General features: G+C 40.9%; 2 protein-coding genes across 2 annotated transcripts; one reads left to right on the forward strand and one right to left on the reverse strand.

Moving 5' to 3' along the window:
- Positions 1–9120: 9120 nt before the first annotated feature.
- Nelf-A (Negative elongation factor A) lies at positions 9121–18916 on the forward strand. The gene is made up of 5 exons (XM_065228523.1): positions 9121–9330; positions 10167–12897; positions 17334–17506; positions 17584–17739; positions 17802–18916. The coding sequence occupies exons 1-5, from the start codon at positions 9121–9123 to the stop codon at positions 17982–17984; spliced, it is 3453 nt and encodes a 1150-aa protein (XP_065084595.1). The 3' UTR covers positions 17985–18916.
- A 23813-nt stretch (positions 18917–42729) lies between these two features.
- On the reverse strand, positions 42730–100863 carry e (ebony). Its single transcript, XM_065228524.1, has 8 exons — positions 100481–100863; positions 83570–83609; positions 57006–57178; positions 45572–46033; positions 44277–45335; positions 43824–44217; positions 43496–43759; positions 42730–43436 (listed from the first exon to the last, which is right to left on the reverse strand). The coding sequence occupies exons 3-8, from the start codon at positions 57133–57135 to the stop codon at positions 43103–43105; spliced, it is 2643 nt and encodes an 880-aa protein (XP_065084596.1). The 5' UTR covers positions 57136–57178; positions 83570–83609; positions 100481–100863; the 3' UTR covers positions 42730–43102.
- Positions 100864–144179: the final 43316 nt, after the last annotated feature.

The raw sequence follows: 144179 nt of genomic DNA on the forward strand, positions 1-144179 counted from the left end.
TTTTTTTCTGTGTACATACCCTAATAAAAAATTCCAGATCCGAACGATAACCCAAATTATTGAAATATTCCACATATGGTTTGGATGATACCCTGAACACGTCGTTAAGCAAAATAACCATACAAATATTATTAGGGTAATCAGAAAAAAAATGTTGAATATTACATCCAAACAGCTGCACAGAGGACATTCCACTGGTTATGTAATATTACACAGAAAAAAAAGTTGTTGAATATTACATCCAAACTGCTGCAACCAGGTCAATCCATCGGTTGTGTAATATAAGGTTGTACGATGTACATCGATTTTGCGAACAAAATTACAACCATTGATGTAATATTGTATCTGCTTTTTGCTATTACATCATTATTTCATACATCAGCTTGAATAACATTGATCGATATTACATTTTTTTTTGCTGTGTACGCACTTCTGACATCTGGCTCCGTGTTCGCGGGAAATATTTAGTTAAACCATGAACCCGCGTGTAAAAGTTATAAATTGGTTCGTGTCTGATCTATTCTGGACAAATTATTTTATTTAGATCAAAAAATTCTATGGTTTTGACAGTTCGGATCACTGCACATTTTAATCGACCGTTTACGATTTTCGGGCATAAGTCAGAATTAAGTGTCATGTCGGTTTGTCGGTGCCCTAATGCTACTTAAGTCAAAGTGTATTTACCAGGAAATTCGGAAAAATTATCAATCACGTCTCCTTACGTGCAGCCTTGCGTGCAGCCCATTCATCTTTTTAGGACCACCGAAATCTCGATGAACATTTCAAATGGTCCTATCTGCTTTGATCGATTCTCTTCATCGACTTTCTCTTTTCATAACCACTGCTATGCAAACAGATTTCGCGCTAATTCTACCATCTAGTTTGATCAAGAAGGTTCTTATCTAGCGTCCAAAACGTCAAATACAACAGGGAAAGGTTTTGCAGTTCAGTTATTGACGAAAAAGAAAGTCGATGAAGAGAATCGATCAAAGCAGATAGGACCATTTGAAATGTTCATCAGATGATTTGATCATCTTAGCAACAAACAGAAAGCGAAACGACGAACGTACACTTTTCACGGGTTTCTCTGCGCTGTTACGACAAAAGGCATCTTCATAGAAATCGGGTGACTTAAGTAACATCGAAAAATATTTTGATCGGAACATATTACGTCAAAAAGCAATTCGACTAATAATGGGACCTAGAGTCGGTGTATAATGAGTCACGCCAAGAGAAAAACAGTTGAACTCGCATCACGGTTTTCGAAAGATTCCCATTCTTTTCACTTGGCAACAGAGGACTTCTACAACAACTTCAAATGACTTCTTGCGAGAGAAAATATACTGCGGCTGTAGTAAATCATTATATCAGTGATTTTGTCAAATTATCTTAACAAAAAATAGTAGAAATTCTCATTACTAATCATTACCGAGCGTATCCCATGACAATTTAACGCTCACTGCGTGTTTATGCTCATTTCTTCGATTATATTTTATATTTTATTGCAATACCTTTCGTGAACCTTTCATAGCATCGTAATGTTTATTTACTTTGCACGATAGGTAGCCGTTTTGACAGTTCAATAGGTAGACTTGGCTTCACTCTTGGCGTGACTCATTATACACCGACTCTAATGGGACCGTGATCCTATACTCGGACAGTATACAGTGTAAGAGCAGGAGCATCGGTTGACACTAATAGCTTTCGACGTAATGAAAATTTGCTCTTGACATGATGTCAAGAGCAAATTTTCATTATGTCGTAAGTAACATTCGCGCCGATCCGAGAAAAATAAAGTTTTGTTTTGATGACCGAAAAGTTATTCCTATTTCCAATTAAACACATATAATCTCATAGTGATATTGCTGATTGCATCTGAAACTGGACTGTCCCAAAAATGCAAAAAGTGTGATAAAAGTGCCCGTTTCCGTCAAATCGTTTTGATGTCTTCGGAGCACTTATTGCTTGCATCACAAGGAATAAGTGCACCGAAGACACCAAGATGATTAGACGTAAACTTGCAGTTTTATCACACTTTTTAATAAGTGAAAACGCGCTTATTAGTCCAATTTGGTGTGAAACGGGCAATAGCAATGTTTAACATATTTAGCCGGGTTTTAATCATACAAATGCAAATCGCTAGCTTTCATGCTAAGAAATACTGGTTTTTGAGTCAAAAGTTATTATACGTCGTTTGGTGGCCCCTATTGTTACTTAAGTCAAAGTGTATTTACCAGGATATTCATGAGAATTATCAATTACGTCTCCTTACGTGCAGCCCATTCATCATTTTAGGACCACCGAAATCATCTTAGCAACAAACAGTTCGATTTATTCACTTTAATAATGAGAAAGCGAAACGACCAAGGTACACTTTTCATGGGTTTCTCAGTGCTGTTACTTAAGGCAAACGGCATCTCCATAGAAATTGGGTGACTTAAGTAACATCGAAAACTATTTTGATCGGAAGGTGATTACGTCAAAAAGCAATTCGACTGGTAAATAAATTTAAAAATGGGATGTGATCCTATATTCGGACAGTATATAGTGTAATAGCAGGAGCATTGATTGACACTGATAGCTCGACTTTGTTTACCTTTGTTACATTCGACGTAATGAAAATTTGCTCTTGATGTTAACATTCTTGGAAGTGGTGCCAGAATTGATGAAAAATTATGTCTTATGTGGTGGCACCCTGCGTGACAAGGTGTTTGGAGTGTGTCGGAGTGTGTTTTTGTGGGTGGTGGCAGAGTAAACGCCTGATTTTTCCTGAGTTCTCGTAAGTGTAGTGAATTTGCAATGAAATACACAAGCACACTTACCCACACAGAGAACCAGTAAATCACTTACAACAGCCGTCACATTACATCAACCTGGTCTATACAAGGGGTGGAGATCTAGGCCTCACGTATGTGATGGTATAGGGAAAAAGGTAAACATCGCGGGAGAGGATGGTCACGATATCAAACATGATGAGTTTGCATGATGATTGTGCTTGATTGCATCAACCGGTGGAAACTAACAATTTTAAATTAGATCACTACTTGACTAGCCTATTGGTACCAAGTACATCTATAAACGTACCCCATTCTAGTCGTACTACTCTATGTTTGTTTTGATTTGCTATGAAAGTTTGAGCCCGTTATTTCGGGACCTTCTACCCAAGTAACCACCAAGCCCGCTAACTACCCGATAATCGCCCTTTTTGTGACACATCTCAAACTCGATTTTAAATGGTCAAAAAATCTCACACTAGCGAATCAATCTACGAAAAATCTTTTTTCATCTCTTGCATCTAAACCCATCTACTCGCATCGATATCCACTTTTTTGCAGGAAATCAATTGTGTTTCTATCTATTAAACGCGAGTGCATCTCACAACAGCAACGTGAAAAAATTCCTGCATCTTAGATAGAGTCACCCCCCTCGGTAAATATAGGGTTTCCGAACTTTATATCAGTCGAATAGCAGCCTTCTATAGCAAAAAAGGCGATTAACGGGCTTGTTGGTTACTTGGGTAGTCTTAGAGTTACCTCTATGATTGTATTCTTTTGTTAAGTCTCCGGGAAATATCAGCAGGTGTTTTGTATTTTTATGGTAGCTCATTACCTGGAAATGGGCAAAAACTCACCGGCAGGCTGCTCTTTCATGGTATACAGTGTGCTAATAAATGCAATACACACTTAATCTAGCTTGGTAAAATCTCCAACAGCCGATTACCTCGGCATTTACTTTTGCTGATATCTCTGCAAAATATCTGTTTGTTAGCTGAGTCTCGGCAATTGTTTTACTGAATCTTAGCAAAATAAATTGCAGAACTACTCGGCTGTTGGAATCTCGGCGAACAAATTTAAGTGTGTAGACGAGTGTGTAGATTATCTTAACATCCAGTGGAAGAACATTCGTAAATTTTGGTTTCATACTGAAATTATGTAAGCCATATTAAATTTCCTATGCAAACGCTTGTTGAAACGACGTCACTACCCGCATAAACGTTAACCACATTATGACCTTAACAATAATGGTTTATCTTCCTTCCGAGACCATAATGGATATGGTTCCATTGAACATAATCGAACCATAGCTGGTTATTGTTTTGACCATATTGGTTAATGTTTTTACAGACCTGACCATAACATCAATGGGCTGTTAAGAACGTTTACCGTACGAAAAATCACAAATCCTCATGTACTTTCAACACAACAAGTGTATTGAAACTTCATCGTTTATGGTTCTCCAATATGTAGAAAACATTATTCAGAACAGTCGTGGTATTGTAAAATCGTTCGTTATAACCATAAATAATATCCCCGCTTTATGGCTTCCGTAGTGTAATTTAACCATTACTGCTGAAATTTTAATGCATTCCCACTCTATACGTACCATATACAATGTGATCTATATTATTGTCATATCAAATTAAACACCTTTTTAATGGATTAAATCAGTTTTATTTATTGTACCAAGCAAATGGTTGGATTGAGCATAAAAACATTATTAAATGAATGGAGAAAATCGTTTCAAATAAAAAAAAATAACAAAATATTCGTCTTTATATTTATTAGGCACCAGCTGTATCCTGTAAAGGCCTTTTTCTAGGTGCGTCGAGCAGCCGCCTTATTTAGGTTGCTTATTTTTTGCGCAAGGTATTTGCGCACATTCTTCTCGTTGGCGAAATACGTTATTTCCTTTACTTTGGATGGGCCCAGCTTCATGGCCACACGTTCTACAAGCTTTTCTGTAAATAAAAAATGCATCAGAAGAGAACACGGTAAGATTTAACTCATGAACTTACCGCAAATAAATTGGAAAATGCTTGGAGTGATCTGTTCTCGTGCTGGATATAAGGGGGTCCCATCTTCTCGCTGAAGATTTTTAAATCTTTGTGTTTGCTTTCCGGTAACGCTCATATTCATTAATCTCTCCGTCCCAAAGAAATGAATAGCAAGATTGCAGACAAAAAGACTGTCTGACTGCGACTCATAATCAATTCTCTTGATTTCCTCTAGAGATATGTCTATTGAGTCATCTGTGGTAAAGTTAACCTATAAAAATAAAATGAAGATATCCTACATTAAACAACATCCACAATGTTTCCGGCAGTACAAAATAAAATTCGCTGAAGAGTTTCAACTGACAAATAGTAATTCAAATAAGCTTACCGACGGTATCTTTCGGTTGTCCTTCAAATCTTGCAATTCGCGGGAGAGTGAAAGACTGTGGTCCGCGGTTTTCCTTCTCCAAGTCTGCAATTTTGTTTCTCAGTTTTTTTCAATTCAGCTGTTCTCCGAGCATTGAGACTGCGGAAATAGTCACATTTAGGACATTCCAAATCGTTATCAATATCCCTGGGAGATGTTTCTTCTTTCTCGCCATTGGTTGTTGTGGCCAGCTCGGTGGCCAGCGGTGTATCGAACTGCGGGGGCGATAATGGTTTGGGAAAGTTGGACTCTACAGGATTTTCTTCGGTTTGCTGTGATGGGATTTGCACCATTGGAATGTTGAATACTATCTGTGAACAGGTGTTACTAGTAGCCTGTCTTGTAACCGGGATTTCCTGAAGCAGAATTCTGTTTTGTAAATGTTGTATTTCTTCTGATGACATCTGAACCAGAGTCATGTCATGCTGATCGTGTAATTCTGGACGTGTTACATTTGGCACAGCATTGATTGAGAGATTAACTGCATTTACTAGTTCATTATTCCTGACTTGTTGAATTGGTTCGGATCGATAAGTTGGCACGTTAACGAGGGGTACGACTCTATCTACGATGCTGGAAAGATTGTGGTTTGCTGTGGCTAGCTGCGCGTACGCTGACTAGATAGAAAGAGGACTGATGACGATTCTGAAGCTTTCCTGCAAAAAGATGATGCGCGATGTAAGTAGATGCGAGAAATGAAAGAAGATTTTTAGAAGATTGATTCGCTAGTGTGAGATTTTTCGAGCATCTAGAATTGAGATTTAGATGTGTCGCCCCCCTCGCACGTTAACCACTGTGAATACAGAAAAAGGTTGAAAATTAGAATCACTTTGGTCGAAACAGGTATTTCTTTCTGGCATTCTTCTGGCATTGCGGTGTCGCACATTGCATGCGAGGATCCGATCTTTTACCTATATATTTTAGTAAACAATTCTAAGCTTACCTGATGTTTGTGTCGAGCTTGAGAAATCTTCCTCTGATGAGTCCATTTTCGTATCAACCCATTTGCAAGTTGCCGAGCAGGGAGAACTATGATCTTCGTCCACCGTTTGAGCATCAGGGAACATGGTTTTCGGATTTGGTTCTAATGGATCGTCAACCCTCTGTGGGGGGCCCTGAGTCTCCGTCTGCTTCACTGCAACGAAGACGTATCCGGTACTGCTGATTTGCTTATTATGCGCAGCTAGCAGTTTCTGCAGCTAGAACGAGCATATTAAGGTGTTACACTTGACATAATTATCTTATAATTATTTAAACTTACTTCGTCGTTAATTTCTCCTCCATTTTGAGAATTTGCACGCTCCTCCAGCAGGTTTAATTTTCGACTGACCAGCGTGGGTGCATTTCTTGGTTCTGTGGGAAAATATGTACATTTCATTATTAAAAATGTATTGTTAATAGTTTAAAATACCTACGCTTAATGCTGCGTGATTTATAATGCTCGCGAGCAGCTTTCTTCTTCGGCGACATGGTTTTTTTTTTCAAATTGAATACTGCGCAAAAATGGCTAACTTTTCTGATTCTGAATCAAAGCTGTGGAAGCAGTGCTGCACACTAAGAACAAATAACTCAAATGTACACACCAAAATTCTTAAATTTTGTTCGGTACTTTTTTTGCTGAATTTGGTCTGTAAAATGTAATTTTTACCGAATGTTTGGTAAAATTTGATGTTTTACCACTTTCCAGCAATAAGAAAAACTGCATTTCTGTAATTTGCAGAAAATTACCGAAAACTGTATGTAAACATTACTGATCAAAACTGTAAATGCCCGAAATCCCGCAATACTGTCAAAAATTGACGAATGTACTGTAAAAACAGTCTTTTACAAACCAGACTGTAAAAAGTACCGAACGGTTTGTAAATTGTCTGTACTGCCAAACTCAACATTTTTTCGCCATTTTGAAATTGAATATTGCGCAGTTCTCCGTAGATTAAAGGCGCAGTTAAAGTAAGTGTTAAAAATGGAAGACATTAAAACAAATTGGAGCTCTTGATGGAGGAGCAAGAGATCTTTTCCGTAAGTAAAATTAAAATACATTTTTTTTTCATTGTACTTTGTAGATGGATCTTCAGAATAATTTCAACACAGTGCCAAATAGTGAAGTCCCACTTTTATACCTAAAAGGAAATTTAATGGAAGACACTTCGAAAGGATGCATTGCATGGAAGGGATGGTCTGCATCCATCAAGAAAGATGCCAAGTATTGTTTCCGAGTGCTGTGTGAGTGCTTCGCTGCTTTCAACATAAGCTGCAAGCCAGAAGACAAGCAATTTTTCTTGTTTCCTCTGCAATTTTTCAAGGCGTAGGAAACCTTACTACCACGGGAGATAAATTTATGAGAAGCATCAATTGATCGAAACAATTAAGAAATTTTTAAACTGATAAAGGTTAAAAACTGATTGAAATCATCATGGATTAATAAATGTAAAAAAAAAACAATTGAAATGAACCATATTATTATTCACACCAAATTTGGAAAAAGAAAAGAAAAAAAAAATCGATAAAAACCAGCTACAATTCAATCGGTAGTTTTTGCTGAACAAAACGTAAATTTTAAAATCAAATCTGTATTTTTTTTACTGAATTTCGGTAAAAATCTGACAGAACGCTTTTTTGTTTATTTTACCAATCATTCAGTTAAATTTGCAATGCGTTTCAGCAAATTTTGACAGCTCATATGACCGAAGTCAAATTTACAGAACGCACTGTAAAACAAAAAAATACCGAATAGATTACCGAATGTTCAGCTGTTCCATATTCGGTAAAAAATTACAGTATACTGTAAAAAAATCTTAGTGTGTAGGTTTACTTTACTTAAAGTATGGTTTCATAATGAAGGCAATTTCGTCTATAACCATAGAAAAACATTATAATACAGTTCCATTTAATGTTCACATTGAAAAAACAGGAATGTTGAAGTTTCTTATGGTTAAGGAGTATACGCAACAATTTAATAAAGGTTTTGTATATGGTAACTATATCTTGTACAGTTGAATTACATTATTACTGTAATGAATCAAGTATACAGAAACCATAATCAATATGGTAACCTCAATTCGAACCGTTGGGATAAAGTCGTACCGGTTATCGAAATGGTATTTAATTATGCGGGTAGAAAATTCTGATGGAAGTGTGTTTAGAGTATGTCGAACTGTGTTTTGGGTGAGGTTTTGGGGTGTTAAACACAAAGTGGCAGAGTTGTATTTAATTTGATACATGATCTTCAATAACTTTTTGCAAGGCGTCTGATTATTAGTGGACACAAACATTTTTTCAATAATCAGTAATAGAAATTTCCCAAACGGTGTACACACTTAAATTTTTTCGCCGAGATTCCAACAGCCGAGTAATTCTGCAATTTATTTTGCTGAGATTCAGTCAAACAATTGCCGAGACTCAGCTAACAAATTAAATTTTGCTGAGATATCAGCTAACAAACAGATATTTTGAAGTGATATCAGCAAAAGTGAATGCCGAAGTAATCGGCTGTTGGAGATTTTACCGAGCTAGATTAAGTGTGTAAGGGGATTTCTATCCGTCTAACCTTTGTAGCGAATCGTCAAAATTTGGTTTTGTTTCCCTAATAAACGGGTATTATATACTGACGATATCTTAGATGGTGTGACCACACCACATAAAATTGGGATGATATCTCGAATTAGTGGTTAGGCGCATCTTATGGTTATTATTTATGCGGGTTGTTTTCGAGATTGTTCTCCGAACTCCATCCCTGTTCAACCACATGATAGTGAGTTTGCGTTCCGAAAATGCGTTCTTGCTCCTCCAACTATGCCCCGCCAGTGGTGGGGCGAAAATATTTCTCTTCGCCCTCTCGTGTATCGTCGCCGCCGTCGCGCACACACTCAACCGATATTTTTTCTCCGTCGTCCGTCGTCGTCGTCAGTTTTTATTCAAGATGGCGAACGTACGGGACAGCGACATTTCCCTGTGGCTACACAATAAGCTTGGAACATCAAATGACTCGTGGATTAGCGGTTCTATCATATCACAGCTGAACAAGGAAGTGCTGCGGAACATTAAGGAGTGTTTTTCGGATCTTCAGACGCAGGTGAAGCTGAAATTGCTGCTCAGTTTTTTCCATATTCCGCGGAGGATCGTCGAAGAGGTAAGCAAAAATATGAGGGAGACAACAGGGTCCGTCGGTGGAGTGCGCGGAGAATGGTCTTCTTGTGACGGTGTGTGGTAGTAGTGTAGGCAACGCGCGCGGGGTTTTCGCTTTCGCGACGTTAAATCGGATTCGGATGAAGGTGTGTGCGTGTGCAGGAACGGGCGAAAGAGAATGTGACGGCGAAGAGACAGAGAGAGAGTGAGAGAGGGAGAAAGAGTGAAAATAGGTGGTCGCAAAAGTTTGTTGTGGCTTTTTTTGCAGCAGGGCGAATCGCGGAATGTTTTTGTGATGTAAATGTCAGAAAATTTTATGTACTTTTGGACGGGCGGTAGGGTGATGAAAAATTGGATTATTTTTCGGTTTTTTGCCTACATGCATTCAATCGATGGTATGAATAATTTGATGTATACATTAATGGTAATTTCATGATGGGAAGGGAATCCTGCTCGAATATCGAATGGCGAACTTCTTGGAATTTCTTGATGTTAATCGCATTTAGATTTTTACTTTTACAAAAGAAAGGTGTCAGGTCAGATAATTAAGCGTACGCCGATTTTTATTTTTGTTTGTGCACTCTCATTTCTCGTTTACTGTCGAATTTTCGTTTTTTTGCGCTCTGGGACTGAAAGCTTCAAAACCGCTACTGTTTGTAATAATGAAATTACGCGCTAGTTGTAACAATTTCACGTATATGGGTTATGCTATTGTTTGATTTGAGGTATGTGTGGGTGATGTGTAAAAATTAAATTTAATGTTGTTGAGTCGCTTTAAAACAGCGGAAATTCGATTCAATTACGTGGTCTTTAATCATGATTGCTTTTTTTCCATTTCAGTGGAAAACCGAGCTGGACGAAGTGATTGAAGTCGCTGGCCTAGATTCAGAACTATGGGTATCGATGATAGCGGAAACGATCAAAACTCTCCCGACGACCGGTTCGCTCAATACAGAAATCTCCGACTACGAAGAAACGAGGCCCATTTTCACCGACATGGTCAACGAGCTGCGGAGGTTGGTGGTCAAGAATGCCGATCTGGGTCTGCTCCCACTCGAATGTCAGTATCTCAACAAATCCGCTTTGGTTTCGGTGGTCGGCCAACAGTCGACCCCGGTTAAGCATTTCACACTAAAACGCAAACCCAAGAGCCAGAATCTGCGCGAAGAACTTGAGCAGAAATCGAAGGACGCCCAGAGCTGCCTGAAGAAAATTTCCGCGCCGACAGTGCCTTTGAGATCACGAGGAATTCCACGGAAAATGACTGATACGACCCCGCTGAAGGGAATTCCCTCGAGGGTTCCGACCGGTGGATTCCGCTCGCCACCTACATCACAGGGACCGAATCGGCCCAGTCTCAGTCGAATGCCCGCCGGTAGGAAGGAAGGTGGTGTTAAATTGCTTGAAATCGGAGAACAACCTTTAGGCTACGCAGCCGCCAAGAAGCGAAAACGAGAACAGGAACGTGAAGAGCAGCAAAAGAAAGCCGCCGAGCAAGCTAGTGCACAAGCCAGTCAGGATGTGAAACCAGTGATTGCTGCTCCTACGACATCTACGGTGACAACAACGACTCCGGACTATGCTGCCGGTCTCACCGCTAGTACCGTCTATAGTCAACCTGCTACCCCTATGCCGAATACTACGGTCAAAGAAACGGTCGTACCGACGGCTGCACCGCAAGCAATGCAAACACAACCACCTCAACCTATGGAGATCAAGCAAGAAATCAAGCAGGAGATCAAATCAGAACCCATGCTAAGTAGCACACCGGTGCAAACCATTCCGATAGTGTCGTCAACTCCAATCCTGCAGCAGACAGTGCCTCCGGTTCCTCCTTTGGCTTACACTACACCTCAGCCGCAAAAACTAATCACTATCAAAACGGAACCAAACGTTTCGATTCCGATGGCCGTTTCCTCCAATCCACCATCGCTGGTTCGATCTGTCACGCTTCCTACGACTACGCAGATCAAATCTCATCCCCAGCAGCATATTCAACAGCTTCCAACCGTTGCTAGTTCTGTACAAATGATTCATCATAATACCACCGGAACAACCATAGCAAGCAAACCCGCTTCTGCTCCTCCAAAGATCGAGATCATCTCGTCGAAAACGATCCAACCGGGTACGATACAGGCATCGATCCCAAAATCAACTACGATCATCAACCAAGGTGGGAATATTCTGTTCACCACGAAACAACTTCAACCCAGCACTACATCATCAAGTACCGGAACGATCATCCAGCAAAAGCAGGGAACCTATGTTCTTAACACCTCCCCACCTGGCAAACAGATCAACATTCAACGACTGATCTCCAATGCAAGCTCAACCGCCACTCCAACCCTGACAACGACCATTTCCCGCGCTCAGCATCAACAGCAGCTGATTCAAGCTCAACAGTTGCAAACCCAACAGCAGTTACAGCAACAGCAAAGCCCACAACCAACGACTCCCACCCGGATTGTTCAGATCAAAACTGCTCCGACGGTTTCTCTTAACAACAATCAACTGTTGCAGAACATTCCTCCATTAATCTCAACGCAACATCCGGGCTCCGGTGCTCAGCCGACCATTCTAAACATCCAAACCATACAACAGCAACAGCAGCAGCAACATCAACAGCTGCAAATCCAACAGCAACCGACGACTCCTCAGAAGCGAACCATCACGATTACGGCGCAGAATCCGCAAAACAACAACATGATCGCCACGTCGGTCGCTCAAATTCTGCAGCAGCAGCAGTTTCAACAGCAGCATCAGCAGACCATCCAAACGACTTCGATCGTAACGGGAACCACTCAGCAGCCCAAGTACGCCCAGGTGGTCATGTCCCCGAACGTCAAGGGCAAAACCATATTCCTAACCAATCCTTCGAGCATCCCGAACGTGCTAAACCAAAAAGGCGTCATCCTGCGCACGGTGGACCCCTCGGGAAACACCGTCTATCAGCAGATTCCCCTTCAAAACGTGTCCGGCTTGAGTGGTGCCACCATCATCAGTGGAGGTCCCCCGGGTTTGGTTAAAACCGAACCCGACACCAAACCCCAGCTCAGTCAAATTCCGGCTCTGGTTCCCACGAGTTCCCTACACCAGAACATCCCCGCTCTCACGCCAGTCGTCATTCAACAGTCGCAACAGCAACAGCAAGTTCAGCAGACTTCGACTATCCCGGCACTGATCACCAACATCTCCCAGCAAGGCCAACAGCAAGCACAGCAGATCAAAACCGCGCCGCAAACGATGACAATCATCCGGCCGGTGGGCGGAAACAACGTACAAACAGTGCTTCCGCAGGGTCTGACGCTAATACAGCGACCGGGCCAGCAACCGCAGCTAGTGCAACTAAACCAGGCCACCGGTGGCCAGGTACAGGGACAGCAACAGCAACCACAAACCAGGACCATCATTACGCAAATCCCCCAGCAACAGCAAATGCAACAGCAACAACACCAGCAGCAACAACATCAACAACAACTACAGCCGCAGCATACGATACAATTTCAGGCGGCGGGAGCCCCGCGGGCCGGAGGCACCACCATACAGCTGGTGCAGCAACCACAGCAGCAAGGTAAGTGTGTTTTTGGTGAATTGTTGGGGGAGGTGAAGAATCTTCGTTTGGGGACTACTGCAAATGTAGCTGTTCTGGATTTGCTTCGTTGGGTGTATTCCAAATCACAGGAAGCAACAATGTCGTAAGATCGCTCGATTGAAACAGCTCTTTGAGGTCCATATAAACGGCTCTGTCTTGGGCACCAGAAAGCAATTGCATTCGTTGAGACAACGTTTTGTGTAGAATGCATATCGTGCTGTAAAAATGTAGCGCTGTCAACATGACAAGAACAATGTCACAGAAAAAATGTTGTTGAAATCCCGATCAAAATGATACTTTTCGGATCGGATGGCCGCTCTTTGCAATCGGAGAGTTTGAACAGGAACTTCTAGAATCCGAGATCCATCAAATTGGTGAATTTACGAAAGCTAAAAGCAGTCACTAATTTCATTGTCAAATGTAGACATTTTTCAAAGCGCTCTTCTTCTTCATTCTTTTATTTAACGTCGGTCTCTGGTCCGCAATCTAGTGCCAATCACCGACGGACATCGATTGCCATCCATTGACGGCAATCGAATGTGCAGGAAGGCAGCTTTCACACCTGTGTAGGATATCGCACCCATTCAACACACATGGGCCGGGACCAACGGCTTTACTTCCCATCCGAAGGAAGACGTGACCAGAGATTTTTTGCCTCAGAAAAATCCCATCGACCTCGGCTGGGATTGAACCCAGACCCATTGGGGTGTTAGAACGCAGTCACGCTTACAACTACACCACCGGCACCGGCTTTCAAAGCGCTCGGATACAATTTCATGCTACCGCTGTCAGTGTGTTCATCATACAAACAAAAGGCTACAAAAGAAACTTCTTCAGAGGAACAACGCAGAAAGTAGACCTCAGTTGCGTAAACCGGAAATGCAAGCAGTACCAGTGGAATAAGCCAGGAATACAGCTAGCATCAATATGGTCAGCGGCTTTTCGGTTTTGAATCAACCAGGTTCCACATAAAACTCCAAAATGTCTGAAAATTCAGTTGTGGGTTTAACAATATGCTTTTGAATTTCATTGCTTTATGGTTCAATTCGCCATCAGTTGATATGCGTCCATAGACTCTCTCGAGTGATGACTATGTTTCCACCTCGTTTGTCAGCTCAGATAAGCAAATAACGTTCGATAGAATTATTTACATCATCGTTTTGGATGATTTGCGTTATAGGGCTGAAGCATACCATATGCATTTCAATTTGGGAAGACAATCATTCTACAGAGAGCATTAGGTATTTCAACTGTGGTCCGTTCGCTTCTCGTACCATTTTCATCCTGTATTCGAGAGAAGGATAATCTGAGTTGCAGCTATCATTCGAAATAGCGATTTCGATGTTTCGATTTGAATGGTCTGAGGTTTCATTCGAACAGAGGATGATGTTTCGGTACAGTGTTTATTTGTTTATTTGGTTCTACATCAACAGACTGGGTTTAGTCAAAGACAACAAATCAAGAAGACTGGCAACTCTTCCATTTTCTCTTACGAACGCTATGAGACAGGTACAATTGCGTCATCTGCCGCTCAAAGGTAAATGCTTCCTCAGGCGAAGGTAAATACATACTCAGGCGAAAAAGTACTAGCAGATTGATACTTGCCTGAGCGACCAAGTTGGAAGACCTCGTCACCGGATCCGAACACAGGAACACAGAACACTCAGTTAAATCAGCAATGCTCGACTGTGACTGTGGGCTTCCATCATGAATTCTGATGCGTGTTATCGTCTTCAAATTACTTAAACAGGATTCCACTGGGCCAAGTCACAGGATCCAGAGCTACATCCCGGTATTTTTCTCGACTCCGATCATGGATGATACCAAACCACATTCTTCTTGACCAGAGAAAACACCTTCGGATCCTCACATAGCAAGCAGTCCTTAGTCAGCGTAGCCACTGTTTCTTTTTTCACGCTCGGATTAATTCATGAAATATACAATCAGAACAATTCCTCCGGTAGAGGAACGATAATAACAGGGTTATTCACAAGCGCTTTTATTCCGCCAACTAGAGGTTGTTAGCTAGTTGGCTGCAATTCACGGTGACGTTTCTTACTGCTGGCTTACCCGATCTTTATCTCGTACTGGGGGTGATACCATAGATGTAACTTTAAGACTAGTAGGTCCCGAAGAAACGTGCTCAACTTTTTGGCTCAGCTCTGGTACTATCTTCGGTCCCAAGCTAATCGATGCACCCCTCGAAACAAAGGAAAATCCACGAACCCCTAATTTTGTCTGTCAAACTTTCATAGCGAATCAAAACAAACATTGTGTAGTACTAGAATTTCGACTAGAATGGGGTACGTTAATCGATTTTCTTGGGACCAATAGGCTAGTCAAATAGTGAGCCAATTTTAAATTGTTAGTTTCCATCGGTTGGTGATACGTTGTAATCTATTTAGTTCGTTCGTTGAAGCGATATACAATTTGAATTTTGAATTTTATTTTTAATTTTTTTGGAAAAAAAAAACAATTTTTTCTGTTCATATGATTTTCCACACCGTCTTCTCAGACTTAATTTTGTAGCTTTCAGATGTTTTCGAGTTATGATTTTTTTTTTGGAAAATACCTATGTAAAAACACAAACGCCCTTTTGAAAATTTAGTCTTGAGTCAAAAAGGTCTCTTAATCCGTAACAAAAAAAATCCTATGCTGATGAATCGAACAGATTTTTCTTAAATTTTGACCCAAGGGGTAGGTCATTTTGCACACCAATCTTGAGCCATCTTTTTTGTCAGTGTGCCGCAGGTGTGCCGGTCATAGAGAAAGCTGCGATTGTTTGTAAAATACCCAACCCGGCAACCCGGTATTTCTGACATCTTGCATGTTTTGGTTTGAAGTCGCAAGGATACATTGGTCTAGTGGCAACCAAGGAGGAAAGCAATTTCTAAAAATGAACATACATCGAAAAATACTACCGCACCGCCGTCGGACGTATGTGAAGAAAAAATGCTCCAATAAATGTGGATGTAGTTACTATCCCATGGGAACTGATAGGACCTGATTCTAAATATATCTGATCGGTTGTAGATGATGCACTGATGCTCAAATTCATAGTATTCGTTCGTCAGCCGATTGAGGCTTGCTTATGTTTGCTTGTGTTCATAGGATAATATCCTGTGTATTAGGGTTTTATAATGTCCTCAAAGGCAGACCAGCCTTTCGTGATGTGAAAAGCAACGTTCTGTCCGCGGCCGGAAAGAGTTGGAACCGGTGGGGAACATTGTTGGAGATCGAATATAGAGGATGTTGAATATGACTTCTGTAGTTTGTTTTGTGTAAGTTGCAGCATTATTTGAATTAAGGGTACTAATGGGGTCTGATTGATTAACTGCCACTTTCTCTCGAGCCCTCGATGGAACCTACATTTCGGATTTAAATCTATGAGTGAATTGCTGGTCTGAGTTCCTCTGGTATATTCAATTAGAGGATGTTCCTGAATATACAGTCAAACAGCATGTAATGTTGTGAACAACTCCAATGACAGTTGTCCAGCAGTGCTCCCATTTTATTTACAACAATCCAATGTCCAGAGTTGGTTGGAAATGCTATCTAGTGTGAAGTTTAGTGTGATAATTTATTAGCTAGATAATGATCTTAGAAGTGGGTAGGTGGATAGTTCCGTTAGAGTACGGCAGTATGAAAATTGAATAGATGTTGAAAATGAGCGAAGGGCCATTAATGCGACAGTACTAAGTCAAACGCACATCTTTTGCCTAACCCGTACGATGTTCGCGGAGGTTTGAAGTATGTCTTCAAATCTACGGGCAAAAAATGTGCGCCCGCCTTTGCTCATTACTGTCTGCGGCTGTGGAATAGTTCTAGCGACGTTTCATCACTACCTAAAGCCCCACGTTGCCGAGAGCAATCCAATGTCTACGGGGTTGTGCCGAAGGTGTGCCGAATTTAATTTCAGCACAATGTGAGTGACTTACCCTTTGTTTTGACCAGTATTTCCAGATCGTTTGGGTCAAATTGGTACAATCGTTAAAGACATAATTGAAAAAAAAAATCTCTTACAAAAACTGATCTAGACAAGCCAAATTGATCTAGATTTAAAAAATTTTCATATTACCTGTAAGCTTTTCGAAAAGCCTGCAGAATGAAAACAAGAATTGTTTGGGCAGTAGAGGGTTAATAGGCGTCGAGGCTTCCCCATCGGAAAACATGTCAGTTTTAATACTTAAGCTGATGTCTTTGTTAGAGATACAAATAGTCATGCTCCCATCCAACTATGATATATGATTACATGTGATTCTCATCAGCTGTAATACATTTAAAGAGATGTTAAAAAGCTCTCAAATTTCGTCAAACTTTGTCAACGCTGGTTTATCAGTCCGTGAGCATTTATTAGAATCCAAGCGCGTTAGATCAAAATTTCCTAACATTCCCCCGTAATTCCATCTCACCAGAGCGCACCATCGTACAACAGCAACCACAACAGATTCAGATCCAGCGGACACAGATTGCCCAACAGCAGCAGCAGCACCAGGGCACCACGGTCACCATTCAGCAGCAAAACGCTACGGCTGTCGGTCAACAGCAAACACAACAGCAAGGCACTCGCAAGGGCCTATCCTTATCGGTAAGTCTCGATGCCATTTTAGTAATATTTGAATTCCGTTACTTACACTGTTCTTCCCTCATCACCCCTCCCCGAAGAACAAACACGTCATAGAAGCGCACGACATGTTCAAGCGGGCCAACCGAGTGACCCGCCTGGAGAAGGCACTGATTCTCGGATTTATGGCCGGCTACCGGGACAACCCGCGGCCAAACCCGGAAAATGTCGTCACCATCAAGCTGAACGAGAGCAAGGTAAGTCCGGAATCGATTTTCCTCGCTTTCAATTAAACCCAATGTTTCCATTGCAATCGCAGGAAAAGGTCCTCCAAGCGGACGACACCCAGGCTCTGATGTTGGTAGAATCGCTTATCACGCTGGACTACAACACCGGCGAGTGGAAAACGTTCCGGAAGTATCGCGAGCTGGATCCATCGCAGCAAAACGAACCGGGAACGGCTGGTCAAGCGGCAGCCCAGCAAAACTCGGTGGTTATTTAATATTTAGCGTAGCAGAAAAAAGCGTGATAGCAGAAGGAAGGTAGTGTACAATAGTGATAAGAGTGAATCCAAACAATTAAATGCTTAGGAAAAGCGAGGATGCGAGAATGAATGGGACGGTGCGTGTACCTATTTGTATTTATAAACATCCGTTATGTTGTTTTCTTATCAAACGATAACATCTCTGTTGTTGTACTTGCTGTGTATCGACGGCATAACATAGGCAAAAATGTGCAAATATCTATATTTTCATCTCATGAAATAAAACCTACGCTGTAAAAGGGCAGTTAGTACTGTATGCTTATATAGTGTGAGAGTTACGAACGATAAAACAATAGGACAGGAAAAGTGCGAAACAAGCATGTATTGAACAATTACGCTGAACAGATAATGTTAGAACTGCAAACACAATAGAAGTTACATTTCCGAGCAAGAAAACGTTACATCCAGTTTTAATTTCTTATCGAAACGCAGGCTTTGTATCCCATATGCCTAGCCGAGGGGATGCTGTATAAATATTATAGACTTTAATTGGAGTGCACTTGTTGAGGAGGGAAACGAGTTCTCGGCCGGAGGTGGGTCGTTTCCTGCGAAAATAGGCGTAAGAAATCAATGATCAGTGCTTGAGAATCTAACCGTAGAGGACAACCATGTAAGCAGTTAAGGGACGCCATGCGTGTTGTATGTAGTGTAGAGAACGGTAAGAGACACACAGTAGTAGTTTTTATTGGTAGAAAAATGAAATATTGAGTAATTCTGTAATTACGACGCTATTCTAAAAAAAAAAAAAATTGCTGAAAGTAAACAAAAAAAATCAGAAGCAAAATAATATTGATTATTGAAATATTATTTTACCATCTAGGCAAAAGTACCATGAATGTGTATATTCCAAGAAGCGCAGCGTATACAGTGCAAGAAAGTGTAAAACAATACTTGTAAAAGGTGTTTTTTTTTTATTGATTTGAGAAATACCTAGCTCATTTTTTCAGAGTACTCAGACGCAGAATGGAAAAATCAACAAAGAGGACATTTTTCAGTGGAACCATTAAACTCAACATTAACGACAATGAAGCTGACAACCAAATCGGGGTTGGCAGTGGATAGTGCCGAAGAAAGTAAGTTACTAAATAGTTTGAAAAGTGACCTAAGGTTACCGAAAAAGCACAGAGCACAGGCATGGAGGCTCAAACAAAATTTCTCTAAAAACTTGTGTAAAGTTTCCTATTCGACTTAAGCGCCACTAACGGTGACTTCCCTACTTAAAAACCCTCTTTGACAACATGATGGCGCTGGCGTTGCACAACTTACACTTGACACTAAGTGCTGGTAGCGCCAAGTGGCAATTTTCAACCGATAATTTATCGATACTAGCGCCAAATTGGCCGAAAGTGCAAAATTTCTAGAGGAAATCAGGGATGCTAGTGCTACCACAGAGAACAGACGTTCAAGATCGGTCAGAAACTTGTGTAAAATAAGTGGGAACGTCGCGGTTACGTGGTGTTAGCATCTCCTGATTTTCTCTATAAATTTTCCACTTTCGACCAATTTGGCGCTAGTATCGATAAATTTTCTGTTGAAAATCGCCACTTGGCGCTACTAGCACTTAGTGTCTTGTGTAATTTGTGCAACGCCAGCGCCATCATGTTGTCAAAGAGGGTTTTTAAGTGGGGAAGTCACCGTTAGTAGCGCTTAAATCGAATAGGAATCTTTACACAAGTTTTTAGAGAAATTTTGTTCGAGCCTCCATGCCTGTTCTCTGTGACTTTACACAAGTTTCTGACCGAGCTTGGACGTCTGTTCTTAAATCTTAATTCCTGCTCTTTTTCGGGTGCGATTAAGGATGACCTGTGGGTATTGGAGTCCTGGTCCGGGATGTGAGGACCCGTCGGGATGGGTGTCCGGGGGTTCCTGTTCAGTGGAACCGGTGCATATTTGTGTTATTAGCGTCGTTTTGCCGTTTCTGACTCGGTTTCTGCCACTGATCCTCATGCCGGTTTCTTTCTATGTTCGGTGTCGGAGGAGGATCCGGAATGGATTCGGAATGGATGGCCGTTTTCTGATGAGGTTGAGCAAAGCTGAAGCAACTTTTTCCGAATGTAACAAGAAAGAAATAAAAAGGCATGACACGCTAAAAACCGTTTACCCAAATCCTATATTGCTGAAATAAACATGCTTTTGAATTTAATTCAAACATGAATATTTTAGTTTTAAAAATGCTTTTAATTTACTTTGAATAATTCATATGTTTAGAGTATAAACATTTATATTTTTGTTTTAAATGAGCAAAATTCGTATCCGTGTAGGGCAAATGGATGTAATGTCGGCCTAAATGCCCTTAATTTGGGCCCATACATAAATTTAGCAGTATTCTAAATTTTTAATAGCGACCAAAAATATCCATTAGTACCGTCCCAATGACGCGTTCATATAGATAAAATTGATAAATAGCAGACACTAATTCCAACTAATTCCGACGCTCCGATACAGCAGCGTTCTTCAGCCGGCCGCCAACGCAGAGTATGCCTTCAGCAAGTTGCGGATTGAGCGGAGAAATTCTGGACGAATCTTGCACCTGACCACTCTTGGAAAGGTCTGCTAGTTCCTGGGGAAAACTTTCTTGCTGTGACAATTTCACGAGAGCCTTGATCGCATCGCTGTACTCATGGGAAGTGATGTAGCCTACCTTCCTGCAGAGTTGATTCACTATAGACGAATTCCATTTAAATCGTTGAATGTAGACAGTCAGTCGCACAAGATCTAAAGGGTATCCACGATGAAATTGCCACACTATGAAATTGCTCTAACTTTTTAACCGTTGGGTAGAATTTAATGAAAATTTGGGTGGATTTAGTTCATAGTGCATTATTTACATCCTGCAAGTTTTAAAGTCCTGTGATCAAAACTCGCGGAAATGGAGTCGAAAGAACAGCTCGTGCGTGATAAAATCTTGCGCATTCATCACGAGAACAAGGATCTCTCGCATCGTTCCATCGCTAAAACGTTGGGAATCGCGAATTCCACGGTGTCGCGAGTGATTAAGCGGTTCGAGGAACGGTTGACCACCGATCGGAAGCCCAGAAGTGAAGGAAAAAGTATTCCGTACAACACCAAAAATCACAACCGCGTAGTTGGGGCCTTCAACCGAAATCCGAACGCCTCCGTTAGGGATGTGGCTAAGAAGCTGCACCTAAGCCGAAGTTTTGTCCAGAAGGCCAAAACTAAGGCTGGGCTTCGAACGTTCAAGGTACAAAAGGCCCCTAATCGCGACGAGAAGCAGAACAAGTCCGCCAAAACCCGTGCCAGGAAGTTGTACCTCAACATGCTGACGAAAGTTGAATGCTGCATCATGGACGACGAAACATATGTGAAGGCCGACTTCAAACAGATCCCCGGCAACCTGTTTTTCACGGCCAAGGATAAGTTCAGGGTTCCGGAGCATGTCCGCACTCAGAAGATGTCCAAATTTGCGAAGAAATTCCTGGTTTGGCAAAGCCATCTGCACGTGCGGGAAGCGGAGTGCACCTTTCGTGACCCAGGACACGATGAACGGACAGGTGAACATAAAAGAGTGCCTCCAGAAGCGGCTGCTTCCTCTCCTGAAGGCCCACAACGTCCCAACAATCTTCTGGCCGGATTTGGCCTCATGCCACTACTCCAAGGACGTGCTGAAGTGATATGCGGACAATAAGGTCAATTTCGTGCCGAAAATGTTCAACCCTCCCAACACTCCGGAGCTCCACCCCATCGAGAAGTACTGGGCGATTATGAAGCAGCACCTTCTTAAACGACCTAAGGTAGTGAAGACAGTCGAGGAACTGAAGAAAGTATGGGTTTACATGCAAAAAACGGTTGATTCACAGGTTGTGCAGAATCTTATGGCCGGGGTTAAGGCCAAGGTGCGAGCATTTGCGTATGGACTGTAAATAAAATACGAGTAAAATGGTAAAATGAAGTTTAATAGTTATTTCTCAATCCCTGAAAATTTGATGGCAATCGGATGAAAACTCGAATTTTGCGAATCAATTTTGTGTGTGGCAATTTCATCGTGGCCACCCTTTACCAGAGACGATCGAAGGCCGAAAATTTCACTCGGATTGACGGGACGGTTGGAAGGGCTGCTGCAATGACCTTACTCTCCAGATCCGCCATGTTGAACTTGTTCTCATCGATTTCTAGCACTTTCGGCCAGTACTGCTGATCTAACTTCAGTCAGCAAGGCCCATGAAACCAGCGTGGTTCGTACTGCAGCTGCACTGGGGTCATGCCTCTTGAAATAATATTCTCCTCTCCTGCGACGTGATTCCAAATTCCTCCCTTCGTTATGTGTTGGATTTCGGAAACACGGTTTGCCACAAATTGCTTCCATCTAGATGGCGACGACGAAAGCCAGCAAATGACGATGGTTGAGTCAGCCCAAAAGAAGCATTTGGCAGTAACGTTGATGCTGTTGACGATTTTCTCGTAGAGGTGCGCTAGGAGCAATGCGGACGATAGTTCCAGGCGAGGAGTCGATAATGATTTCTTATTTTTCTTCAAATTTTCGAGTGGAGCTACTCGAGATTTGGAGGTCAGAAGATGTACTGCCACGCTTCCATCTATAGCTGTAGTGCGAACGTATACGCCCGCTCCGTACGCTTTGTTTGAGGCGTCACAGAAGCCATGCAGCTCTACTGCTACGACGATACGGCTTATTCCAATCCATCGAGGTACTGCTATCCCGTCTAAGCTTGCTAAGTTCCGCCTGTACTCTCGCCAGTACTCCTGTAACTGCATCCACGTAGAAGTCCTTTCTAAGGACCTTTGCAGCAGCTGGGTGCGAATCCTTGCCTTCATCGGCCAAGCTTTGCAGACATTTCGTAGCCATGTAAGGTGCTGATGCAGTGCCGTATCTCTCCAGACGATTTTATGCAGCAGTAAACTCTGCAGCACCATCCGATACATTTTGGCAACGTCTCCTACAAGAGCGAATCGATGTGTACGGAAACGGAAAGTGATATCCACTATCATGTCTTGAACTACGGGTCCCACCATTAGTCCATCGTTGAGTGAAATCCCTCTGGACGTTTTGCAAGAAGCATCGAATACTACTCGCAGCTTCGTCGTCGTGCTGTCAGGCTTGAAAACAGCGTGGTGAGGCAAGTAGTACGACGGGGCACTCGTATCTTCTTCGAAAATTTCCTGCATATGACCCATGGATAAATATTCGTGCATGAAATCCACGTACTGCCTTTTCAGTTCTGAATTCATCGAAAAACGACGCTCCATTCCCATAAAACGCTTGATTGCAGTCGATTTGGACTCACCGAGCTGCTGGATAATCGCCTCTTTCTTAGGTAACGTGACCACGTATCTCCCTTCTTCATTCCTGAGCGTTGTCCTATCGAAGAATTCTTCGCATGCTGATTCCTCGACCGATAACGTACTGGTGGATTGACAAGTTTCAACTTCCCAGAACTTCGAAAGCTGATCTTGAATCTGTGCTGTTGAACAGATTAGAGTGTACGATGCGGCGCCTGCAGGATTTTCAGGAATACGACCGGAAACAATCCAACCAAATACGGTGTTCTGAAGCGTCGGGCCATCTTCGGTCGCCTTCTGCCTCTCCTCTTTCAGCAGCTCCAAGAAATATTCCGCTCCGATGATGATGTCGATGGGTCCTGTCTCGAAGAACTTAGGATCGGCTAGATGCAGACGATTCGGGAAGATTCCACGTCGTGATGCGGAAACTTGCGGTTGGAAGTGACACAGTTAGCTTCGGCACTCACCGACCCTTGTAGTGTACTGCAACGTTCAAACATATTGCTGTAATCCCTTCGAAATAGATGACCACAAAAGGAGTGAGGAAATCTTTGCGGTGTGTTACTCAGAATAATATGTTTGAGTTGCATTCGAAAGGCATGCAATGGATAACGGATAAAATGAAACTGTGTACATCTTGTCGGCTAAAGCTGTCACACAGCAACGGGGATGAGGATTTAGTGACAGTAGATACAGGTCAGCACGTTTCGCCAATGTTCTCGCCAGCTGCAACAAGAGATGCTCCTTCGTCGGTAGGATCCGGCCAACACGCTTCACCACTATTTTCACCAGGTTCAACGGTGGAAACTGCGTCTTCCATCGAATCTGTTCAGCTTTTGTGAAACTTGGAAAGAATAGGAGCAGTGGCCACATTTTTGGGAACATTGTCACGAATTGATCCTTCAAGTAGTAATTACCGTGGTTCCACAGTTAGCGAAATGTATTCAAAAATTGTGGGCACAATAAAGAAATGGTTTCCCGATGATTTCGAATCTGTTAAGTTAAATTTAAAATCCACTTCTCAAATAGCGGATACAGTACAACAAAAAAATTAAATCCTCAAATTGTTGCCAAAAAGTTAGTCATTTACTAAAATACAATCACATTTTGAAGAAGCCACTCGTCACATGATAACTTAACCAAAAAAATATAATAGGACTACAGCGTTTATCAAAAGCAGGGCGACCTTCATATAGTGCAGATGTGTGTCGTGATTTTCAGCGGGCCTGTCGGGTGCCTTCACAAAATGGTGTTGCTCCATGGTGTCAGGTGTGGGATGTCTCAAGTCTGAGGGAGCCTTACTGGGTGTCCCGCTGTCCAGTACTGTCCGGATGATGATTGTGATTCCAGATCGGTTTGGGGCCGTGAGGTAAACTCAAGGAAACCCTCAGTTGGCCGAAGCGTATTGCTTACTGTTCGTCGGCCACGGAATATGGACACAGCTGCTGCTTTCCTCTCCGTCCGCCGAGCAGATCCGCCACGGTTGTGGCACCGTCTGGGTATACTGGGAGTTCGCTGAATGGGGATTGCAGATCGCTTAAAGCCGCAGTGAGGTAAACTCAGAAAAACCCTCAGCTGGCCAAAGCGGTTGCTGCCTACCGATTGAATGAACCCGGGTGGGACACTGCTGCTTTTATGGAGATGTGCTCTCCTCGCCGTCCGTCAATTGAATGAGCCCGAGTGGGGCACCGCTGCTGTTTTTATGGAGATGTGCTCTCCTCGCCGTCCGTCAATTGAATGAGCCCGAGTGGGGCACCGCTGCTGTTTTTATGGAGATGTGCTCTACTCACCGTCCGTCAATTGAATGAGCCCGAGTTGGGCACCGCTGTTGTTTTTATGGAGATGTGCTCTCCTCGCCGTCCGTCAATTGAATGACGGAAAAGTTAGTTTTTTTTTAGTTTAAATGATCTTTATTTTAGTTTAACTTGGACGATTACCATATAAATTTTTTACTAAGTGATTTAATGATTTCTTCATCTTTAGGTATGGGCAAAATTCAAAATTTGTTTTACAGAATTAGTCCTAGACTTAGTACACGGTCGACCACCTTGGTGGGATTGGTTTGTTTTGTTTTTAGAATTTGAAGAGAAACTACTTAATACTACTATTTACAGCTTAAAACTAACCTACTCTACTATATACACTTAACCTACTATGTACAAATTGCTTATTAAAGCATGTTCAGAAAGATTGCATTTTTGAATAAATTTAGTTGTCATATCATCAATTTTGGAATCTACTTTGGGAATTTCTGCCTCTTGATGGAGGTCTGCTATTCTTGTGTCGAATGGACGATCTAGGATCATCCTCAACACTCTATTCTGTGCAACCTGGATTTTGTTCCTGTGGGTCTGAGCGCACGATTCCCACACCGGGGCGGCATAGAAGATCGCGGGGGCTATGATCTGTTTGTAAACAGCCAGTTTGTTTTGCCTTGAGAGGCGGGATCTGCGGCAAATGAGCGGATACAAACACCTAACCAAGGCGGAGCACTTAACTAGGGTTTTCTCTATGTGCGAGCGGAACAGGAGCTTCTCATCGAACAACATCCCGAGATAAGTAACATCAGTGGACCACTCGACCCTTGTACCATCCATTATTACGGTACAGGAGGGAGACGGTTTAAGTTTTAATGATTGTCTGTGAAGGAACATGATCGCTTGGGTTTTCGAGGCGTTGATTTTGATTTTCCACGTGGTGGCATAATCAGTAAAGGTGTCAAGGCATCGTTGGAGCTTGTTCGTAATTTCACGAGGCATGCTACCCTTGACAGCTATCGCGGTGTCATCTGCAAACAGAAAGAACACGCAACCGTCTCCTAGAGGAGGGATGTCCGACGTGTAGATGCTGTAAAGCAGTGGTCCCAGCAGACTCCCTTGCGGAACACCTGCTGGGATCGGAAATTGTCCCGAAAGGGAACTATTCAACGACACCCTGAACGACCTTTGCTGGAGATAGTTACGGGTGATTTTCACAAGGTATGGTGGAAAGTTGGAGTTACAAAGCTTGTATATAAGTCCGTCGTGCCAGACATTGTCAAACGCCTTTTCGACGTCTAACAAGGCCATGGCTGTGGACTTGGATACAGCTTTGTTACTTCGGATGTTATTCATCACCCGCACTAGCTGATGATTGGTGGAATGCCCCTTGCGGAACCCGAACTGTTCCGGAAGAAGAATGTCATGTTCCTCCACAAACTTGTTTAGTCGGCTGAGGATCAATTTTTCGAACAGCTTGCTCAGCGCTGAGAGCAGGCTAATCGGTCTGTAGCTTGACGGTAGTGAAGGGTCTTTCCCAGGTTTGCGGATCGGGATGATTTTTGCCACCTTCCAGATGCTTGGAAAGTAGTGCAGCTCCAAGCATCTGTTGAAGGTGGCAGCTAGCAGCGAGTACACCCTCGGGCTGAGATTTTTCAACGCTAGGTTGAATATTCCGTCAAACCCGGGAGCCTTCATGTTCTTACTGTATTTCAGCGCTGAGCAAATTTGTTCCTCTGTAATCCGTTCTTCTGGAGGGACGGCACAAGGGGAGGCATCTAACGTCAGGACGCACTGCGCAACCTGGTTCTCGAGTGGACTTGGGATTGTAGAGCCAAGCAAATGCGACTGGGCAATGTGCTCCCCAATTGCATTGGCCTTCTCTTCGTTGGTGATAAGCCGTTCGTCATTGACTCTAAGTGGTGGAATGGGCTTGGGGTGAGACTTCAGCACCTTGGCAACCTTCCAGAATGGTCTGGAACGGTCGTCCAGGTTCTGAACGAGCCGCCCGAAACTCTCGTTCCGGATTGAGACCATTCTGGAAGCGATCTGCCGATTCAGATCGACCATTTCGTATTTACGCTGCAGATCCCCAGTCCGCTGAAACTGGCGTCTACGAACATTTCTGAGCCGAATCAAGAGTTTGGTGTGGGAATCAATTGCTTGAAACTTACCCCTCACAGGAACTCGTCGAACGCACTCTTCGTCAGCCACGGATACGGCTTGATGGAGACCCTCCAGGGCCCGGTCGATGTCCTCCACTGTGTCGAGCGGTGGGTTGTCGTCGATGTGGCGGTCGACCACGCGTCGAAACTGAACCCAGTTGACTCGATGGTAGTCCTTCCGCTGGCACGGTGCAGGGGCCACGTTGTAGCCCAGCTCGGTCAGCACCGGTTGGTGGTCCGAACTCAGGTCGTTGACGGCAACCGGCTTGGCTAATCTGGTGTTTGCCAAGAACAGGTCCAGCGTCGATGGGTTGCCCGTCGGTGATGTGAAGGTTGGTTCGTCCGGAAACCAGACGGAATAGAGACCATGCTGGGAATGGTCGAATAGCAGGCGGCCGTTCTGGTTCTGCTGGTAGTTCCGCCAGGCCTCGTGCCGGGCGTTCAGGTCCCCTCCGATTACGAAGCGGGCATTGGTGCGGGTTATGATGGCAAGGTCGTTCTTGAACTGCTGTGCTGTACCATTGCTAACGGTACATTGCCGGGGGCAGTAGACAACGATGAACCGGACGTTTCCGGTCGATGTTTCCACCTCAACGCCGACGGCCTCGATGATGGAAGTGCGGTAGTGGGGTAGGGTGCAGTACTTGATGCCTTTCTTGATGATGACCGCGACACCGCCCCCCCTGGAGCTGGTGCGATCAAGCCGGACAATGCTGTGGTCGGGCAGCCAGAAGCTGTCACCGGTCTTGAGGTGAGTCTCGGTGAGAAGGCCCACGTCGATGTCGTGCTTGCGGAGGAAGTCTGCAAGCTCAATGTTTTTCGCCCCTACGGAGCGAGCGTTCAAGTTGGCGATCTTTATGGGTTCACGGTCCATAATTAGCGACGAAGGAGATGATAGCTTGGAGCTGTTGTGTTCTTGTTGCGCAGGTGCGCTTGATGATGATGGCCTGGGCCAACAGTGTGACGATCTCATCCGTTGACAGCGGAGTATCGTCTGTAGCTTCACCGGTTGTACCGGCCAATCCCGGAGCAGGGGGATCCGTCGATGGGCCGGAGGCTTGACTGGGTACTGCAGCGGCAGCCGACTGGGCAGCAGCCAACTGTTGGTTGAGCGGGAGCGGCGCCAACACTGGAATTGGCCGTGGTTGGACCGGTGATAACGGAGGAAAGTTCTGCGCGTTGTTTTCCGGGACCTTCTTGCGACCGGGCTGGTTGTTGGACGAGGCCTTCTTCCGGATCTCGGCGTATTCGGCCCGCTTCGGACAGGCCTTACTCGTGGCCTTGTGGGCAGCACCGCAGTTGGCGCATGTGGGAGCGGCTTCCTCGATGCTGTCGCAGTCGTCGATCTTGTGGTTTTTGCCGCATTTGATGCAGCGGCTGGCCATGCGGCAGTTCCTGGTGCCGTGCCCGAACAATAGGCAGTTCGAGCACTGAGTGACGCCACGGTGGGTTGGCTTATACCGCTCCCACTTCACTACGATGTGGAACAGTGTGCGTGTCGTATGGAGATCCTTCACGGTTGTGGAGTTCTTCTGCAGATGGACCAAGTAGAGCTGGTCACGATACTTGATGGCCTTGCTGCGGGTCATCTTGTGGATTTCGACCGGCTTGAGGCCGTTCGCCTTAATCTCGTCCATTAAGGTGGTGGTGTCCATGTCGTGGAGCCCGCGCAGCACCACTTTCAGCGGCTTGGTGGCCTCGACGTCGTGGGAGAAGTACTCCAGCTTCATCCTGTCCAAGAGGGCCTGGACTGCGTTGTAGTGATTTTCGGCCGAGACCATCAGTTTGTAGCCTTCCGTGCACCGTTGAATGGTGCAGCGAAGGCCCTGCTTAATGTAGAAATCCAGCTGCTCCCATAGCCCGGGAGGAAAGCCCTTCACATAGAAGGGTGGCAACTTAATTTTTTTAGGCACCGTCTCAGGGTCCGACTGCGGCTGGGCTCCGTTCTGCAGGGCGGAGAACGGATTGTTGCTCAGCAGCTTTTTTGCTGCCGATGCGGTGGCGCTGATGTCTTCAGGTCTGGGTCGTTTAGTTCCGGGAGGCCCCGGCTGCGGGTCCGCAACGCCTGTCGGGACGGGTAATGGGGTTTTCTTCTGCTTCTTCTGAGCTGGCTCGGTGGTCGCGCCGTCTCCTGGGAGAGTCTGTTTTCCCGATAAGCCGGCACTCGCGTTACCGCGCGATTTCTTACCCATGGCTGGGTCAGCGAGAGCGTCACTATACAACGCGGAGCTAATTCGACTTGCGAACGAACGAACGAAACTAGAGAGAATTCAAATCGACTGAACTGCTCAACAGTCTGGCAGCGAATGATGTGAATGACGGAAAAATGATAATGCTTGCTCTTATAGTATTTGCTTTGCTACTGATAAAGCCGTCAACCAATCGTAATCTTCCAATTTTCGGAGGACACAAACAGATGTGATTAAACAGTAAGTTTACTTTTAGTTGCTATTTTATATTTTATTATTATTTATATTATTATGATTACACAGCATCACTTTCCTACATTACCCCTTTCCCCTACTCTTCACTCGAAAATTGAGTACAATACCATGTCCTTAAATCTATTAGGTTTCTTAATGTTTCACTGAGGTCGCACCAGCATATTATTTTGGTTATTATTTACATTTTCATCCTGTAACTCGGGACCAATTACATCTCCTTCAATCTGGTCATCTGCCGGGTTAATCGCTTCCGCTTCTTGTTCTTCAGGTACTCTTTTTACATCCTGGACATTCCGAGAGTACTGGACACCTCGATCACTTTGGATGACCACCTTGGCACCATCTCTGGCAACAACAGTAAACCTGTAATTATTATTATTTTTTTTTTTTTTTTAAACAGAAATTAATTTGACTTCAATTAGTTTTACAATATACCTTTCTTCTGAGAAAGTTGGGTCTGATTTTCGCCTTTTTTGCTGCGCAATAAGCACTCTATCGCCGACAACGATGTCCGAACATTTCGCTCCTCTTCGCGTGTCTGCATATTTCTTGCTGTCCAGCTTTGATGCCGCATCTTTCTTATATCCTTATATCCGTTCGATCTAATTGTTCCGTTGGATTTGTACTCCAGAGGCTCGGAAATGTACCTCTAAATTTCCATCCTACTAGCATCTCAAATGGTGTCACCCCTAGCCGTGAAAGTGGTCTCACTTTATTTTGCATATGAATGTATTTTTCAAGTGCCATTCTCCAATTGCCTTTATCCAGTCTTGCTGCTGCCAGAGCATCTTTTATTCCCTTGTTCTGTCTTTCAACCGCTCCGTTTGATTGAGCACTCAAGGGAATAGATTTGTAAATTCTGACTCCTCTTTCTTCCCATGTCTTCACGAATTTGTCACTTTGGAATGGTGGGCCGTTATCACTTTGAATGGCCAATGGATAGCCCCAAACTTCGAAGATTCGCATAAGAGCTTGGTTAGTAGCATCAGCATCCATACTTCTCATCTCGATAACATGTAGATAACGGGAGTATGTATCGACGACCACAAGAAACTCTCCATAGCCGAAATCTTGGTCAGTAAAAGAATCGATTTGAAGTATTTCCCACGGTCCTTCTGGGAGTTCTCTACTCGTCAAAGGCAATGGGGCATTTTTTCGAGATAGTCTTAAACATGTTTCGCAGCGTTTAACGTGGTTGTCTGCATCTTTGCTCAGCCCAGGCCACCAAAAATAATTCCTCAGAATCCTTTTCATAGCAGCAGCTCCCATATGGCCTTGGTGAGCTATCTTGAGAGCTTTTTCTCGAAGTATGTTTGGTAAAACTACACGATCCACCTTAAAAATCAGTGTTCCTAAGGTTTGAAGAAGCTTTGTTTGAGACTCGTAACAACGATGCTGTCTTTTCCAGTGACCTGTTTTGAGGGATTCTCTGATTTCTTGTTGTTCCTCGTCGTCCTCGGCATGTATTTCGATTTCATGCCATGAGAAATCCATTGTTCCTGCATCCAACAAGTACAGAAGGTGGCGATCTGCTGTATCATCGAACGATTCTGTTGGTTGTGGCTCCTGGACTAATCTGGATAGTGCGTCTGCTAAATTTTCATTTCCGGGTATTCGCTCCACTTTGAAGTTGTACGGTTGCAATCTGAGCGCCCACGCCTCTGCACGTGATACTGCCCTTTTACCAATACGGTGCATACCGCCGAATATAAACTCGTTCGATTCTGCGTCAGATCTTATTGTGAAATTGATACTCATGAGATAAGTAGAAAATTTTTCCACCCCCCACACCATCGCCAGAGCCTCTTTTTGTGTCTGTGGGTATTTCATCTCGGTAGCTGAGAGTGCTTTAGAAGCGCAGGCTATCACTCTAGGTTTCAAGTTTTGATCAAACTGTACAAGTACTGCTCCTAGTCCATATGGTGAAGCGTCCACAAAAAGCTCCGTAACGTCCTCTCGATTATAGTAACCCAATGCTTGAATCATTTTCCAGGCGTTGTGTGTGAGATATTCAAACTCTTTATCTTCATCGTGTGACCAATAGAAGTTGTCCGCTTTTGCAAGCTCCCTGAGATATCGTGTTTTATCTGCACGTTGTGGTATGAACTTCTCTATAAAATTTATTAAGCCCAAAAAACTCTTTACTTCGGCTTGAGTTTCTGGTCTCCGGAATTGCTTTATTGCTTGAATTTTGTCATCTTCAATACTCCAACCCTTTTCGGACAACCTGAAACCCAGGAACGTTACCGCTTGCTGATTTAGTGCACATTTATTCAGGTTGATATTCACGTTATGATTTTTTAATCGTGCCATAACTTCCTTCAGGTTGTCATCGTGCTCTTCTTTTGTTATTCCAACAACAAGAACGTCGTCTAGATAATTTACTACGCCTTTACATCCCGAAAGAATAGTCGATTGCATGATCTCCTGAAAAATATCAGGGGCATTGCAGAGCCCAAATGGTAATCGACAGCATCTATATATGGACTCGCCGGAGAAAAAGTTGGTAAGGTGACGACAGCTCTCGTCAAGAACGACGTGGAAGAAAGCGCTTTTAAGATCAATGGTTGAAAACCATTTGGCTCCATGAAGATCCATCAATATCTCCTCAAATGTCGGCATACTGAACGGTGTCCGATGGATGCATTTGTTAGGGCCTCTTAGGTCGATAACAAGTCGTATATCATCACGACCTTTTGGCACAACCAAAAGTGACGAACAGAATGAACGATCCATGTCCTCAGTTACAACCTCTATTATGCTAGAAGCTAGCAATTCGTCTAGTTTACGCTTTGTCAGTTCTTTGTATGCGGCCGGGATGTGGGTGAACACATTTCTGGATGGAGGCATATTCTTGTCGTAGTACAGAACAACTGGTGGGACATTAAACTTGGGGAACTCCTCTCCGGGTGACTTAGATACTGTATTTACTGATGCTAGTTCACATGACCAATTGCTGTATTCATGAAAATTACCGACTGGGATTTTCAAGCCCACCGCAAGAACGCTGTATCTTGTTGCAGTGTCGAACCCTAATAGCGATCTTTTCTCATCTACAACGTAGAATTTCTCGATACAGACAGGCCGATCTTTGGATATGAGCAGTTTAGCCGAAAACGTGGCTATTATCTTGATATCGGAGTTTGCAGAATAGGCTCTAAGTGATTTATCTGGTGTGTAGCTCAAGTCAATCAACTTATTTCGTGTTGACTCTTTTTCAAGGATCTTGTAAAAGGTTGACTTTGTTACTGTGTTAACTTGCGCTCCAGAGTCTATGACACGTGTTCCGGCTACACGTGCTATTACGAAGGCATCCTCCTCGTCTTAATAATTCTGTATCGTTGAGGCAACTTTATCAATTTCTACGGAGTAACTCGGCGGTGGAATCTGTACCTGAAAGATTGTTTTTGTTTTGACGGTTACAAATTGATTTTATTCTCGGTCAACCATGAGTCGATATCGACGGGAAATTCGAAGCGAAAGAACAGTGATTTGAAAATTAGGTCTTGTCAGCAAATTTTCTCGCGAGCAGCGTCGCATGTTTTTTTTTTATTTAGAGATTTCTTTTTTTCTCTTTTTTTCTTAAAGGAAATCAACGCTTACTGATAAAAGTCTGATATTGAAGCATGGGAGTGAGTGTACTATTTCTAATATGTAATGAACCAACAAATTTATCGATAACAAGTTTTATTTAACCATTTTCTCAGAATTCAACAAATCCGTTTTCGTAGATAACATGTCAAATTAAAAAAAAATAAAGATCACGTTTGAGATTATTCAATTTCACTTACATCAACTGTTGCTGCATCATTTTCTTCTTCGTTCTTGATAGCCGCAATTTTACGAGGAGGGGCTTCATCGTCTGAGTCGGCTTGGCGTTGCGTTGACGGATTGGCTCGATTCCGTTGTAGGCAGCATCGAGAGAGGTGTCCTCGCCTGTTGCAGTTGTGGCAAACTTTGTCGATGCATGGGCATTGTGCAGGACCATGGTAAATGCTTGCACAACGCGAACAAGCTTTTCTCGGCAGTTCTCGCTTGCGGATTGCTCCACGGTGAAATGTGCCCCTACCGCGATTTCCGTGGTTGATTCTGCTCATAGAATTTCGATAGAATTGTCCGCGTCCATCTGTATTACCAGTGATTGCTGCGACCGTAGCGGTCCCTTGTGGCTTGCGTAATTTCTGGAACTCTTCTTCATTAGACAACTCGGTTTCATGATCTCGTACAAGGTCTATTAGGTCATTTAATAAACCTTGCTTGACCCAATTACGGTGCGCTAACGTGCGCACACGCTTGTCGGTTGAGCTTTTGATTATTGTGCGTGCAACTGCTTCCATTTCATCGTCATCTTTGTCGTAACCGCAAAGTTTTGCGGATGCAGCCACACGTCGGACAAACTGGATATTTGTTTCTCCAGGACGCTGCATCGTGTTCAGAAGTTTGCTTCGTTGTGAAAGCATGTAAGCTCTCGACCCAAAATAGCAATCCAACCGAGAGAGCGCGTTTGCAAAAGGGTGAGTGTTTTCGTCAGGCATACCCGCCGAGGAGTTGGTTCCTTGCAACAACTCCAAGAGTTTAGGTCCCGCCTTAATTCTGAATACGTCCATTTTGGTCTTCTCATCGCTCGCTTGAATAAGGTTCAACGAAGCGACAAGAATATTTTTCCAATATTCGTAGCCTTTTTTATCTATGTCAACTTCCCCGTCGGATGGCTTACACTCTGGGATGCTCATTGTGCTAAGCGACATGTTGTTCACGCTTGCAAGAAGTGTTTCATTTACGTCGTTAGTGGAATCCTCACGTACAGTGCTTGCCTGTTCAAACTCGTTGGACACATTTGAACTCGATACGGTGAGGAGTAAAGCCTCCCTTTCGGTCCGCATTTTAGTTAACTCCGCTTTGACGGATGATAACTCCTCCATGAGCATCTTTTTTGTAATTCCTTTCTTGCGCTTCCTGTGGAATAGACCATACAACATCGTTACTGATCGCAGTATCGGTGAAGGTTTTAACTAGATCGTAATATTGGTTTTCTGTCTTCACATCAGAAACCGATTTTAAACGATTTTGATCAACCTCTGCCTTCTCATCAGAGGTTGCTTTTTTTTTATATTTAATTTAATTGTATCTCCGCCTACTCATCGGAGAAAGATTTAAGCATAACTTTTATAGCTCTCCGTCTTCCCACCGGAGGCCTCAACAGCAACAGCATTACCTGAAAAAAAGAAAAAAAAAACTTTACCTTTTTGATTCGTCGTTCGTCGTACCAGCTGCGCCATTGTCGTGATTTTCAGCGGGCCTGTCGGGTGCCTTCACAAAATGGTGTTGCTCCATGGTGTCAGGTGTGGGATGTCTCAAGTCTGAGGGAGCCTTACTGGGTGTCCCGCTGTCCAGTACTGTCAGGATGATGATTGTGATTCCAGATCGCTTTGGGGCCGTGAGGTAAACTCAAGGAAACCCTCAGTTGGCCGAAGCGTATTGCTTACTGTTCGTCGGCCACGGAATATGGACACAGCTGCTGCTTTCCTCTCCGTCCGCCGAGCAGATCCGCCACGGTTGTGGCACCGTCTGGGTATACTGGGAGTTCGCTGAATGGGGATTGCAGATCGCTTAAAGCCGCAGTGAGGTAAACTCAGAAAAACCCTCAGCTGGCCAAAGCGGTTGCTGCCTACCGATTGAATGAACCCGGGTGGGACACTGCTGCTTTTATGGAGATGTGCTCTCCTCGCCGTCCGTCAATTGAATGAGCCCGAGTGGGGCACCGCTGCTGTTTTTATGGAGATGTGCTCTCCTCGCCGTCCGTCAATTGAATGAGCCCGAGTGGGGCACCGCTGTTGTTTTTATGGAGATGTGCTCTCCTCGCCGTCCGTCAATTGAATGACGGAAAAATGATAATGCTTGCTCTTATAGTATTTGCTTTGCTACTGATAAAGCCGTCAACCAATCGTAATCTTCCAATTTTCGGAGGACACAAACAGATGTGATTAAACAGTAAGTTTACTTTTAGTTGCTATTTTATATTTTATTATTATTTATATTATTATGATTACACAGCATCACTTTCCTACAATGTGCATGGTAAGATAGTAAATTTTTATCTTAGAGATGACATCATAAGACACAATTTCTATAAATTTGTCAAACGGAGCTCCGTTAAGTGAGCTATATAATCAGTTTTCAGATTTATTTGATAGTGAACAGCAGGTTTCGTTTACCATGTTTTGGAAACATCGACCAAAACAATGTGTGTTTATTAAAGTTTCATCGTCATTGAATGTTTACGTTTGCATGATTCATGAACAGCAAATTTTTTATTGATGCTTTACATAGCTTGTTTTGAAAATTGCACGGAAAAAGATTTGAAAAACTATTTTGTGAACGAATTAGTATGTGTAAACAGTACAGACGATTGCTTTTTGCAATCTTATGGTCAGTTGCGTGAGTAGCATTGATTGATGATTTTGTTGGACAATATTTGGACCAACAGAAAATTGATAAAATTAAATAAAATGGAAAACCTCTCCTCGATGCGAAATAATAAACAAGGAAGATGATGTGAGCAAATTTTTAGAAAGCTTAGAAAATCAAATTGAAAAATTCATTATTCACTGATATAATACCCCGTACACATTACAGCCTATATCACGTATTATAGCTGTATTGAATAGTTGACAAAATTTCAAGTATTTTTTGATAATTGACTTTGACTGTGCGGTTTTAATTACGGTTTTTCGGAAAAATTGGCAACCCTGATCTTTTTAAATAGAAATATAGGGTACTAGCAAAATTTGGTCCAACTTTGGACTGTTGTAACTTAGTTGAATATTGTTCGATTTTTAATCTTCAAGAATCATTCGACTGAACAACTGATCAAATTATATGGTGAGGCAATAAAAGTGACCATGGTTACCGGATACCGGAGATATTCCGGGTTTCCTGAGGGCATGTCTAAATTGCTAAATTTGTGATGAGTTTTTCTCAGGGTGTCCGTTACTAATCTATGTTTTTTGTTCATACGCCAAAATAAGAAACATTTCCAAAGCAAATGACAAACCAAGAACTAAAATCGGCTCAGAATCAACCGAGATATCCGGAGGGCACTCCGATGGCTCCGGAAGTGGCCAATGGGGTCAATGATCCATTTAAAGTGTATAAAAAGCCTATTGGTAGAAAAAAAACCAGGAAAAAGAGGTGTCACATGGCACGTTTTGGTGTAAAAATGCAATTGTTCCCTACTACAGGTGCCCCCGGGGGTACTCCTGTCGTTCAGGAACTGGCCAATGTGGTCAATGATCCATTAAAAGTCTATAGAAAGCCTACTGATGAAAAACCACGAAGAAAGAGGTGTCGCATGGCATGTTTTGGTGTAAAAATGAATTTGTCCCCTACTACAGGTTCCCCCGAGGGCACTCCGGTGGCTCCGGAAGTCGCCAATGTGGTCAATGATCCATTCAAAGTCTATAGAAAGCCTACTGATGAAAAACCATGAAGAAAGAGGTGTCACACGGCATGATTTTTGTAAAAATGAATTTGTCCCCTACTACTGGTTCCCCCGGGGGCACTCCGATGGCTCCGGAAGTGGCCAATGTGGTCAATGCTCAATTTAAAGTCTATAGAAAGCTTATTGGTAAAACACCATGAAGAAAGAGGTGTCACAGGGCATGTTTTGAGTGAATGAAAGAACTGACCGCACTCAGAACCCTCACTCAGAACCGATTCCAGGGAAATGGCCATATCTCGGTTGATTCTAAGCCGATTTTTGCTTTTGGTACGTCATTTGCTTTGGAAATGTTTCTATTTTTGGCGTATGAACAAAAAACAAAGATTAGTAACGGACACCCTGAGAAAAACTCATCACAAATTTAGCAATTTAGACATGCCCTCAGGAAACCTGGAATGTCTCCGGTATCAGGTAACCATGTTCATTTTTATTGCCGCACCATTAAACTTGATGAGTTTTCCTGTCGAATGATTCTTTAAGATGAAAAATTTAACAATATACAACGAAGTTACAACAGTCCAAAGTCGAACAAAATTTTGCTAGTACCCTATATTTCTCACAACCCCTGTATCTATGAACTCTACCTATGGGCGAAGTTTCATAGAAATCGAAGACCCTTCGGCGAAATTTTTCCGATAATTAAAAAAACAATCCCCGTATGTCAAGTGCTTGTTAAAATTATAGGGGTCGGAGTCGTAAAGGGTGTCCACGATGAAATTGCCACACACAAAATTGATTCGCAAAAATCGAGTTTTCATCCGATTGCCATCAAATTTTCAGGGATTGAGAAATAACTATTAAACTTCATTTTACCATTTTACTCGTATTTTATTTACAGTCCATACGCAAATGCTCGCACCTTGGCCTTAACCCCGGCCATAAGATTCTGCACAACCTGTGAATCAACCGTTTTTTGCATGTAAACCCATACTTTCTTCAGTTCCTCGACTGTCTTCACTACCTTAGGTCGTTTAAGAAGGTGCTGCTTCATAATCGCCCAGTACTTCTCGATGGGGTGGAGCTCCGGAGTGTTGGGAGGGTTGAACATTTTCGGCACGAAATTGACCTTATTGTCCGCATATCACTTCAGCACGTCCTTGGAGTAGTGGCATGAGGCCAAATCCGGCCAGAAGATTGTTGGGACGTTGTGGGCCTTCAGGAGAGGAAGCAGCCGCTTCTGGAGGCACTCTTTTATGTTCACCTGTCCGTTCATCGTGTCCTGGGTCACGAAAGGTGCACTCCGCTTCCCGCACGTGCAGATGGCTTTGCCAAACCAGGAATTTCTTCGCAAATTTGGACATCTTCTGAGTGCGGACATGCTCCGGAACCCTGAACTTATCCTTGGCCGTGAAAAACAGGTTGCCGGGGATCTGTTTGAAGTCGGCCTTCACATATGTTTCGTCATCCATGATGCAGCATTCAACTTTCGTCAGCATGTTGAGGTACAACTTCCTGGCACGGGTTTTGGCGGACTTGTTCTGCTTCTCGTCGCGATTAGGGGCCTTTTGTACCTTGAACGTTCGAAGCCCAGCCTTAGTTTTGGCCTTCTGGACAAAACTTCGGCTTAGGTGCAGCTTCTTAGCCACATCCCTAACGGAGGCGTTCGGATTTCGGTTGAAGGCCCCAACTACGCGGTTGTGATTTTTGGTGTTGTACGGAATACTTTTTCCTTCACTTCTGGGCTTCCGATCGGTGGTCAACCGTTCCTTGAACCGCTTAATCACTCGCGACACCGTGGAATTCGCGATTCCTAACGTTTTAGCGATGGAACGATGCGAGAGATCCTTGTTCTCGTGATGAATGCGCAAGATTTTATCACGCACGAGCTGTTCTTTCGACTCCATTTCCGCGAGTTTTGATCACAGGACTTTAAAACTTGCAGGATGTAAATAATGCACTATGAACTAAATCCACCCAAATTTTCATTAAATTCTACCCAACGGTTAAAAAGTTAGAGCAATTTCATAGTGTGGCAATTTCATCGTGGACACCCTTTATGGCAAAGTGTTACAACCCTTTTATTAATTATAAGAAAAGTACGTTATGTAGGAGTGGATAGTATTTAAAAGCAATCTGTTGCTTTACGTAACATTTTAATGGACCCTAGGAATTCTTTCATTTATTGAGCATTACACGTTATTAATATTTTGATGGCGATAAATGATATGCTTGTATTACTCTGATACATATTTGAATGTACACGCATTGCAGTCATATATTTTTTTGTTTATGTATTTGAAGATGATGTATTTCGGATATAATGTAGAATCCCGCACAACTTGGACCTGTAAGAGGTCAAATATCAACGTGTTGTTAATAATAGTCACTTATTCACCGCTATTTAAATCTGATCCGAATGATTCATTCCTGCGTGCTAGATCGAGAAAGTGCGAAAAAACATCAAAAAACTAAATTACAATCGCTGCATTACACACAAGTTCTAATTTCAACGCGTTGAAGATCCATTTTACTGAAAAAGTGCTGTGGATTTTTCATCGGCGTGACATAAATTTATTCGGCGGCGTTAAAGATTTTACTGCGGCGGCGCGCCGGCTCAATTTCATCGGCGGCGGCGGCGTATGAAAATCGTCGGCGGTGGCGGTGTGGCGTAGCGGCGCACAGGTCTAGTTTTCACTGGAAATCCTATATGTATGTTTCGAATTTAGTTCGAGCCTCAACGTTAACGTCAACGTTAGCTAACACAACAGAGAACAGACGTTGAGGCTCGAACTAAATTTCTGTAAAAACTTATTGAAAATATTAAAAAAAAAACTCTCCGGGAACCCGCAATATTTCCGGTATTCGGTGGCCATGGTTTATTTTGTGGCTACACCAATCGAATGCTTTTGGATGAATTAAAATTGGACCATATTTGACGAGGTTACACTCCAAAATTAACCAAAAATTGTCCTATCCTAATTATTTTGAGTATCCCCTGTAGATCTGAACTGAACTGAAGCACGAGCTAAAGCACTGATTCACAGCTCAAATAACCACACATTAAAAACCCGGACGATCATAACCACTGGAACAGTATTATAAATCTTAACAAAATAAACATTCCACGAGGATGATGATTTCAAGCACCTAATACCATAGAGATAACTCTAAGACTAGTAGGTCCCGAAGAAACGTGCTCAACTTTTTGGCTCAGCTCTGGTACTAGCTTCGGTCCCAAGCTGATCGATGCAACCCTCTGAACATAGGAAAATCCACGAACCCCTCATTTTATCTGTCAAACTTTCATAGCGAATCAAAACAAACATTGCGTAGTACTAGAATTTCGACTAGAATGGGATACGTAAACCGTTTGCTTGGGACCTATAGGCTAGTCAAGTAGTGAGCCAATTTTAAATCGTTAGTTTCCACAGGTTGCTAATACCACAGAGAAAAAACGTCCAACTTCCACCAGAAACTTGTGTAAAGGTAAGTGGGAACGTCGCCGTTACGTGGCGCTAGCATCTCCTGATTTCCTCTATAAATTTTCCACTTTCGACCAATTTGGCGCTGGTATCGATAAATTTTCTGTTGAAAATTACCACTTGGCGCTACCGGCACTTAGTGTCTAGTGTAGATTGTGCAATGCCTGACAACCTGGAGGCGCTGGCGTTGTACAACTTACACTAAGTGCTTAAGAGATGAACTAGCTCTTAAATAAAGATTAAAAAAAAAAAAACACTAAGTGCTGGTAGCGCCAAGTACAAGTAGGCAAGCTCCAATTTACATATAGATGATGACACGGACGCCGCTTACAATGACGGCGAAGATCCTGTCGTTATGCTAATCGAACACTGCATCAGTTCCAGCGGTTTGCAAGAGCTTTACTTACCCGAACCATTTCCTGGTTGTTTACTCACCTGCATCCAAAGCTCCGCACCGATATCCTTCTAATGCTGCTCCCTTCTATTTTCACCACAGAGAACAGACGTCTAGTTTCCGTCAGAAACGTGTGTAAAGATAAGTGGGAATATCGCCATTATGTGGCGCTAGTATCACCTGGTTTCCTCTATAAATTTTCCACTTTCAACCAATTTGGCGTTAGTGTCGATTAAATTACTGTTGAAAATTGCCACCCGGCGCTAGCGGCACTTAGTGCCTAGTGTAAGTTGTGCAAAGCCAGTGGCATCCGAGGGGAGCGACACATCTAAATCTTAATTCTAGATGATCAAAAAATCTCACACTAGCGAATAAATCTTCGAAAAATCTTCTTTAATTTCGCGCGCATCATCTTTTTGCAGGAAATCTTCAAAATCGTGATAAATCTTCTTTCTATCTACTCAGCGTACGTGCAGCTAGCCACAGCAAAACACAATATTTCCTGCATCGTGTCCCTCGGTGGCATCATGTTGTCAAATAGGGGTTTTAAGTCGACGTTGTCGAATATGACTTTTTACACTAGTTTTTAGAGAAATTTTGTTCGATCCTCAACGTCTGTTCTCTGTGCTTACACTGCTCACCAGGTTCTCATGAAATACAGCCATCGACCTAAAGTCGTTTGCCTTTGCAGTCACTTCCAGCTCCGTCTAGGAACTGTTTTCGCTCGTTTTCCTCTACCATTTTCAAGGTTCCCCTCAACGCCTTTCTGTTTTATTTCTTTCGATCAGCCTCCGGTTGTTTGCGACGTCCTCATCATTCTTTTTTTCAATTCCGCCGATGCCGTAAATTTGCTGCTTTGTGGATTGACGTCGAAAGCTGCTTATTCGGGTTGAGTTCCGAGGTTGTCCAGCCGGTCAGTGCCATTATTTAGAATTATATTTCTTGTTTCTCGTGGACAGAAGTAACAAACATTTTCGAGATTTGTGCGACGTTCACATCACGGCCAACCAAGAGATGGTTTTGACTAAAATTCGCTCACGGCGAAAAAAGTTATAACAGAGTGATATAAATGCTCTTCTGCTCAGTATGCAAACACGGGTATAATTAGGTCACCGAGCCCCTTGTATCACAAAAAATCATGTCGATTTACTATTTTTTTTCGAATCCAGATCAGGTATTCGTCATATTTAAACGTGAAACCAATATTTGTTCCGCACCCATCCGACCTAGTTCTTTCAAAACACCAAACGATGATACCATAGAGGTAACTCTAAGACAAGTAGGTCCCGAAGAAACGTGCTCAACTTTTTGGCTCAGCTCTGGTACTATCTTCGGTCCCAAGCTAGTCGAATCACCCCTCGAAACATAGGAAAATCCAATAACCCCTCATTTTATCTGTCAAACTTTCATAGCGAATCAAAACAAACATAGTGTGGTACTAGAATTTCGACTGGAATGGGGTACGTTAATCGATTTGCTTGGGACCAATAGGCTAGTCAAGTAGTGAGCCAATTTAAAATCGTTAGTTTCGTATTGATTGTTGATGATACTCAAGTTTTTTTATTGAACTCACGGTATATCGTGCTCAAAAAGATAAAACGGTCACTACTGCACTTGGGATCAACCCCCGAAGTTCTGCCGATGCATTGGTTTTTGTCTGGATACCCTCGAGTTTTGTGTACCAACATTTATCCAGCAAAGCCAAAAACTCGACTGGAAACGATCAACTTGCGGAATAGTCTTATATAGAGTATACTTATTGAATTGTAGGAATGAGATAAAATTCGTTTTATTGTCATAAATAGTAGTTTCTTTGTAGTTAAGAAACAGATAACTTAAAAACTATATCCTCTCACATTTTCCTCTCTCGCTTGTTTAAAACCTCCATTTTGTACGATCATTCTAATAATTACGTATCACTTCCATTCAATGCTACAACTAACTCGTATATAAATTCTTGCAGCAAATTCAGTACACTTCCCTAGTCTACAATTGGTTACATTTCGACATACTGTTGCAGGGGTCCTTGCCCTATTCTAACCATTAAATTAACATTTAGACGATATATTGCAGCGATAAATATGTACCTAGAACACTACTAATTATGCCAATAGCCCTTTCCCTCGTCTGCTGCTCCTCAGTGCTGCTTCCGGATGTCCTTCCAGTGCACGATCACCCGCTGATCGTCGGCAGCCTTGCCAAAAGGCCGACTACCGTCACCGTACACGTACTGATTGATCTGGTAGTCCAGCATGGTTTCGTACTTGTACACATTGGAACCGAGCTGCTGGGTCAGGGGGCTGGTGTTGGTCGTCAGAATGCCGGTAAAGTTCCGCCGCGTAGCGATCTTGAGCACCTCATTCTCCATAAAGTGCATAGCCTCGATGTTTTCCTGAGCGGACAGATCGGCACAGGTGCCCATCATGAACGAGTGCAGGATTTGGTTCTTGCCGCGGGGTAGTTTTTGCTCTCTGCGAAAGGAATTTTCAGTTAGAAGTTGTTGGTTGGTTCAAATTGCGGACGGACTTACCGAATAGGCTTTTCTACATATTCTAGGAACTCGAAGATAATCACCAGATTGTTGGTCACCTCCGGTTCAGGTTCATCGTGAGCGTCGAAGTTGAGCGAAACACTGACCGATTTGCCACTGGCGTCCTTGACCATAAAACTTAGTTGCTTCTCGATCAGAACGTCCCAAATGTCTTCGAGAATGTCCCGGTAGTCCTGCTCCCTGATCAGCGGTTTGATCCACCTCTCGAGATCCGCTTTCTCGTAGAAGCTGTAGGTTAGGATGCTGAAATGAAAAGTTAAGGAATTTTAAACTTGAGGTTTTTTTGGAAATGCAAAATGGACCTTACTTGATCGCGTCCTCTTTGTGCTCGTCGGCCAGTGGGTGTGCCGAAAGTTGCATCTTGTACTCGAATTCAAATTCTTGATCATCCTTTGTGTCTTGCTGGTGGTCGGCAATGTGCTGCTGATTACTGTACATTTTATCCAAAATCTCTGCCAGGTTTTCCGCACCGATGAAACTGGTAATACTGATGGCGTGACCTTTCTGGCAGAGTTGTGTCACGGTGATGATGGAGTTCAGGGAATTTCCTCCCAACTCGTAGAAGTTGCTCTGCAGTGAGATCTTGGCACGTGTGGAACGTCCGATGACCTGACCCACGGTGGTGAAGAGATCTTTGGCCATGGCCATCTTGCATTCCGGCACACCGTTGTAGTCGTATTCGATCTCGATGGTGGCATCGTCTGGGGGAAATTAAAATGCGTTACAATTTGGACGGAGGTTAATATGCATCAATACTTACCGTTGTTGTTGGTATTCTCGTACATTTTCATCAGACTTTGTCGATCGATTTTCCCGTTCACCAACAGCGGAATGCTGTCCAGAATGATGACCTGTGGGATCATGTAGTGCGGCAGTTTGCTTTCCAGAATACCTTCGATCTGCAGTCCAGTCTGTAGAGGGGCGTCTTCCTCAACCGTAATGAATCCGAGTAAGGCTTGGTCGATTTCTCCAGCGTGGTAGCACAGCACAATGCCTTTGTCTACCCCGGGAAGCGATAGAAGATTCTTTTCGACCTCCGATAGATCGACCCGATGGCCGCGAATCTTGATCTGAGAATCGGTACGCCCTTCGTAGTAGATACAGCCCTTGGTGGCGGAGGAATAGTCGCCCGTGCTGTAGAGCCTTGAGTAGATGGGATCTACGGCTAGTGGGTTGTCGATGAATCGGTGAGGATCGCGACCGCCGACGTAGCCCTGGGCTAGGTTTAGGCCGGAAACGAACAGCTCTCCTATGTCACCCGGTTTGACCGGTTGGAGTTCTGGATTCAGGATGTATATCACAGTGTTGTCCAGGGGATAACCAATAGGAACTTTTTCGAAGTTGCTCAGTTGCTTCTTGGATTCGCACACGAAGTACGTAACATCACCCATGACTTCGGTCGAACCGTAGAAGTTGCACAGTTGGTGCACACCTTCTTCGAAGTAGTCGAAGAATTCTTTGGCCAAGGACAGCTGTAGAGGTTCTCCGGAGCAAACCCAGATGCGGAGATTGTAAAGTAGTTTCTTCTTCTGTAGAGGTAGATACAGGAGCAAGGATCGCAGCAGAGTTGGGACCAGGACCAACCGTTCGATTTTGTACTCCTCCAGCAGTTCGACGAGTCTTTCCGGATTGTTGGTGATCTTTTTCGGCACGACAACGATGGACATACCGTTCAGCAGAGGGCCCCAGATTTCCGTAACGGAATCGACGAAGGTTAGTGCTGTTTTGAACACGCCAACCGTTTCCGTTTTCCAGTAGGGAAAGCGATTCCACTGCCACTGCAGCCGGTTGAGGATCGTGGCGTGGTTCAGCCGGACACCTGAAACGATGGGGGAGAGTAATTAATTGTGCTGTTCAACTAGATAATTGCAGCGGTTGCGAAACGTGAATCGAATCGAACCACCACATGCAGCTAATGGGAGAATGAAAAATAGGCCATTGTTCTGACCGTTGCAACTCAGTTGCCGCTTATTTGCATATGAAAGCGATCAATCACCGCCGGCGGTGACGGCAACGATGACGATACATCGGTAATTAGTTTTCTTATGTAATTACCTTTGGGAACGCCTGTGCTTCCGGAGGTGTAGAGAACCAGAGCCAATTCGTTTTTGCCAGCACCCAGCATCTGATCGGGGAGAATGTTGGCATTGCTCATGTCGCTAGCCTTTTTCCGGAGGTCAGCGAAGGACACCGCCGGAGTTTCGCCGAATACGGCCACATTCTCGTAGTCCTCGTGGATCACCAACACCGGGCGGGCCTCGTCCAAAATGTGCTCGAATCGATTCGGAGGGAAGCTTGGATCCAGTGGGAGATAGGCGGCACCGGCTTTCCAAATCGCGAGCAAGGTCGTCACCAGCCGATCGGTTGGCTGCATGCAAACTGCAATGATGTAATCTCCGTCGCGATTCGGTTGCGACTTGTGACGATTTACGATCTCGTCGAGGGCGGTCGCCGCAAGTCGGTTTGCCGTCGAGTTCAGCGTGTTGTAGTTGGTCTTGACCAGGCCTCGGTTGTCATCTGGAAAGGAGTTAAAAATACGTTCAAGTTTTGTGAAATTCGTTAGGAAAGGAAAAACATTCAAAAGATTTCACCGCCCGTTCAACCGGGCAAGCGATGAACCCTGCCAAACACGAGCGAATGCGATCAACCAGAAAGTCAGTAGCTGACATTGAACGTGAGCGGCCGAGTTCAAGGCCGACGAAAGTGAAACAGTAACCCAGTAAATGCTTGTCCGTTTTGTTTGGATTTTCTAAACACAACGAAGCTGTTGTCTAATCCTTTTATATTTATAGGTATGTATTTCGAACAACTGTAAAGCGATGGTGGGACGCCACACCTTTTGGCAGCTTGCCGATCGCGGTCGTCAGTTGGCATTGAAGCGGCTCGCAATCATCGGCGCTTGATGTTAATTTATCATCGTAATATCATTGACGTTGAAAAAAAATGAGAAACAGCTGACATACTGGGTATGTTATAGGTATATGGACGACCGTACTGTGCGAAACAGTTTATTGACTTGCCTTTTTTTTCACTAGCTTTAGAGCTATGCTGGTGTAGGCAATAAATCGTTTCAACACGTCTCGCAGGAAGGTTCCGTTGTTTTGAGAGACTCGGACCGAGAGAAACCCGTTTTCTTGAGGATAGACGGAGCTGTAGCAAGGATATGTTTGAATTTTTTTTTTTCAGTTGAATTGGTATATTGATACAAACTGCAGATAGGAGAATGCTACCCCATTTTTCTTTTTCAACTTTAGCAAACCTGGTGGTGTTTTTATACCGCAAGCATACCTTTAGGAAATCAACATCGCGTACAGGAAGAATTTTACGACTGCCCCAACCAATAGAAGTGTCAACCATCACCTCAGTTTTGACGTAGGATTACGTCTTTCGGCAACATATTGAGGGAGCAATTTCAAAAAACCCAAATCAACCGCGTTACGAAAAGTGGTAAGGTTTTGACCAATTATAATTCTGTCAATAGTGGATGGATTTTAATTCTAAACAAGCCATTCGATTGGAAATTTTTCTACGAATCTGCTAAAATGAACACTTTATAAATTTTCACACTTCATTCGATTGCCTAATGGGAAAAAATGATTTCCCTAACACAGTCGCCGAATATTGATACCGAGCACGTCAAATCTACGATCATGTCTTGGATACAACATCTTTTTTTTTTCACAATCCTCACCATTTTATCCTATATGCAAAAGTTCCAAATTGTATTTTCTGAGAAGCTGATGGAGCTTTTAAAAAGTTGGACGATCTAGGAAATCTCAGATCAGGCCAGGAAAACTTTCATATTAGAAGTTCTGCTAACTTCAGAAATATTTAGTGGACTACAGAGTAGCTCAAGAAACTTTAGAGTAGTTAAGTTAAAACACCTCAGAGTTGTTCAGTAGAATTTCAGGGAAGTCCATTGAAATCCAAGCGTTGCCTTGAAAGGAATTCAAGATACTTCAAAGAAGCCTAATGAACTTTGAAACACATATTTGAACTTTAAACAGATTGGCAAGTACCTGGAAAAACCTGGGAAATCTGTAATTATCACGGAATGCCTGGAAAATCCTGAAAATATCCTGGAATTTGGCCATCAATCAAGTAATTCTCAAGCTATTGATTCTATTGAGTTGTTGAATTCTATTTTTTAATTTGTCGCTTAATTATATTTTCAAGCTCCAGAGTCTTAAAAGTCCATGATTGTGTTTATTACTTTAAATCAAATTGCTAATGATGTTCATGACATTGGACTACCACTCATTGTATGTAGGACGGAAACTAGTCCGATAAATAAAATAGTTAAAAAAGCCTTAACATGTTCAATAAATTTTAATGTTTGGGATCTCGAAGTTCGAGTTATGAAACATAGTCTTAGTCTCCGCATCAGAGTGTTTCAGCGTTACATGGTGAAATTGACTTGCTGATTGGAATTCAGTTGTTTTTCGAATTATTGCAACCAGGTCAATTCAAAATTGCGGAAGAACTTCCAATCCTCCTATCGATGAGCCTCATGTTTCACAGCATTGTTACTCTATAGGTCTGCAAAGTCTTGCTGATTCTATGGAAAAGCTTTGGTCGATTGAATCTCTTCAGCAGCTTGCTATTGATGATGGTGATCAATTTCCGCTCGCAGCCAAGATCGTTCTTGAAGATTTTTATGTTGATGATGTCCTGTCTGGGTCTGAATCCATAGAAGGTGCCATCCAATGTCGTCTCGAGCTCACGGAGCTTTTCCGTAAAGGGGGATTCCCCATTCATAAGTGGTGTGCGAATAACCCAGCGATTTTGGAGTCGGTTCCAGAAGAAGACAGGGAAAGGTTCTTGTCTTTTGAAGATGCGAATATTAACCAGGCCATCAAGACACTTGGACTTCTTTCCACGTGGTACTTCCAAGTCTTTCCAACTCTCCTCCTACGAAACGGAATGTTCTCTCGCCGATCTCTAAACTATTTGATCCCCTTGGTCTTGTGTCACCTGTCATAATAGTTGCTAAGGTGATAATGCAGCAAATCTGGATGAGTAAGCTGAATTGGGATGATGTTCTAGATGGCCAGCTGTTGCAAAATTGGACCGTATTTCGTGATTCTATAAATCACATTCACCAAACCAGATTTCCCAGGTTTATGTTGAAGTTCATGGCTTTGCCGACGCATCTGCCTATGAATATGGAGCATGTCTTTATGTGCGATGCCATTGTCCCAGCGAGAAGTTATTCCTCGAATCATCGTACAGCAGCAACCACTCAAGGCTTCCATTCCCACCTTCGATGGGAAACCCGAGAACTGGCCACGTTTCAAGGCCATGTTTCTCGACGTCATGAGAACATCCACCGATTCCGACGCCATCAAACTTTACCACCTTGATAAAGCGTTGATTGGTAATGCCGCTGGAATCATCGACGTTTGCACCTTGAACGAGAATAATTATGTCGGAGCATCGAAGCTGCTGGAATAACGTTTTGAAAGCAAGTGGCTTATCTTGAACACACACACACATCCAGGGGCTGCTTAGCCTGAAGAAAATGAACTGAACAAGTGCCAAGAATCTTCGGGAATAAGTCGACGAAGTATCCCCACACATCGATGGACTGAAGCTCATGGATGAAGTCAAAGTCAAAGTCAACCTTGTGGCAACAGCTCTGGATGCCAAAACCCGGATGGAATGGGAATCAACCGTTTCCCACAAGCAAATTCCCGCCTACAAGGACACGATGGAGTTCCTGAAGAAGCTCTGCTCAATCCTGGAGTGGTGCGAGGATGCGATCGTGAAGCCGCCTGTTATGAAGCCATCTGTACCAAGCAAGAACCAAGTGAAGACCATCTCTACCAAAGCTTTTGCTGTCACCGGAAAGGAGTCCTGTGACATGTGTGGAACCGGAGCCCACCCGAACTGCAAGTGCGATGTCCGTCATGAAACGCCATGCCAAGGTAAGAGAAACTCCTGGACCAGCCGGCGTCTCGTCTTCAGCCGGTTTGAACCTTTTGCGGTGGTTCCGTCTCCGGTTTTTCCTTCATTGGTGTATCCTGTTCCAATGGCGAATTCTTCACAGCCGTTCGCAAGACGTTGCTTAAGTCGATGCACGATGTTTTTGCATGACTAAAAAAGCCCCTATGTCAACTTGACGTTTTTGTTCGCAACCGAGTTGCAGAAATTGTTGAGCATTCTGTTGATGCAAAGTCGTCCGAAAACCCAGCTGATGTTGTCAGTCGCTGTCAACCCTCCCAACTTCTTGCTTCGAATGAGCTTTGGTGGAACGGACCTACGTTTCTGCGAAGTCATAGATATCAGATTGATGAGCCTAATCCGCTTTCCGATGATAAATTACCGGAATTGAAACTAGAAACCGTGTCCACTGCAGTTCTTGTCCCTGAAACCCTTCCAGTTATGAGTGCCTTTAGTTCATTCCGAAAGCTTCAGCGAGTGATTGGATACGTCAGAAGATTTGTTGTGAATACAAGGTCGGAACGTATCACTTCGGAATACCTGACTGTGCGAGAGGTAAGAGAGATCAAAGCTTGTTTTAATGGTTTGAAAGTGGGTCATTTAAGTAGTTCATGTACATCTTCATATACGTGTTCTAAATGAAAGGGTAGACACCATACCCTTCTGCATAGTGATAAACCGGTTTTCCAGTCTACCTCGAAATCCCATGTCTCGAACGCTGAATCCCAGTCTGTTTCTGAGGTTTCACAGTCAACTTCGAAGCCTCAACCTTTTCCTGATGCCTCGCAGTCCGGCTTGGAATCGAATGTTCCAAATGTGCCATACCAATCTGTTTCCAAGGAATCCCAGTCCAATAGTGCAGTCTCGTGTTCACTGAAGCAACCCCCTCGTCTGAGTCATAATTTGCTGATGACCGCTAGGGTTCAGATTAAGGATTCGGATGGAAATCTGAAATACTGTCGAGCATTTTTGGATTGTGGTTCCCAGGCTCACCATACTTCTCGTAGTCTGGTTAAGTCTTTGAATCTACCCCGTTTATCAACTTATGTTGAGGTAATCGGAGCAAATGGTCAGCGTTAAACGCTATCTGAGATGGTTAGAATTGAGATACGTTCTTGTAATTCTAACTATGCTGCAAAACTTGAGTGTCTTTGACAAAGTTACAAAGTTACAGGGAGGGATGTTCCATATGGAAAACAGAAAAAGTCTGGAATTTCGAACGCTACTCCCTGGAATGGTAGTTTGAGGGATCAGAAACACCCTGCCAAAATTTGAAGTCATTTGGTTCACGGGAACCCCTCGCTCAAAGGGCTTGAAGTTTGTATGGGGAGCGAGTCACTTTCACAATCGCGGCTCTAGGAGGCGCTGTAGTTGGTAAATTTTATTCGTGAACTAAATGTAGAATCTTTGGAGTATAGGGAACATCTTGGCTCAAGGCCGGATGTGAATCCGAGTTAACCCCGAAAAGTTAGCCTAGGTGTGATTCTGGATACACAACTCACAAGCAACACATAGTACGTACCCAAGTAGCACGCATCTGTCACACAAAGTTGCATTAACTACTTAACAATTGCGCTACTAGGGTAATATAGACTGTCTTGCAATGGGCACTCATGTGTCAAATTTTCACTGGAAATCATATGTAGATATGAATTTAAATTAATATAATTGCCTATCCAGCTTTTTACGGTCGAAATATGATTTCAGTTTTGGTTTACTCGATTTCGTGCATAATTTCATTTTAATCGTTATTAGGAAGTGTCACAATTTCTCAGTTACAGAAAAATGCCTGTAAAGTATTGCGTTGATGGATTCCATGCAAAATATGTGTAATATGTTAAGGTTGTTCAGAATCGAATCCGCTCGGGCATTCGCTTCGTCTATAATCGAACGGATCTCGGTAACTGTTTGAACCAGCACGTTCTGATTTCGCATCAACTCCGTCACGCTGAATGGTGCTTCCGGAAGCGATCTGCAGTGCACCTCCCGGTTGCTGTTGTGTAAATGTGGTGGTGGTGCACCTCCTCCACCCTGAACCGAGAGCAGTCCGAGTGTTCGCTTCTGGTGGCCAATCACCTCTTCACCTTTACACCTTCCAAAATCTGTCTCAACTCCCGAACGTTGTAAACTTTGAATCAATTCTCCAAATCGTCCTTTTGCAACTCGGGATTTTACTTTTGGCATTCTCCATTTTGCACTTGCAGCTTTCGTTGTTCAAGCAGTTCGTGGAAGGAATGTTGAATATTTCATTTTTCACCAGTCACTTTTGAAAACAGTTCAATAAATCATAGCCTTCTACAACTGTGCCATAAAAATGGTAAGCGTCTAATGTCAAAGATGAGTCACCCCTCGGCCCAATTGTGGCGAGCTTAAAGAGCTGAATATTACGTGGCCCTTATTACCGATTATACTTCACGGTGAAGTGACAACTTATCACTCACGGTGAAGTGATTCCCATTGGATTTACACGGCTATCACTTCACCGTGAGTGACAAGTGGTCACTTCACTTCGTTTTCACCGTCAAGTGACACTCGTTATAAGGCCCATAGTCTGAATGTAGTATTGGTATTAGTTCTAGCTGAAGGATTTCAGGAGTTGCTATTGACGGTGCCGACGGTGTAGTGGTAAGCGTTACTGCTTTCTCACCCCAGTGTGTCTGGGTTCAATCCCAGCCGAGGTCGGTTGGATTTTTCTGAGCCGAAAAAATCTCTCATCACGTCTTCCTTCAGAAAGGAAGTAGCCCGTTGATCCCGGCCCATATGTTGATGGGTGCAATATCTACCCAGGTGTTGAAAACGTGCCATTTAGGGGAAATTGCTCTAATGTTGGCCTATGGATCTAAGATTGGGCCCATCGCTAAAAATCAGTTATTTATAAATTTTATCTAGATGTACGCGTCATTGAGACGGTAGTAATGGATATTTTTGGTTGCTATTGAAAATTTAGTCGATTGCTGAAATTACGTATAGGCCCAAATTAGGGGCATTTAAAGGGTGATACGGTCAAAATTTGGTCAATATCAACTTGACGTATTTCTTTCAATTTTGCATTTAAAAAACCTGAACACCCCTCATTTTGAAGGTGTGTGTGTGTAGAATGTTGTTCCTATTTTGATTTTGGAATTCACTCTTCAGTTGTCAAAATGCCGTCCAAGCAAGAAGAGCAGCGCATCAAAATTTTGCTCGCGCATCGCGAAAATCCGAGCTACTCGCACGCAAAGTTGGCAAAATCGCTAAAAGTTGCCAAATCAACCGTTACAAATGTAATTAAAGTGTTTGGGGAACGTTTGTCGACAGCCAGGAAGTCTGGATCGGGGGGAAATCGAAAACCGGAAGCCGCTGAGACGACAAAGAGAGTTGCCGGTAGTTTCAAGCGAAACCCTAACCTCTCTCTCCGAGATGCCGCAAATAAGCTGGGTGTATCGTCTACAACCGTGCATCGAGCCAAAAAACGAGCCGGACTATCGACTTACAAGAAGGTAGTGACTCCAAATCGCGATGATAAACAAAATAGACCGCCAAAGCGCGATCCCGGAGGCTGTACACGACGATGCTGACGAAGTTTGACTGCGTGGTAATGGACGACGAAACCTACGTCAAAGCCGACTACAAGCAGCTTCCGGGACAGGAGTTTTATACGGCAAAAGGAAGGGGAAAGGTAGCAGATGTTTTCAAGCACATGAAACTGTCAAAGTTCGCAAAGAAATATCTGGTTTGGCAAGCCATCTGTACCTGTGGCTTGAAAAGCAGCATTTTCATAGCTTCCGGGACTGTCAACCAAGAAATTTACGTGAAAGAGTGTTTGAATAAACGTCTGCTGCCTTTCCTGAAGAAACACGGTTGTTCCGTACTGTTTTGGCCGGATTTGGCATCTTGCCATTACGGTAAAAAGGTCATGGAGTGGTACGCCGCCAACAACGTGCAGGTGGTTCCCAAGGACAAGAACCCTCCCAACACGCCAGAGCTCCGCCCAATTGAGAAATACTGGGCTATTGTCAAGCGGAACCTAAAGAAGACCAAAAAAACTGCTAAGGGCGAGCAGCAGTTCAAGGCAAACTGGCTTTCTGCGGCGAAGAAGGTGGACAAGGTGGCTATACAAAATCTGATGGCAGGGGTCAAGCGTAAGGCCCGGCAATTCGGATTTGGAAAAGCGGAAGCCTAACTGAATATTTTTCCTGAATTTTATACTAATTGAACTTGAAAAAGAAATTTAATTTGATTTTTTAAATAAACGATTTCACCGATTTACACGCGTTTTCCCTTGACCAAATTTTGACCGTATCACCCTTTAGGCCGACATTACATCCATTTCCCCTATGTGAAATAATGATTTCCCTAGAAGAGGCGCAAGTTGATCCCGTTGTGTCATTGAACGATAACGCATCTGGCGTCAAATTCGTCTACTGTTGCTGATTCACATCATCGACATTTCACAAATAAGAAGAAGACATATCCGTAGCTGTCAAACATATGCACAACACGAAGCAAATCACAACCGGATAGCAACTTTCATTCTTCGAAGCCTCGGTACTTGACGGATCGAACGGCTTGATGCATATGATCCGATCCGGCAATAAGTGTTTAGACGGGAGATCTTATTGTGCCAATGCGCTGAAATGCAGATTTAATTTACTTTCCTATTCAAATAGTGTTGTCATGCGAACAAGGTCTCCAACTCGGTCTTCAAGGAACGATTTTGGTTCAGTGTTCGAAAATCCCAAAAGCAGCAAACAAGATACTTCAACGGTTCGAGCGTCTTATTAAATTGGAACAAGTGCAAATTTCGAGTAACTGAGTTTGATTTCCTGGGATACACAATATCTCCTCGAGGAATTCAACCTTCTGTTGCAAAGATGGATGCGCTTTCAAATTTTCGCCGACCCGTTAATGATAGTGAAGCTTCTTAGGTCTTGCTAACTACATGGGGAAGTTTATACTCAACTTGGCTACCCTGGACGAGCCACTTCGAAATTTAACTCAGAAGGGTATCAAGTTTCAATGGGGTAAGAAAGAAAAAGCGTTCGAAGACAAAGATCGACCAACATGTGGAGAAATTTGAACGAAAATGTCGCGGGTGCTCGTTGGTAGCGGCTCCGAATCCCCCAGAACCAATGACTAGAAAGGAGCTTCCATCCACGGCCATGGCAGCAAATTGCTATTGATTTTCTGGGCCCTCTGCCGGAAGGCGAAAATCTGTTAGTTTGTGTAGACTACTACAGCAGATACTTGGAGGTCGTCGAGATGACAGATATTTCAACCAAAGCAACCATCGATGAACTTCTGATCGTTTTCTCCCGGTATGGAGTACCACTATCATTGCGCGCAGATAACGGTCCTCAACTGTGTTCGGATGAATTTAAAATGTTCTGCGATGAATATGGAATCCAGCTGGTAAACACAATCCCGTATTGGCCTCAAATGAACGGGGAAGTTGAACGACAAAACTGGTCAATATTGAAACGACTGAAAATAGCGCAGGAGCTTGGTCAAGATTGGCGCAAAGAATTACGTCAGTACCTGCTTATGTATCATGCCGCTAACCACACAACTACTGGGAAGCCACCATCCGAGTTGACGTTTGGGCGTCGCCTACGAACAAAGCTTTCTAGTGTACCATCGGTGGAAATTGAAGATGGAGAGATAAGGGATCGGGACAGAGTCGAGAAAAAGAAGGGAAAGCAATATGCTGACATCAGAAGGAAAGCAAAACCAAGTGAAATTCAAGTTGGTGATCAGGTTTTAGAAAGAAAAACAAACTCAGTACTCAGTACAGTTTCACCAGAGCAGTTTGAGGTAGTCCAGAAAAAAGGAACAGACGTTAGATTGCTGTCATCTTCTAGTGGAAAACAAATCAGAAGAAGCGCAGCGCATCTTAAAGTCATTCCAAGTGATCTTGTTTTACATTCTGATGCAGATGAAGATTCAGCCCCATCGATTGAACAAACTGTACCTATTAAGGAGAAAGAAACCCATTGTGAAGATGTAAGTACTGATGAAACGGAAGGACCTACACGGATAGAAATCTCCTTATACCTTTTGGCAAATTTCTATTGCTGATTATTCATAAAATGTATAAGTCAACTAATAAGCAGACGCCTTGCAAAAAGTTTATGAAGATCATGCGTCAAATGAAATGTATAAGCGGTCACACATACCTTTTATGGATTCTTATAGGACCTATATGGTTTGTCTTATGGAATGTATGTATAAGGCTGATGTTTGGCAAAAATGTATAAGTGAAACACATGAATAAAATAATTGATTTTCGTTTCGTGTACAAGAGCTAAGAGAGTTAGAATAGAATCGAAGTTCTTAAAGGACTATGTAACTTATTGATAAGGATATTTTATGCTATTATATTTAAAGAAAGGGTGGGGTGTAGGGTTCTTGGTGAAATACATTCATAATTTTAAGCAAGCACACCTTATACATTAATCTTGTGAGAGTCTTGAACTCGCTATACCTGCGAATACGGATCCTTGGTGATGGTGGGCTGATTAGAGGAGGAATTGAAGAAGACTGCGAGGGAGAAAGGAGTTGGAAATGATCTGGGAAAGAAAGGATTAGTTTTGTCTGCGGGATCGTGAAGTTTGAGAAGGCAAAACTTTATAACTGTCAATTTCGATTGTCAAATCTGACCCCAAATGCTAATTTTTCTCTAAACTGACAATACGATCGCTTCTATTCGCGAGAATTAGATCATGATTTGACTTGTTTACAAAACGCCACTTGCCTTTGAAGTGATTTTGGGCTACAACTAGCCTAACTAGTTACACCACTGGGTAGAACTATAGAACCGGAGGGTCAACATTGCGCAGCATGACCGGATCGAACCGGATTGAAACTTACGCAATGCTGGTAGATGTGTACAGGTACACACACATACATACACACACCGCTGTTGACGCTGGTGGTGCAGATTTGCGCAATATACCTAACTACTTAAACTGCTGGTTCGGTTCTGAAAGACGCTTGAGCAAACTTAGAATGGAAACCTCAGAGCAAATTGATTTTCGCTCGCGTCGTTGCGTGCGTGGTCCAACTTAGCAGGTGATAAATCGAGTATTAATTAATTAATTGCTGAGTGTTGGATACAGCTTCGAATTTGCATCCGAACGAATCGCTGATCCGGTAATCTGTTCGTCGCCTAGCACGAAGGGAGTAGAATGCGAGTACTAAATCATATATGGGTGTGACGGTGAGTGACGGTGTTTGTTTGACGTTTAGATAACAATGAAGTGAATTTGAATTCCTACCAGACGAGTGCAGTCGACAATTTAATTGGCAGATTGAATTAGATTGTTAAATTAGCTATCCCTTAAATTTACGTAACCCTCGAAACCTGAACTTCCTCATCCTAAACATCCGAAATTATTAAAGTTTACAGTCTTCTTTGCACAAAGGAAAAAACCTACGACACAGTATACCTATTTGTTGTAAGTATGTCTGCATTACTCGACTGACAAAATCGAAACTCGAAAAATGCATTCATGATATCTCCGAGCGCCAGAGGCCGTGAGATTTTAAGTGTTAACTCAGTTCCTACCGTTGAAAATCAGTGCCGTGTCGGTTCCGCAGAATTTGTCCACGTTGGCCTCGAAGTTCCGGTGCAGCAGTCCGGGGATCAGGCTTCGCTGCTGTCCCTTGATGACGGCTAACTGTTGCAAGGTACCCATGGTGCTGACGGCTTAGGTCTTCTTGGAACCGGTAGATGTTTATCTGAAAGAATGGAAGAAATTAGCTCAGCATTAGTAGTTATAAGGTGATTGCAGCCATAATAATTATGGCATTATTATTTCGTTTGAAAGGCCAAGACCAAGAAATTTTTCCCGCGGGGCTTCTGTATGTCACAGGATATCCGGAACTTGCGTTCAAACAGCTGCTGGTGTATCGATCGGTTGATTTACGCGTTACATTCACGGCAATAACTCATTAACTTCAAACAGAGCGGAATCGCAAATGTAATCGAAGTTCAGCCGCGTGCCGTATTTGATTTATATGGTATTGCAGTAGCGCTCGTATTCAGCACTGACTTTGGCTAGCAAAGTCATCAATCTTGGTACTGAATAGTTGGAACAGCAGTAGCAATAGTTGTTGTCTTAAACATAAACCCACCTGACCGATGCAATGAACGAATCGGTGGAGTAAACTTTCCATGACTCAAGGTCATGCCTACTAGGTTAGTTTTAACTGCTTTGAACTTTTTGCACATCAAGAAGGCAAGTCGAACTCAACCAAGCGCTTCGACACGTGTTTGTATAAATTCATATTAACTCACTGCTAGGCGAATTGTTAATGGGCTTCTGTATTTTTGTTTTTGATGCAGTTCATTGTTAAAAAAAAGAACTAGGTATAACAAATGTTTTTACGATTGACGCACATCAAGCTTCGTTGCATGCAGAATGATGTTGATCTTGAGATTGACTGTCGTTGTAATTGGCCGCTAGGCACCGAAAGTGGTGTGATCTTGAAAGATTACATTTAGCTATATAGTAAATCGACCAAGTGTTTCAGGGTCAAGAGAATCGTTCATTTTTGTCTTTTGGCTGCTTGCATCTGGAGGCTTGGATGCATTTCAGAGACCTTTTTCCCAGCTGTGCTTGGACAATGGCTTAGCGTTGAAGGTGTACTCGTGCTTTGTTCTAGCGATTGATCATTCCTTGAAGCATGTCGTTATGCTCGGCACTCGGACAGCGGAAAAATCCGAAAGGAGAACTTCCTAGGATGGAAGGATCGTGTACCCAATTAATATCTGTTACCGGGAGACTTTGTGGAATTTCCCCCCTGGGGCGCTCGTGATCGTATTTCATTTCTGAATTTAATTGATTCGATGGTCGGTTCACCTTGCATCGGAAACGTGACGCATTGCGCTGACATTTTTGAATAGCAGTGTGGAGCTGATGAAAAGGAGTGCGCTCGGATTCAATTATGGAAAAAAATACTATTTCTGCAAGGTTTAGGCTTCACGCGTAAAGGTGTCACTTCCGACATGTTTTAATTAAGTATTGCTTGATTGCGAACATCATTATCAACAGGGAGCAACTCGAACAATGCCGTTCATTGCACGAATATCTTGTTTCATTATGACTACATGTCTTAGTTTGAGTTCATTAAACACTATAGTAAGTCTAGTAGGAGTTAAGGAGTATGAAGATCACAAAGTCCGTATACATTTTATTCAGTAGCATGGCAAGTCTTCAGGGAATTATGAATGTTTTACTACAGATCATTTACTCCTCAGAATTCTTTAGAGTTATTTAGAACACAATGCTGAATGTGACAGCGTCGCACCTTTCAATTCGATGGCCCCACGTTAAAAAAAGAGGCGACTCACGCACCCAACAGTCACACAGATAAAAAGTTCGCCGCCGGTAGATCTGAACGAGCTTTAGAGACAGCAGATATGAGCACGAACATGATTGACCGCCCGCGGTTGCTACTTCGTTATTTTCAGATCACCTGTAATCACAGAGATGATGCTTGCGAGTAGCACTTATCCTCAAATGCGATTATCTCTGTAAATAAGGCCTAAATTGCGTTTTGAAGGGTGTTTTAGGGATCAATATCATTAAATGTGGATATCTCCGTAATTAAGGCCTAAATTGCGTTTTTACGGATCAAAATCATTAAAGGTGGTTATCTCCGTAATTAAGGTTATCTCATTATATACAAAACGCGTCATGATGCAGGTAGGAAAATTTTGACGTTATACTCGCTTTGATAGAAGCCGAGCAATTCTCTACTCTTCGTTTTGGGTGCCAACTACCAATTAAATTGTTGTGTTCATGGCATAATAAAAGCGATTAATGAGTTTTGAATATGAGATCAAATCCACGATTACAATACATTGCTTATAACCGAGTTGTTGCTGTATTCCTTCATAGCCGGTGACAGTGACGACAACGGTAAGTGTCACACAATACACGACGAGCAAGCTGACTCTATAAAAAATATATATGGGGGCCTGCAACTGAAACCACGATTACTAAGATCAGTAAGCAAAAACGGTCACACTAAGGCCACCTAAGGCCTGGGTGTCTTGTACTGTACCCGTGCACCGCTGTTAGCAAGAAGGAAGCAAAGCAAACAAAGAGGGGGCAATAAGATGGGGAAAAGAACAGGTGGATTGCACAGCTGGATGAGTGCTCCGTTGGTAGAAACTTTTAGTTATCCAAAACATGAGTGACTCAGTGAAAGCAGGTTGCTTTGAATTCCTTTGAAAAGCAGGCATGTTAGTCAATCTGCCTAAAAAGAAACCTGGGGTAAGGATATTGGGGTATTGTGCAAAGGCAGCACGGAGTAGTTAGAATTCATTGGAGTCAAGAAAATTTTCAGATTCACATTGGAAAAGAACTCTTTTTGTCCCTTTATTTACGTGGGATTCATGCAGCGTTACAGGCTCCATCTCTGAAAGAGTGTTTTGTTGATGAACCTGGTCTACGATTCAAGATTGGTTTCTGTGATGATAAGTATCACACAAAAGGTAAAATAAGTAGCACGATCTTCATCAAAATGTAAGTATTATGGTCAATAATCATAACAAACTACTCGTATATACACTGAAATACATAAATAAAAGGGAAGGGCCGGTCCAACAGGGCACCCGATTGAAGCGATTTGGACGGGGAGAGTGGGAATGCCAACTCCCGGTTGATAACATTTCGTGGACAAAGGGCGGGCTCTTCTCCCCACTCATTGGGGCATCTTCCTGTTTGGGGGCTTGTCTTTTTGACCAATTGGCTGATCAAGTTGCTGGAAGAAGATTCTTTATTGTTCCGTAGATGCGTATAGGCGATTTGCCTATCGATCTACCCAATCCGTTTTTGGCCCTTCATGCAGCGACATGTTGAGGACCATCAGAGGTTATTAAGCTTGATCAAGACAAGCAGAAAAGAGAGCCCACTGCTTTCGGACTTAGTTTCCGTGCTACAATGGGTGGTAAACCACTATCATCTTCATCATCATCATTATTTACGTGGAATTCATGGAACTGCTTCTGTATTACATTATCAATTCACAGCAAAAAATTAATTTTCGAATTAAACAAGTATTGTAGAATAAATTCCATTTTTTCTGTTTAAAATTTAGGTATAGTGTTCTACAAATAAATGTTAAAAAATTGCGGAGGAAATTTCAAGGGTAGAAGTGAAACGGTTTCTGGGGAAATTCTATGATGATATTTAAAGGATATTTGCGAACGTATTCGGATAAAAACTCTGGGAATTCAGAAGAAAGTTTTGAGGAAAATTGGGCTGAATAACTCAAAGAGACGCTAAAGCAAGCAATTCACGACTACGAAACTTGGTGGACATGGCATTTTCACTCAAATGTTGACACTTGGTGTCGGAATTTTTCGGTGAACTGACTGAATAAGATAAAACTCGCCATATTTCACACATTCAGTGACGTTTGCTTATGGGATTTCACCGTAGGAGTAAAGATGGAATTCCAATTATCATGACACTGGTACGTTTGATTGCCTCTCACCCCAAAAGGCCTGGGATTAATCCCAGGAAGCGCCGCCGGGATTTTCTGAGGCATACACATCTCTGATCACACCTTCCTTTGGCCGTTGGTTCCCGGTCCATGAGTTGATGGGTTGATAGGTAGGGTCCAGGTGTGGGAGCTGCCTTCATGGCGTCGGAAGCATTGGTACTCAGTACGGAAAACAAATCAAAGAAAAATAAAATAATGCTGAACAGATGGCGGTAGTGTGAAAACGTCAAACGCAAGGGAATTGACTATGTGCGCCACAGGTGGCGGTACTATCAACTAAGATACTTTGAAATTGATCGATAAATGCTTGTTCGATGAACAACTTGCAAGAGTTATGTTTGTTTGTCTGAATTCTCCCTGGATTTTTGAGGTTTTTCAAAATTATATCTTTGAATGGAGATTACTCGTCAACCACGCAAGTTCTTTGTGTTCTTGACCCAGAATTTGGAAGCGATTTCAATGTAGAATTTAATAGATTTATCATAAATTGAGGGGCCTCCCTCAACTCAGGTGGTAAAGGCGTAGCTATAAAGCAAGACCATGCTGGAGGCGGCTGGCTTCAATTCCCGGCTTCGTCTTGGAATCCACACAATTTATGCTAATGCAAAAATGGTACAGGCTTAGAAAGCTCTCAGTTATCCACTGTGGAAGTGCTCAAAGAACACTAAGTTAAGGGCCGGTGTAAAATCCCAGTAGGGACGTAGTAAAGCCAAAGATGAAGATCATAATTTGATTTGTGCTAATGAAACATCAAAATGGGCCCTTTTTGATGATTTTGATCCGAAATTATCTTCACATATTGGAGCACCAATTTTTATGTGTTTCGAAAAGAAAATGATTTGAAAATAGGATTTATGAAATATGGCCAGATGAGTGAGTACAGGCAGTCTTGCAAGCAGTTAATTCAACACACATAAATTTACGATGGATCTCTTCATTAAAAAGCTTCAAAATGGTGGGTCAAGAACATAAAGAACTACAGACGTTTGACAATTGGCCGAAATTTGTATTGGCACACTTTCTCCGTTTTGGTTATCGCCTTGAGCCTTGAAGCATATACAAAACTGGGAGTCAATTTCTGAACTTTTGATATACACTTTAACTCGATATCCTCCCTAGCTCGATGGTTCCTTCAATATCAAGTACGGGTCGAGATCTCCTACTGAAAAATGCCTGAAGTTGTCTCAAAATGCATGAAATAGTCTTTTCTTTCCATTCCCTGGTTCTTCTGGCTTCCGTCAAACGCTTCAAGTCTGAAGAATCTTTCAAAGTATGAAGGCAAGTTTGAAGAATCTTTCGAATTAAATCGGAAGAAATTACCTCCTAGACAGTTCTCCAGACTTCCTCAAAACTGCATCTGGTTTTCTCACCATCTGTGAGGTTTTTCCAGAATTTCTCCAGAAGTTTATTTCGGCTGCTACCGGTAGATTCTTGCACCGTATCCTGGAAGTTTTTTTTCTGACTTCCCCCAGGAGTTCTACTGACTTTCTCCGGTTTTCTCCGGAAGTTTCTCCAAATTTTCTTGAAAACTTTCGTCTGCCTTGTTCCAAAAGCACTTTAACCTTTTCCGGATATTGATCTCCCGACAGATTATGTTAGCTTCCCCTTTCCACAAAAACTTCCAAAGTAAGTTGCAAGATACCGTTCGTCCAACTTTCTCCGGAAGATTTTCGGTGAGTTCTCTGGAAGTTCTTTTAAATCTCATATTGAAGCCTCCATCAGCAGCAATTAGAATTTTTGTTTTGATTTATTGTAGAGCTACATCAATAAAATACCCTGGGAGTCGTGTATATTTGTAATTTTGGCATGCCTTTTTTAACTGTTGTCCAGGAACATTACCCCAGAATTGGGAAACATGACTTTTGGATAAACTCACAGCTATTAAGGGGAAGCTAACCACCCGGAAAAAATACGTTTTTTTGACGTAGGACTACGTCTGTAATTTATATATGGGGTAAACTTTGTGAAAACCGAAAATGGAAAATATAACAAAATTATGAAAGATTTTGAACGTTAATAACTCAGCTTCCCCTGGTCCAATATCAATAATGTTATCGACAATCGATCAGAAATATTTCTACGCATCTGTTAAATTTAAGACTGATGTCACTATTGAAAATTGCACGAATGTGCAACTGTTGCTTTGATTATTAAAATTATCACCAATTTCCTACGAAAAGCGATTTCCCTAACACAGATTTCAAGGTTGAATTCAATCTGGTCTCACCAAGCGGTGTTTATTCCATCACCACATTGTGAGTGGTGGTGTTCTCCAGTATACAACGAAAGGCTGCCTGCAAGCAGCGAGCTGCAGCCCACATGAGCATCCATAGAAGGAGGAAGAAGCCGCACCGCTATTGATCGGAATCAGTAGCTCTTCGTGAGTTTCTGTGGGCCATCTATGTCAAGCGCGTCATACTAAAGAGTATAAACAGAGAGAACCCCGCTCAAATTCCTATTCCAACACAAAACACAAGCTCATGCTGCAGTTAACAAATAAGATTTATTATATAAGACCACGTAGTCCTACGTCGCCATTGCGTACAACCCCATTGGGCTGTCCCATGTAGTTTGTCAGTTTTTTTTTTTTAATTAACCCTTTTATTTGTCAAGGCTCAAATGCGGTAGCTTTGCGGAGCCAAATAACTTTACATGTAATTTTTGATAATCTTTTTTTACAACTAAAGATAGTAGAATGGGGGCCGAATACTCGCGCTTTACTCGAGATTAATAATAACATTTATTTAGAGGATTGCAAGGGGGCAAAGGGAAAGGGATATTGGTAAATCTTCTTCTTTCTACTTCTTTCGACGGATGATTGTGGATGAAGAGAAAAAAAAACGTTTTGATTTTTAAAAAAATCTGCTATTCTTAAAAGCATTTACGTGCAATAACTTTTTTTTTACTAAGCCGTCATGGCAAAAAGTTGGACTAAAAAATTCGAAAAAATCGACCAGTTCAATTTTTTAACATGTTAACATGTTGAATATTTTTTGAAAGTTTTTTTTTTTGCAAAAAGCTGATTTTTTATTTTGATCACGTATTTTTTACGAAACTTCATAGTTGCGCCATTGCTCAGAGTTAAATACATTTTCGAGAACTCTAGGATTACTATAGCAGAAGCTTGTAATGATTTTTCAAAATTGTCAACACTTAATTTTTTTTTCAGACAATTTGGACAAATTACATACCGCAAAAAATCCAGATTCGATTCGTAGATTCGTCGTCAGTTCCGAAAATTCGATGCTCTGTTTTTCCCAATCTTTTCATTGGCAAACAATAATTCATTGTCCAGAGATCATAAAAAAATCATGATTCTATGATTTGGGAATTTATTTGCTTAGAAAAGGTTTCATGATCGGATTGAGAATAATCTTCAATATTGAACTAGCCGACGGCTAAAAATCACGATAACAATGAAAAAAAAATCTGAATAATCTGAGCGTGCTAAACAAAATCGAAAAACCTGGTGTGAAACTGATATACAGTGTATCTCAAAATTGATCGTACACCCTAGAGGATAATTTTTTGAAACATGGTGAATATATTTTTAAATCGTGACTGGTGGTTGAACAAATGTTTATTGATTTAATATTTAATATTTATTTATTTCGTCAACCAACGTAGACTAGTACAATTAATTAATACAGTTTTGTTTTCTTAAATATATATTTATATAAAAAAGTAGTGTCAGCTTTCTTGTCTTTTCTTTTATGAGTTGTTATTTCTTATGGAATAAAAATATTGCTTTAGTTTATGCCGAGACATTGTAAAGTCAATGGTTTCGCAGTGTTTATTGTAAGAGGCCATCATGCGGTTTAATGGCCCATATTTTGCATAATTTGTGCGATGATGTTTTATGGCAAATAAATTTCGATTTCGGAGTTGCCGAGTGGGTGCATGGAAATTTAATTTTGATAAAAGTTCTGTTGAGTCAATTCGCTGCGAAACGATATCATTTACAAATGAAACCATTGCATATTCACGACGCTCTTTTAATGTTTGTATGTTTATAAGCATGCAGCGTGCTTCATATGATGGAAGAGGAAATGAAGTCCAACCTAATTTACGAAGAGCGTATAATAGAAATTGTTTTTGTACTGATTCTAATCTTTCTTCGTGCGTGATTGAAAATGGAGACCATACAATACTGCAATATTCCAGTATTGACCTCACATAGGCAATATATAGTGTTTTAATTGTGTAAGGGTCCTGAAAGTTATAGCAAAAGCGCTTGATAAAGCCTAGCATGTTATTTGCCCTGTGAATAATTGTATTGTAATGGTCTATGAAAGTTAGCTTAGAGTCTAAGATAATTCCTAAGTCCCTAACTCTTTCACATTTGTCTACAGTTTGATTTCCTAATGCAATTGAAATATTTGAAGTTGTTCTTTTTCTACTAAATGATATTAAGTTACATTTTTTTACATTCAATTCTAGTAGACTTTTTTTGCACCATATGTAGAATATGTGTATTTCATTCCGGAATATATTGATGTCTTCTTCATTTCTTATTTCCAAAAAGAGCTTCATGTCGTCGGCATAAATAAGCAATTTAAGTTTTTTGAGAATGTAAGATATGTCGTTTACGTATAGAATAAAAAGGAGAGGTCCCAAATGAGAGCCTTGGGGGACGCCTGAAGTGACTTGAATTGGGCTCGATTTCTTTCCGTTGAATTGATTTATTACTATTGGAAGAATCTGAATGAAGTTAGATTTATATTAGCAAAACGCTCGATTTTCAACTTTTTACCTAGTGGACGAATTTTAGTAAAATTAGTAGACATGAATGATCCTTACAACGACTAAAAATGTGCAAAATGTCAATAAGTTAGGATCATTTTATTTCAAGAAAAATGCGTTTTCCTTAAATTGATCTAACTTTTTGTAAAATCAACCAAATATGCCTAATACTGAGACAATAATTGATAAATGTATGCTGAGTGAGCTGCTGTTTTTTCTAAAATTTAAATACAGCTGTACGATCAATTTTGAGATACACTGTTCATATATTTCCTGCTTCGGTATTAAGCGCAGAAAACAAAACAAAAAAATTAAAGTTCAAGACAACTTAATTTGGATCTCTCTTAAGCCCAGAGTTGTTGTCACCTAAACATGATTTAACCGGATTATTCCTTTCGCTCCGAGCAACAAACTGCTTCTGTTGCTAAGTGTGACTCCATCAACATAGAAGTGAACGTATGTTGATCCAGTGCAGCTTTTTCAGAGAAAATATAAGCTTTGTTCAATGAGATGTCGAAACAACTTGCGCTCTCCTTTTCGGTGTTCATTCCATTGACCCAGCCTACTTCGAGTTGCTTGTGGTTGTGTTCATTCAGTTAAAACACGAGCAATGTGATTGGAACAGCTCACACTACTAATGGGGTGTTTACATCTGTACGGATTTGCTAACGCTAGCGTACTAGACAACTAACACGAATTTCAGTTGCTCCTGAAGTCTCATGCTGGTAGATGCTGATGTCCTGTTAACATTATACTTGTGAGCTTTTTTTGCTAGCAGTTGGCTAATTAGCGCTAGTGGAACAGCATAAGTGAGATTTTGACGCATGACCACGAGCATCTCCGAGAAGAACAAGAAGGAACGAATCTACATCGATTCGTTCTTTTTAAAAGGCACTTCACCAGGAGAATCCTATCGCAGTCAATCACATATAGATGCACCATAGATCACATATTTTTTACATTTTTGGGTAATCTGACACTTCCAGAGAACTTCGATATTTGGACGTAATTGTTTTTGTAAATATACATGTAAATCGCCGATTGCTCGCGAATAAAAGCTCAATATTGTAAACAAACTATATCAAATGGTAGAGGAGTCATTCATCTACCCGTTAGTGTTGTTAGTTTTCGAGATTGAGCTTTAATTCGCGGGAAATCGGTGATTGACATGTTTGTCTACAAAAGCAATTATTCCCTAATCTCGAAGTTCTCCGGACTTTTGAGCAAACTGACAGCGGTAAAACTGACGGAGGTATGACCAAACAAAACAGCCTACTCTTTCACACTTGCATCGCAGTGCGGAATGCTAGAAAGAGTAGTCTGTTGCAGTTCATCACATTGATGTGAGCTCCGCCGAAATTCACCGAAAATAAAGAAAACTGCAAATCGGTTCAAATGGGAGACAAGCAGGCCGGACAAGCTCGTAGTCGCTCGGGGTAGGTTTGGCAATTATTATTGACAGAAAGTCCTGAGTGAGTCTGGGCAGCTCCGTAACTGTATCAAAGTATTATCATTTCTTAACAGTGATGCAGTAATACGACATGCACTAAACTAAACGGGATATGGTACAATAGATTAAACTTCTGGTCGAAAAATGAAAAGTCCTGGCTACTTCAACCGAGTGCGAGCTGCGTCATTGAACACGGCCATAAAGTAATTGTTTTAGTGTTCCTACCGAAATCGTCCTATGTTAATCTTCAGGTTTGAGTACTTTCGAAAAGTGGTGTGCAGTCCTTGACCTTGACCACTATATGGTAAAATCAACTCGCATATCACATGCATATCGGTTCGCACTAAGATTTCCGAAATGGGATAGGAGGGCTCAGTTTATGGCGAGCAAACTGTGAGAGAAGGTGTTTGTTTTACTCGATGAAATGTAGTTTCGCTTTTCTGCTCTTCCAGTAGCGATGAAAACGTGTCGATAATAGGAGCATGACAATCATTCTTGGCCATGACGCTGCTGACGACGACGACGACGACGACGGGAGAACGTTGAAGTGGTACGGACCTAGCATACGCGTAGACTTCCTTCTCGTAAACCCTTTGATCGGAGCAATCCTTGCTCAACCGAAAACTACACAATCAATTGCCAATTGAAAACCTGTTCGAACATGAATCCCCAATTTCGACTAGGCATCCCGGGCAATCAGGAAATGTTTTGATTACGCAAACATGAGTATCGCTTGATTGACAGTAAACTTTTGACCGTACCCGACCAGGATACCTAATTTGAAACGATTCGCGAATCCCAATTCGACCTCACTTACAAGTTCGATTTTAGGTAGTTTTTACTTTCCTTCCGCCCATGCTCCGAGTGCCACGCGTGCCACTCGCCTAATTTGTTCAATGCGATCGGTCGCGCCTCCTTTGAACACGCGCTCGCGAACGGAACAAAAAGAACAGAATTGCGGAACGTGACGCCAATATCATTAGTCAATGACGCTACTTAACCAGTTTCTCGCAGCAACAACATATCAGTTGCGTTGCTTTCCAAGATTATTGCTGGGTCGGTTTGAACTGGTTTCAAGCTTGACTTGATGATTTAGAAATATCGCCCCTAAAATTATGACTGTTGGTGAAGGTCAATGCTCGATCGAAAAATCAGTGCGAGCGCAGCGCATAGGATTTCCCCCCGGAATTTGACCGTCAAAAATGTACACATATTAGTTTTTTTGCTCAGCTAGCTAGATCATCTTCAAACTTGAGCTGTGCACCTGATGATGAGCAGATAGCATGATGCAGTGATTCGCATAAATCGGGGTATGCTCGGTAGTCGGTAATTGCACTGCTCGATCATTGCGCACAGAGGCAGGCGATGACCCGCAAAGCGTCGCCGTCGTTGTCTTGGCGATGAAGTCATTAGCTGTTGAGCTTCCTTCCGATTGTGCCGGTAATCGTTCTACTATGCATTATGCAAGGTGTATAGTGTGAGTGGATAATTGGAGGATTAGAAGCGGGATTGGGTTTCAACAAAAATAGTAATTTGGAATCACTATAGCGGAAAGCTTAGGAAAAAAAAGCGTTCGCAGAGATCATCTTGTTTGAAAACAGAAGGTAATTGACTGCTCAACGAAATGGTTCGTTGTTGTTTACATTGTTTGATGTTAAGGATGTGAACCTTGCAAAACAATTGAATCCTGCCGGTAGTTTTAGAATTCACTTTCAGGGAGCACTCTTCAGCACGTTGCGTAACGGTGTTTGCTCAAAGTGTAGTTCTATCTATGTCTCTGGTTCCCGTTATAATTTACTGTTATCAGTAATTAGAGGTTCGAGGATCTATTATTGGCTTACGCTAGTGTTCTGAGCCTATAGTAAAAAATGGGTTATTCAAGTTTTCAACATTATTTTTTATTTGTACTTCAAATAAGTTGAAAGCATTTTTTGTTTGTTTTTCCCAGAAAGACAACATTTCTCAACAACTTTGTGTCAGACGTCATTTCGATCATAAATGCCATATCCGTGCTACAATTTTCGGAATAATTTCAAGAACACCAATTTGATTTTTTTGTTCATTCTAAAGATATACTCAGGAGGATTTGGGGTAAAATCTGGGGAATAAATTCTAAGAAAGTTCAGAGCAAAACTCTAAGGATATTTTACGAAAAGGTTTGAAAAAAAATTCTGAGATGAGATGAGAAGGGAGTTCTGAATTAAATTCCGATGGGGTTCTGAGGAGAATTGTAAGGGAATCGTAATTCGTGAGGCGAGTAGCAGGTGAATATTTAAGAGGATTTCAAGATATTTTATCGAGAATAATGAGCAGAGTTTAAAGGGTATTCTGGAGGATAATTTCTGAGAATAAAAGGTGGAACGCTAAAAAATTGGTCGCTTCAAATTTGGTGTATTTTTTAAAATCGTGCATTTCAATCTCTTGAACACCCCTCATTTTGTGGGTGTATGCGTATGGAATGTTGCTTCTATTTTCTTTTTGTAATTTACTATTCAGTTGTCAAAATGGCGACTGTACTTGTAAGTAACGAGAAGAGGGTTTAAAGTATGTGTTTGACTCATAAAACCTGTCAATTTTGCTTTCAGAGCGTCACAATAAGCAATCTTATGATTCGTGAGCGTTCACTCAGAGTCGTAAAAGTGCTGATTGTGATGCACTGAAAGCAATATTGAAAGATTTTATGTGTCAAACACATACTTCACGTCCTCGTCTTGTAACTTACAAGTACTAATTAAAACATTTTTTTTATAGCAAGTGAGTGGAAGTAACCCTGGTGTGGATCAATGGAAGAATACGTGAACCAGGTAATTTCCACAGCACACCAAAATCGGATTCAAGCTTCCGGATCTCTGGATTGGCATTATTTTGTTGGCTGGCCTCCCGGACGATTACCGACCCATGATTATGGCCTAGGAAAACTCTGTTGCCATAACCGGCGATTTTTTCAAGACCAAACTTCTTCAAGAGCAACCGTTGCTAGGCATCAAGAAAAACAACCAGGCCTTCGCAACCAACAAACGGCATGAAAAAAGCTTGAAGCAAATGAAGCAGCCTACTTCATCCAAGGGCCCGAAATGCATCGCCAGAGACTGCAAGGATTCAAGGAAAGGTGAAACATTTTACACGGTTCTATCTGCGTTTGGCAAGAAGGATGCGAACGACTAGATTTTCGATTCTGCGGCGTATGCACATATGACGAGCAATCGAGAGCTCCTCACAAATCTGGATCAAGCAGACGGTAAGGTTGTTGCAGCTAACGGTGGCATGATGGATATCGTTGCCTGCGGAACGGCAAATCTTCAATCGGTGTGCAGGGATGCTCAAGACAACGTTGCAGCTTATTCCTTGGTTGACGGCGAATCTTCTCTCGGTCAGCAGAATCGTGCCCGAATAACACATTTCCGTTACAATAAGTTGCAGCAACTTGTTTATGACTGATATTAGTTGTATAGAAGTTGTCACATCCGATTTGTGACAAGAGTGCTACTAGGGTGCAGAAGGGGTATTCCGTAACTTTCAACAACGATGGCTGCAAAGTGCACAACGCAAACAACGAGCTGGTAGCAACCGGGAGCCACTCCAATAATCAATTCAAGCTGGACTAGGCAGCGAATAACACACAGGTTTTGTGGTGTAATGCTGCTGGAAGTCTCGAGCTTTGGCACAAACGCATGGGTCATCTTGGTATCAGAAATTTGAAGAAGCTTGCTGGTGGCCTTGCGACAGGAATTACACAGGAATATTGAAGCTAGCGCTGCAGACGGTCGCGTTTGCCCTATGAGCCCATTTCCGTTTCCAAAAAGCCGATCTCGTACGTCGGAGGTGTTACAACTGGTTGATTCGGATATCAGTGGACCGATGGTGATGAATTCGATTGGCGGTAACCGGTTCTACATTACTTTAATCGATGACAAAACTAGACGTATGTTCGTGTACTTCCTGAAAACCAAATCAGTAGCCGAAGTGTTAGCAGTTTTCAAGAACTTCAACGTGATGGCCGAACGTCAAAGCGTGGAGTGGAAGAAAGCCAAACCTTTCACATGTTCGTGTTTTTGGAACGAAAGTCATGGTCCAGGTTCCAAAGCAGAAACGACGCAAGTGGGACCCCAAATCCCACGAATGCGTGCTGACGGGATTCGATGAAGAAACCAAGGGATATCGTCTATACGACCCGGAGAAGAAGGTAACTATCAAGAGCCGTGAAGTCGTTTTCCTGGACGAAGGAGTCTCATCTGAAGCTGTAGGTCCCGATGCTCGGCGTAGCAAGGCAACGTTTGCCAGACTGGAAGTCGAGGAACCGTTCGAGACCGTATTCGAGCCGATCATTCCAATTGAATCGACCGAGCCTTGCGAATCGGATACAGAAGACGAGAACCATGAAGAAGATGATTCAAGCGGCGATAACGATACCAACACATCCACATTGACTGACCTTGTGCTCCCTCTGCCACAAACTTCAGAACCACCTCGGTCAAAGGTGTTGAGGCGCAGCGAACGGGAGCACGTGCTTCCAGGCAAGTACAAAGATTTTCACGTTGATAGTACTGGCCTTCTTGGTATCTCACTTTCACAGCCAATCTCCGATGAATCGAGCGACTTCCATGGTTTCCCCGTTAACGATAGCACTGGTGGACCGAGCGACAACGACGGTCTAGTGGCATTAGCATCTGGCATGGATAGCGAATTCGGAGACGACCCCGTTTCTCATCAAGAAGCATTGGCTCGGGACGATAGCAATGCGTGGAAGCGTGCCATGCAAGAGGAGTTCGACGCACTGGTGGACCCTCACCAAGCTACCGAAGGGAAGGAAGGCAATCAACTGCAAATGGGTGTACAAAACGAAACGTGATGCTGCAGGAGGAGTTCAACGGCAAAAGGCGCGGCTGGTCATCAAAGGCTACTCACAGCGAAAGGGGGTAGACTACGATGAAACGTATACTCCCGTTGTTCGCTATAGTTCACTACGATACCTTTTCGCACTGGCTGTCAAGCACAACCTCACGATCGACCAGATGGATGCAGTGACGGCTTTCCTGCAGGGTGACCTCGACAAGGAAATATACATGGAACAGCCCCATGCTTCGTTGACGGAAGAAGGAAGACCGATGTGTGCAAGCTGAACAAGGCGTTGTACGGCTTGAAGCAGTCCAGCCGAGTTTAGACCAGGCACCCTAGGCACCCCTATTAGCTACGCCAATGCAGACATCTGTCACTTGAATCATTTGTTTTAGAAACCGCATAAGTCCGTTTGTTGGAGAGGATCCAATGACTGCTAAAAGGCCGTTTTTGATATGAAAATGTGACTTACCCAGTTTCTCAAATAAGTGATTCGAATGCTGACATTGCGATCGCTGCCTTGGAGCTTTTATGATAGTTCATTAAAATTCTTAACCGAAGTGATTCCATCTCAAAACTCCTCATAATATCAAAACATACCACTTGTTGAAAACAAGTGGAAACTGCTTGATCAGCTCATCGACCTATCAACCGTATAATTGAGTACCTGTTTTGTAATATTGACTCAACCATCCCCTTGAAGTAAGCCAGTACGTTTTTTTTTATAAAATAAGCTGACTGGCGCGTGTGCGTCATGCAAAACCAAGTTCACTGTCAGACCTATTTGGAGATTTGCATCGGGGAAATTGTTTCACCCGATCTGACCATAGTCAGTTTCCTTTTTCGTCTAAACAGAATGATGCTTATCTATGACAGTGGAATGTTGTAGATTAAGTTTGAACCATAACCCATCCAAGCTGCGATAATCGCATGTCTCCGTGCACGACCTTCAAGCTCTACTGCGTCCATCGACCCACTACTGGTCGATACACTTGAATCGCAGTAGGTTAACTCCGGGCGTCAGCTGATCCGTCGTAGGGTGGAGAACGGCTTCAGCCGCTCCGACACCCTGTTCCAAGCATGGGGTTTTTCTCAAGAGAATTAATCCATATCCATAAGATGCTCTATGATGTGTTTACCGCATGCCTGGAATAGGGTCTCGGGGGCCCGCAGCCGTTCGTCACCCTAAGTCATCAGCTGTAAAAACAGAAATACTTGCACTTGCTGGCCGGTATGCCTTAAATTGACTACTGGTCATGCTAATATTTAGCAAGCATCTAATCCTAAGAGCGCATGTGGTACAGCATTCTACCGCATATTAGCATAAATTGCACTGGTGAAATCAGGTGCCGGCTAATCGTTCAGCTACGACGGCGACGGCGACGGCGATGAATCGCAACGCGGCGACCACAGTCAGCTTTAGTGCTTGTTCCGATTTGCTATTATTATTTATAGGATTTACCTATACAAACCAAGTGTTGCTCGAACATTCACATTCAGACATGAAAGGAGTTTACCATGTGAAACGTGTGATTTAATGTGCTACAATGTTGCACTTGAGATATAGCTGATACCTACTTAAGTTGTCATGAAACTGTCGATCCACTGCAGTGTGGGCTACTGCATTGATGATATGAAAAAAAAAAGAGAATGGTGATGCTGAGGAGGACTCAGCGTTCAGGAAATGTGTGTGTGCTTGAGAACGACAAAGATGGACGGGCAAGTTACAGGTGCTGACTGGAAATCGTTTGCGCTTTGTGAAGCAAATGGGGCAATCTGAAGCATCATTATCAGGGTATCGAAACACAGATAGAAAACAATATAGAAAAAAGGCTTGTGGCAACATAGCTTGATCGGTGAAAACAGCAAGATAAAACTGATTGCAACTTTGTATGCAACTTATGTAAAAGGTTAGCCAACCAAAATTAAGTGTAGGAAAATAACGTTAATCAATTATTATCCTGTTTAATGCTATTCAGGCAGCTTACTCTTACATGAAGCCCTGATATTGTCGAGCTCACTTTATTATTTGTCAAATACGAATTCGCGGACTTTACCATAGATCCCTTCTGAAAATTTTTGCACAACCTTTTGGATTGTTCAATGAAGTAAGTTGACAATGTCGCCATTTTGTAGTGATTATTTTTGTCATATTATCAACTTATTCTGGACCTTGAAGAATTTCGCTTGTCTATTGTTCAATATATAAAAAAAACTATTTTTTGGTTGGATGGCTCATCCGAAAGATCCGGAAGTTCCGAACTTCCTTCCAAACTTCAGGCAGAAACTATTTCACGATGCGCTTCCGTTTCTCGATTTGTTTTCTTCAATTAAGCTGCAATTGAGTCTTTTTTGATAGTGTCGATGTGAGAACTAGATTTTTAATGGGTTCAGGATTAATTTTGAGTGATTCATACTTATACGCAGCACTTTGTTTGGTCACCTGGCGTTCGCTTAACAAAAGTTGCTGAGAGGGCGTATAAATCGATTTGCACTGATGAATATAGCGACATATTTCAAAACTTGTTCCACACCCAACCGAAGATGTAAGATTTGCTTTAGAATTATGAGGGATTCATCATCGCAGGATTTTATTGAAGACCGCATGAACGGAGGATGCGATATACCTAGCTGCGGTTCAATGCAAGAAAATGGAGAAAGCAAACTGTGGAGTGTACACAGAAATTCAAAACAACCCAAAATTAAGTTCTTTTCACTCATCTCCCATGTTCCGTACGATAAGCCAAATTTGGGTAAACCGGCTCAAAGTAGTTTGCATTTAAGCACGGCAAAACAAATTACCCATCGCTAAGTTATTTTCAATTTTTTCTACCCAAAATTAAGTTCAATTAACTCAAATTTGGGTATATCGCATATTACTCAATTTTGGCTTCTCGTACGGAACTAGACGGTTGAGTCGAATCTTTCGTTCTATTTTTGACAACAATAGCGAGAGGAAATGAAACGGGCAGAGGTCAAATAACTCAAATTTGAGTTTAAAAAACCCAAGCGGTGGGTAGTTTTGTTTTTCTGTGTAGTTAGTGAGTGAAATGTGAATGAACCACGAACGTTGCGATAATGCGTGCTTTCCCGCCTGCTTTCTCCACGCTTAGGAATTTAGATAGGCTAAAAGCGAATAAGAAGCGCTCATTTTCTCTCATTCTCGACTACGTATGCTTTTTTTGCTGAACGGGCATTGGAGAGAGTCGTGGTAAGTATGTTCGTCGTTCTAAAATGTTATAAATAAAAAGATAAGTGGTACACTCGAAAGCGTATAGAGTAATTTTTCAACCTGGTGCTAATATTTTGTTTTGATAAACTAAATAATAGTTTTTTAAAAGCTCAAAAACAACTTCTGCTATATGTGCACCTGAGTGGTGCGAAGTCACTCGAAATGGTTGTCAAACAATCCAACTGGTGCTGTCAAGGAAATTCCAACGATCAGGACCAACTTCTCTTAAACAAATTCTTTCGAAAGATAAGGTATTAGGATCAACACTCAAAATTTTATCCTTAATTTAAATTGTGAAGTAATAAAACAAGTGTATAGACTGGCCAAATTAATTTATAAAAATGAAAAAGAACGATTAATGCATTGCAATAAACACTGCTGATTATATCATCTCATCAAAAAAAACTTAAACATCAAAGTAAACGGGTCTGAGAAAAATAAGCAGAAGCATATTCGACCGTGTGACTCAATATTGATCAGTTTCTTACTTGATAATCATTTTAAAGCTTATTTCGAACTGTACAAAATATTGGCTCAACTAAGCAATTGTAAACAAATAATAAAAAAGTCACGCCAATTTGTGAGCGGTGTTTAGAGGATGTAAACAAAGACAAGAAGTTTCATATTTTTCAAGCAAACTAACTTGAAAATTGGAAGTGATCGACGCCGAACCACTCAGAGGTGCACGTCTTGCCCCGTAGGGATGCTCATCTTATCCGTGGTGTCTTAGAACGGTGTAAGAAAGGTACTTTTTTTTAAATTTATTTAAAAAATCCCGAGCGGTCACATCCCAGAATGAGATTATTTTTTTTTAATCTGTATTTTAGAGATTTTTAGCCTTAGGCTAGTTCATCTCTCAGAATGAGATTCTGCCTTCTTTTGACAGCTGCTAGTTTTTTTTTCACACTAGGAGTATTTGAATTCGGGGTAATGTAGCACAATCCTACTGGCAGTACCCGTTTTGCAGATAAGTGCGTAGTTGCTGAGAATCTCATGATTACCAAACGGTGAAAAACGTGATCGGTGTGGAATTATTCGAAAACCTTTCATTTTACATACATAGAGTCTTCGAAGAAGCTTCTAGGCATGCAAAGCCCAACCTTTTGACGGTACCCGTTGGTTGATTAATCCACCTAAACGAGAGACTCAAAATTAAGCATTTTGAAAAGTGGAGATCAGTGTTGGCAAAATCAGAAATCAATTGATATTTTTCCGCTCTCATGCGCGCAATATCACGCGCGATATTGGAAAAAAAAATATCATGTTTGATATTGATTTTACAAGCTCCTTTGATATTGCGAAACTATTCACAACGTGCAAAAATCAAGCTGAGAGTTGACTCGACACAAAAATGATTCCATTGCATATCATTTTCTTAGAAAGAGAAAGCATCGTTTGCTATCTCTTTTTAATCTTCACCGATGGCAGGCGCGAAGGGACTGCTGCAAGCCGTTATGGAAGTTTCGGTTGCATTCGGGAGTAAATCAAAAATCATTAAACTCAATCTCACCACACTTTGGTGAGATTCGCAGTTGGTGAGTTTTGTTAGCTTGATATTCCGAGCTGCGATATCACAGCTTGCAAAATCAACCGCAGTTGTTTGCTTGTTGATTTTCGTGGACGTGATCTTGGGCGTTGATGAGATTTGATTTTTTGATATTTTTCCAACACTGGTGGAGATAGAGGATTGGTGTCGTCAGCAAAGTTCCAGTTGATGAAAGTACAAACAACTTTGCTCAAGACACCATCTATGTGTCTATCAATCAATAGGAATATGAAGCATTATGTACGGACGATCCCTATAAATCAGTGTTTTGGCCATAAATTGTCTGTGTAATTTGTATATGTTTGTGATTTTGTAATGAGCTGTTTATCTGGTTCAAATACACGTGTTTGTAGAAGACATACATCCATTATTCTTTTTATCTTGACAGATATTATTAATTTTTGATTCTAACCCAGCAAACATTGGAAGCAGAATAGAGCCTATTCAGGCAAAAATATGAAAGTTCAGCTTAAAAATTGCTTATTCAGCCTTTAATCAACACAAATTGTTTGTTGGGAATTGGCACTTCTTTCAATTTAAATAAATTATAGGGTGGTAAATGGTGGCAGAACAGCCAAATTCGATAGGAAAGTACAACAAAAACACTACAAAACCCCACCGGAATTATCTACAGCTGATAACATCGTGATAATAAGGAGAGAACACAATCAAATTTCTTCTATCAGATATTCGCTTTGATACATGGGTGACATTCAGACTGTTTGCCCCCTGCCCCCTCTACCCTAGCGTTGACATTTTGATACCTGCCCATTAGACTGATGCAAACTTTGACATTTTTGCTCCACAATGCTCAAACGGTTCCAAATCGGGTCCTGATTAGTCTCCTAAAATTTGAACTCATTTGAAAAGAAACTGACTTGGCACAATTCATTTGAAGTTTATATGGAAATTACTATAGGAAAACCAAATATGTTGTTCAAATCTATCTAACAATTTACCATATCGTTCTGCTTTAAAAAATGATAACTGAGCTCGTAGAAAATTTTCTCAGCTACAGCTTTGTCCTGAACCACTTTTCAATATAATGTAAGCATCAAAAGTTATCAATAATTCAAGCCACTAATGTCTAACATTGGTGTTTCTGGCGCTTGGAATAGAGCACAAAAGTCATGGCTACTATGTCACACTGCAAGATACAGTGTTGCTCACAAAACAGCTGCTTGATCATGTCATAAGATTATCAATCTCTTAAACAATTAATAACTATTTTATCTGAGGTTTGGCTCAACAACTATATTCTGCTAAGTTGAAGCTGAGAAAATTTTCCATAAGTATAGCTTTTGAATTTTTGAACTGTGCCATATGGAAAAAGGTAAGAAGACAATGAACAAAAAGTTTGGATTTCCCATAGTAATTTCCATATAAACTTCAAATGGTTTGTGCCAAGTCAGTTTCTTTTCAAATGATTTCAAATTTTGGGAGCCTAATCAGGACCCGATTTGGAACCGTTTGAGCACTGTGGAGCGAAAATGTCAAAATTTGCATCAGTCTACTGCCCATCCCCTTAGAAAGTCTACGTGTTTTATAAACGCCCCCTAGGCTCAAATTTCTTTAAAACTTAAATCAGTCGAGAGGAGTCGAGTAACATCGAATAATGTCACTGAAATATAAAGTAAATGCATTGTGGGGATCTCAATTGTTCGTGATAATACGCTTTCTGGGACACAACTAAGCTTAGTGATCAAATAATAGAGGAATTAACTTGTATTATTGATATAAAATGAAATATTAATCCCACGTGGTGTTTTTCTTCTCTATTGAATCCCTTCCCAATACGTGATTAAAACTTGACCTCTCTTGGCAGATTTAAAATTTTGCACGGTGAGGTATGGGATTGAAATTTTAAAATGCTTCTATTTCTCAAACTTTCATTAATTTTTTCGATGATTCTACGGGGACGTATTCTATTAAATATTTGTTTTTTTTTTTTTATATTTGAAGCTGAACAATTCATTAGGTCCGAAGTAACTTTGATCGATTCTCTTCATCGACATTTTCTTTTGTTTATAACTTGGGTACAGAACTATTGATTTGTGATTTGTGAACATTGAAATTTTTGATATTATTGATGTTTTCTTTTCGATAGAACGATAATAGACTATTACGATGAAGTAGAGCTCTAACCTATATCGAAAAAAAAGTCCTGCAAAGTGTTCAAGTATAAGTACCGAAGTTCTGAATCTGAATAAAATCACAGTTTGGCTTTCCGAATATTTCTCTTTCTCTTAAAAATTTGCTACTATATAAGGAGCTCGGTGGCCTATTGGTATCCGTTTTTGCTTAATGAGCAGAAAGGGGTTCACTCCCAGGCTCCTCCGATTTATAATGATGTAATTAGTATCGCCATGTTATCAAATGATCACGTCACTTACCATGGTGAATCCTGATCAATCACTTTTCCTACCAGCAAAAACTCTCTTCCCTTGATAGATGTGGAGATGCAGAGGTAAACTCGGTCTTTATCAGCAAAGTCTATCAAACTAATATGCCTTCCTTTCCCTGACGACTGTTATCACCGTTCTTGATGTTTAAAATACAGTTTCACCAGAATTTGCACTCTAAGGATAGGTTGCTAATCCCAAGCTTCACTCATTTGGTCCCTTGTGCATGTTTTGGTGGATCTGGTCAATCACGGATTGGTAACTACGAAACGTACGGTGATTTTATCCTGTGTGCGGTATTTTGAAAATAATTTAAAACAATAAATTCCTGAATCTTGGAAAATAGTCCAGGACCAGGAGCTCGGAAAAATATCTAAGTCACACATTTGAAGAATTTCTCACACCTGAAATTTCGAAAATCTGCAGATTTTGTGTGTCTGAAACCTAGAATTAATGTTAAGTGCCACAGAATAAACAGAAATGCTCCCAGGAGAAAAAAAAATAGAATTTAGATGTCTCTCTCAGATTTTTTATTCAAAATCTAAGATCTCGAAAACGTTTCCAAGTCCATTCAATTCTTGAAAAAATTTCATGTTCACGATAATCTTGAAAAATGCATGTGAATTTCTTCGATTTGATATGACATGAGTTAACACGACATTTCGTGTAAATTTTGGTGAAAAATCGCTGAAATATGCAAGATTGTATACAATCTTGCTTACACGTTAGTTGTTTATGGCAACCAGGGTTCTACATTTTCGAAGCTCTAAAATGAATTCGAGTTTTGTTTCTTTTATAAAACGTGTTTAACGCATCGTTTCTATAACGCCTAGCTAGACTATCAGCACGAATCGAAAATGAAAAAAGATCACGCTTAGAACGAAAGCACAGAACAGAAGCGGACAAAGCTTGCCTTCTACCGCTAGGTGCGCTAGTGTTTACAAAAATAATATGGAGCCACTTTTGGATCCGAAGTTCCATTTCTGTTCTGTGAAAAAAAAAGCTAAAGGAAACTATAAAAGTCAAGCGTTCTTTCACTCGTTCGCGTCACCGAACCTTGAAAGAAAGACGAATGAAGCGACGGGAGAAAAAGAGACAAACGATTGAAAATTTGTCAGTAGACGCCGACTGAGGTGCTAGAATACTGCGAAGCTGCTCGACTTCAACAGAAAAAGAACGCTAGCCGACAGCCGTCTCTTCGTCGCATCAATTTTGCTGATTGAAGCTGATATTGTGACACCCTGATGCCAACATAAGCTCAAGATTATACATAGGAGATTTTTTCACGGTCATAAAAAACCATTATCAGTGTACATAAAGTAAAGGGATCTCAAACATAGGACAAAATCGATGTCGCAGACTTCAACTCTTCTATCATGGATTTAGATGAAAACTTATAATACTCGAACTTAGAAGAAGAAGCTTGTTTGACATGTCCGTAAATTATTGTTGACTTTTGGTTAACTTTTCCAGAAGATTTACGCACCGTTCTAGATGTTCGCTGAATTTCTCCTTAGATTTTTCTGAATTTTAAGAAATTTATGATTGCTACGTTCTAGGATAAATCGTAAAAAAGCATTTCAACGGATCATCCGAGTCTTTCAAAGAAACGATGTGTGTTTTACACGACCTCATATGTTGGAAAATGGTGCACCTAGAGAGGCTAAAAAAGATTCGAATTGAGAACATCATATAGCAAGGCATTTTCGAGTAACACCGCCAATGAAAACAAGATACAAGCTGCATGCTCGATTGCCTCGGACTTTGACAGTTCGTTTGGCTCAAAACCAAGCAGTCCGATTCTCGCTTTACTGTCGCTATAGGTGAATCACAAACTGTTGGAAAAATAAACTCATAAACAGACACCCAGGTGAGATTCGATACGAGAATAATTTTACTTAACACAAACAAAACTTGAGAGAATGCATAACTGAAGTACATCTTCAATCTACAAACAGCATTCCTTTGCGCATAGTCTGCTTCAGCAAAATTCCCCAAGTACATTTCTTTTAGAATGGGCCATACATTATTCATCATCATTTTACAGTCGATGAATTGGCACTTTTCCTCCTCCATCTCAACAACAACACAATTTGTGTACGTCAGAATTCTTGTGCCTACAGGCAAAAGTACATTTGTCATACCTTGGAATCGTTTCGTCTCCATACCAATAGATCAATGGGATCCCCCTCCGGCGTGAGATACGTCGTTCGCACGTCCGTTCGTTCGATATATTTACCAAGCCCAAGTCAAACCAATTGCCATAGCTGTGAAAAGCATGTCCCTCGTAAAGCTTCACTTATACCGGCAAAGGGCCTTCAACGAATGGGATTTTTTTTATCTGCAGACCGGCCACGATCAACGATTCGAAACGGAAAAGCACCCAAAAACAGAGAAGCAATTGGTTTCATTATATTAGGGGTCATGCAGTAATTACGAAAGCATTTTATTATTTTCGATCTTCAAACTTTCCTCCTTCCCCTTTGTAGGATCTTGCATCGATTTTCAAACACCCCCTCCCCTCCTAAGTGCTTATGTAATTATTGAGTGGCCCCTTAACGCCACACCTACCGTCGCTGTTGCGATTTTCACGATCAAGATCACCCACAGATCACCTGAGGTCTAAAAGCTTCTGTCTTCTGTGGATTAGGGTATCGTGTTGCTTCGTCTGCTCCCCTATTTTTCCGTCTTATGTATGCGTTATTGCGGATTTTAAACTCATAAGACCAAGTGAAGAAGATGACATGCTTAGTTGAAAAAATCTAATTTTTTGATTAACATTTGATGAAAAAAAAAAATAAAGGACGCATCGTACTTAGTAGGACAGAAATTAGGTCAAAACCCCTATTTAGAAAGCGATCAAGGTGGCGATAGTTTATGCAAGCATGATGGATGCAAACGAGCTCGTAAATGCATTTAACATGTCATTTCATATCGTTTATGCCAGTGGTATTTGATCTGCTTGGCCCAGGTATGCTTAAACTTGATCCAAGGCACACCAGCACCGGAAAATAGTTGTAAGAATTGTAGGAAGAAAAAGGGATTGATCTTGCTCCAGGTTTTGAAGCAATGCTGTGACTGAAAAGGGGAATCCCACATTAGGTACTCAAATTCACATCACGACTAGCAAGTAATGCACATGCACCTGTACCAGCCATCAACCTTGTCCCTGAATTACCCTGAAAGACCCGGTGCATGGCGAAAGAAAATCAAAACGTAAACAAAACAAGCAAAACAGCAGGCAAGTGTGTACGAAGTTTGAAAACCGCGAACGACGAAGGCGTGTGATGTCTCTCGGCGAGCGCGTGACTTCGATAGCTAAGCTGCACCGGTCGTGTTACGCAACTTAGATGGGTACCTAAGCCGGATTGATTAATAGACCATAAATTGCCCTCCCTCTGCCCTCTGTGTGTCATCGCCGACCAAGCGTCCCCCTTCGGTTTCCCTATGTATGATTGTCCAACGACGGAGAGAATTAGAGAATTACATCTGAAATTCAAATGTTGGCATGTACACGACCGCTGTGACTAACTTAAAACTGGGTAGAATTTCGCTCATGTTGGCAAAAACCTACGTCCACTCAAGGACTCACAAATAAAGCAATCGGATTTTGCCAAAATGATTGGAATTCTACTCAATTTTGAGTTTGCCTCTGCGGCCGTGTTTAACCACTGGACTGGATACCGCCCGGCGATGAGTTGATTAACCGGCTTGTTTGTATAATTTTAATTTTCTGATTTACCTACTTAGCCCCACGAATGGACGAATGGACGAACGTGGATGACGTCCGAATCGCATAGAACGCTGCCGGGGTTCTAAACTCCAAAGTTTAGCTCCGAAACGAATGTAATGAGGAAGTGGAATATTAATTAGAAAATGAGATTTGATTGAATTGTACTGCGGCCGGCTGGTTGGCTGTTGGCTGGGTAGAGCTCTAGCAGTCGGCAGCGGGAGAGACTGACATTTACAAGCCAAGCGTTTAGCGTTCGGTCAAAGAGAATGGCAGCTGGGAGGTACATTGTCGACATAATTTTATAGCTGCTTCGATGCGTTAGAACATGTTGCGCTGTAATTGATTAATTACAGCTGTTCGTACATCGAAACCGGAGAGTTGGAACGATGTTCTAGACAGATTAGTTAATCGGTTTTGTATGTCGGTACTTGAATGAATAACTTCCCGCTGATTTGACCGATAAATCTGTGTCAATAAAAAAAAAAAAACAAGCGGGACAAACTAAGTTGCATTCTATCCGGATACTGTAATTCCGGCGAATTGCAGGGCTGTGGGTGTTTACTATTGGATCATTATCATATTTGATTTAAGGTGATTGCCCGCAAAAGGCCGCTGAGTGGAGGAATGAACTCGTTTGAGCACATTAATTTGATTTACTTTAATGGTACTTACTTTTTCACAGTATATGGAATTGGTTGTTAGGTTCAGGATTCTGTAAAAGAGAGAGAAAGTAAAAAAATAGTTTAATATTGGGTGATCAAATATTCTAGCTGAAAATACCGAAAATACCAGACTTATTTATCAGGAAATGTATAATAATAGCTTTTACAAATCGAGAGATTCAAGCAATAGTCGAAGTGTTTTTTTATGATTGGAAGACTTTTCTGATCATAGTATGCCTTGGAAAATTCAAACAAAAAAGTTGTGGCCGATAATTATATTTTAAGGGGACTCGCATAAAGAATGCTTCATATCTCAATGAAAACGATATGTTAGGAAATATGTGTCTTCAGAAAAGTTTATGGAAATACTGAGTTATAATGTAGAACATTTCAATCTATCTGCACCGCTGTGCAACTTTGCTTAAGATTCACATTGTAAACGCTCCAAGTATCCATGACACGGGGGACTGTATTAAAACCGAGGGGGCCGTCATATCTAAATCGTAATTCTAGATGCTCGAAAAATCTTCCACTAGCGAATCAACCTACGAAAAATCTTCTCTCATTTCTCGCATCTACTTGCATCGTGCACGATCTTTTTGCAGGAAATCTTCAGAATCAGCTAACCACAGCAAAACCAATTTTTTCCTGCATCGTAGGTAAAGTCACCCCCATCGATTAAAACTGCTCTAATACGATCGGAATCGCCTTACAAAAGGCTTTTCAAATTCAATATTTTTTTAAAGACTTGTCGAATAAACTTCAAATCTCCAATAAGTGTAAATGGCTACAGTCGTGCGGTTTGAAAAATGGCAAATATTTTTTGACGACATGGTTCTTAAAACAAAATGACCATACAAATGATAATATGAACCAAAAAAGGTCGTCCGAAAAATTCGATCGTTTGAGAATTATTCCGACCTGATGGTAATATTGATGAATTCCATTTTCACTTTAAAGCAGTTCCACACCAAATGACGAATCGATCTGATAAGATCATCTACGATTTGCATGAAACTTCGCATGATTGTTTCTTATGGTTAATCATTCACATTTGAGCTTAAATTCGGCCATTTTGAATCTTTAAAAAATAGTTTCAAAACTTCAAAATATTCGATATTTTTCAGCCAAACATAACTCGAAAACGTCACTTCCAATCGAAATGCCGTCTGAGACATAGTTGTTAGAAAAATAATTCCTTTTAAAGAAAAATATGCACGGCAAACAATTTCAAGTAAGTGGTCAAACCTTGGAAAACCAAAAATTATCCTCTCCAATGGTTTTTGAAATTCTTTCGTTTAAAAAAAAATTAAGATGGATACTTAAAATCTACAAAAACAACTATTTCTTGTAAAATTTTGCTCAGAATATTATTATAAAAAAAAACATTCCTAAATTTTATGAAAAGTTGTTGTTCAATGATCTTTGTTATTTTTTTCGTGTTCAACTGGAAATTTTCACCACCAAAAAAGCAATATTCATAAGCATTTTGATGTACAATAATAAAAAAAATATTAATTAGGGTCGGTTTTTATCACTTAGGGGAATTTACGTATTCTCGGCAACCTAAGCAGCGACCATCTTTCTATAGCCTTTTTCTCTAAGGAATGCAGTATTGGTTTGTTTACAATCTTTTGCTGCCAGCTGCTCTAACAATTTCAGTCGAAAGAATTGTCAAAAACTGTTTTGAAACGTTATTACAAAGCTCCAAACTTCTCTAGTGAGAGCGACTATTATGGGCAACATCTTTTTATTCGGCAACCTTTCTATTTGAGCTGCGTGTTAAACAGCTGTGCTTTTATCGGCAACTCGAAATCAGCAGCATTTTGTAGTGCGTGTGTTGCATTTCAAGAAAACCCTGCTAGTTTGCTTTTTCTCAGTGGTAAAAATATAATCAAATTGAAGCTGAAAGCCTAAAAAATCGTTTGAATGCATTCAGCGAAGTGTTTTCATAAGAAAATCCAGTGAAATTAGCGTTTCAATTTGCGTTGCCAAAAATAGTCTGTCATGCCGAAGCTGTCATTTCCCCTAAGTATTCAACACTTTTTATGAATTTTTAACTCAAAATTTTTCATAACTTTGTCTCAGACGTCATTTCAATTGGAAGAGACGGTTCAAAGTTATGATTTGAATCGAATATGCCACATTGAAGTTATTTTTGTGAGATTCAAAATAGACGAATTTAAGCTCAAATGTGTGAATCATTGACCATAACAAACAATTATACAATGTTTCATGCAAATCGGAGAAGGTCGAGTCTGAAATTCAATTTTAGTTTTGCTATTTGACCCGGAAATGTTCATTTATATCGATTATCATGATTAATCCCAAACGCCGATATTGCCTCCAGTGCGCCAAAGTTACTTAAGAATGCCAAAATAAAGTGTGTCCACAATCAAATTTCAATTTGCAAATGGCTCTAAACTTTTATCCTTTGAGTTTCATTTTGATTAGGGGAAATATCGTCTTCGGCAGTACCTTAACCTATTATCGTCAGGGGTTAAACAACCCCATAGAGCACTTAAATTTGGTCAATAGATGCTCTGAAACACAATGTATCCACATGTCAAAATTGAGCTCTCAAGTACGTTGTTTAACCCCCTGACAATAATGGAACAAGGTATTGCCGAAGCTTTCATTTACCATATTAAAAAATCGTATAAAATCTTAAAAATCGGTATTACTGTATATCGGTGTCAAGTTAGACAATCGGAATAAATATCTGGCAATGCTGCCTCGAAGAGAAAACCCCCAACGAGCGAATGATGACTGCAGTGATGCAGTTGCTTTTTACTTCTTTCGTCAACTTGATGGATGGTCATGGAGAGAGCTTCGACGAGCACATTGATAGGAATGTACAAAGCGTTACTACCATCAGCTGTTTGATGATGGTGATTGTGATAGGTCGCAACTCTGGATGACTGTTCAAGATCTCATAGAATTCATTTCCTGAAATTAGTCATTACCATTTTTGGTGAATCATTTTGTGTGATGAAATGTCACCCTTTAGTCTTAAAACATCAAAATACAGCAAAATGCCTTTATTCAATTTTGAATCTCTGAAAACACCTTAAAATAGTGCTCATGGCCTTTCTAAACGTTAAAATTACATCATAAAGGGTTGATGCATATATTATGTCACGCTCTAAGGGGGGAGAGGGGGTCTAAGATTTTGTGACAAGCAATGCATTAGTTATAGGAAAAACGTCACGATAGGGGGGGGGGAGGGTTGTAATTTTTTGCTCGATTTAGCGTGACATAATTAATGCATGGGCCCAAAGGTTGAACACGAAAAAATCCGGACACATTAAAAACGCTGCCATTAAGGCAATTTTTGAGTAAATTTTTCGAAATTTCACTGAATCAAGCTAATAGTATATAGAATCACAGCAGGCATTGGTTGTCAGGAAAAGTTCATTTGATAACATCATGGCTTCACCGGAGCAAGCTCGTCGCGATCCGATCCTGTACGCTTGAACAAAAATCACGGTCTATCCGCTCGAGAGTTAGCAAAACTTTTGAATTTGTCGAAACCCACGGTGTGTGACGTTCTGAATTTTATACTCCGGTTGACCGGATGAGTGCTCCGGAAGAATGTAGAATCAAAAATAAGTCGAAATTCCCCAAAAAGTTCCTTGTCTGGCATGCAGTGCGCAAAATAGTCAGAGGTTCAATGAGTCATTTTCATATGAATATGAACAGCCATTCGCCTCTAGGCGAGTAAGAGAGCTGCCACAGTCGGAAGAAGTGTTAGTTTGTTTACTAAAATGAACCATGCCCATTTTGTTATGGCAAGTTTGCTATAAGAAATGCTCCTCGTGTTTATTAGCGAAATTCACATCAAAGATTGATTAATTGCGTAGAAAATCAGTTTGGCACGGCATTTGTGACCAGCATACACCTTCCGGTCGTACGAAACTGGTCAAAAACTGTCCAAATCCGCAGATCAAAAATTTTTGTTTTGAATTTCTGTATGGCAAAATAGTGAACTTTTCGTGAACATTAACGGCAAAGAACTCACCAACACTGAGAGACCGTGAGTTCCTGCCCACCTGTCATTCCCCATCTTGCATCCGCCTCATCATTCACTGACTCGTGAGAGTTTGAATGATTGAGATGTAAACAAGTCACTGGCAGCAGAGCACTCTTTCAGTAGCTCAGTCGGTACGTTTATTCTTCCGTGATGGTACCCAATCCTTGTTCTGAGTGACTGAGCATATATTTTCTATGTAAAAATGCCTCAACTACATGCTGTGTGAGCGAGGGCAAGCGGTGTGAGTCGCGTGTTCGTGAGTGACTGAATGTTTGTGTTGGCTCTTTCATTGCCTTGTCCTTTACCGTTCAGTACAACCGATCTAAACAGAGCAATGAATTGAATATTTAGTTTAGTGCTTTCACACTCAGCCCAAGCTGTCAATAATTTTACGCTCTGCTGGCAAGCAATATTGTCGCGCTTATGTTTTAGCGAATTCGTTTATTATCGGGGTTGGAACCAGTGCGAAACCGAACTTTTTGTCAGTGCGAACCTCAACCTGAGCTGGGTTTAAAAAACAAACGAGCAAACTGACGTTTGTCAGAAAACAAGCAGACCCAATCTTGATACCCAATCCAGGTTGGAACTGAATAATAAACAAATTCGCTATTAAATTCTCATTTGGTGACGGTCGAAGCGCACCACTCATAAGCGCGATGCAACAGTATTCATCTTTGATGCAACCCCGCTCATAAGGATTATACACAGGTGTGTAACTTTGATAGTATTTTAAAGCAGCGGTTTGAGGAGCGAATTCTGGATAAAGAGCCGCCGTGTGTTAAATCAATGGGCGCAGTCGTACGGCCATAAACAGAAAACAGATGCAGGGTTACTTCCACTCACTTGCTATAAAAAACTGTTTTTTCGGAATTATGAAAGCATGATATAGTATAATGCTAATTAGTACTTGTAAGTTACAAGAAGAGGTCATGTTTGACACATAAAATCGGTCAATATTGCTTTCAGTGCGTCACAATCAGCGTTTTTACGACTCGTGAACGCTCACTCTGAGTGAACGCCCACGAATCATAAGATCGCTAATTGTGACACTCTCAAAGCGAAATTGACAGGTTTTATGAGTCAAACACATACTTCACACCCTCTTCTTGTTGCTTACAAGTACAACATAGCACTGTGAAGCACATACTGAATAAAAAGGGTGTACGTAGAAAAGTTTAAGCAATGCCCTATGGTAAGAATGAAGACTGAAACAATGGTCTTACAATAAGCACAATACCGACTAACGCAAAGTATATAACATAGGGAAAATGGATGTAATGTCGGCCTAAATGCCCCTAATTTGGGCCCATACATAAATTCAGCAATCGACTAGATATTCAATAGCGGCCAAAAATATCCATTAGTACCGTCCCAAGAGATAACAAACTGTTCCGGGGCGGGACCTCTTAGGGAACTAGAAAGGAGCTTCCAGGAGAAATCGTTAACACTGGCCGGTGTCAGAACAGAACAATCTTTCAGAGAATGTCTGAAAAAGAAGCGGAATTATCTTCCAGGAGAAGTTGCAGGAATCTTCCGGTGGGTGTCAGAAGAAACTTGTAGGAAATCCTAAAACCTTCCTCTTCACTGCACCATTGTAGTGATTCCATGTATCTTTTCAGTACCGGTGCCGGCCACATCCGAATGCAGATCAATTGTCGGTTTGATAATCGCTTTATTGGAGGTGAGAAGTCGCCTGCACTTCTATGGGCATCACAGGCAGTAAGAGCAGTAAGCAGGTAAGGAATAGTCTTGGGATAAAGCCCATGATCTTCTGCTGAGTAAGCCAAAACGGTTGCTACTAGGTCACCGAACCCCTGCGATTAATGATCGTTTAAGGCTACCAGCTCAATCGATTCAGAATCAGATCTTCCAACATTTAAGTTTATTTGGATGCGAACGCACACTGCACTGGCCCTTTGAAGTTTATATGGAAATGACTATAGGAAAAGTTAGCTTGTTGTTCGCAACGTCTGAGTCCTTCGTCATAATCCTTTGGTTCGTTTTTTCCGTCGATCTTGTTTTCCGTGCTGAGCACCAATGCTACCGACGTGCCAGGAAGGCAGCTCCCACACCTGGACCCTACCTATCGACCCATCCACTCATGAACCGGGGACCAACGGCTTTACTTCCCATCCGAAGGAAGGCGTGATCAGAGATGTTATGCCTCAGAACATCCCGGCGGCGCCGACTGGGATTGAACCCAGGCCTGCTGGGGTGAGAGGTAATCACGTAAAGTTTACTACCTTCTCTTATGTGAAATTTTATCAGATTAATTAGTTGCATTAGTTCTAGAAAACGTTAGCAGATCGGCACAGCACTGATTCCAGCAAAGGAGAAACATCCATTCCAGATTTTACAACTTATTTTAAATAGTTTAAATATGACAGGAATTTCCTCCTCATTTGTATTTAACCACTGCATGTTACACTTTAGAGCAAAAATCATCTACTAGCACGAAACTCCCACGATCAGTGTGATTTCGCTCTGTGGAAACTGGAGCATTATTTTTGAAATCAAGATCTTCCTCACCTCACAGTCAGAATTGAAACATTTCAACTAAGTGAAGAACACAACAAAAACGGGCATAGCTTTTGCATATTAGGATTCCCAGGAACGAAACACGAGCAACATTTTGAGAACATACTTTGTATTGCCGTACTGTGACTATGCACTTTTCCATACAGTCATCGACATTACTAATTGCCGGCTCATTTCAAATGGTTGCAAACAAGTCTCTCCAAAGATCTGATTGTGCGGAACCGGGCAAAACAAACAATTTGATTGGCCGAGACCATTAGTGATGAACAGTTCGGTTCTCATATGTATACGCTCAATTAAATTATTTATATACAGGACAGAAAAAAACTTCCGATCAATCGATGCGACACCGCGATCAACTCCACCGATGATGGCGGTAGTGGATCTCCGTTGCTGATTGATTGACAGGTGGTGGTGGTAATGAGAGGATGGTGAATGTTTGCCCAAATTTGCCGTCCGGCACCTGGTCTGGTCCCCGGTCGAAGTGCAGTGGCATGCAATGGGGAATACGTGCCAAATTTGTATATAGGTATGCTCGTTATACTCGTGTTGTGTTCGTTCTCGATCGCACACTTCACTTGCGGAATGATCGTCTATGTAGCCGTTATTAAATTAAAGGTAATTGATGCCGGTTAAGCGAATGAAGTCGTGTTGCCGTTTAGACGGGTGATAAAAGCTACCTACTACTACTACTACTACTACTACTACTGCTGGCTGTGGTTTGAGGGTGAGTCTTGATCTCGTTAGAATAGGCAGTTGAGTTGTTGTTTGGAGTGAAGTGTTTGAGTTATTGAATATTCGATTGGACACGGGGTTGCGTTTGGTGTGAAGATCAATTGGGAAGGTTACTCATGGTTAGGACTTTTTTTTTTCGATTCGTTTATTTAGTAAGGCTCAAATGGCTCAAATAGCTATATGGAGCCGGATAGCTTCAAAATACATTTACAATTCATGAAAATTATTAACCGGTGGTGTAGTGGTAAGCGTGACTACCTCTCACTCCAAAGGGACTGGGTTCAATTTCAGTCGGCTCCGTCATAAAATCTCTGATCACGCATTCCTTCGGATGGGAAGTAAAGCCCTTGGTCCCCGGTTAATGAGTTGATGGGTCGAGGTTTCAGGTAAGGGAGCTACCTCCCTGGCGTCGATTGAATTGGTACTCAGTTACCTATCAACCTGGGTGATGCCTGGGTGATGCGAAGACGGACCCCAAAATCGAACCAATTTCGTGCTGTCAAACCGAAGCAATTTTTACTCTCCCGGTGCGACGAAACAAATATAAGTATTGCAGTCCATCAATATTTAAATTGTTCAAGCTTATCTCAAATTATTCTATTAATAGTGAGATGTAGTAGTATTGTAAGCTCCATTTTTTTAAGTATACCAAAATATTCTTTAATTTTTTTCTATCAAAAATTGGTTCATTTTGCAACTCTCTAATCATTCACGAATTTACGAACATAAACAAACAATCGAAAAGTCACGATTGAGCTTTACGCATAATACTGTTTGGCAGCCCTTGCTTTCAGCCGATGGCAAATAATATCACTGCCAACTTTGAAAAGAAGCCACACCGCATCACCCAGATTTTTATCTAAGTTTTCCACAATCGTGGACCCAAGCTCAGTTTTGAATAACTTCAGATATTACGAAAATGTGTGAAATCCTCCTCAGCGAGCAGAAATCCGTCGTTTTAATTCCAGACCCATTCACTTGTTTTTTTTTTAAACTTTGAACATTTTCCATCAAATTCGATTACCAGTTCTAGAGTTCTGTGCATCTCTCTTAAAAAAATGTGCAAGTAACGATCCTTCCCTTCTCCACTACTTAGCTGCAAAGTAGCCAGGTCAGTTCTCGGTCGTTGGAAGTTGTATCACTTGCTTCTGAGAGGCAGTGGTGATAAATTCCGAACGACCACCCATGTGGTAGATATCTTGCTCCCCCGTACGCAAAATCAAGGGCTCGGATCACATGCGAATTTGTGCAACTTTCATCATTGCTAATACTAATGCGTATGAATGAAATCCTACTTAATTTTAAGCGGTTTGCAAAGGCCGTGTATGCAGCCTACTATGGCTATCCAGCCTTCATCACATACATGTAACTTATCGCTAACTAGTCGTTACTTGGGAGTGGTATGAATACAAATGAATGGCATACATAAGATTTTAACTTTATAGCTAAATCCTGTATGGAAATTGATCAATGGCAAAGATTTGGTTGTGATGAGAATAAATCAGAATATATTGATACAATGTATATTGCAAATTTGTTTGCGTACATTTTTTGCTCGGTGATCCTTACTCTATTTTAATTTGCTCGATTTGTTTTCCGTCGATCTTGTTTTCCGTACTGAGTACCAATGCTACCGACGCCAGGGAGGCAGCTCTCTCACACCTGGAGCCTACCTATCGACCCATCAACTCATGAACCGGGGACCAACGGCTTGACTTCCCTTCCGAAGGAAGGCGTGATCAGAGATTTTATGCCTCAGAAAATCCCGACGGCGACGAATGGGATTAAAGCCAGACCTTTTGAGGTTAGAGGAAATAACGCTTACCACTACACCACTATCGCCATTCCATAGAATCAGTGCTGCAAAACCTATCTTCAATCAATGTAATTTGAAAACTGTTCAGCCTATTCTAGTCAAATGTTATAGTCCTACTTTATTTTATTTCATTTTCTGGTCCTTCGCCCTTCAATGAGACTTGACCTGCACACTACTAAAAAGTCATGTAAATTTCGGTTCCCTGAGACCGACACATGTAAGCGGGCCTTTTGACATAAGAATCAGTTGAAAGAAACGTGAAAATCAATTCAATCAAACGTTGTCTTCGTCGACTAGCTGATGTTTCGGTTTGAGAACACTTAATTTTACATGAAATTTTTGTTTACGTTCTATGATTTACGTCCAATATGGATTACGTCTCGTGTAAAAGTAGTTATTTCTAAGTGTGTGTCAACAAACTAGGTTCGTGGCTGCTTGTCTCTAGTTTAAGTCCCACGCTGCCTTGATCTTAATCCACTTGAAATAGCTACCTGCCTTGCTAGGTTGTCTCTCCGTCTTATACCGATCGAAATCGAGGCAAACACCATATTTGTGAGATTGTTGTCACAACATTGGAATCACGTAACGTTTGAAAACAGCTTGCAAGTCATTCTCGAGCAACACCTACCGTAGAACACTACCGGTCTTATCAACGTTTCGTTGGTACACTTAGTATGCAGGCAAAGTTTTCCAAACCACAAGGTCTTGCGGAGTAAATAGGAAGTGCAACTTCCGGCAATACGTCTCCTTTATTGCTCTGCTGCTGTTGCTGATCTGAGGCAGGGCTGGTAAATGTTGACTTTTTTTCTAACCCATCATCCGATGTGAAATTTTTACAGCTTTGAGCGACCGCTTGCAAGCGCAGAGAAGAAGAAACGTTCTCGCTTGCATTTGCCTGAACTGCTGCAAGCTTGTGTGTGACGGAAGAAATGTCAAATTTTAATATCTAAGCATTGGAGTGGTTAGTATTCATTCCTACCTAATGATTTTCAAATTCGATTTTCAAATGTACTGTAGTAAACCCGTACTGATACCAGCACTGATCCGAGGTACAACTCGAACTCATCTTCGTCGATTATCACAGTTTTACTTAGATGCAAGCAAAATCGATATATTTGTCTTCGATGTGTTCACCTTCATTGCCGCTTAACATCTCAGCCGCCTTAAACATTCTTCCGGCAAATATTCACGTTATCAGCAAAGTAAATGAACTGATTAAAACACGCACGTTGTACCTTCTAGCGCAATGTTGAACCGGAACCAGGAAAGACCTTAGTCTTGCCTGAATCCTTTACGTGATTTTATCGAGATTGATATAGGGTAGAGCACTACTTCGGCCTAAGCGCCCATTTTGGACCCGTCAAGCAGAAAACATCAAATAAATCCATGATTTCGACGTTAACAGGTAAATTATGCGTTTGGTACGATACTTTAGTTCAAATGCTACCGAACGAAGGCAATAAGAACGCGTGATATGAATGTTTGCACCCAATATTCTCAAATACAAATGAAGCACTCCGACCGAATCCATCTTTATCTTCATCCGATAGGTCGAAGTAAATTCATTGGCGTTTCAATAGTGTTTCAATGCGGCAGGCCGAGTTTAGAATCCGTAGGCCGATTTTAGCGTCAATTTTAGACAATATCTCAACAATTTGTTCCTCTTTATCAAATCTTACGGTACGTACGGCAAGGTAAATAGATTTGGAAGCCATCTGTATTAATAAAATTCCGTTTGGAGCTTAACTACGCTAGATTAAAAAAAAAAATACTAAGTGCGGGTTGTGCTCAATAGGCCGGAAATGGGGTAGTTAACCCTATTTATACACCATCCATATTGTAGCCCCTTGTTCAGCCCGGTCAGTTTCTTTCCAGGAATACTGTTTTTATCAATAATTTTTAAGATCAATAGTATTGTAAGCGACCTTAGAAATCGATGAATAGATTTAAGATTTTAGATTTTAGATTTTAGATTTTAGATTTTAGATTTTAGATTTTAGATTTTATATTTAAGATTTTAGATTTTAGATTTTAGATTTTAGATTTTAGATTTTAGATTTTAGATTTTAGATTTTAGATTTTAGATTTTAGATTTTAGATTTTAGATTTTAGATTTTAGATTTTAGATTTTAGATTTAAGATTTTAGATTTTAAATTTTAGATTTTAAATTTTAGATTTAGATTTTAGATTTTAGATTTTATGTTTAGATTTTAGGCTTAAATTTTAATTTTAGATTTAGATTTTCAATTTTAGATTTTAGATTTTAGATTTTAAATTTTAGATTTAGATTTTAGATTTTAGATTTTATGTTTAGATTTTAGGCTTAAATTTTAATTTTAGATTTAGATTTTAGATTTAGATTTTAGATTTAGATTTTAGATTTAGATTTTAGATTTAGATTTTAGATTTAGATTTTAGATTTAGATTTTAGATTTAGACTTTAGATTTAGATTTTAGATTTAGATTTTAGATTTAGATTTTAGATTTAGATTTTAGATTTAGATTTTAGATTTAGATTTTAGATTTAGATTTTAGATTTAGATTTTAGATTTAGATTTTAGATTTAGATTTTAGATTTAGATTTTAGATTTAGATTTTAGATTTAGATTTTAGATTTAGATTTTAGATTTAGATTTTAGATTTAGATTTTAGATTTAGATTTTAGATTTAGATTTTAGATTTAGATTTTAGATTTAGATTTTAGATTTAGATTTTAGATTTAACTTGTCCTGAAAGAATATTCGATTTTTTTTCTGAAAGTTTCGCCATCTTTCCCCAAAACTTTCTTTCAACTTTCTCCGGAAATTTCTTAAATGTGTCTCCTGACATCGCTCAGAAGTCCTACTGGAAGCGGATTTCGAAACTTTCGAAATCACTTACAGACGTCTTATCAGAATTATTCGGAGTTGTGACCGAAATACGAACTTTTAGGACTACGGGATAGGCCACGGGAAGATCCGGAACATCTGTTTAAAACATGCTAGAGTCAATAAATATTTTTTTAAATCCACGGAAATTGTTTCAATCGTTTGTTTTTATCACCAGGGGTGGAGCAACATTTCTCTACCCGAGAGTGCTTAGTGAAAATTTAAATACTAAAATTCCTCAATGGCAAGGACTTCTTTAGTCAGTTAAGAAGACTTGCGGAGAAAAAAAATCTACGCAAATCCAGAGAATTTCCTAAACAAGTTGAAGTCGATTCGACTGCACACGTTTAGAGGAATTCCTTGACAGAGACATGACCCGAACAATTTTAGTTGTAGACTAGCTTAGACTGTTAAAAATTAGCTGCATAAGCCAATTGTTGATTGTGTAAGCTAATCTGCAGCAACATTTTTTTTTTGTTGGGATGGGACTTCCTTAAAAGTCAAATCGACTTCCTGAGCAAGTCTAACAACCATTCTGATCAGTACTGTCATGGTAAATTTAGAGCTTGTTACTCACTGTTTTTTTTAATGTGCGTGCTCCACCCATCTCAAATCCATAATTGTGATATACAAATGTATAACTGCATGTGCACGCAATTCAACAGATTTCAGTATTCAGGATATCTTGAATGGTGACTGTTATTTGCTACAGTCAGATATTAAAAGCAAAACAAAGGCCATAGAGTTCTTGCAATTTTCCAGATGGTCATAAAATAGCCCTGAAGATCCTGGAATTTTCCTGGAGTTCTCAGAACAGTTCGGAAGATCACGTAATTTTTTCTTAAAATCTCTAAATTTACAAGAAGTTCTCTGGACTAACTTAAAATTTTCATGGACTTTCCTGAAGTTCAATGTTTATTGCTGAAATCATCAGAACTTCTCAAATTTGCCACAATTTTCCTGGAGGTAGAACTGACATGCAGTGCTTTCAAAGTTTTCTAAACAATCCTGACACGAAACTTCTCTAAACATCTTTATACTCCTCGGAAATTAACTGGACTTCCCTAAAGTTTCCTCAATTTTTCAAACGATGATGGATCTTCTCTGAAGTTACTGAAATTTTACTGGAGTTCTAAGAAGACCCAGAAATTAACAGAACTGCCTTAACTTCCCTAAAAATCTCTGAGCTTCTGTGAGGTTCTCCAATATTTTTCGAAACTTTTCTAAATGTGTCTGCAAATCTTTGGTTTTCTGAAAAAAATGTGGAACCTCAAAATTGTTCGCCACTGATTTTAATGCAACTGCAAGTTCTCTCTCTTCTGTGAAATTTTCGTGAAATCTTAACTTGTCTGAAGACTTTTGGACTTTTTGATGTTCCTGATGTTATTGGAACTGCCCTAATTTCCTGAGCAGACCCAGATGACTTCTAAAGAAAATCCATAAATCTTCCTAGAATCAGTAACATCAGAGCACTTCCTGTGCAAGTTCCAAGGACTTCCTAAGCAAGTCGAGAGAATTTCATGGAATTCGGACAAAGTCTGGTGGATTTTCTGGAGAATTTAACATTTGAAAAAGTCCAGAGAAATCACTTGGTAAGCCCAGAAGACTTCTTATGGATTTCCATATAAATCAAAAGGGCTGTCTAAGCAGATTGAGAGGTCTTGTAGAACAAGGTTGTTGTGTTTAGTCCAGAAGACTTGTGGAGATTATATTCAGCCCTTCCTGAACTGGATCAGATGATTTCCATGGCAAATCTGAACTGCGTTGAACTTTCTAGACTATTCTGAATGTCCCAAAAAAAAAAATAAAATAAACAAAAATTCCCGTAATTATTGTTGATACTCCAGAAATTTTCCTGAAATTTTTCTGAAGTTTTAAAAACTTCTTTGAAGCTCACGGAACTTCCTTCAAAATTTCTTATTCCTCCTGAACCTGAAGACTCTACGATAGTCTTGAAGTTTTCGGAACATTCCTGAAATTTTTGGAAAATACCAAATTTCTTCGGAACTCCTTGAATGTTTCCTGAAGTGAATGTGACTGCTCTGAAGTTCTCTGTTTATCCTCCAAGCACTCAAAATATCCCTGAATATAAAGAAACTATCTAAAAATCTCTTCTATGAAGTTCTCTGGACTTCGTTGCAGATTTCTTAAGTTCATCTATATAACGAATTTTATAGATAAGACCAAGGAATCTCGTGGGTTCAGGGACACCCTGGGCATGACACGATTACTTCTTAAGAAGCCTTTCTTGGGAAATCGGGCTTCATGACTAAGTGCACAGTATTTTATGAGTAGATCCAGATGACTTCCTCAGAATATCCTGAAATCTTCCAGGAAGCAGTTGGATCAGAGCACTTCCTGAGCAAGTTCCAAAGACTTTCCGAAGCAAGTCGAGATAATTTAAACAATTTCAGAAGACTTGTCGCAATGGAGAATGTCGAGAGGATTTGGACAAGTCCGGAGAATTTTCTAGACAAGTTCAAACAAACTTTTGGAAACGTCAAGAGAACTCCCTTGGTAAGTCCAAAAAACTTCTTGGGGATTTCCATGGAAATCAGAAGGACTTCCTAATCAGGTTGGGAGGTCTTCTTGAGAAATCTAGTTAAGGTTAGTTTAGAAGACTTGTAGAGAATATCTACAGCACTTCCTGAGCAGGTTCAGGTGATTTCCTTGGCAAATCCAGAGTTCTTCCAGGAGTATGTCAAGCCAGAACTCATTCCGAGAGGACTCCTTGGATGACATTTTGACCAGAGGACATTCTGAACGAGTCCCAAGGACATCATGAGAAACTCTAATAAACAATGACCATAAATGAACGATAACCCAAATGGTAGAACTATTCCACAATTGGTTTGAATGATATTTCAAACACGTTGTTATGTAAAATAACCATACATATTTTATTAGGAAAGCCGATAGAACTTCGTGAGAAATTACTGAGGGCTTCCTAAGTATCTGTAAAAAGGCACTGCCTCAAGTTGCCATAATAATCAGTAGGACCAGAAAACTTCCTGGGCAAGTCTAGATAAATTTTTGGACAAATTCATAGAATCTCGTGGATGCGATCAGAGGACTTGAGAATGTCAAAAGGACTCTCTGAATAAGTCCAGAAGACTATTACAAGACTATTACAAGCTCCAATGAATTTCTCGGGAAATCAAACTTCTTGAGTAAGTTCCTGAGTAGATCCAGATGAGTTCCTCAGAATATCCACAAATCTTCAAGGAATTAGTAAGATCAGAGCACTTCCTGAGCAAGTTTCAAAGACTTCTACGTAAGTTGAGAGAATTACATGGAATGGATCATAAGAGTTTCATAGAATGTCCACATGAATATCTGGACAATTCCGGAGGATTTTCTGGACAAGTTCGAATAAACTTTTGAAAACGTCCAAAGAACCCCCTTGGTAAGCCAAGAAGACTTCTTAAGGAGTTCAACTGTCTGAGAATATCAAGAGGACTTTTTAACAAGTCCGGAAGATTTTCTGGACAAGTTCAAACAAACTTTTGGAAAGCCCAGAAAACTTCGTAGGGATTTTCTTGGAAATCAAAACGACTGCCTAAGCAAGATGAGAGGTCTCAACAAGTCCAGAAGACTTGTTGAGAATATCTACAGCACTTCCTGGGCAGTTTCAGATGATTTCTTTGGCAAATCCAGAGTTCTTGCAGGAGTATGTCAAGAATTTATTCCGAGAGGACTCCATGGGTAAGTCCAAAAGACTTCCTGGGTAAATGCAGAGGATTTTCTGGTCAATGTTATTCAATATAAGATTTTCATACAAAATGGACTAACTTTGTAACTTTGTTGTATTATGATAATTATTGAGCTGAAACCTTAGTAACAGAACTACAAATAAGTTCAATTTTGCGATTACAAAATAGCCAATTTTTTGGAAGCACCTGCCGGAAAGTGAGCTACCAAGTCGTCTGAATTACTGCGTTCCTCTAGGGTAGCTCCCACCCCTATCACTAGTAAGTCACGAGTCGTATATTGAGAAACACTAGTCTTCCTCCAAGCATTGCCACGTATTATATAGACTTTTAATTGATTTTAAATAGTAGTTAATCAATAATGCTAGAGGTGTTTCCTGTGTTATTATACACAGTATGAACTAGACCAAACGCCACTCCCAAAGGATTGTATCAAACTGTAGCACGACAAGGTTGGTGACGTTCGAAGGATTTTGAGATGTTAAATTATTGCTTCGATCAATTATATCATGTTCGGGATAAGCTGTTTATTGTCATTTAATGGACGTGGATATCACGGTAAACGCTAAATATTGCTCACAGCTGAAAGCAGTAGTTAGTCCCCGGAGGCACCCAGAGTCGGTGATTGATTATGGCAATTTCATCGATCAACCCTGTAATCACAGCCGCTCAATATTCGCGTTAGAATATTTAAACTGTCCGCATCAACTCAAGCCCAAAGTGGCTTGTTCGGTCGGACAGCTGAGCGTCAAGCTGTCAGTAGCACCCTCAACAAAGCTTGCTTCTAGTGTTCAGAGTAATAGAGAGCGTACAGAGCGAATGGGCAAAATGGCACCGGATTTGCAAAACCCGAAGGAGCAATTACGCCTGATTGGGCAGCTCCGCACAGTGTGACTGCGTCCGGAGTAATGAATTATTGATGTCAATAAAGTTCATATCGACTGATCGTTCTACAGACGTTAAGCTTTAGGTATGCACTTGTTTTGATCACACGGGCCGGCGACGGTGGCGCTTGAAACAGTGATTAAGTTCTGTGCTGAAAAGCAAATTATTTTCCATTAAGAAGTTGTGCTTCGTTCCGGCCTTCCACCGCGCATTTTCATGACGACGAACTCAATCAATGGTCACAATTGGATCCCCGTTCACGATGATAAATGGACCATTGACGTGGAACAACGGGGACATTCCGATCCGGTTGGTGGTCATAGTTAGTATGCTTACCCAATGGAAGGTTGCAAAATTTCTTAGAAACAGCTGCTGCTACTGCACATACAATGTAGGACTCGACGAACGTTCCGCGGTCGATTGGCTTCGGCGTCACGCGGTCCTTGATCGCAAGTCTTAACTTTTGTGCGGTATGAGACCAATTTGTGTTTGCCGGAGAGAGTGGAACTAATCAACCGACGACGACGATGACGACGACAACGACGTTTCGCGAATGAATACAATTACCGAGCGTTGTTTTGCACAAATCGACCAGAGTTTTGTTTGCTCACTTGCAGTGGTGTCTTGCTTGATCTTCCTAGGTCGGAAGCACTATTTGAACTTCTCACACACTATGTTAGTCCGTTCAATCTGGGTTTCCAAAACAATTCCGCGCCGTGCTTGCGTGCACCTCTAGTCGCGATCGCGTCCGGCACTTGAATGAAGCAAATTTCTCCAAGTGAGCGTCAATGAAGATTCTCGTGTGCGATTGTGATGCCTCTGGGAATTGTTTGCCGCGCGCGGTGACGTTCCGCGCAGTTCAAGATCTCCGCGTGTAGAACAACACCGACTGCCTCACGGCTCGAATCGGGAAGTAGGCACCGGTGAGTGCTGATTTGAAACAAGTGCAGTGCTCGGCAGGGTGGCGTGACGAGCTTTTGGGGGTGGTGGGGGATAAATTTCTTATGCAATTTCACCAGCAGACGACTGGACCGGACTGAGTCACGTTGATTCTGCGATTTTCTTACACGCAAAGAACATCGCGTAATGCGGCGAGATAAACAACTGGGAATGTGTTTACGGTCTCCGAGTCAGGTTGGCAAAATATTCCGAGCCATAAAAAAGCATCAGCGTAAAAACGATTAATTACGGTACATGAATGAGCTATCGGGATGACTGGGCTTTGATTGGGTTGCGGTAGGAGGTTTTTCCCCCTCGATTTTCCCCGGAACAGGTCGTCAAATTAAACGATAAAATCAATAAAGCAGTAAGTCGTGTCATGATCTGAACTCTCGGATGAAGTAATTGTTGTTATGCTCTAGTCAGTACAGTGTCTGGATCATTCGGAGATGTTGTGTTATCTGCGATCATCTGTGTGAGATTTATTAGGTTTCAATCGATAACGAATCTTCGTTCTTGTAGTGATGTTTTTGCGAGTTTCCTATAGGACTCGGATCTTGTGAGAAGAGTGAGTCAGAAATTCTATCTGATATCAGAGGAGATTTTGCGAAAATTTCGTTGTTTTTTTTTTAATTCGCTAGTGTTATTTATTACCAAATTATAGTAATTTGAGCACTCTTGGGTCGTTCGTGACTTATCCGGGGCTAAGATTTAACTCGTAACTTGAGCGTGGGACAAAATTCCATAGGCTACAATTGAAATACGCCATAGGAACGTATATCCATAACTGGCACATCATCCCTATCTTATTCGGGGTTGTTGCGACAAATTCACGCCAAATCCGCGCCAAAGTTCGGATTTGCACAAATATAGAGAGTCCGACTGTCACACTGCATTGTGTGAATGAAAAATAGCTTATTCTAGTTTAACTGGCTTTTAGCTACTAGTCTCTTAACAACCTTAAATTAGCCTGAACTTTTCAGAGGTTCTTCAAATTTCACAAAAAATCCACTGATTTCGCTGAGGTTCCCTACATTTAATAAACTTTTCTGAAGAAGCCTAAAATACTCTGTAGTTCATTTGGCCTCCTCTGAGCTTACCCTTTGCATCCCTGAAGTTCCCTTAAACGTCTCTGATAATGCTCCCTGAATTTTTCTCAATATCACTGAAATAATCTGATCTTCTCTGTTTCAAAAATTTGTTTAACTTTTCTTGAGATTACTATTTTTGAACTTCAAAGCAAACTTCTGAGAGGATCAGGGAGCTAATGAAAATATGTGAAGCTTGAAGAGCTGCAGAGCGGTTCGACGAACTACGGACAGCAAACAGCGAACTTCGAAGATTTTTAAAGTGCTTAAGAGATGATCTGCAAACTTCAGACTTGAGAGAGGTCCAGAAAGCTACAAAGATGTCCAACGAGCTCCGGGGGCGGAACATGCATCTTAAAGGGCATTCAGAAAACTGATAATGTAATTAAAGCTCTGAGAAGTTTTAGAGCTTCCAGAATTTTGCAGGTTTCAAATACTCAAACACCTACTGACAACTGCAGAAACGGGAAATTTCCTCAAACACTGTGATGTTATAAAATGATCTCAGCTGTTTGCGTAGGCAGTCCTTTAGCTCAGTCGGTAATGACGCAGCTACAAAGCAAGACCATGCTGGAGCTGGCTGGGTTCGAGTCCCGGTCCGGTCTAGCAATTTTTCGGGTTGAAAAATTTCTCGTCTTCTCTGGGCATAGAGTATGATTGTACTTGCCACACAATTATACTAATGCAAAAAATGGTACAGGCATCAAAAGCTGCCAATTAATAACTGTGGAAGTGCAGAACACTAAGTTTAGATCACGCAATAAGCTAATATGCGTTAAGCAATAAGCTTGAAATGCGAGGAGGAAGAAGAAGAAGGAGTCATCAAATAATTTTAATTGTAATTTAGTTGAATTCAGACTAAGTAGATCTAATCCACGCCTAAATCGCGCCAGACCAAATCTGAAATTCAAATCACACTTCTAATCCACGAAAATCGCAAAATCCATCGTAGTCGTAGCAACTCTGTTTATAGATTTCCAGTTCGTCACTTAGAGGACCAGCAGGTAGTTGCCCTAGAATTGTCCTGCGGTCAAAGTATAGGTAGGAGGTTATACTTATTTTGGCACAGAAACTGAAACTTTATCAGCATTGTATGTTCTGTGAAATTGTTGCTTACTGTGAGACCTTTATTTTGATGAGAGTTGCCCAGTAACACCTGGTAGATTACCTTTTCGTGGTGCGTTACTGGCATTTAGATCTACCACCGAAGCATAGTCCAAACTACTACCAGCCCCTGATCTTCAAGAAGTTGAGGAGGAGATCGGTCGGCTGATTTGCAAGAGAGTTCGTGGGGCATTACCAGGCGGGATTCATGGGTGCCCGCGCTACCACGGACCAAATTTTCGCGATTCGGCAGGTTCTGCAGAAATGCCGTGAATACAACGTGCCCACACATCATTTGTTCATCGATTTCAAATCCGCATACGACACAATCGACCGAGATCAGCTATCGCAGATTATGCATGACTACGGATCTCCGGATAAACTGACACGATTGGTCTGGGCGACGATGGATCGAGTTATGTGCGTGGTTCGAGTATCGGGAACACTCTCAAGTCCCTTTGTGATGGACTTTGGTATCTGCTATTGTGTGGTAGTATAGGTGTGATCAGAAGAGCTGGGGTAGAGACGAGTGGCACGATCTTCAGGAAGTCCGTCCAGCTTCATGGCTTCGCCGATAACATCGACATCATGACACGGAACTTTGAGGCGGATTGGACTTGCCATCAACGCATCGAATACGGAATACATGAGAGTAAGGGGTTCTAGGGAAGACAATTGTAGCCTCCCATCCTGAGTTCAGATTAACGGTGACGAAATCGAGGTGGTCGACGAGTTCGTGTTTTTGAGCTCACTGGTGACCGCCGAAAATGATACCAGCAGAGAAATTCAAACACGCATTAAGGCAGGGAATTGGAGGACGCTCCGGTCGAAAAAAAAAAATCGCCGCCGCACGAAGTCTACAAGACGCTGATTAGACCGGTGATCCTCTATGGCCACGAGACCTTGACTATGCTCGTGGAAGACCAACGCGCCTTTGGTGTTTTCGAACGGAAAGTGTTGTACAGAGTGGAGTACAGCCACATTGCAAAAATTGGGCGATTACGGTGAGCTGGGCACGTCGTATGCTGGACGACGACCCAGTGAAAATGGTTCTCGAAAGCGACCCAAAAGGAACAAGAAGAAAAGGCACGCAGCGGGCAAGGTGCATCGACCAAGTAGAAGGCGACCTGTGGACCCTTCGCAGACTACGAGGCTGGCGACGTGAGGCCATGGATCGTGTAGAGTGGAGACAGCAGAGGATAACAAGGCCTTAGCCTGATTGGTAAGGTAAGTAAGTAGGGGAAACGGTCCTATTATTGCGGTCGTTAGAAGCGATATGAGCCTATACATTGGACGCATTCCCCTAGTCGTAGAGAATTTGCTGCAACATTTAGACATTTGTTGTCTTTTGTGAAGTTTTGGTGTTTGAGAAGTTCAATCTTTTGTTATTGATTTTGAAAAACTTACTTTTTTCCTGATGAATGTGGTCGTCTTAGTGGAATACCTGTAAAGAGAGAAAGAGAGAGAAGTTGTAATTTATATTTCATTTCACTTATTTGCTTATGCTTGACAGATACGCGAATTTCGTCTACAATGTGCAGACTTCTTCAGTATCTTGTACTAAAAAACGACAGAGATGGCGCTGTTCCACTGGTAGGAAGTAATGAAAATCTCCATATATAAATTGACAGAAGTGGGAATAATTCGCTTTTGATGCATATTCAAGTCAAAAAAGTGCACGACAACCTAAAGAAATCACCGTTGCCGTTAAGTTTTCCCCGGATACTATTGTTAAACAAGCTACAATTAAATATAAATAGTATGTTCCCAAACATTTTTTACCCGCTTTACTACCAGTCCCAAGAGATCCAAAACATTCAAATCCAATAGAAAGCATTATCTCTCACGAGCTCGATCTCTCAACATGCTATGTATATTGATGCCACACAATATGTGATTTCCCTTTCACAGACTACAAAATATAATAACTTGCCCTGATTTTTTTGGAATCCTATTAGATTTCCCATCTAGGAGCGGTGCTTGGCAAGTATTTTTGTCGTAGAATAATAAAGAAAGGGAGGGACTCAGAATGCTAATCTAACCGCATATGTTGAGGTACCATACACGTTTTGACCGCACTGCCCTCTGTTAACAATTAACGGAACTAAGTGAAAGCGTAATATCCGATACACGTCACCATTAAGAACAGCAGTGACCTCTGAAGGGAAATTAATGCAGAAGCATGGTAACATGATTAATTCTGAAAAATTACTCTAAAATGATAACCTTGAGAGCCACCCTCATATTTACAACCTTCAAGAGAAGGTACTTTTTAAGCACAAAAACTTCACCAAAGACACCATACGCCTGAATATTAAACCTTGCTTTCTGAATCGTAATCAATGTTGCGTGCAAGTTCAATACACTGTATAGAATCGTCACAGGATGATTCTTTGTATGATCCTGAAATCCGTAAAACACTCAAATCATGGCTGCAAAATAACGAGCTTTTTCAAGAACTTCTTGAATAATACAAAATCGGTGTTCTATTAGAATGCACCCTCGATAACACTACTTGTCCCTCCGGAAGGTGCGGTACATCCGGAAAAGTATTGAAATTATGAAAATAACACTTAAGGCCCACGCACATTAGATCCGGCTCGGACGCGTTGCGGCAAAGTGACAGCTAAATCTATTGTCTAACTGTCAAATTTACGTCAACGCAACGCAAACGGATCTAATGTGGGTGGCCCTTTAATCATATAAAAAATAATTCCTAATTGAATATATATCAACTTGTATTATCACGTGCTTTTTGGAGTGTGCCTTAATAGCCATGGTCCTTCAGAATTCTCCGGATCATTTGCGAAAGTCTTAGATTTTGAACAATAATACTAAACTGTCATTATTTTCCAACAACATGGCGAATCACGTAAATAGGGTGTACAATCCTTACCCAGACAACCAAAAGTCGTATAAAAATGGGATTCCATCGGCATTGAACCATCGTCAGTCACAGTGCTATGCTGTGCTGAACGAGGCTTGCTGACTTAATGGTGACCGGTTTTGCATACTGAGTAGAAGATCGTGGGTGATGTAGCGATATACCAACCGGTGGAAACTAACGATTTAAAATGGGCTTACTACTTGACTAGCCTATTGGTCCCAAGCAAACCGATTAACGTACCCCATTCTAGTCGAAATTCTAGTACTACACTATGTTTGTTTTGATTCGCTATGAAAGTTTGACAGATAAAATGAGGGGTTCGTGCATTTTCCTATGTTTCGAGGGGTGCATCGATTAGCTTGGGACCGAAGAGAGTACCAGAGCTGAGCCAAAAAGCTTAGAACATTTCTTCGGGACCTTTTTGTCTTATAGTTACCTTTATGGATATACTCGGTCTCTACAGGGTGATTCGGAATAACTTTTACTGATTTCACAAATATGCAATTCTCAATGGGTAAAATGGGTTAATGTTCAAGTATTTTTGTTTTAAAGTGTTCACAAACATCAGCTTGTATTGATAGTAGAATTCGATTTTTCATTTGTGTCATAAATCTGTATAAATTCGTGTGTTATCTTTTAGAAACTGAAATCTCTTCGAAAGAATAAAACTTTCAATATCAGAGCTTAGACGCATCGCCAGGACTCCAAAAGTGCTGGAACTAAAACGTGTGTGCCAGCTGTGGTTCATTTTCGTGACAAATGTGGCTGGTATTTAAAGGTTAATTTGATTTTGAAGGTTATAGTTGTAGTATATCTAGAATATACTGATATCAAAAAATCATGCCAGCGTTCAATCGTCATGATCATTTCAAAAAGTGACAGTCCGCATCGTGCTCTCTTGCCGTGCGGATCTATTTGCTTTTTGCTTAAGGAAGTGTTACTACTACCTAAAGCTACAACAAATTTAAACAGCACTTTTCAGTGCTCAACCTGTAAAAATTTTCTACCTTGTTCAACTCCTCTTATTCCTCTTCGATCCTTGTTTGGACCCTACCCGAGGTAATCCTTCTTGGATATCGATTTGGAAAATTCCTCTTCGATCCTTCAGATTCTTATAGTAATCTGCTTGGAAGTCGATTTGGATAAAAATTTACTGCCGCCATGGCGCCTAAACGCAAAAGAAAGGGGCAAACTCTTGACCCCCCTTCTGATGAAATTAATTTGAGTAATCAATTTGATTTGCTCACGGATGATGAGAATGATCCATCATCCCAGAAAAATTCTAGTAAACTTTCCCGGCTTAATGCCAAGAAAGAAAAGATTCCCCCTATTGTGATAACCACTACCGATTTCCATGCTCTTCGCATGGAACTTTTGAATTTCGTGAAAGTTAAGTTTTCACTACAAATTGGACGTCGGGGTGAATGCCGTGTATTGGCTGAAACCTTGGACGGATTTAAATGTCTTCTCAAGTATCTTACTGAGAAGAAGCACAAATTTTTTACTTACGACACCAAAACTGAACGTGTGTTCAAGGTTGTCATGAAAGGACTGCCCAGTGGTGAATCCCTGGATCAGATCAAAGATGAACTGGCAAAATTACTTGGAGTTGTGCCACTCCAAGTAATCAAAATGAAAATGAAATCCCGTCCTGGCGATTCGCGCAACGGGATTTCTAATGATTTTTATTTAGTTCACTTCAAGTCTAGTGAACTAAACAACCTTAAGGCCTTAGAAAAAGCTAGCCTTATGCTCCATGTCCGAGTGAAGTGGGAACACTTCAGGAAGACTGGAGGAAATTTCCAAAACCTCACTCAGTGCCGTAAGTGCCAGGGATGGGGTCACGGAACTAAAATTTGCTACATGCCAGCTAAATGCATGAATTGTGGTGATTCCTCTCACACAAAGGACGACTGTCCTGTGAAGGAAGATCCTAAGAAATTTAAATGTTCAAATTGTGGTGAAAACCACAAATCCAATTTTTGGGAATGTAAGACTCGCAAAGCGATCCTACAATCTCGTTCTAACCGACAGGTAGGAAACGCTCCACGTTTCCGACCAGGTACAAATTCCTCTGCTGTTAACAACGGTCAGCGAGGAACAAATTCTACATTCGTACCCGTAGGTACAAATATCACCCCTGCTTCAAATGTTTCATCTGTACCTACTCCCCTCGCTGCTAACAATGTTCAGCGAGTTAATGGAGCTACCTATGCTGCTATTGCAACGGGTAGAAATCAAAATACTAACCAACGTTCTAACGGAAATTTTGACAATTTTGACTTAGGAAGCATTACTGCCCCTAAAATGGAATTTTTACAGAATTCATTAATTGACATGATTTCTGATATGCTTAAATCTAACTCCATGTTTGATGCTATTCAAACTGGAGTAAAATTTGCTAATAATATTGTCATGACTTTAAAATTCAGTAATGGATTTTAAAGCATTAAACATTTTAAATTGGAACGCTCGATCTCTTAAAGATAATGAAGACGAGCTATTTAATTTTTTGAGAGTTCATAACGTGCATATTGCCGTTATAACTGAAACGTTCCTTAAACCTGACCATAAGGTTAAGAAGGACGCAAATTACTTGATTTATAGAAATGATCGTCTTGATGGACCCTGTGGTGGCGTTGCCATCATTATTCATAGACGAATCAAGCATAAAATTCTTTCTTCATTTGAAACCAAAGTTTTTGAAACTTTGGGAGTTTCTGTTGAAACAAAATTTGGACAACTTACGTTTATAGCTGCCTATTTGCCATTCCAATGCGTAGGCCAGCAAAAGAATTTTCTCAAGGGTGACCTCCAGAAACTTACCCGTCATAGGTCTAAATTCTTCATTATTGGTGATTTTAATGCAAAACACCGCTCATGGAATAATGCTCAAAGCAATTCCAATGGTAATATTCTGTTTGATGATTGTTCTGCAGGTTATTACACTATTCAATATCCAAACAGCCCAACATGCTTTTCTTCTGCAAGAAATCCCTCAACTATTGATTTGGTCTTAACTGATTCATGTCATCTTTGTAGCCAATTGGTTACCCATGCTGACTTCGGTTCTGATCACCTTCCAGTAACTTTTGAAATATCCTAAGAAATAATTTCTAATCCCAACAGCTTTACTTTCAATTACCATAGGGCTGATTGGGAGCAATATCGAACATTTATGGAATATAACTTCGATCCAAACATTCCTTTGCAAACCAAAGATGAAATTAATTATGCTCTTGAATCTCTGACTACTTCTATAGTTGAAGCAAGAGCTGCCTCAGTACCAAAATGCGAGGTTAAATTCGATTCAATTATAATAGACGATGATCTTCAGCTCTTGATCCGTCTTAAAAATGTCCGTAGGAGACAATTTCAAAGAACACGCGATCCTGCCATGAAAGTTATCTGGCGGGATTTGCAAAAACAAATTAAAAAGCGATTCTCTGCCCTGAGGAACAAAACTTTTGAAAATAATGTTTCTAAATTAGACCCGAGTTCCAAACCCTTTTGGAAACTCACAAAAATTTTGAAAAAACCTCAAAAGCCAATTCCAGCGCTTAAAGAAGGTGGTAAAATTTTGATCACAAATTTGGAAAAAGCTCAGAACCTTGCTAAGCAATTCGAGAGTTCCCATAATTTCAGTTTGGGTCTTACTAGTCCTATTGAGAATCAGGTTGCTCGGGATTTTCTGAATATTTTCTCTCGGGAAAATATTTTTAATGATTCCTGGGGGACTGATTTGGACGAAGTAAGGTCTATAACTAAAAAATTTCAAAATATGAAAGCTCCAGGTGATGATGGAATTTTCTATATCCTCATCAAAAAACTCCCAGAGAGTACCTTGTCTTTCCTGGTAAAATTATTTAACAGATGTTTCCATTTGGCATACTTTCCTGATAAATGGAAAAATGCAAAAGTTGTTCCAATTTTGAAGCCGGATAAAAATCCAGCTGAAGCTTCTAGCTACCGTCCAATAAGTTTGCTTTCTTCAATAAGTAAACTTTTTGAAAAAATAATTTTGAATAGAATGATGCTTCACATCAATACGAACTCAATTTTTGCAGATGAGCAGTTTGGATTTCGCCATGGGCATTCAACTACTCATCAACTCTTGAGAGTTACCAATTTAATTCGTTCAAACAAATCTGAAGGCCACTCAACTGGAGTTGCTCTTCTAGACATAGAAAAAGCATTCGACAGTGTTTGGCATGAAGGTTTGATTGCTAAATTGAAAAAGTTTAATTTTCCACTTTACATTATGAAATTAGTTCAAAATTATTTAACTGACAGAACTCTGCAGGTAAATTATCAAAATTCCAAATCTAATCGACTACCTGTTAGAGCAGGAGTTCCTCAGGGTAGCATTCTTGGGCCTATATTGTATAACATTTTCACTTCGGACCTCCCTGATTTGCCTCAGGGTTGCCACAAATCTTTGTTTGCTGATGACACAGGCATTTCCGCTAAAGGAAGAAGTCTTCGTGTTATTTGCAGCAGACTTCAGAAAAGTTTAGATATTTTCTCTTCTTATTTACAAAAATGGAAGATTTCTCCCAACGCTTCCAAAACTCAACTTATAATATTTCCACATAAGCCCAGGGCTTCCTTTTTGAAACCTAGTAGTAGTCACATAGTCATTATGAACGGAGTTCCAATTTCCTGGTCAAACCAAGTGAAATATCTTGGATTAATACTTGACCATAAATTAACTTTTAAAGATCACATTGAGGGCATTCAAGCCAAATGTAACAAATATATAAAATGTTTGTATCCTCTTATAAACAGGAAATCCAAACTTTGCCTGGCGAATAAACTTCTAATATTTAAACAAGTTTTTAGACCGGCCATGCTTTACGCTGTGCCAATATGGTCTAGTTGTTGCACTACCAGGAAAAAAGCACTTCAAAGGATTCAGAACAAAATTCTGAAGATGATTTTGAAGTTGCCTCCCTGGTACAGTACTACCGAAGTACATAGAATTTCGAATGTTGAGACTTTAGCACAAATGTCCAACAAAATAATTAATAATTTCCGGCAAAAATCGTTACAATCCTCAATTGCAACGATTAATTCCCTTTATACTTAGATAAGATTTAGTTTTAGTTATTTAGTTTTAAGCTATCAATTGTTATACTGACATGCAGGTTTAAAAAAAACCTGTTTAAAATACTGAATTGCCAAGACAGGAACAATGTAAAAACACTTAGATATATATCATAACAATTAAGGCTGGTAAGTTACTGTAGTAACTGGAGCACCTAGGTTAAAAATGAAATGTAATTTATTTTGAATTTGGAACAAATAAAGAGTTAAAAAAAAAAAAAAAAAAAAAAAAAAAAAAAAAAAAAAAAAAAAAAAAAAAAATTCAAAAAGTGACAGTTATTCCGAACTACCCTGTAGTAGAAACGAATTTCGAACTAAAAATCCATCTCCTCTCCATTCCCATAACAACGAAGCCGTTATTGACCTGAAAATAATGATTTACCGGAGTTTGCACACTGATAATGGATTGCTAATCTCAAGCCCCATGCATTTGGATCTCTGTGAAAATTTCGCTGGATTTTGTCACTCGCAGATCAGCAACTACGAATTATACGTTCATCATTGCTCCTTAGGGTGGGTCAACATTACAATCCCTTGCTCCCCATGGCTCTTTCGATGCGCATTGAGGTCCTCAAGAACAGTGCAACATTTGAGCAAATCTGGATTTGCGGGGGAAAATTTCTCAATTTTAACCAAACTTTGGACATAGATTGGGAATAATATGCAGAACAACATTATGTAAGACTGCAAATTGATTCGAATGTTGTTGAAAAAGTTATTAAACTTTTACTTTGACCAAATGTTTCACTCATACCTACAAGCTCATAATCCGCCTGTAGGTGGGTGATTAGCTATAATCCTATTTACTTTTAAATTATAAATAAAATTCCACAGACGTCAAAACGTGTTGCGGTCTTGGACAAATATGTACTGCATAGTATTCCCAATCTAAATCCAAGGTTTGGTTAAAATTGATCAATTTTGAATGTGTTTTTAGTTTCGTGTCCTTTTCCTAATCTAAATCCCATTTGAAAAACAGTGTTCACTCGGGTGGTGACAGAAGCAGGCCACGCGATCGTCTATTTACTCGGCAGCAACCATTGTGTGGTCCTCCTTATTGTTCTTCATCTGCAGTTCTTTCGGTCGATGCGTTGTCGATTTTGGAAAGCAACCGTTTAGTGATGAGTGTGTGAGTGATGACCACGTTTTGTGTCCATTGCTAAAATGGAAGCGCTCTGCCCCTCGTTGGCGATGTTGCCATACAATGAAACCACTAGATACTCGGCTCTGTATCGTTAATTCGGTTGAGCCTTAATTCTCCCGCAAATCCAGATCGTATCCAAATTCGCTCAAATTTTGCACAATTGTTGAGGACCTCAAAATGCATCGAAAGAGCAGTGGTTGTTATCCACAATATAAAGATAACCCACCCTATTGCTCATGTTCATATTGTGTCGCCAGTACTAAATTAAAGTTCGAAAGTCTGACTTCCGACTTCCGAACCTACTTCCTACCTCATCGGAAATCATGATCTTCTCATTGATATTATTGTTTCTGTTGGCACATTTGGCAGCTCTTCTATTGTGCTGCCAGTTCCGTCGGAAGTCAATTCCTCAGCGACGTACATTGTTATCTTAATGCACAAAACTATGGACACATTTCCGAAATATTATGTCTTTTCTCCATTGAATTCCTCGATTGGATTCTGCTAAAACCATAAATGATCTCTTACAGAACTCTCACCATAGCCGGCGCCGGTGGTGTAGTGGTAAGCGTGACTGCTTTCTAACACCCCAATGGGTCTGGGTTCAATCCCAGCCGAGGTCGGTGGGATTTTTCTGAGGCATAAAAATCTCTGGTCACGTCTTCCTTCGGAAGGGAAGTAAAGCCGTTGGTCCCGGCCCATGTGTGTTGTGAATGGGTGCGATATCCTACGCAGGTGTGGAAGCTGCCTTCCTGCACATTCGATTGTCGTCAATGGATGGCAATCGATGTCCGTCGGTGATTGGCACTAGATTGCGGAACAGAGACCGACGTTAAATAAAGGAAAGAACTCTCACCATGATTTTTTTGGAATAATTAGAATTGACATTCTCAGATTTGGAGAAATCTGAAATGTTATTTTCAGGGATCCACGAAGCGTGAATCGATACATCTGAAAGTCATATTTTGTGATACCGGAAGGGTATTTGGGATTCCCAGAGTGCATAACTGAGAATCACACGATCCTAGTACTTTACGATCAGCATTCGATTGGATTGTGATAATTCAAGATTGTAACCTTGGGAATCCCCCTGGGATGTGTCATTGTAGCAAAGTCACTATGAGATCGTGGTAATCACAAGAAGGTATTAGGACAATTCCAAGCTAGGGATCTCAAAGTCAGAAGTAGATATTCAAGTTCGATAAGGTATAATATAACAAAGTGCACCAACAGCTGTTACAAGCGTAGGCTATATCGACCTGCTTGGGCTTGGGCACTGATTGAATGGGGGGGGTAAATTCGCATTATTGCCAACGTCACGCGAGTGACAACGGCCGGCAAATTATTGATTCATTGTGTATGATTTCGCCACCACCACACTGTCATTGATAAAATAGCGCAGAACAACGCAGAGTGCGGCTAGGTAATTGTGGATAATTGAAATGTTAAGTACCGCAGCGGAGCAGGGACAGCTCAGTGGCATTAGGCGGAGCTCGCGTTTTACTGCGCGTTTCGTTGTGGGTGGGGAGCCAGAGCGAGCAGTTCGAATTTCGTGGGAAATTCTCTATTAATATTTCCTGCCACTGTAAGCAGTTCGTCATTGATGGAAGTTTCAAATTACCGGAGGGAGAGGCTTTGTTTTCCCGGGGGAAATCCTGTCCGCGCAGGAGTTTACTTGGGAAGTCGGAAAGAAATCCATCCAGAAATGATGATTGAATAGCGATCGAGTCAATTATGCGGAATAAATTTGTCACCGCGAGTCATTAGTATTCGGCTCGGGGCGCTTAAGTCTATAGTTGATGATCGCAATCACACGCGTGTCAATTGGAATTCGTTTCACGAAATCATTTAACGCTTCTTCTTCTTCTTCCTCTTATTGATTCCATTATTTAATGGCGGTTCCGCAATCGAGTGCCTATTAGCGACGGACATCGATTGCATGTGTACAATATTTCAGATGTTTAAAACTGACTCTGCACAGAAGTTCAGGGAAGATAAGGGAACATCATTTGATTCCGGGGATCTTCGTAGTAGTTCGGGATACTGCGTAGAAGTTCATGGAACTGTGTAGAAGATCACTGCAACTAATGTTATACTTAGAAGTTCAGCTTACTTTGTAGAAGCTCAAAAAACTTCGTGGTTCTTCAGTGAACTTTATGGACGTGCAAATAATTTGGTTCATCGAAATTTGTAGAAGTTCGGTGATCTTTTTACAATTTCACTAAATTTTATAGGAATTTAACGAGCTTACGAAAATAGCTGAATGTTGCAGAAATTCGAGGAAATTCAGGAACTACGTAATAGTTCAGGCAATTTTCCGTAGAAAATCTGATAGATTTGTGAAAATTACGAAAATTCAGGAAACAGCGTAGAAGTGGGAATTTTGAACAAGTTCGTGGAATTTCGTAGAAGTTCTGGGTTCCATTGCCATCCATTGACGGCAATCGAATGCCAGGGAGGCGGCTTCCACACCTGGCTTGACATCGCACCCATCAACACATGGGCCGAGACAAACGACTTTACTTTTACGGCTGGGATTGAACCCAGACACATTGAGGTGAGAAATCAGTCACGTACTACCTAAGTAACATTTCAGGTTTTATTATGGTCTACAAGTCTATTCTAAGCTTTATAGAGCTCTTTAAAACCATGATACAACCAAAATTGTTACACTTAGGACCGGCAAGTGTCCGGCTTGATGCTTTTTCAAAGTTCAAAAACTATTCACGAGATCGTCCAGTGACGTATTGGGCTGCTTGAATGGCACCACAGCTGGGGACACTTTGTTCTAGCTTAAGGTTGATGCCTCACATTAATGTCACACAGTGATCGTTGTAAGTGCCATCAAGGTAAAATTTACATTTTCTCTGAGTTGCTACCGCCGGATCGGACCGGCAGTATTTCCACAATGGAATGCGCTCCAGCTGTGCTTGAATGATGTGTAAGATTTCAAGTGAGCTACTGGTTACCGAGTCGATGGTTCTTGGGAGATAAAATCTGCAATTAATCTTGCACTAATTGCTTGCAAAGCTTACGGCGACGAGATGGTGACGCAAAACGCGCGCCGCTTATGGGCAGGAAGGAATTTACGATGGTGATCATTGTGTTGGCCGAGAATGATTTGCTATTTTGTTATTGATTTTCTGTTACGGTCAAGTGAATGTATTGTGCTCTGTTTTGAGTGTTCTGCTCAACTCAAATCCTTCTGGGATCATCGCAATGATTTTGGTTTTATTTCGTCAAACTTTATCCAATTTGTCTGAAACTCGATCACAAATCAGCTGTAGTTTTAAAATTAATGTAGATTTACCAAAGAACTACCAGTAGAATTTTGGCAGATACCTCTTAGCACCTTTGAATACTTTCCGAATAAATGCAATTATCAGACGCGGTCAACCTGCATAGATTTGAAAACATCAGTCTATTTGGCAATATGAACACAATGAAAAATGAAGGTTAAAGCTGTGGGTGAAGGAAAACACAAAACTAGAATGGTGGGCTCTGATCATGCAATGCTCTTCGAAGTTGCGTCATCCAATCCTTCGGGAGTCTTGAAAAAAAAAACTTGTTTGTCCTGAAGGGCATTCTTCATTGCTCGAGACTCTTGTCATGCATTTCCAGGGAAACGATGGCAATTTTTATAGGTTCTTTTTCTTGCACCAATCAAACGTTTCCCGTTAACTCTAGCTGGGGGTAGGAGAAGTTGGGGTTTGCTAAAATCGTGGGTAAAATGGACACTTGACACTTCTTTAACCGGAACAATCGAAAATGGACTAGCGATTGGAATTCCATGGAAACTCGGATCATAGTAACAAGTAAGGCAACAAGTTGCTTCAATTCCATACCGTCCCAATTCGTCCACTATCCAATTCCATACCGTCCAGCAAGAATAGTCCTGTAGTCAGGTACGTAGCTACTCAGATTTATTGTTATGCCTGTGTTTTCGTTTTCCAATTGGAGCGTAGCAACCGGCAAGCGGAAACAGTTTTAATGTAAACCAGCTTACCCGGCAAACGACTTACTGCTTAGTTGTTTTAATATAAACTCGTCGGGGCCCAAGACGAACAAACACAAATAAGATTCTTGCAAATCCGTAATTCCATTCCGGAGTTATGGCGTGACAAACGAACACCATTTCATTTTTATTTACATCCATTAGCTTCTTTGAGATGCTTCTTATAGCAGTCAGTAGCTACCCTTTGCCAACATGCAATTCTGAGTTTCATTTCAAGGCACTTGACCGGATATTCCTGTCTAAATGCAAACGTCTAAATTCGAAAATTTAGAGAATCCAATGAAGCATTCTAAATTCCAGAAGGTTTCAAAATCTAGCCCAGTGAGTCTAAAAAAAAAAACAAAATTCCAGAGGATATTTAGCAAGCGTTTAAAAATCACTTAAATCAACTTCAAATTGTCGTCATCCAGGAAACAGATGCGAATCGCTATAACCTTTACATTATTTATTTTACAGCGCCATGACATCAATATTTCGTTCCCACTCTACAGGTATTAGCTAAATAAAGCCACTTCTCGAGGCTACTGTTCCGATCTCCTATGCGTTAGTTGCTGCATCAATTTTCTCACCTCAGTGACATTAACATAACAAAACAACTGTAGCGTGAGATTCTCTCATGTGATAAAAATCCGAAAAATTTGGAAAACAAATAGAGGACTGCATACGGCAGACTAGCCCCCCCCCAACAGTCGTAAATGCAAGGTGCTTGACTTTTAAACATAGGCGTGATGGTGGAGGAGGGTTTGAGAATCATGCAGTACCTACTTACCTAGGTAGATGGCTTACAAAAAGAGGGATCTCTGCTAGCCTAGTTGGTTAGGGCACTGTATAAATCAAGCCAAGGGTTCGAATCCCGGTTCGATCGAGGAAATCTTTCAGGTTGGACATTTTATCGACATCCCTGGGCATAGAGTATCATTGGGATTGCCACACAAAATACAAATTTGGGCATTGGTTGGCATTGGTCCTACCCTCCATTAATCAATTAAGAACTGTGAAAGTGCATCTAGAACACTAAGTTGGTAAAACGCTTGCTACAGAAGTGTAAAAAACCTAAAAGATGAAGAAGACTCAATACAATTCCAGCTAATGTTTCAGGAAGTTATCAGAACAACACTCCAGATAGTTCCAGAAGGCACGTTATTATCCAGAAAGAAAAAGATCTGTTGATGAATACTCAAAGCGGTTTTACAACTTTCCAAGTTATTTTTAACTTGTCGGTGGCAGTTCACAGCTTTGATGTGGAATTTATCGTCTTGATCGGCTGAGTAACATGTTTTGTTGCGGATTTTGTTTTACCAAATTATGTAGAGTTTAGCGCAATTTTGTCGCGCTTCTCTTCGTTCCGTCATTATCCTCACAACTACTGAATCGTGGCTTAAGATTGTCAAACACATGCATAATGAAAAACACTTCCAGTTGACATTTAGCTAAAAAGTTGCCTTTAGCAAAGTTGTGGCTGATGATATTTCTATCAAGATTTTTATCAGAGTTATATGATTTGATATAGTGTTTTCAACCTAGTGAACTCCGGAAATCTGTTCTAATTTTCCGGGAAACAATTGTTGATGGATTTTTGGGCAACAGTAGGAAGGGACTTCCAAAAGGGGAAAATCGCAGGGATGTTCCAGGAATTTTCCAAGAGAAGACAGAAGAAATTTCCGTGGGAGGCCCGGACTAGCTTCCGAGTAAATCGACATCGACAATCGAGGAAGTCATTTACATGCAAAGCTAAATGGACTTATCAAGGAAGCCGAATGAAACTTCTGGGAAAGTCACAAAAATGAACCTTTTAATAAATTTGCTGAAGAAGTTGAATGGAGCTTCCAGCGGAACTCTAAAATTTTCCAAAAAGAATCTTATAGAATTCGCAATCTTTTCAAACGAAGTTTTCGTGGAAGTCCGAAGAACTTCTGGAAGAAGCTTTCAACTAATTCAGATGTATAATCGTTGACAAGTTGGAAATAGCTTCCTGGAGAATTTGGAAAAATCGCCAGCGATGAAAAAACTCCTGAGGGTAGTCATATAAGAAATATGGAAAGAAGTCGGTTACTCTAAGACAAGAAGGTTCCGAAGAAACGTGCTCACCTTTTTGGCTCAGCTCTGGTACTCTCTTCGGTCCCAAGCTAATCGATGCAACCCTCGAAACATAGGAAAATCCACGAATTCTTCATATTATCTATAAAACTGAGTTTCAAAATTGTTTCAAACTACTCGACAGTCAAAAATGAAACTGCAGCACGATCAGCGCAACGCACAGTTTTAAAAGGTGTTTGGTATTCATCCCTACATATGTGTGCGTGTGCAAATTTTGTTTGCTTCGGTGATTTTAGTACAAACGGAGAAGGTGATTCTGATTCAAGAAAGTTTCCTGGAACACGATGATTACAACAACGTAATCCTGTGTCAGGTAACAAGTTCGAACCACGAGAAAAGGTCCCGGACGAGTCTACTGTCAAAACATGCAGGGTGGTCACTAAACCAGGATGTATTGGAAATACATGTGTTTGGAGACATATGAGCACCTGAAGGTCTTTACAATAATTTCTGAGATAGCTGATATCACGAGAGAATCTCTGAGAGACGGTATTTCAATTGTTCGACAGTTATACACTTGATCACCCTGAAGTATTTCAAAATATCCTGATAAGATGTTGGAGACCTTTGAGCACAGTTCTTTAAGAATTTTTTTCAAAATATTGTTCGACGGTAAAGTTCGAGTGGTAGGAAATGTCATTTTTAATCACTCGAATGATGTGATCAATTGATGAACCAGAAGTATTGACAACATATCCAGAGAAGTTTTTGTAGATCTCTAATCACCTGAGGATCTTTGGAAAAAATATTAGTCATCTGGTTTCTTGAGGGATGCCTATGCAAATTTATTTGTTCGATCAATTTGTCGACTCCAAACAATAACATAATGAGATTACGTTTCGTCACCTCGTTTTCCCCTTGTCGTCTGCCATCTGTCAGATTAGAAACTCCACAAATAAAACCATTATTTTAAACAGAGTTCCATTCGTGTTCCAAACTTGCTCATAAATAAAACAGAATAGTCGAGCAGTTGCAAATATGGTGCAAACTAGTACTCGAATAATGAAACTGAAACTCAGCATTGCGAGGAGTGCGTTTCTGTTCTAGTTTCAAATTGAAACAGCCCATATACAATTCAACAGCATTGCGAACGGTGTTAGTTTACTTTTTTCAAATTGTAAAAAGTATTTGGACAGGTCTCACCATGTTAATTTGATCCTCCAATCCATCGGTTACGTATTTTTGCTTTTCTCTACGCCTTGCATCCATTTCGTGATTGATCGGAATGATCTGTAACAAGCCTGATTTCGATTGCACTTGCTCATACACATCCATCTTAGCACACAGCACATCTTAACCTCTTCCGGTTATTTAAAAATACTTTCGCGTATATGACTTTACCGACTACCGAACACAGGATATGGTGGTAACACGTGACATTATTGGAAACTTTTACTTAAATTCAACGGCCCTAAGGGAAAATTCTAATTCAGCAAAAACGTGACAGCCAAATAGAAAATCAACCACTCTCGAGCAGAGCCTACTGCAATCCATCCCCAGTATCTCCATTATAGAAACTTGGTCCACACAAGGTGTCGAATTGAAGGACGAAATGTATTGGTGCACTTCGTTTTTCACTCGGCTATGATTCTGCTTCGCACGAGTCGTTGCTTTCGTTCGCTCAATCACACTTGTAGTGACGTCACAACGTTTGCTTCGATCAGCGTTTGCATGGGAAATTTAATATGCATTATAGAATTTCTGTATGTTACCAACATTTATGAATGTTCTTCCACTGAATGTTGAGATGATTTATTGAATATTGTATTATCACACCAGTATACCATGAAAAATCAGCCTGCCGATGAGTTTTCGCCCGTTTTCAAGTAATTCCCGGCGACTTTACAAAAAAATGCAATCAAGCGCAATCATCATACGAAAATAACCAGGATTTGTTTTGATTCTAATTTCGCAAAGTTGCTGTCGAGTGTTATGACGTCGTCAGCATCGTCTGCCGCAATGTTTACATTTTTCTCTCTACCAACACATACGCGAGGGCTAGATCTCCACACCTTGCATAGACCAGGTTGCCATTATAGAAGTACTTGCAATTATGGGAGCGTTTTCGTCAGTAGAAGCCGTAGAAGGTTTTTAATAATCGGTCATTTTAAAAAAATCAAATTTCGACACAATTTTAATCAACCGATGAGTATTTATATATCACTAATTCACTTCGTTATGCAAGCAGAATTCAGAAAAATCGAATTTAAATCCATGCATACTTGTTTTACACGGTAAAAAAATGTCAATCCAAATGCTGATTTATCATTGATTTTCAAGTGATTTGCGTTTAGAGAGAAAGTGATTTGTCCTTGAAAAATATGAACTGTTGTTTATTAATTTATTTGATAAGGCTCAACCGAATTAACTTTACAGAGCCGAGGATTCTTGGTCACTATACAATACATCTTAAAACTATAGTCAAAAGGTACAACACAATAAACACTTTATCTTCCGCAATCCAAAAAGCCTCCTCCATCAGAACTGGAGCCGCTTCCAGTAGTTTCACTGTATGGCAAATTGCTGTATGCCAACGAGGGTCAGAGCGCGTCCATTGCAGCAATGGACGCAAAACGTGGTCAGCACTCACACACTCATCACGAAACGGTTGCTTTCCAAAGTCGACGACGCATCGACCGAAAGAACTGCTGATGAAGAACAATGAGGAGGACCACACAATGGTTGCTGCCGAGAAAACAGACGATCGCGTAGCACACATCGAGAGTGGCCTGCTTTTGTCGACAGCCGAGTGAACACTGAAAATATGAACTGTATAACACCTTTAAATTAAAATGATTATCATTTGAAATGGCACCACTGTTTTTATCCATTGAATTAGATTAGTTTTGCTTTTGGAAGCAAATGTCAAAAACGCACATGCCAAACATTACTCGCGGAGATGGCTAGTCAACAACAAATGAAGTCAAAATGAGAGAAGCGATAATTCTTCATTCCAACCCGAAATAATTTGCATTCTAGAGCGTGAGCATAATGAAATTGATGCTGTATTCAACAATAGTGTATGCCCAAGTAACAATTTTGGTTTTAAGAGGGTTCTGCAGACCATGATTTGGACTTGTAGAATGCTATAAAACCTCTTTAAAGCTTGTTTGCTTACTTGGGTATAGAACTTCTATCACAAAAATTGTCAAACTTATCAAATATATTGCTCAATGTCTCGTCTTGCTTCTACTAGAAGCCTTGCAATGTTGTTCATTGTCACTTGGAAACATGTGATATGGGTAGTAATATCAAGACCAACAATTGAAATGGCCTTAACTCCATTTTGTAAACAAACCTAGTAAGATCATTTTCTCGCGAACCGAAACCTTCATTCGCAAACCTATCGGGTAGAGGAGAATTTTACCTACCTGTTCATTATGTTGGTTTGCCTTTGCGGACTTCGGTTCGCGAGAAAATGGCCTAATACGGTTTGTTTACAAAATGGAGTTAAGGCCATTTTAATTGTTGGTCTCGATATAATACATGTTCTTTGGCCATATTCTGAATAACATGTAACCAGGCTTGCAGTATGAACAAGGCAATATATTTATTTAAACCCATTTTCAGCAAACATGAAATCCAAGGATAAGTTAGTTAAACTTAAAGTGATAGATTGTTAATATCAGTATGGTTGACATTTCGAGTTCAAAGCACAGCACATCAACAACGATGTGCAATACAATCTAAAATTAAGTGATTTGCTGTTGATTTCATCGTACTTCGATATGATCTCTTCCAAAGAATTTGCACATCGAATTGCAATGTTTGACAAGTAGTGCAAATTCAGCAGCAAATCACTTTACATGAACATGATGTCTTTTACCGTGTAGTAGAGAAGAGGGAGTAAGGTGGTGTAAAATGAACACTCAAGGTTTTTAAGTACTTATTCATCAACATATCTATCGATTTCGTACAGGCCTATCAATTGATGTAACTTTTGTCTCTTGAATTGTTCATGAGCAAATCCAGGCCAAATAGCAAAAAAAAAATGAATTTTTGAATCGAACTGTTTCCGATTTGCTAGAAACTTTGCATAATTTTTGTTATGGGAAAACATTCACATTTTTGCTAGAATTCAGCCATTTTGGATCTTTTATTTTTTTTAAATGGCGTCTTTAACATTTTCTACTAATTTGTAGCACGATCTGATCGAACTGACGTCTGAGACACAGTTGTAGAGAATAGTAAAGTGTTTCTAGGAAAGATCAACACGGTAATTTCATTTAGTAATTTTGAGTAAAAATTTAAAAAAATGTGTTGAATGCTAAAATGTTTCAAAATAGCCTTGTTTAATTTTTGATTTTTTGTAAATAAAGCTCATGAAAAAGGCAATCTTTGGTAACATGTTTGAACTTCTTGTTAGCGCACTGTATCAAGTAATTTGTGCACCGAAAATGAATTTAAATGTTTTAAATATTCTTGAAGTTTGCATTTTTCATGAGCTTTATTTTTTACCAAGCCATTTTGAGACATTTGAGGATTTAAAACTTTTTTAAAAGATTTACTCTACTCTTTAAGGACAAGTCAGACGAATTTTTCATACAGTTTATGGAAACTTGTGGAGGAATGCGGAAGACACTTTCGGGGCCTATCAGTAAGACTCCTGGGGGAAGTCAGCAGGAGATTTCTGGACAAATTGTAAGAATTTCCCTGTAGCAGTCAGAAGAAACATCTGCAGTAAGTCTGGAAAACACTCACAGATGATGTTGGAAGAAGCTTCCGGAAAATTCCAGAGGAATCGAACAGTTTATTTGATATTGATCAAACAACTTAATTGAGCAACCAATTAACCATAGTAACAAGCACTCAAATCGACTCAATTGTTGCGCAGATAAGGAGGATATCAAGTTATGGAGGTAAATTTTGAACAGAAACGGAAAGTTTGACAGTTGTCACAAATGACATCAAGATGCCTAACCGAAGTCGATTTGGTTCTAACTAGTTTTCAATCCGACAAGTTGGTTTACTCAGATCGGGCTTTTCCGCTGCCGCTGCCGTTCCGCTTCCACTGTCATTGCGCTTGGGCCATTACTCGGACACGGACAGTCTAAAAAATTGTTTCGATCATGAACAGTCTTGCTTGGTGAGTTCACAATGAAGTCGTTCTACACAATATAGATAGAATCATAAATTGATACAGATTAAAACAGTGGCCAGACTGAGCAGCTATAACATGTTGTAAGCCTATCTTGATGACAGTTCTCTTGTCGATAATTATGATAACACCCCTGTTATAACTCTGTAGTAGTCCGATTAAGACACAAGTCAACATCGCATGTAATCATGAAATACATCGCATATAATGCAAATTGCCGACTTAAATGAAATGAAGGTATTTTGCATCGTGCTGTATCGCAAATTAAATCGGATAAGATCAAACGGCTTGTCAAAATTGTTATTACAGATTAAATCGTATATGACGTCAAATCAAAATGTTTACAATTAAATTAAAATATGCATGTCTACAGAAACAACTTCGATGCATTCGTGCATGCTGGTTATCGGGGTAAACCACTTCTACTGACGGGGGAAAAAGTCACTGGTATGATCACAGACCCGCTAATTCCATGCAGCCATTTGTTGATTCTCTGTGATAATGGTCAACGAATATATTTTGCTGAAAATATTGTGTGTTGCCGCGAAATTGAGAGCAGATGCTGAGGTCGACTAAAAATAAACGTTCACCAAATTCATTTGCAGGAAGGCATTCGCTCATGTTGTGCCAGCTAGCAACCAAACGCTGATGCCGAACCAGGGAGTCAAAAGCTGTGCAAGGAAACTGTACATGCGGATTTCAACTCGGTAACGGTAACGATCATTTGAAATATTACCGACTTTTTCAGCTGTTAAAAAAACCCGGTAAAATTATACTAACTTCGGTGATCTGAATTCAGGGTGTATGTCAAAATAGGTCTCAACCAGCTCTAGTAATAATTTATTAAGAAGCATACTGAAAAATAACTGTTCTATTAAAAACAACAACTTCAGTTAAATGGCGTTTGGGCAAGGAATCAAAAATTTCTCCAAATGACCAAATGACAAGCGATCAACGAGCCGAACGATAAAGCTTTGTCAGGAATGGAAAGCAATAATGATATCGATAGTGAGCATGCATAAGGGCGTATACGCGATGATCGATTCTCTTAATCGGTATTCTCTTTGCATTGCTACAGCTAAGCGAAAAAAATGTCTCGGATTTGTTCAATGCTGTAACAGGTTGTATTGGCTATCAAAAGCACCAGCAAACGCACCGAGAAACGTTAATCGAAGCGAGTTATTGACAAAAAAGAGAATCGACGAAGAGAATCGATCATCGTATTTACGCCCTTATGCATGCTCACTGTCGATATAATCTTCTTTCTTTTTCTTCATGACAATAGGAAAATTGGAAATTCTAAAAACAAAAAAAAAGTTGGAAGACATCAACTTAACAGCCTACAGTGATGTTTCAAAATCAAGTGATTTATTTGAAACATAATATTTTTGAAACCCACCGATCGTCATTCTATGCAAAAAGCAAGGTCAGCTTTGTTTTTGAAACAATGTAATAATTCTCTATGAACATTTCAAATGGTCCTATCTGCTTTGATCGATTCTCTTCATCGACTTTCTCTTTTCATAACCACTGCTATGTAAACAGATTTCGCGTTAATTCTACCACATGGTTTGATAAAGGAGGTTCTTATCTAGCGTCCAAAACGTCAAATACAACAGGGAAAGGTTTTGCAGCTGAGTTATTGACGAAAGAGAAAATCGATGAAGAGAATCGATCAAAGCAGATAGGACCATTTGAAATGTTCATCGAGAATTCATTGCTCATAATGCAAAACATATAAAAAATATCGCTGTACTAATTATCTCATGGCAATTTAATTAATTTTTCTTAAATCGAAAACCCTATATCAAACAGACTGGCAAATCAGCCAATATGAAATGGACAAAATGAAATACTGCTACCACTGGATTGAAAAGTTAGTCAATACCCAACCCTATCTTTTAGGGTGGCATATTTGCTATTCAAGTCGTTCAGAGCTTTGATATTTTAGCGATAGATGATGGGATTTGTATCTTTTGGAATTGGTATAAGACCAGGGCATAACGCTTACGACGCCTACCACGCTGGACTGTCTCTGCAGGAGTCGGAATGGTGCGAAGAAGCTTTCAAACAAATATATTTTGTCGGTTCCATGACCACGTTCCGATCAAGCTGTACCGAAGAGGGAGTTCTCATGAAAAAAAAATCGCTAGAGGATTTTGTCATGTTACCTGCCGTTACTGACAATGCGTTAGCATTTCGCTCGTTAATCGTTTGTCATTTTGTAATTTTTCGATATTTTTGATTCCCTGCATAAGACAGCTTTAGAGTTGCCAGTCTTTTTGATAAGATGTGATCGTTTAAAGTTAAGGTATAATCTTCGATCTAGACACTGTCCTCTCATTTTTTTAAGTTATACAGACACGCTTCTGGTGGCTCATTTTGCCTAAATTATGTCCAAGTACAACAATTCAATACAAACAGTCATATCACCGCAGAATACTATGCATTTTTTCTTCAGTACAGAACATTCAACTAGAAATTCAATACTAAAACAATGATGCAATAATTGCCCTTGATAGTAAGAAATGCGTATTCTAAAATTTTGATGACGATATTGATCTCGTCACTAACCCCTATACATGTTTGAGCAAGATGGTTTATCCTTAAGGTATTTTAATGGATACTTTTACAGATACAGTAAAATCGTAAAATGCAAAGGATATCATTGATATACATAATAAATAAAAGAAGCTCTAATACACGTCGTCCCTGAGGCATTAGACTGATGCAAAATTTGAAATTTTCACTCCACAGTGCTCAAACGGTTCCAAATGGAGCCCTGATTAGCCTCCCAAACCATTTGAAGTTTATATGGGATTTACTATGGAGAAACCATAATTTCGGTTCATATCTATCTCAAAGTTCACCATTTCACTCTATTTAAGAAAATGATAACTGAGCTTGTTGAAAATTTTCTCAGCTACAACTTTATTGCAGACCACTTTTCGATCAAATGTAAGGAACAAAAACTATTAATGTTTCAAGTTACTGATGTCTTATGATTATGCTAAATCAACTGTTCAGCAGGCAACATTGGTGTTTATGGCGCGTAGAATAGAGGAAAAAAAAATCATGGCTACTATGTCACACTGCAGAAAACAGTGTTGCTCACAATACAGTTGCTAAATCTTGCCATAAGATTATCAATCTCTTAAACAATTAATAACTATTTAATTTGACGTTTGGCTGAAAAACGATTTTGTGCAAAGTTGTAGCTGATGAAAATTCCCATAAGAATAGTAAAAGAATTTGTTAACAGTATAATATGTAAAAAGGCTAGAAGACAATGAACAAAAAGTTTTGGTTTCCCATAGTAATTTCCATATAAACTTCAAATGGTTTGTGCCAAGTCAGTTTCTCACTAAATTAGTTCAAATTTTGGGAGGCTAATCAGGGCTCAATTTGGAACCGTTTGAGCACTGTGGAGTGAAAATTTCAAATTTTGCATCAGTCTACTGAGGCATACAAATGTGATTCTTCTCGTTTCTAGAAACACAATAGATATTTTTTTTATAATTTTTTGGACATAGTAACAACAAACTAAAGTAAACATTGGTTAACGTTTTATTTTCATGTATGGTGTATTTAACCAATGATAAATGTAAGTTTTCAAATTTTTTATTCAATTTTGAAGAACGTGAAACGTTTTAACAAAAGTAAAAGTTATGATTTGTTCCGGCCAAATGGAACAATAGACAGGCCAAAGTATGCACTTGATAGTAGAAATGCACATTTTCAAATTTCAATAATGATGATGGTCCCGCCCCTTAACTCTACAGAGGATTGAGCTATTTAGATGATTTATCTATAAGATGATTAAATGAATATATTTATACCAGGTTTGAGAGTTGCTAAATTGCTTCTCAGCGACAATAGTGTGAACAGGTGTTAACCATAAATAAGGGAAAAACCAGCTTCAGCACTTTTCATCCAATCCTAATCCTATCCTATCCTATCCTATCCTATCCTATCCTATCCTATCCTATCCTATTCCTATCCTATTCTATCCTAAGTCCTTGAGTGCTGATGTTTTTGCAAGAATGTGCATCATATTCCAGAGCATTGTTTTGCATAAAATGAACACTCTAAGACTTTATTTACCCCCTGATAATAGGAGGTAAAGAAATGCCAAAGCCGTTACTTTTCCTGTTTGTAAAATTAACGCATTCCCTGCTATCAAGAAATTCTATTAATAATCCTTATGTCAGCATTCTGCATATGGACTAGGGTGGGTAAACGTAACAATCCCCTACTCTCCATAGCTCTTTCGACTCGTATTGAGATTCCCAACAACTCTGCCATATTTGAACGAATTTGGTTACGATCTGGATTTGCGGGAGAGCTTTGTAATGGGAATGGGAATGTATGGGAAAATGTATGGGGAACTGCTCGAAACTGTTCAATTGCGTGTCAAAAATTGAAAAATTGCATCAATTTTCACCAAACCTGGGACTTTGATTGAGCAAATTAAACGGAACAACGCCATTGAAGATCGCAAAGCGATTTTTATTTATGGCCATGTGCCCTGTGCATCCCGACATGCCTACTGGTGTTCATAAAGGATTTTAGGTATGCGCGGAGCACCAGGGCGATAGTTAAACAAATAATATCCTGTTGCAAAGAAGTCGAATCGATTTGCAGTCATCGTCGACGTTCTGTATAGTTTTCTCAATCTATGTCCCTGGTTTGGCGAAAATTGAGCGATTTTAGAAATGTTGTCAAGTAAATTTAGTTCCGTTTCCCATACATTTTCCCATGGAAATTTTAAGGCTCTCCGGCAAATCCAGATCGTAACCGAATTCATTCAAATTTGGCACAGTTGCTGGGGATCCCAATACGAAACGAAAGAGCTGTGGGGAGCCGGGGCTTGTGATCCACGGTATGAAGTTGACCCACCTTAATCGTCCCATCAATACAACAACTATATTATAAATCCATACAAAGATGCCTAGTTGTAGCACTAAGGGAATGATATAATAATAGACAAAGTGACATATTTCAAATTTCAGCTATCCATTTTAAAGTATCACAGGCAGTGCTGCAAAATCTCGACAACACACGGTGATATTGACAATTCTGCTTTGGTCACTCATTTGGGCTAGCAGTCATCGTCAAGGCAAACTATGGTCAGTGACAATGCTGTCAGTGACGAATGTATGAAGATTTTTTTGATTAGCTAAATTTGAAACGAATTTAAATAGCTTGAGCAAAACAATTACATGGAGCTATTAAAGTGCACAAGCATCTTCGTCCTGAACTGGTTTGGGCCGAAGGGTATAAGTTTATGATTCAAAGAATGAAAAACAGAATTCAAAAAAAAAAAAAAAATCAAAGTTTCTTATTTTCCCGGGAAATTGTAGTTGAAGTTTTCAGATTTTCCCAGACATCGCGTACTTTGAAAAATCATAGCTCATAATTTTCGAGGAAATTTTTTTCTAGATTATAGTTTTTACGGATTACTGAGATAACTTTCTTAGCATTTTACTTCACTACGTTCTTTGGTTCTTGTGTTCTGATTTTTCAAAGTACTTGATGTCTGGGAAAATCCGAAAACTTAAACTAAACTTTTCAAATTGGGTTGTTTAGGTAAATACATATTCGTTATTAATTTTGGTACACTGGAACTATTTTAAATAAGTACGATTACATTAGCAAAAATCACCATCTGAGCGCCCCTTGGTGGGACTTTGTATGGGAGCGAGCTGTCAACGAATAGATGTAGAGTCAACGATCAAAAATTTAAATCTTGATTTAAAAATCGAGATGAATGTCTACGGGATCGATTAAAATATCATTGTGCTCAGAAAACGAAGCTCTGTCAGATGATGTATAAAAATCGGTATATTTTTCAAAGTTAAACAACCCAATTGCCTTTTTGCGTTCATATAATCATAGGTGGGAAAAATTTCATAAAAATTCTGAAACTCTTCTGCCCAAACTTGTCTGATAGTTAATGAAAATCCCCATACATAACATTTTCAAGACTGGATAAATATATAGAAAATTTATGCATGAACCCATTCCAAACCATCGTTGGCAAATGTCTACGATGTTTAATTAATTGTGCAATTTGTGTGACAGAATTTAAAAGACTTTTTCTACTGATTCTGCTTCTAGCCGTGGCATGCCTCAGGGAAGTGTATTAGACCTTCTTATATTTATTATGTATGATATCCGTCATATTTAAAGGTTTTACGAAAACTTTTTGCCTGTGATACCACATCTACTGGATGTGTGCAAGACGAGTTTTCGAAAAATATGTACAATTTGATTGCAATGTAATATTTTTCTAGCAAAATAGAGGTTGAAAGCTATAGATGGACGTATAGAGATTGTTCATTTTTTTTTATTAAATAAACTGCCTTAGTTCCTCCACAAATCTCTCACCCACCCTATATGCGAATTATTTTGCGAATTAAAACCAGATTCTGAGTAGTGATAAAACCGAAATTGCAAAGTAATATTGCGGAAAATAGCGTTATTCGGATTGGATAGGATAGTTCTAATTGTGAACCGGGTTATCCATTTTATATTGATTCACTGTGGCTAATGATGCAATCGTGATCGATGCTTGCGTTTTAATTCTATCTAGACATAGTGAAAAACAAAAAAAGAAGAAGACCTGCGATTGTACCCAAGTCATTATGTGCAGAAAAATAAAAGCCGTTACCCCTAAGCTATCGGGCATTGTCTTGTTACCATCAGGCCTGCTATTTGCCCACTAATCGGCCTGTTTGCAATTTAGAGCTTCCGAAATTTATATTAGTCTTATATTGCAATAAGGGCAACTGTAGCACTCTCGGATGCTTCCTTCCTACCGAGCTCACGAAGAAAATGCTTTGAAATGTGTTGTTTTGTTGTTGAAAAAGCAATGTTCTTCAAAAAGTAATAAACAGAAAATCTATAGTGGGTAGAAATACTAATATGTATGAACCCTTGGCTTGCTTCGTTTAGCCCCAAATTTCGATTTCCCTACCACTGCTACAGTGAGCCATGAGTTGCAATATAGCACTTTGGATTATGTCCTATTGGTTCATAAATAAACAATAAGGAGACGCCTGGTATATTTTATGAAAAAAAAGACAGTCGAAGGCATTAAGCCACGGTCTAACAATCGATAAAAAAGCCCGTTCAGAACCTCGAAAATTTCCCCTTCTGAGTACCATCCACATCCCAAACAATAGCCGGCGTGGTGCCGTCTTTTCAAACAATGCACATATGATTAATTTATGCTAATAGAGCATCGTCGTCTGTCATGATCACACTGCATTAACGTGCTATACTGTGGCATTAGACACCAAACACCTTTATGACTGTAGCAGCAGCAGCAGCAGCAGCAGCAGCAGCAGCAGCAGCAGCAACAGCAGCTGATTGAACGCGCTTCTCTTTTACAAGGTTTTGCGCTGTTGGCTGTGAGAGCGTCCTTTTATTTCGGCTAATTCAACGCCCCTGTTGCTGAGCTGCCGCCGCTTTGGTTTGGTGGTCACAACAAGCACCCTTCAAAGCAGCACACACAGCTAACATTAATGTCGTTGGCGGCTGAAGGTAGGATGCATCCACTTTCAAATCGTGTGGAAGTCACGGCGGCCGTCGCGCACTATTGGCTTGCTGTCAGTTTGGTTTGATTGAGCCGTTGGCTTAATGTACAAAAATTATATGTTTTGCTATGCAAAAAAACAGGTTTGCATGGACAATTAAATGTTGTGCATGATTGGTTAAGCTACCTTCAAGATAGTAGCAGTTCTGACTTTCACTGGTCCGAAGTTCTATACTTAATTTACTTTATCTACTCACTTGGATTGACTCCAATCGACGGGCTGGGTGTTATCCTCAAAATCCTGCTGTTTTCACTGGGCACAGCTGAACACTGATAGCTTTGCAAAGGTCACTTCAACCGTTCTGAGGAAAACTTTCTTCGCAGCAATTTTCCTCCTCTTTTGCGCCGTTTCACTTGTGTCACTAATCCTCTTATTGAAATTCTAATCACAGAGGGCACGCTTCTATCTTATTCACACGTTTCCCACTTTTCTCCTTTCGTAAATCTTTCCACGCAAGAGATATATGTAGCGAATCAGAGCGAGAGAGGTCCTGTTTGAGAGGATATTCGCGAACAACTATGGCCAGGATAATAACACTGTGCACACACTCCAATCACCGTTGAACCGTTCTGGGATGAATCGGTCGTCGTCTATTGGCTGGGGCACTGGGCTTGACCAAAATTTGGCGCAGCGTTTTGCGGGAGGAAACGCGTGTTTCTGTTAGGAATTTTAAAAACAAACTAATTGAGCTGGATCGTTGTACCAATGCTTTTATATGAGACCCTCTCCAAGCGCACTTGTCGGGTCTGGTGTGGCGACGACGACGACGACGTCGGTAGCAACGTACACAACAAGGGATGCTCGCCGGTATGAGCACGATGACGGTGAGAGATTTTCCCGCGCGCGCTCGTTGTAGGCTGTAGGGGGTTGAGAATCTTGGCAACCGTTGCAGTCCGACACTGCACGCCAACGAACGAAAGGAAGTGATCGGAATTGTGTGGAGAGCGAGCGGATTTCCGAGCGAAACTGGCGGGTAAAGCACTGGTCCTAGAACCTTACATTTGTGTTCATACCTAAGCCGCGAGTCAGTTTTGAGCTTTAGTTTTAGTTTTGAGATGCAGCCTGATGTTTACCTAGTAGCTGTTCCGAACGCGTTGCCCAAAATTCATTCATCAGAACAGAATTAGAGGTAGAGTGTACGCGGAGTAAACATTAATCTTATACCTGATAAAACGTTTAGGCACTTGACTGTACTAGGCCTTTTACGCATGTTTAGGCGCAGGCACTGATAGGGGTAGTAATTTGTTCGTTATGAATCTGAAAGTAGGCTTGGATTGACGAACAAATTTGCTGCTAAAGACTGTACTCGAAAAAAATGCAACAGACAAAAATGATCACCAGAAATTTCTTTTTAAGTCGGATATTTTTGAAACGACATAGGAACTCCAGTGATGCCAGCAAAAAATGGCGTTGTGGTTCTCAGTAGCATGCACAATACATAATCGGTTTATAAACATTTTTTTGGTGCATCATATGTATTTGAGCAGTACAGAACCAAAAGCTTAAACATATGATTTGTGAAACAAAATTATATGATTGCCATCGAATTTATTGGAACAAATGACAATTGATCAAGACTATTGCTTTTATCGTCGATGAAGAACGGAGAAAATTGGTTTTGCAGCGAGTAAGAGCGTACTAATTATACGCAGCTAGTACTGCAAAATGTATAATTTGAGGTCTGTCGAAGGCCTTAAATGCATTTAAGCTAAATATGTGATATATTGTTCAATTTAACTAAATTTAAAATTTTTTGAGACAATTCCTCAATACTTAATTTTAGCAGATATTTCAGAAAATTTTGATTAACAACCACTTCACTTATATGATCACTAAATTTTCCAGAGTTGTTCATGGTATTTGATATATTTATCATTTTCACTATTCCCATAACTGTGTAACTAAATAATAGAACATACAAACTTATGGACTCATTTGTATTTTGAAGCTTTAAGTTTGGTGAGGAATAACGTTAATGAAAAGATAATCACTTAAATTTATTCGTTTGCGAAGCTCATTATGAATATTTTTTGTGAGACTCTTTACCATTGCAGTGGTGAAGGACAATCCCTTTGTTTACGTTGTGTGGCGACATCTAGTATTTGCAAGTGGGTACGTGAACCTAAGATTATCTGTCACCTTGCCGGGGACTTGGAATAAATAAACACATATTAGCTATGTTTTTGCAAAGTTGGTTTATACAACCTCCTCTCCTAGGCTTTCTTACACACTTTCATCCACTCTTTCTTCAAATCCTTGTCGTTTTTGAAGACCTTCCCTGTTTTTCGGAACTTGTCGTTCATAATCGCCCAGAATTTTGCTATTGGGCGAAGTTCTGGCGAGTTTGGTGGATTTGCCTCATTCGGCACAAAAAGAACATCGTTGGCTACGTATCACTCCATCATCGGTTTCGCGTAATGTCGCGTAATCTGGCTCAATGCCAGATCCGGCCAAACAGAGTGTCACCTTTGTGGGACCGGAGAAAGGACAGCAGGCGCTTCTGGAGGCATTCTTCTTTATATATTTGGGAGTTGATGGTGTCGGTCGTTATGTACGGCTTGCTTTGCCGCACCCACAGATCGCCTGCCACACTAAGTACTTCTGGGTAAATCTGTCGACCTTCTTCTTCCGGAAATTCTTCGGAACATGCCGACGAAAAACTACAGGCCGGGGATCTGCTTGGCGTCTACTTTAATGTACGTCTCGTCGTCTCTTATGATGTCTTTCGGCTGCACCAACCACTCGCGATACAGCTTCTTGGCGCGGGATTTCGTCACCGTATTCTGTTTATCGGTTCGGTTAGGCGCCTTCCTTACCTTAAAGACATGAAGTCCATAAATTGACCTTCTTGGCCACGTCCCTAATCTAAAGGTTCGAATTGCGCTTGAAGTAATCGCTCACCTTCCTTGCGTTCACGGGGTCGGTCGTCTTCGCTTTTCTTCAGCTGCCAGCTCGCCGCTGGGTCGTCTGGGTCCCCTTGAACGATTTTACCACACGGGACACGGTCGAATTGTCGATTCCAAACTGTTTCGCAATGCACCTGTGGGACTGGCCTGGATTTTCCACGACCGCTCCCATATTTTTTTGGTCGAAGCACTTCTTGCTTGGAAGCCACCTCGATTACCATTTGAAAGATTGTGGCGAGATTTTGCACAAGTAAATACATTGCACTCTAAACTAATTTTACTCAAAATTACCCATGTAATAAAAAGTTATATACAAAAGAAAGTGTTGCATTTTTTTCGAGTACAATCTCGCACTTTTCGGTTGTTTGTTTTATGCTTGACACTTTTTTCCCATTTTTTAATTACCCATTAGTAGGAATTAGATCTATTGTTGGTCCTACTAAGCACAACCCATATTTTACCTATCTTATCTCAAGTGGCTTTCAGCACAAAATTTAACGTTTATACTGTAGATGACTACTAATTCTATTTACCTTCCCACACGTACCGGTGGTGTAGTGGTAGGCGGGATTACCTCTCACCCCAGCAGGCCTGGGTTCAATCCCAGTCGGCGCCACCGGGATGTTCTGAAGCAAAGCCGTTGTTGCCCGGTTCATGAGATGATGGGTCGGATGGATCCTATGGATGTACGCAAAAATGGAATGGAAAAGTGGATTTGCTTTGGGGCGCTTCTTTTTTTTAATTTTGAGTAAAAAGGGTGTAAAAATTTATACTTTCCATTCGATTTATGCCTGAAACTATTAATTATTTTGTGGGACATTTGTTCTAAAGTCTCACCATTCGAAATTCTATGTACCTTGGTAGAACTGCACCAGGAAGACAACTTCACAATCATCTTCAGAACTTTGTTCTGAATTGTTTGAAGTGCTTTTTTACCTGGAAGTGCATCAGGTAGACCAAATTGGCACAGCATAAAGCATGGCTGGTCTAAAAACTTGTTTAAATATTAGAAGTTTATTAATCAGGCAAAGCTTAGATATCTTGTTTATAAGAAGAAATAAACATTCGATATATTTGTTACATTTGGCTTGAATGCCCTCAATGTGATCTTTAAAAGTTAATTTTTGGTCAAGTACTAATCCAAGGTATTTCACGTGGTTTGACCAGTGACTCCGTTCATAGTGACTATGTGACTACTACTAGGTAATGCCTGTGTCGTCGGCGAACAAAGATTGTTAGCAACTCTGAGGCAAATCAGGGAGGTCTGAAGTGAAAATGTTATACAAGGCTCAAGAATGTTATACAAAGCTCAAGAATGCTACCCTGAGGAACTTCAGCTTTAACAGGTAGTCGTTCAGATTTGGAATTTTGATAATTTGCCTGCAGAGTTCTGTCAGTTAAATAATTTCGAACTAATTTCAAAATATAGAGGGGAAAATTAAATTTTTACCATTTAGGAATCAAACCTTCATGCCAAACACTGTCGAATGCTGTTTCTATGTCTAGAAGAGCAACTCCAGTTGAGCAGCCTTCAGATTTGTTTGAACGAATTAAATTGGTAACTCATAAGTTGATGAGTATTGGAATGCCCATGGCGAAATCCAAACTGTTCATCTGCAAAAATTGAGTTCGTATTGATGTGAAGCAGCATTCTTTTCAAAATTATCGTTCCAAAAAGTTTACTTACTGAGGAGAGCAAACTTATTGGACGGTAGCTAGAAGGTTCAGATGGATTTACATCCAGCTTCTAAATTGGAACAACTTTTAAATTTTTCACTATTTATCAGGAAAGTATGCCAAATGGAACATCAGTTAAATAATTTTACCAAGACATGGTGCTCTCTGGGAGTTGTTTGATGAGGATTTAGACAATTCCATCATCACCTGGAGCTTAATATTTTGAAATTTATTAGTTATAGATCTTACTTTATGTATTTAATTAATTTATGTATATCTGCATGTACATTCAATTTAGTTCTCTCAAGCTGACACTGAGATATGAGCAAAACTTGTCTGCATTCAGCTTGTCATAAAACTATCTGACACGTATAACTGTTTCGGCAATGTGCTGAAGTTCACGTTCACGTGCCTTAAAAATCTGTAAACATTTGTGAAATTCTCTAGGCTTCCTAGAAGAGCTAAGGATTCCCTTACATTCTTTGGACTTCCTTCAAGTTTACTGGAAGTCCTTAAAACTTTTTAAAAGCTACAAACTTATCCTGAAGTTAATGGAACTGCCTTGTTTTCGAAGGTGATTTCCCTTAACTTTTCTGGACTTTCCTGTACCATCTTTGACGTTTCCGCAATTTTTCTGGAATTCTAGGGACGTCCTGAAGTCTTAACAATTTCCATGAAGTTCTCGAAACTCATAAGCACGAGCTCAACGAACAATACTCAAGGGCTATAACCATTCAAGGAACTCTAAAATACCACTCATTTATTCCTATTTCTGAAAGACAAATAGAAGTCAGACACTTTTCAAACTGTAATAATGAAAAGAAAATTGTTGATATTACTAAAAATTAAAATGTGGATTTCGAATACAACTAGGGGAAATGTCGGCTTCGGCAATACCTTAACCGATTATCGTCAGGTGGGCAAACAAAGTCCTAGAGCACTCAAATATGGCCAATAGATGCTCTGAAACACAATGTATCCTCATGCCAAAATTGAGCTATCAAGTACGATGTTTTCCCCTTTGACGATAATAGATTGAGGTATTGCCGAAGCCGTCATTTACCCTATATCAATCTAACAATGTAAAAAAAAAATTAAATCATTCTCGGAAAATCACAATGATAAGTTTTTTGCATTTGCTAACGAGCGAAATATGTATTTGCAGGAAAATAAATTGTTTCAAAACATACACATTCCGAATAATTTAGATGATATCGATGAGTCACCAAGAGCATTTTCATTGTAAAATTTTCTGATCTTTCCGAAAAAAAAAATATTTTCGGAACTGGAGAACTGTGAAGAAAACTGGGAACACGGTTTGGACCAAATACCAGTCTAGCAAACATGCTACGTCACTGTCAGGTAAACGGTAGAATTGAACTGGAGGAATGTATACAAAAACAAAGTCGTTCATTAGTGTGGAAAATTTCTGATTGCGTTTAGCTACACGGCGAATGAGAACGACCCAAATTTGAGTTTAGTTCACTCATAATCGCCAAAAGTGCAGGAACTCAGCGATGAGTAAATTTGTCTCATGGTTTCCTTTGGAAAACCTAAAAAATCAGCCGGAAAATGAGGAAATTGACGAAAATTTTATTCAGTCTCGGAGTAGTACCAATAGACTGAGTGAATCCAATCTTTACTTTTCTCAAATTCGGGAATTTTCCCCTGGAAAATCCTGGAAAAAACCTGGGAAAACATGAGAAAATTTTACTCATTGCTAAGTTCCTGCACTTTTGGCGATTATGAGTGAACCAAACTCAAATTTGGGTCGTTCTCATTCGCCGTGTAAATTAGTTCATATTTCGGTTGAAAAAATAATCAAACTAGTTTTAAGGTATCTAAAAGTGCATCTAATCGTATCAAAAAGTGTGTTCAATTGGATACGGTAAATTTGATCATGCAACTAGTAGAAATAATTAACTGAAAACAACATCTTATATCTAGGTTGGCAAGCACTAGTACGCAAAACTAAATCTAATATACTAAAATTTCCTAGATCTAGTGACTAGAATTGTGGATCAAAGTCCAGACTAGTATCGTAAGTATTCTAAACCTAAATTGGTATTATTATATGAAAATCTAATTATCCATGATTGAACCCAGATTAGTGACGAAACGTTTTTGAGATCGATAAATCACCGCAAATCGCTCGTAGCAAGAGGTGTAGGGAAGAATTATCTTTTGTAGGGGGCGACCCCGGTGTAGTGGTTAGCATCCAGACCTCTCACGCCAAAGTCACGAGTTCAAATCTCACCCCCGGACAAGTCACGAATGACCCAAAAGTGTTTTTTTTTTTAAATGCGTTTATTTTTCCAGGCTCATTTGCCGTAGCTTTGCGGAGCCGATATTCATTGTTTGGATGACAAAATTTCTTAAAACTAACGTTAGTAAAGCGGGGGCCGATTACTCGCGGCTATCTCGAGGTTAGGGGTAACAAATTGTAACAAATGGATGGCAGGGTAGGGATTGAGAACACAAGGTTTGGAGAGCAATGTGCTTTTTATCTCGAACTAAGCGACCAACTGACGAAAAAGACAAACATGGGGGTACACCGATGGGCAGCTAACAACTTGGGGGAACACAAGATGACACTAACTACTAAATCCTCAGATCGATCCGTTTTAAAAACACATAAATTAAATTAAAATATTCGAGATCTCGGCTCGCCAAGATGTCTCTAACGGGCCGCATAGGTTGTTTTCCTCGGGCCCTGAGGGATGCGGATAACTCGGATCTAGCAACACAATGTAGGGTGCATGACCAAAGCACGTGGTCGATATCGTGATAGCCACTACCACAAGCGCACAAATTGCTGCCTGCGAGCCCGATTCGGAAGAAATGCGAGTCTAACGAGTAGTGATTGGACATGAGCCTTGATATGACACGTATAAAGTCACGGCTCATGTCCAATCCTTTGAACCATGGCTTGTTCGACACCTGTGGGAGAATAGAATGTAACCATCTTCCCAGATCACTCTCATTCCATTTTTGTTGCCAGTTGGTGAGGACGTGCTGACGGGTAATTGAGAAAAATTCCGCAAAGGCGATTTGTCGATCAAAAATATCGCCTTCCATAGCGCCCACCTTAGCTAGCGAGTCCGCTTTCTCATTGCCCGGAATTGAGCAATGAGATGGGACCCAAACTAAGGTGATAGTATAGGAGCAGTTAGATAAAGTACTCAATTTTGCTCGGATTTCGGTCAGGAAATACGAGGAGTGCTTCATCGGCCTCATTGATCGAATAGCCTCCAACGAGCTAAGGCTATCAGTAAAAATAAAATAGTGATCAGATGGTAGTGAGGCAATTTGCTCTACTGCGTAGAATATGGCTGCTAGTTCCGCAACGTATACGGAACAGGGTTTTTGCAGTTGATATGAGGCGCTATGAAATTCGTTGAATACTCCAAATCCAGTGGAAGCGTTTATAGTTGACCCATCTGTGAAAAAACTCTTATTGTTACTAACTTGGTGGTACTTGTTTGCAAAAATTAAGGGAACAACCATCGATCGATGGTGATCTGGTATTCCACGGATTTCTTGCAACATGGTCAGATCAAAATTTACAGAGGAACTATAAAAGTCTTGGAGGCAAACACGAGAGGAATTGAATGAAGAAGGGCCAATCTCCAGCGTCATGTACTCGTAATAGAGACTCATGAATCTTGTTTGAGGATTTCTGTCGAGCAGCTTCTCAAAGTTTTCTATTACTAATGGGTTCATTACTTCACAACGGATAAGAAACCGGAAGGACAGTTCCGCGAAACGATCTGTCAGTGGGAGAACACCCGCGAGTACTTCGAGGCTCATCGTATGCGTCGAGTGCATACAGCCAAGCGCGATTCGGAGGCAACGGTATTGAACCCGTTGCAGCTTCAGGATATGTGTTTTCGCCGCGGATTGAAAGCAGAAGCTTCCGTACTCTAGAACCGACAAGATGGTTGTTCGGTACAACCTGATCAGATCTTCCGGGTGTGCTCCCCACCAAGTTCCAGTGATTGTACGAAGAAAATTGATTCTTTGTTGGCATTTTTGTTTCACATACGCAATATGTTTTCCCCATGTGCTTTTGGAATCGAACCAGACACCTAAATACTTGAAAGATATACTTTGAGTGATTGTTCTACCCTTTAGTTGAAGCTGTAACTGTGCAGGATGATGCTTCCTAGAAAAAACAACCAACTCAGTTTTCTCCGGAGAGAATTCGATACCCAGCTTCATAGCCCAAGTAGACAAATTGTCTAAGGTATCTTGCAATGGTCCTTGCAGGTCCGGTGCACTTGTCCCTATAACGGACACAACGCCGTCATCTGCAAGCTGCCTTAGCGAGCAATTTTCATCAAGACAACCATCAATGTCTTTTACATAAAAATTATAAAGAAGGGGGCTTAAACATGAACCCTGGGGGAGACCCATGTAACTAATTCGTGAAGTTGTCGAGTTTCCATGAGAAAAGCTCATATATTTCTCAGACAACAAGTTGCTCAAATAGTTGTTCATAATTGGTGAAAGCCCACTATCGTGGAGTTTATCCGAAAGGACATCGATACAAACAGAATCAAAAGCCCCCTTAATGTCCAAGAAAACTGAACCCATTTGCTGTTTTTGCGCATAGGCCAGTTGAATTTCAGTTGAAAGCAACGCAAGACAGTCGCTCGTTCCTTTGCCTCTCCGAAATCCAAATTGCGTATCTGAAAGTAAACCATTCGACTCGACCCATTTGTCTAGACGAAAAAGAATAATTTTCTCCAACAATTTCCGTATACAGGACAGCATCGCGATGGGACGGTACGAGTTATAATCCGACGCGGGTTTACCGGGTTTTCGAATGGCGATAACTCTTACTTGCCTCCAGTCATCCGGAACAATATTGTGCTCCAGAAATTGATTGAATAAGTTCAACAAGCGTCTCTTCGCGACATCTGGGAGATTTTTAAGCAAGTTGAACTTGATTCTATCCATTCCTGGAGCTGAATTGTTACATGAAAGGAGAGCAAGTGAGAATTCCACCATCGAAAACGGGGAATCTATTTCGTTATTACCCGACGGACGATCACGAACGTTGGTTTGAACCGACACCGAATCCGGGCAAACTTTCCGCGCGAAGCTGAATATCCAACTGTCCGAGTACTCCTTGTCTTCGTTAATCGGTGATGACGCGTTTCGCATTCTCCTGCCGACATTCCAGAGTGTTCTCATGGAAGTCTCTCGCGACAAACCATCGACGAACCGACGCCAGTAACCGCGTTTTTTTGCTTTAATTAAGTCCTTAAAAGTTTTCTCGAGGTCGGTGTACCGCTCGAAATCCCCGACCTTGCCGTGTTTGCGGAACCGTTTAAACGCGGCGGACTTCTCGCTGTTCGCGTCGGTGCAATCCTTATCCCACCACGGGGTGGGAGGTCGCTTGCGGACAGAAATTCCCGGAACACGTTTCGTCTGTGCTCGCAGCGCAGAATCGATGATAAGACGCGCGAGAAAGGAGTACTCGTCCAGCGGAGGAAGTACGTCAACCGATTGGCTGGCATCAAGAACCGCGGTCGCGAATTTTCGCCAGTCAATGTTTTTTGTAAGATCGTACGCGATGTCGACCGAACGAGTAGAAGATGAACCATTGGTAATAGAAATTTTGATTGGCAAATGGTCACTACCGTAGGGATCTTGAATTACTTTCCACGAGCAATCCAACGATAGTGAACTCGAACAAAGTGAGAGGTCTAATCTGCTTATTTTTGCTGGAGGTTTGGCTACTCGTGTTGCTTCCCCGGTGTTCAGAATTGTCATTTTGAAGAAGTCGCACATGTCGTATATCAAGGTTGAGCGGTTGTCGTCGTACAGTTCCCCCCAGCCTGTACCGTGAGAGTTAAAATCTCCCAAGATCAACCGTGGCTCCGGCATAGCCGTGCAGATATCCGAGAAACTTTGACGAGAAATCGCAGTTCGCGGTGGAAGATATACTGAGGCAATACTGAGGCATTTACCTCGAATATTAACCTGACATGCAACAACTTCAATGCCTGTCACCGAAGGCAGATCGATTCTGTAGAAGGAATGGAGCTTGTTGATCCCCAGAAGCACCCCTCCATACGAATCTGCGCGGTCAAGGCGAATAATGTTGAAATCGTGGAAAGCAAGATCGTTGTCTGAAGAGAGCCATGTTTCACAAAGGGCAAATGCATCAGAAAGTGAGTTGTTAACTAAAAATTTAAATGTGTCAAGTTTTGGCATAAGACTTCTACAGTTCCACTGAAGAACAGAGATCATATCCCCGACCTCATTCGGAGAATTATCCATCGAAAGATATGATCGTTGCAAGGAAGGACCACCTAGAAGCTAGTTGCTTCAAAAGAGTTTTCACCATTGGCAGCACTAAATTAATAATGCTCCTCGTTGAGTCAGAGACATTGAATATACTGAAGAAGCTATCCACAATACCAGAAAACGTGAACATGGGGGCATGTTCTTGCTGATTATTCAGCTGCTTTTCTGGCCGAAAAACTGGGACATCTGGGGTTTTAGATGATCCTGGAAGTGACGGAAAGTTCTTGTCATAATTACAAGGTTTAAAACCCGGTGGAATGGGTTTCGGTGTATTTCCGTTACCTCTTGAATTTTCCAAGGTGGAAGGGTGGTCCGTACGAGTGGCCTTACGAGGCTTTTCGGTGGTGTGTTGTTTTGCTCGTTTTCTCGTATTGCCTTTAAAGACAAACGGACTACCCTCACCGCCCTCTGAGTCAGAGTCTAGATCATCAACTGGCAAAATGGAGAACGTGTTACTGTTTTTTGGTGTGGTCTGAGAAGATGAAGCGGTATTCTTCAAGAGTTCTGCTAGTGTTCTCTTGGAGCGAGCTTGCAGAGACCGCTTAAGTTTTTCTCCCTGCTGTTTATACCTCGGGCAGTTAGTCAGGGTATGCAGGCTCTCCTTGCAGTACACGCATTTTGGTGGAGCACCGCAAGGGCCCTCTTGATGTTGCTCGCCACACTGATCGCAGCGTGGTTTGTTCGAGCAGTAGTCCGATGTATGACCAAGTTGTTTACATTTCGAGCAGTTCATTACCCGAGGTACAAACAGGCGTACAGGCAGCCGAACCTTGCCAATAGCGACGTAGTGAGGTAACGCTGAACCCGAAAACGTCACACGAAACGAGTTTGACAAGGAATAAGTTTTTTTGGAGCCTACTACGGATACTGACTGCATTTGAAGGCAGTCCAATATCTTCACCTTCGGCAGAGCACGGTTTTTAAAGATTCCGAAGGAATCGGGACCCAAGAAATCATCACTAGTCAAACTCGCTTCGGTGACCACTCCTTCAATTTCTACCTCACTACTGGGTATGTAGACTCGGTATTCCAATGAAAAAAGCTCGCACGCAACAATTTGGTTAGCCTGCTTCCGGTCATCAACGGTAACGCGCAGTTTTATTGGTGTTACCTTGAAAATATCGGTAACGGCCGAAAAATGTGTTGTTAGATCCTTAGAGATCCTCGGAATGTTCAAAGGTTTTTGTTTGGGCCGGAAAAAAACAACCCATGGGCCTTTCGAGGCTTCTGGGTAAGCCTTTAGGCGGGGGAGCGCAGAGGTTTTTGGGGGCAATGGTGTGGGGGGTGCAGGTGGACGAGGAGGAGATGGTGGGGGAGAGGGTTGTGGGCGATACCTTTTCTTGGGATATGCTCCAGTATTTTTGCTGGAGAGCGAGTCAACTGGAACGTCAAGGGCTTCCATTTCCACAACTTCCTCGAGACTTTCGTGTGAGGTGGAATTAAGAGTTTCGTCGTCTGAGATGGAAAGCGACCATCCCCCGCCTTTATCATTTTCATCCATTGCGGTTAAATATCGCCGCAATGGTGTTTTTTGTAAAAAAATTTACAAATAATTGCAGTAATTTCAAATAATATCAAAAAAAAAAAAAAATATATATATATATATATATATAGTTTCACTCTACTAACGAGTAATACATGCAAAGAGAAAAAAAAAAATCAAAAAAAAAAATAAATAAAAAAAAAATAATGATTATATACTATTTACAGAGTTTTGGATCACCCTAAGTAATACAAAAATAATAATAAAAAAAAAAATCAAGAAAAAAAAAATCAAGCGAAAAAAAAAATTGGATTTTTGGATCACCCTAATTAAACACCAATCTAATATTGGACCAGGGAAACAAGGAAGATGCTATACTGGCGAGAACAATACAAACGACACGATTTATACCTATCGCACTGAGGCGGCAGCAGACTGGAGAGATATAATTGTTTGATCCAACGGCTGCAGAGTCAATAACCTCGATGCTGGTGTGCCTCGGTCGACTCGGTAGGCAATATGACGCTCTTTCGTTGTTGCTATCGGTGGGGTGATGTACCGATAGTGGTGAT

This window comes from Ochlerotatus camptorhynchus, unplaced genomic scaffold, assembly GCF_037179485.1.
Source record: "Ochlerotatus camptorhynchus isolate MF236.1 unplaced genomic scaffold, CSIRO-AGI_Acam_v1.1 ptg000292l, whole genome shotgun sequence".
Classification (NCBI taxonomy): Eukaryota; Metazoa; Arthropoda; class Insecta; order Diptera; family Culicidae; genus Ochlerotatus; species Ochlerotatus camptorhynchus.

Bases quoted from the DNA above. Each gene is read 5' to 3' on its own strand.
- Nelf-A (XM_065228523.1), top strand. From the start codon at position 9,121: ATGGCGAACGTACGGGACAGCGACATTTCCCTGTGGCTACACAATAAG. The intron at 12,898-17,333 runs GTAAGTGTGTTT...CCATCTCACCAG, and splicing joins GCAGCAACCACAGCAGCAAG to AGCGCACCATCGTACAACAG. The intron at 17,507-17,583 runs GTAAGTCTCGAT...CCCTCCCCGAAG, and splicing joins GCAAGGGCCTATCCTTATCG to AACAAACACGTCATAGAAGC.
- e (XM_065228524.1), bottom strand. From the start codon at position 57,135: ATGGGTACCTTGCAACAGTTAGCCGTCATCAAGGGACAGCAGCGAAGC. The intron at 46,034-57,005 runs GTAGGAACTGAG...ACTCCTTTCCAG, and splicing joins CACGGCACTGATTTTCAACG to ATGACAACCGAGGCCTGGTC. The intron at 43,760-43,823 runs GTAAGGTCCATT...TTTTCATTTCAG, and splicing joins CACAAAGAGGACGCGATCAA to CATCCTAACCTACAGCTTCT.